Source organism: Pecten maximus, chromosome 8 (assembly GCF_902652985.1).
Source record: "Pecten maximus chromosome 8, xPecMax1.1, whole genome shotgun sequence".
Lineage (NCBI taxonomy): Eukaryota > Metazoa > Mollusca > Bivalvia > Pectinida > Pectinidae > Pecten > Pecten maximus.
Window position 1 is genome coordinate 27,940,908 of NC_047022.1, and position 123,432 is coordinate 28,064,339.

The 123,432-nt window shown below is 36.7% G+C and overlaps 6 protein-coding genes and 1 long non-coding RNA gene across 8 annotated transcripts; 4 read left to right on the forward strand and 3 right to left on the reverse strand.

Annotated features, from left to right (window-relative positions):
- The first annotated feature begins 14,165 nt into the window (after positions 1 to 14,165).
- Positions 14,166 to 16,592, forward strand: LOC117333748. Its single transcript, XR_004533997.1, has 2 exons — positions 14,166 to 14,576; positions 15,412 to 16,592. It is a non-coding gene; the product is annotated as an uncharacterized LOC117333748 (long non-coding RNA).
- A 3,520-nt stretch (positions 16,593 to 20,112) lies between these two features.
- Positions 20,113 to 50,481, forward strand: LOC117333050 (3-methyl-2-oxobutanoate dehydrogenase [lipoamide] kinase, mitochondrial-like). The gene is made up of 11 exons (XM_033892172.1): positions 20,113 to 21,418; positions 23,099 to 23,167; positions 23,563 to 23,673; positions 23,905 to 23,952; positions 24,440 to 24,559; positions 26,369 to 26,467; positions 27,105 to 27,178; positions 29,394 to 29,522; positions 29,933 to 30,022; positions 44,600 to 44,770; positions 45,455 to 50,481. Exons 1-11 carry the CDS (start codon positions 21,227 to 21,229, stop codon positions 45,609 to 45,611), a joined length of 1,260 nt encoding a protein of 419 aa, XP_033748063.1. The 5' UTR covers positions 20,113 to 21,226; the 3' UTR covers positions 45,612 to 50,481.
- LOC117333051 lies at positions 33,427 to 40,915 on the reverse strand. The gene is made up of 2 exons (XM_033892173.1): positions 40,726 to 40,915; positions 33,427 to 36,574 (listed from the first exon to the last, which is right to left on the reverse strand). The coding sequence occupies exon 2, from the start codon at positions 35,629 to 35,631 to the stop codon at positions 34,948 to 34,950; it is 684 nt and encodes a 227-aa protein (XP_033748064.1). The 5' UTR covers positions 35,632 to 36,574; positions 40,726 to 40,915; the 3' UTR covers positions 33,427 to 34,947.
- Positions 50,482 to 61,316: 10,835 nt separating the features above from the next.
- On the forward strand, positions 61,317 to 76,255 carry LOC117333053 (potassium voltage-gated channel protein Shaw-like). The gene is made up of 3 exons (XM_033892174.1): positions 61,317 to 61,587; positions 67,106 to 67,608; positions 72,956 to 76,255. Exons 2-3 carry the CDS (start codon positions 67,147 to 67,149, stop codon positions 73,853 to 73,855), a joined length of 1,362 nt encoding a protein of 453 aa, XP_033748065.1. The 5' UTR covers positions 61,317 to 61,587; positions 67,106 to 67,146; the 3' UTR covers positions 73,856 to 76,255.
- Positions 76,256 to 80,571: 4,316 nt separating this feature from the next.
- LOC117333054 (collagen alpha-1(I) chain-like) lies at positions 80,572 to 97,959 on the forward strand. Of its 2 annotated transcripts, none has more exons than XM_033892175.1 (9): positions 80,572 to 81,031; positions 84,959 to 85,009; positions 86,125 to 86,219; positions 87,532 to 87,596; positions 87,788 to 87,926; positions 90,039 to 90,176; positions 94,654 to 94,691; positions 94,923 to 95,130; positions 96,319 to 97,959. In XM_033892175.1, exons 1-9 carry the CDS (start codon positions 80,913 to 80,915, stop codon positions 96,648 to 96,650), a joined length of 1,185 nt encoding a protein of 394 aa, XP_033748066.1. In that variant the 5' UTR covers positions 80,572 to 80,912; the 3' UTR covers positions 96,651 to 97,959. The 2 variants fall into 2 exon arrangements, with proteins under 2 accessions (XP_033748066.1, XP_033748067.1); XM_033892176.1 differs by having other exon boundaries at positions 81,008 to 81,091.
- Positions 96,850 to 101,643, reverse strand: LOC117333055 (multiple epidermal growth factor-like domains protein 9). The gene is made up of 2 exons (XM_033892177.1): positions 101,464 to 101,643; positions 96,850 to 97,580 (listed from the first exon to the last, which is right to left on the reverse strand). The coding sequence occupies exons 1-2, from the start codon at positions 101,498 to 101,500 to the stop codon at positions 96,871 to 96,873; spliced, it is 747 nt and encodes a 248-aa protein (XP_033748068.1). The 5' UTR covers positions 101,501 to 101,643; the 3' UTR covers positions 96,850 to 96,870.
- An 8,460-nt stretch (positions 101,644 to 110,103) lies between these two features.
- LOC117333059 (3 beta-hydroxysteroid dehydrogenase/Delta 5-->4-isomerase-like) lies at positions 110,104 to 120,750 on the reverse strand. The gene is made up of 5 exons (XM_033892182.1): positions 118,926 to 120,750; positions 118,659 to 118,807; positions 115,803 to 115,967; positions 111,898 to 112,110; positions 110,104 to 111,676 (listed from the first exon to the last, which is right to left on the reverse strand). The coding sequence occupies exons 2-5, from the start codon at positions 118,792 to 118,794 to the stop codon at positions 111,126 to 111,128; spliced, it is 1,065 nt and encodes a 354-aa protein (XP_033748073.1). The 5' UTR covers positions 118,795 to 118,807; positions 118,926 to 120,750; the 3' UTR covers positions 110,104 to 111,125.
- Positions 120,751 to 123,432: the final 2,682 nt, after the last annotated feature.

Here is a 123,432-nt window from a genome sequence, read left to right on the forward strand (position 1 = left end):
CTATCTTTATTTACAACGTAACCAGCATAGACAGTTTACAACTAAGCTGTATGATTAAATTTATTTTTTCATTTTAATATCAACATCCCTGACTCACCTACATCAGTGTGAATACGTTATTATTGATTCTATATTCAAAGACTTGTTCCCCATATCATCACGATTTCCGAAGCTAATGTCGACAGCTGTCAGAAAACGTGAGCTGAAGGTTGATGAAGACCATGGGAAGGTTGATGAAGACCATGGGAAGGTTGACGAAGACCATGGGAAGGTTGACGAAGACCATGGGAAGGTTGATGAAGACCATGGGAAGGTTAACGAAGACCATGGGAAGGTTGACGAAGACCATGGGAAGGTTGATGTGATGAAGACCACGGGAAGGTTGATGAAGACCATGGGAAGGTTGATGTGATGAAGACTATGGGAAGGTTGATGAAGACCATGGGAAGGTTGATGAAGACCACGGGAAGGTTGATGTGATGAAGACCATGGGAAGGTTGATGAAGACCATGGGAAGGTTGATTAAGACCATGGGAAGGTTGATGAAGACCATGAGAAGGTTGATGAAGACCATGGGAAGGTTGATGAAGACAATGGAAAGGTTGATGTGATGAAGACCATGGGAAGGTTGATGAAGACAATGGGAAGGTTGATGAAGACCATGGGAAGGTTTTTTGATCGGCATCATGATCTCGTTAGTAAATTTTCTATTTCCTTGTCCGATATGACGTCAGATGTTATCAGAGTTCTTTTTGTTGTTGACAATTTTTGATATGATGGGATCATATGAGTCAGACTCTACCGGGATTATCACGGCGGATGTCGTCAATGCAGCAGAGAACGCTTGTGTTTCTAGAACACCTAGTCTTATTATACATACGTATTATACATTGTATGTACATCTTTAAGATACATGTTTTTTCCCAACATTCTCTCCCAGTATATCACACATTTACATTGAAAGAGATGTGTATTGGTATTTATTAATTAACTTCTTGCATATTGGTAAAAATATGAAAAAACGGCCCAATTAATATCACTGGAAAACTTGGCCAATATGGGCAAAACTGATCCAATATCATATTGGCCCAGTTTTCTCGTATTGGCTCAGTTTTTCGATAGCATCCAGTAGTACAGTATGAAATTCTGAACAGGGTTATCTGCCTTTTCTCTCTCTTATCTGGTGCAAACATATCAGGAGGTAACATTACCATAACTCTTATGCCGCCACAGAAACAAATGAAATATTCCCCTCAGTCTAGATCTCTATCCAGCTCTCAAGAATAAATCAAATTAATTGATTCTTGTTAGAATGTTTTTATTGAATAATAGTTGTCATTAAATTTGTTGAACTGATTATTACATGTATTGTTGTCATTAAATGTTATTTGGCAAAAATATGCGTTTGTTCATATTTTTACCAATATGCAAGTAAAATGTAGTTAATTAATAAAAGAGTCATTAATCAGCCAATTCCATATTGGCCCTGTTATTAGGCCTCGGTATGTCGAATTGGCCTGCGGCCTCGGGCCAATATGACAGACCTTGGCCTAATATTAATAACCCTATAATACATGTATGTCACAATCAAAACAATATGATTGATATGTATTTTATAATAAGATCCTTCTCCAGGTATTATATATTGAAATAAGTGTATATAGATATATTTCACAAATATATTTGATAACGATATATATCTATTTACAAGTTGTTTACTAACATATATATACACCCGTATTGGATTGCTATGAATCACACTGTTTACTGCTACTGACCACATGGTCCTATTTACCAACAGATAGTATCACGTGGCACGTGGACACTGTGACGTACAGTACATAAATATATACAGTATATAATAATGTACTTATACCTGGACACGCCTGACCGGACACCTGACAATGACATATGGTTATCATCGAAATGTTGAATCCTTCGTATCGCCTTTCAACTAATTAAATCTGTCCATTTAATTTCAAATAACACCTGTTCAGGTACATGTGTTTATTTAACTATCGTAGCTTCAATTGGACAACTGGACAGTATACGCGTACTCCTTTGACGTCACAGTCCCGAACGAGTCTGGTTTGTACTCATTCTATTCTTATATCTTCAATTACCTAACTAAAGTAGTGACTGGAACAAAATCTGGTAAACACCACACAACATGGAACAGTAGAAATAATATTAGTACGCGACCCTTGACTCATAAACCGTGACAACATTCTGATTAATGACAAAATAAACATGTTTACCAAACCGCTGCCGTTATTGCCTGTACCTGCTATCATACGCAACAAGGGACACAACTCTAACACATTGTTATAATATACACTAGTACATCTTGTACATGTATTTAGTTTACATGTTCTCTTTCTTTGCCGACTAAGGAGAAGAGTACAACACCAGACAATTTCATTCATTAAATAACAATGTATGTATATAAATACATACACACATACATTGTTTGTCTAGTTCCTAGTCTGCTTTCCGTCTTTGCTATCTTATACCTTACTCAAACCTACTTCTCGGCCTTGGTTCTGGAAGAAACTGTATTCTTTATCAATATTATAGCGAGCAAATTAGCAATGTTTATGTTCAGTTGATATATCTTAATTAAAAGCAATAGAGGATGATGTAATCTCTGATGATCTTGAAACCATAATATCTGGTAAATCGGTATTAATACCAGTAATGATGAGTCATAAAAGATTTCTCCTTTAACTCCATTGCACATTCCAAAATGAATCAATACCCAATTTCCCAAACTATTATCATCCTGGTATATTTTGTCTGCTGATTGAGAGGATTTACAAAAGATAAAAGATAGTAGTACCGTAAATACAAACTGAGAGTTACATACAGTAGAGTCAAAATGAATCAAGCTCCATCATACAGCTGGTTCGTCCTTCTAGGTCCCGTCAATGATGGTAAGGCCCTAAGTGTTAAACCTCGATAGGTCGAAAGAAATCACAACTTGTAACTTGATGGGGAGGTGTTTTAGTATCTTGGGGCCGCGATGGCCGAGTGGTTAATGAGTCCCGACACTGTATCACTAGCCCTCCACCTCTGGGCTGCGAGTTCGAAACCTACTCCGGGTACTCCGCTTTCCTTCATATCCAAAACCTGGCACGTCCTTAAATGACCCAGGCTGTTGATAGGACGTTAAACAAAATAACCCCAAACCAAAGCATTAGCCTCATAGTTCAATAAATTTAGAAAAGAGACGTTTTAAATAACATACCGTAAGCTTCTCCCACCCAGCATAGACTTATCACTGAATAACATGATACCAGATTTTTTCTGTATATCCTGACCACGTGGGAAGAATAAATACTTCTAATGCATACTAAAAATCACCAAATAACCTTAATTGAGTCATATCTATATTGGCATACATGTACCAAACCATGGGTAGGTTGATGAAAACCATGGGAAGGTTGATGAAGACCATGGGAAGGTTGATGTGATGAAGACCATGGGAAGGTTGATGAAGACCATGGGAAGGCTGACGAAGACCATGGGAAGGTTGATGAAGACCATGGGAAGGTTTATGAAGACTATGGGAAGGTTGATTAAGACCATGGGAAGGTTGATGAAGACATGGGAAGGTTGATGTGATGAAAACCATGAGAAGGTTGATGAAGACCATGGGAAGGTTGATGTGATGAAGACCATGGGAAGGTTGATGAAGACCATGGGAAAGTTGACGAAGACCATGGGAAGGTTGATGAAGATCATGGGAAGGTTGATGAAGACCATGGGAAGGTTGATGAAGACCATGGGAAAGTTGATGAAGACCATGGGAAGGTTGACGAAGACCATGGGAAGGTTGATGAAGACCATGGGAAGGTTGATGAAGATCATGGGAAGGTTGATGAAGACCAGGGGAAAGTTGATGAAGACTATAGGAAGGTTTTGTGGTCGACGTCATGATCTCGTTAGTAAATTTTCTATTTCCTTGTCCGATATGGCGTCAGATGTTATCAGAATTCTTTTTGTTGTTGACAATTTTTGATATGATGGTATCATATGAGTGAGACTCTACCCGGATTCTCACGGTGGATGTCGTTAATGCAGCAGAGAACGCTTGTGTTTCCAGAACACCTGGTCTTATCATCCTTGTAAGTGTGTCTATGTCAATTTTTAAATCTATTAATATCTTTGCCTTATTTTATCAATTTTGAGTTCGAAACATCAATTCGTTTGCATGTCGATAGATTTTGGTTATCTATATGAATATACATGTACATGTATATCACATAACCAAAGTCAACTTCGTTGTAACAAATTTCTTAGGACCATTAAAACACTTCGGTTTTCGTTATTCCCGATCTCAAGGTCAAGGATAAAAACAATAACAGGACAATAGTAACAAATACTGAGTTTTTAATTCAGAGCACCTGTATTTGATTGCTTTCTTCCACAAGATTCTGATAGGGTCGGAGAAGTGTATTACTTATCTACAGTGTACATGTATTTTGATGTAAACAAATACTTTCTCAAGTATATATTATACATCTTTATGGATATATCAAAATCGATCTGCTCCCAAATACTGTATGTATCTGTATTATACATTGTATGTACATCTTTCAGATACATGTTTTTTTCCAACATTCTCTCCCAGTATATCACACATTTACATTGAAAGAGATGTGTATTGGTATTTATTAATTAACTTCTTGCATATTGGTAAAAATATGAAAAAACGGCCCAATTAATATCACTGGAAAACTTGGCCAATATGGGCAAAACTGATCCAATATCATATTGGCCCAGTTTTCTCGTATTGGCTCAGTTTTTCGATAGCATCCAGTAGTACAGTATGAAATTCTGAACAGGGTTATCTGCCCTTTTCTCTCTCTTATCTGGTGCAAACATATCAGGAAGTAACATTAACATCACTCTTATGCCGCCACAGAAACAAATGAAATATTCCCCTCAGTCTAGATCTCTATCCAACTCTCAAGAATAAATCAGATTAATTGATTCTTGTAAGAATGTTTTTATTGAATTAATAGTTGTCATTAAATTTGTTGAACTGATTATTACATGTATTGTAGTCATTAAATGTTATTGGCAAAAATATGCGTTTTTTCATATTTTTACCAATATGCAAGTAAAATGTAGTTAATTAATAAAAGAGTCATTAATCAGCCAATTCCATATTGGCCCTGTTATTAGGCCTCGGTATGTCGAATTGGCCTGCGGCCTCGGGCCAATATGACAGACCTTGGCCTAATATCAATAACCCTATAATACATGTATGTCACAATCAAAACAATATGATTGATATGTATTTTATAATAAAATCCTTCGCCAGGTATTATATATTGAAATAAGTGTATATAGATATATTTCACAAATATATTTGATAACTATATATATCTATTTACAAGTTGTTTACTGACATATATATACACACCCGTATTAGATTGCTATGAATCACACTGTTTACTGCTACTGACCACATGGTCCTATTTACCAACAGATAGTATCACGTGGCACGTGGACACTGTGACGTACAGTACATAAATATATACAGTATATAATAATGTACTTATACCTGGACACGCCTGACCGGACACGTGACAATAACATATGGTTATCATCGAAATGTTGAATCCTTCGTATCGCCTTTCAACTAATTAAATCTGTCCATTTAATTTCAAATAACACCTGTTCAGGTACATGTGTTTATTTAACTATCGTAGCTTCAATTGGACAACTGGACAGTATACGCGTACTCCTTTGACGTCACAGTCCCGAACGCGTCTGGTTTGTACTCATTCTATTCTTATATCTGCAATTACCTAACTAAAGTAGTGACTGGAACAAAATCTGGTAAACACCACACAACATGGAACAGTAGAAAAAACATTAGTACTCGACCCTTGACTCATAAACCGTGAAAATATTCTGATTAATGACAAAATAAACATGTTTACCAAACCGCTGCCGTTATTGCCTGTACCTGCTGTCATACGCAACAAGGGACACAACTCTAACACATTGTTATAATATACACTAGTATATAGTTTACATGTTCTCTTTCTTTGCCGACTAAGGAGAAGAGTACAACACTAGACAATTTCATTCATTAAATAACAATATATGTATATAAATACATACACACATACATTGTTTATCTAGTTACTAGTCTGCTTTCCGTCTTTGCTCTCTTATACCTTACTCCAACCTACTTCTCGGCCTTGGTTCTGGAAGAAACTGTATTCTTTATCAATATTATAGCGAAATTAGCAATGTTTATGTTCAGTTGATGTATCTTAATTAAAAGCAATAGAGGATGATATAATCTCTGATGATCTTGAAACCATAATATCTGGTAAATCGGTATTAATACCAGTAATGATGAGTCATAAAAGATTTCTCCTTTAACTTCATTGCACATTCCAAAATGAATCAATACCCAATTTCCCAAACTATTATCATCCTGGTATATTTTGTCTGCTGATTGAGAGGATTTACAAAAGACAAGAGATAGTAGTACCGTAAATACAAACTGAGAGTTACATACAGTAGAGTCAAAATGAATCAAGCTCCATCATACAGCTGGTTCGTCCTTCTAGGTCCCGTCAATGATGGTAAGGCCCTAAGTGTTAAACCTCGGTCGATAGGTCGAAAGAAATCACAACTTGTAACTTGATGGGGAGGTGTATTAGTATCTAGGGGCCGCGGTGGCCGAGTGGTTAATGAGTCCCCAAACTTTATCACTAGCCCTCCACCTCTGGGTTGCGAGTTCGAAACCTACTCCGGGTACTCCGCTTTCCTTCATATCCAAAACCTGGCACGTCCTTAAATGACCCAGGCTGTTGATAGGACGTTAAACAAAATAACCCAAAACCAAAGCATTAGCCTCATAGTTCAATAAATTTAGAAAAGAGAAGTTTTAAATAACATACCGTAAGCTTCTCCCACCCAGCATAGACTTATCACTGAATAAGATGATACCAGATTTGTTCTGTATATCTTGACCATGAGGGAAGAATAAATACTTCTAATGCATACTAAAAATCACCAAATATCCTTAATTGAGTCATATCTATATTGGCATACATGTACCAAAGGTTTTGAACACAATACATTGTGTAAATCACAATCAAATCTCTATGTAACAGATACAATGCTGACGATTTGTTGTATACGTAATACTCAAATAAATACAGAGTTACATGATGTATTTATTATGTGATATTGAATCTAATGGATGATATATGTACGCTACTCTATTTAAAATGGACCATTCTAGAAATAATAAATCGTCCAAATATTCATTCTATACATAAATGTATTGTATTTGATTTATTGTCAAAACCCTGTATCAGAGTGGAGCTAGCATGATCTCACAGGTAGATGTCTAGCGGCTAAGTATTAGTAATGGACTTTTGTTACCTTTTTTGTTTGTTTTTGTTTAACGTCCTATTAACAGCCAGGGCCATTTAAGGACGTGCCAGGTTTTGGAGGTGGAGGAAAGCCGGAGTACCTGGAGGAAAACCTCCGGCCTACGGTCAGTACCTGGCAACTGCCCCACGTAGGTTTCGAAATCGCAACCCAGAGGTGGAGGGCTAGTGATAAAGTGTTGGGACACCTTAACCACTCGGCCACCACGGCCCAACTTTTGTTACCAGTATCACATGAGTGGAGATGGAACGAAACGTACCCATGTGTTGTGTGGTGTAACAAAGTTAACTTTTATATTGATAGGTTTTGTTCTCGAATTATTGCGATGTTGGAATAAATTACCCAATGAAGTTACCAATCAAACGTTTTCAATGAATGTCACACAATATACAATTTTCTGATATATAGATTGGCCATAACAGGTGATTATATTTGTGTGATTATCATTACGATTGGCCATCATAACATGTGATTATATTGATGTGATTATTATTACGATAGGCCATAACATGTGATTATATTTATGTGATTATCATTACGATTGGCCATAACATGTGATTATATTTATGTGATTATCATTACGATTGGCCATAACATGTGATTATATTTATGTGATTACCATTACGATTAGCCATAAAATGTGATTATATTTTTGTGATTATCATTACGATTGGCCATAACATGTGATTATATTGATGTGATTATCATTACGATTGGCCATAGCATGTGATTATATTTGTGTGATTATCATTATGATTGGCCATAACATGTGATTATATTTGTGTGATTATCATTATGTTGGCCATAACATGTGATTATATTAATGTGATTTTCATTATTATTGGCCATAACATATGATTATATTGATGTGATTATCATTACGATTGACCATAAAATGTGATTATATTGATGTGATTATCAATATGATTGGTCATAACATGTGATTATACTTCGGTTTCATTTTCCCATGGTTGTGTTTAAATGCGTTGTTCAGGATTACTCCAGGTGTTGGTTTTTTCTTCTCTCATTTGTTTTTAGCGGACTATAGCCATACGTTCTGACTGTAAAGCATCAACATATCATTAAAACAAACCAATTAATAGCACAGCGATCAATCTGTGAATAAACCATGCTCTGGTTTAAGCTTTCCCCAACCTACCAGTAATGCTTCAATCCACGTATCAATGACTTATGTATCAGGTATAGGAAACACTTGTTAGTATACTACATATCTTCTTGCTATGTTATAACACTACAAAGTATTTTAAAGAAAAATTAGGTTGATGATGACCATGGGAAGGTTGATAAAGACCATGGGAAGGTTGATGAAGACCATGGGAAGGTTGATGAAGACCATGGGAAGGTTGATGAAGACCATGGGAAGGTTGATGAAGACATGGGAAGGTTGATGAAGACCATAGGAAGGTTGATGAAGACCATAGGAAGGTTGATGAAGACAATAGGAAGGTTGATGAAGACCATGGGAAGGTTGATGAAGACCATGGGAAGGTTGATGAAGACCATAGGAAGGTTGATGAAGACCATGAGAAGGTTGATGTGATGAAGACCATGGGAAGGTTGATGAAGACCATGGGAAGGTTGACGAAGACCATGGGAAGGTTGATGAAGACCATGGGAAGGTTGATGTGATGAAGACCATGGGAAGGTTGATTTGATGAAGACCATGGGGAGATTGATGAAGACCATGGGAAGATTGATGAAGACCATGGGAAAGTTGATGAAGACCATGGGAAGATTGATGAAGACCATGGGAAAGTTGATGAAGACCATGGGAAGGTGGATGAAGACTATTGGAAGCCTGATGAAGACCATGGGAAGGTTGATGAAGACCATGGGAAGGTTGATGAAGACCATGGGAAGGTTGATGAAGACCATGGGAATGTGGATGAAGACCATAGGAAGGTTGATGAAGACCATGGGAAGGTTGATGAAGACCATGGGAAGGTTGATGAAGACCATGGGAAGGTTTTGTGGTCGACATCATGATCTCGTTAGTAAATTTTCTATTTCCTTGTCCGATATGACGTCAGATGTTATCTGAGTTCTTTTTGTTGTTGACAATTTTTGATATGATGGGATCATATGAGTTAGACTCTACCCAGATTATCACGGCGGATGTCGTCAATGCAGCAGAGAACGCTTGTGTTTCCAGAACACCTGGTCTTATCATCCTTGTAAGAGTGTCTATGTAAATTTTTAAATCTATTAATATTTTGCCTTATTTTATCAATTATGAGTTCGAAATATCAATTCGTTTGCATGTCGATAGTTTTTGGTTATCTATATGGATATACATGTATATCACATAACCAAAGTCAACTTCGTTATAACAAATTTCTGAGGACCATTAAAAACACTTTGGTTTTCGTTATTCCCGGTCGCAAGGTCAAGGATAAACATAATAACAAGACAATAGTAACAAATACCGTGTTTTTAATTCAGAGCACCTGTATTTGATTGCTTTCTTCCACAAGATTCTGATAGGGTCGGAGAAACGTATTACCTATCTACAGTGTACATGCATTTTAATGTAAACAAATACTTTCTCAAGTATATATTGTACATCTTTATGGATATATCAAAATCGAGCTGCTCCCAAATACTGTATGTATCTGTATTATACATTGTATGTACATCTTTCAGATACATGATTTTTTTCCAACATTCTATACCCAGTATATCATACATTTACATTGAAAGAGATGTGTATTGGTATATACATGTATGTCACAATCAAAACAATATGATTGATATGTATTTTATAACAAAATCCTTCTCCAGGTATTATATATTGAAATAAGTGTATATAGATATATTTCAAAAATATATTTGATAACGATATATATATATTTACAAGTTGTTTACTAACATATATATACACCCGTATTAGATTGCTATGAATCACACTGTTTACTGCTACTGACCACATGGTCCTATTTACCAACAGATAGTATCACGTGGCACCTGGACACTGTGACGTACATATGTACATAAATATATAATATGTACTTATACCTGGACACGCCTGACCGGACACCTGACAATAACATATGGTTATCATCGAAATGTTGAATCCTTCGTATCGCCTTTCAACTAATTAAATCTGTCCGTTTAATTTCAAATAACACCTGTTCAGGTACATGTGTTTATTTAACTATCGTAGCTTCAATTGGACAACTGGACAGTATACGCGTACTCCTTTGGCGTCACAGTCCCGAACGCGTCTGGTTTGTACTCATTCTATACTTATATCTGCAATTACCTAACTAAAGTAGTGACTGAAACAAAATCTGGTAAACACCACACAACATGGAACAGTAGAAATAACATTAGTACGCGACCCTTGACTCATAAACCGTGGAGACATTCTGGTTAATGACAAAATAAACATGTTTCCCAATCCGCTGCCGTTATAACCTGTACCTGCTATCATACGCAACAAGGGATACAACTCGAACACATTGTTATAATATACACTAGTATATAGTTTACATGTTATCTTTCTTTGCCGACTAAGGAGAAGAGTACAACACCAGACACTTTCATTCATTAAATAACAATATATGTATATAAATACATACACACATACATTGTTTATCTAGTTACTAGTCTGCTTTCCGCCTTTGCTCTCTTATACCTTACTCCAACCTACTTCTCGGCCTTGGTTCTGGAAGAAACTGTATTCTTTATCAATATAATAGCGAGCAAATTAGCAATGTTTATGTTAAGTTGATATATCTTAATTAAAAGCAATAGAGGATGATATAATCTCTGATGATCTTGAAACCATAATATCTGGTAAATCGGTATTAATACCAGTAATGATGAGTCATAAAATATTTCTCCTTTAACTTCATTGCACATTCCAAATTGAATCAATACCCAATTTCCCAAACTATTATCATCCTGGTATATTTTGTCTGCTAATTGAGAGGATTTACAAAAGATAGTAGTACCGTAAATACAAATTGAGAGTTACATACAGTAGAGTCAAAATGAATCAAGCTCCATCATACAGCTGGTTCGTCCTTCTAGGTCCCGTCAATGATGGTAGGGCCCTAAGTGTTAAAACCTCGGTCGATAGGTCGAAAGAAATCTCAACTTGTAACTTGATGGGGAGGTGTATTAGTATCTAGGGGCCGCGGTGGCCGAGTGGTTAATAAGTCCCCAAACTTTATCACTAGCCCTCCACCTCTGGGCTGCGAGTTCGAAACCTACTCCGGGTACTCCGCTTTCCTTCATATCCAAAACCTGGCACGTCCTTAAATGACCCAGGCTGTTGACGTTAAACAAAATAATCGAAAACCAATGCATTAGCCTCATAGTTCAATAAATTTAGAAAAGAGACGTTTTAAATAACATACCGTAAGCTTCTCCCACCCAGCATAGACTTATCACTGAATAAGATGATACCAGATTTTTGTCTGTATATCCTGACCATGAGGGAAGAATAAATACTTCTAATGCATACTAAAAATCACCAAATATCCTTAACTGAGTCATATCTATATTGGCATACATGTACCAAAGGTTTGGAGGAACACAATACATTGTGTAAATCACAATCAAATCTCTATGTAACAGATACAATGCTGACGATTTGTTGTAAACGTAATACTCAAATAAATACAAAGTTACATGATGTATTTATTATGTGATATTGAATCTAATGGATGATATATGTACTCTACTCTATTTAAAATGGACCATTCTAGAAATAATAAATCGTCCAAATATTCATTCTATACATGTTGCATTTGATTTATTGTCAAAACCCTGTGTCAGAGTGGAGCTAGCATGATCTCACAGGTAGATGTCTAGCGGCTAAGTATTAGTAACGGACTTTTGTTACCTTTTTTGTTTGTTTTGTTTAACGTCCTATTAACAGCCAGGGCCAGTTAAGGACGTGCCAAGTTTTGGAGGTGGAGGAAAGCCGGAGTACCTGGAGGAAAACATTGGGCCTACGGTCAGTACCTGGCAACTGCCCCACGTAGGTTTCGAAATTGCAATCCAGAGGTAGAGGGCTAGTGTTAAAGTGTCGGGACACCTTAACCACTCAGCCACCGCGGCCCCAACTTTTGTTATCAGTATCCCATGAGTGGTAACGAAACGTACCCATGTGTTGTGTGGTGTAACAAAGTTAACTTTTATATTGATATGTTTTGTTCTCGAATTATTCCAATGTTGGAATAAATTACCCAATGAAGTTACCAATCAAACGTTGTCAATGAATGTCACACAATATACAATGTTCTGATATATAGATTGGCCATAACATGTGATTATATTGATGTGATTACCATTACGATAGGCCATAACATGTGATTATATTTATGTGATTATCATTATGATTGGCCATCATAACGTGTGATTATATTTATGTGATTATCATTACGATTGACCATAACATGTGATTATATTTGTGTGATTATCATTATGATTGGCCATAACGTGTGATTATATTTATGTGATTATCATTACGATTGGCCATAACATGTGATTATATTTATGTGATTATCATTACGATAGGCCATAACATATGATTATATTGATGTGATTATTATTACGATAGGCCATAACATGTGATTATATCTATGTGATTATCATTACGATTGGCCATAGCATGTGATTATATTTGTGTGATTATTATTACGATTGGCCATAACATGTGATTATATCTATGTGATTATCATTACGATTGGCCATAACATGTGATTATATTTATGTGATTATCATTACGATTGGCCATAACATGTGATTATATCTATGTGATTATCATTACGATTGGCCATAGCATGTGATTATATTTATGTGATTATCATTACGATTGGCCATAGCATGTGATTATATCTATGTGATTATCATTACGATTGGCCATAACATGTGATTATATCTATGTGATTATCATTACGATTGGCCATAGCATGTGATTATATTTATGTGATTATCATTACGATTGGCCATAACATGTGATTATATTGATGTGATTATCATTACGATAGGCCATAACATGTGATTATATTTATGTGATTATCATTATGATTGGCCATAACGTGTGATTATATTTATGTGATTATCATTACGATTGGCCATAACATGTGATTATATTTGTGTGATTATCATTATGATTGGCCATAACGTGTGATTATATTTATGTGATTATCATTACGATTGGCCATAGCACGTGATTATATTTATGTGATTATCATTATGATTGGTCATAACATGTGATTATACTTCGGTTTCATTTTCCCATGGTTGTGTTTAAACGCGTTGTTCAGGATTACTCCAGGTGTTGGTTTTTTTCTTCTCTCATTTGTTTTTAGCGGACTATAGCCATACTGTAATCATCAACATATCATTACAACAAACCAATTAATAGCACAGCGATAAATCTGTGAATAAACCATGATCTGGTTTAAGCTTTCCCCAGCCTACCAGTTATGCTTCAATCCACGTGGTACATATGTATATCAATGACTTATGAATCAAGTATAGGAAACACTTGTTAGTATACTACATGTCTTTTTGCTATGTTATAACACTACAAAGTATTTTACAGAAAAAACATAGCTCGGCATATTTACAGTATTGGCATTTTTAGATTACATATACATATGACTATAAAATGATTTCTCAAAAAAAAAAATATTCTAAGTAAATAATATATTTTAAAATCATGAATCTAAAATGTTCATTAAGGACTACTTAAGCTTACGTGATGAAAGACCCGTATGTTGTAGACGCTGACATGAAATAAAAGAACGCATTACCTTGACCTATGACATCATAACCGATAAAGGAGTATTATGTGTTATTTCATTACTCAGACCTCTTTGAACACACTAAAAATTCGTTTCGATTGATGTTACATATAGCATGTGCATTAGAGTGTCGTCTCGTGGAGAAACGTGATGCTAAAGATAGCCATCAGGGGTATTGCACAGCAGTTACGTGGTGCGTGAATGCCGTAACATACACTGGCGTCGACTGGTACGGTCAGTCAAACCAATATTAATCTCCGATATTTTAGTGCAAATCTTCTGTGTGTTGCAGGAATATGATGCGGTCGGGTATAACGCCAACATTGATAGGAAGTTTAGGGAATCCCGTACTTCCCGGATCTGGTAAGTTCATTTTCTATTTTTATTTTAACCCTTCCAATGGCCAATATAAGCTATTAGATTCACTACTGAAGCTATATTTTAATTCTGACATACAACTCTGGAATTTGATGCACGCTAGACTGTAAGCGGGGAATATTTTCATCATCTTTCGTAAGTCTTTGTATGTAGTGTGCGTTAGGTACAGGATAAACTTTCTAATGTGGAAAAGGTATTTGGATTCATATAAAATCCGTTGTTGTAATTTCAGCTTAAACATAAATTTCAGGCCCCCCAGACGAGAATATTTCTTTTTCGTTTGATGTAGATTGTATTTGAGTTAGTTGGTTATTTAGATGATATCATGAATATGACAAGAGTATCGACTTATTTCTGTTTACCGATGGAACATTTATATTGCTATGCAACAGCAAGTCATTAAAACATTATATTCCTTTCATCTTAAAGACAAAAAACGTTTCTGTCTGCACCATAAGCAAGTGAGGAAGGGGAATTAGTGGCGTAATTTCACGTCTTTTACGACCACGAGACTCTTGAGAGAAACACTGTAGTTATACAGTAAATAGCGTTCTAATCTACTAGCAAGATTAAGACTGATTAATGGTGTGCTTTTGATTAAACAACTACGTAATTATTATATCTTGCTTCATATACACTGTAAAATTGGTGGAATTAATTGCGGTTAAATAGAAAACACATTTTAATTTCTGCTTAGTCAATATTTATTAATACCCATCACTAATTCTTATATGAAAACCATTTCAATCATGTTTTTTAATTCTAACTTCTAATTTCGCCGGTAAATGAGTAACACATATTAATTCTCTGTATACTTCAGGCGACGTGATCACGATAGGTCCAGAGTGACAAGGCGTGCAATGTTGAGATGTCTTACATCAAACCGGGCCTATAGAGTGGTTGTGTCCCTCTTCTCTCTCATATACGCTCTTCATCTGTTCTGGCTGACACACGTGTTCCTTCCCGAGGAATTACACGGATTTGATTTAATCAGTGATGACGTCATTGATGAAGACGATATAGAAGATATGATGTCGTTTGAAGACATCATGAAGGAACATACTGGTGAAATGTATATTATTTGAGAGGAAGTTAAAGGCCCAGTAGTGAAGTGGAAGTCAAACACCCGTTGATCCGTGATCTCAAAAGTATTACGTAGAATCAGGGGGCCAGATTGAATTATTTTCTTGCAGTGATCGACACTTGGAACATTTCATGTAAACAAAATTTGGATGAAAAGCAAATATAATGCCATGTCGTCCAACGAGCATATGCCGTCTGCAAAATCCATTTTGGAAGGGAATTCTCAAAAGTGTAATGGCGTCAACGGTCAATCCTGCCCCGGACTGTTGTTGCCATAAACTGTACGTCAAATTTCATTCTGTCTCATTTAAAATGCTACTGACATTACTAAACAAAGGCAGAGACATCCAGATTTGTAAAATAAGACTTAAATACTGTATTACTACATTGTAAGTACATTATGTTATGATAATTTTTCATCTGTTCATTGTGAAACCATGACCTCGCCGTATTATACAGTAACAAAGTGATCCCTAAATGTGTTAACTTGTGTCGTTAGATAGCAGCTGACGGGACATCGTCGTATTCCTAGGAACTGGACGCCATCCGTGTCTTAAAAAACGTCATGTCAAATTAGTTTTTATTAACTGTCGTTTTGTCTGGTGGTAAGAAATAGATTGAACACCTATGTTTTGTATATCGAATTCCGATGACCTTGCCGAAAATAAAGATAAAGTTATACATTGTTGTATACATGTTTTACTTCCATGTGAAAGTATCCAAATTACGGTGTATAAATTAAAGAGTCTTTATTCAAAGAACTGACCATTTGCCTTTAAATCGCGTTCTGTAACAAACCTCAAATCACTTGTCAAGGTAATACAGTAACAGGTGTACAACCACTGGTAGTCTACTCTTTACTTATAGCACATAATAATGTTAATTCTTTATTGAATGTGTAATAAAGGATTTACTGTATATCAGGTTTATATTGTGCTTAGAACACGATACCACATTAACTCCCCCGTAACTCTATCTGCGATAATGTGTTCACTCACAGTATGTCTTTGTTATCAAATACATTGGGAAATTGGCTACAATTAACTCGGTTCCCACCCTTCGGAGGTGTCATGAGCGAACCAGTAAAATTATCCGTGCTTGTATTTAATAAAAAAAAAAACCCCAACTATAAATGTGTTTTTATAACCTAACCTGTATATCCAAATCGTTGACGAAATTAAAGTGTTTTGGTTAGACTTTACATGTTGATATGACAGACGCAGAAATATAGAGATTTTAAATAACGCATGAACACCTCCGCAGGTCGGAAACTGATGTAGGATTAAACCTACCATAACCAATTGGATGCACGTTTTGGTAAATAACAATCGAATCCTTAGCATAATATGGGATTTGTTTTACCTATCGTCTACTTGTGAATTTGGAAACTAGTATTTTGGAAATATCTTGCTAGATTAGGTATTAATGGAAATAAAGATGCAAGATCGCAACGATTTATAGGTCAGTTATACATGTATGTGAGGTATTTGTTACTGATAGTATAGTAAAATTAAAGATTCAGCAATGATACATATGGTCAGGTTGCAAGTGAGAAGTCTGACATGGATCAAATATAAGGAACTTTATGTGATGAGTCAACCAAGTAAAAGATATAAAAAAAGGGACAAAGCTACAGAAGGGCACGAGCGTTTGTTTAGGCGGTGTTAACGTCCTCGATACATGATTGTCAATATCATAGTTATATATGGAGGGTGTAAGAGCGACACCAACAGTCATGGGTCATATACACAGGGTGTAACAGATACACCAACAGTCATGGGTCATATACACATGGTGTAACAGAGACACGAACAGTCATGGGTCATATACACAGGGTGTAACAGAGACACGAACAGTCATGGGTCATATACACAGGGTGTAACAGATACACCAACAGTCATGGGTCATATACACAGGGTGTAACAGATACACCAACAGTCATGGGTCATATACACAGGGTGTAACAGATACACCAACAGTCATGGGTCATATACACAGGGTGTAACAGAGGTACCAACAGTGATAGGTCATATACACAGGGTGTAACAGATACACCAACAGTCATGGGTCATATACACAGGGTGTAACAGATACACCGACAGTCATGGGTCATATACACAGGGTGTAACAGATACACCAACAGTCATGGGTCATATACACAGGGTGTAACAGATACACCGACAGTGATAGGTCATATACACAGGGTGTAACAGATACACCGACAGTCATGGGTCATATACACAGGGTGTAACAGATACACCAACAGTCATGGGTCATATACACAGGGTGTAACAGATACACCGACAGTCATGGGTCATATACACAGGGTGTAACAGATACAACAACAGTCATAGGTCATATACACAGGGTGTAACAGAGACACCAACAGTCATGGGTCATATACACAGGGTGTACAGTGGACACCGACAGTCATGGGTCATATACACAGGGTGTAACAGATACAACAACAGTCATAGGTCATATACACAGGGTGTAACAGAGACACCAACAGTCATGAGTCATATACACAGGGTGTAACAGATACACCAACAGTCATGGGTCATATACACAGGGTGTAACAGGTACACCAACAGTCATGGGTCATATACACAGGGTGTAACAGATACACCAACAGTCATGGGTCATATACACAGGGTGTAACAGAGGTACCAACAGTCATGGGTCATATACACAGGGTGTAACAGATACATCAACAGTGATGGGTCATATACACAGGGTGTAACAGATACACCAACAGTGATGGGTCATATACACAGGGTGTAACAGGTACACCAACAGTCATGGGTCATATACACAGGGTGTAACAGATACACCAACAGTCATGGGTCATATACACAGGGTGTAACAGAGGTACCAACAGTCATGGGTCATATACACAGGGTGTAACAGATACACCAACAGTCATAGGTCATATACACAGGGTGTAACAGATACACCAACAGTCATGGGTCATATACACAGGGTGTAACAGAGACACCAACAGTCATGGGTCATATACACATGGTGTAACAGATACACCAACAGTCATGGGTCATATACACAGGGTGTAACAGAGGCACCAACAGTCATGGTGACGTTACGATGATGATGGAAAAGAAACACCAGCAGCCAGCGTCCTATCAGGGCGGATGTCATATCAGTGGAAGAGCCATCAACAGTCATGGGTTATATAGAGACAGGTGTCAACAGTACAGAATAATAGGATACACGGGAAAGGATGGAAAACACGAATGAAAATAATTCCCAACCGCATCAAGAACTTTTCCGAACTAGGGAGGGCTTGTTAGTTTGAAGCCTCAACCACGGGAACGAAGCAATATCTATGCAGCAAGAATATATTTGTTCTATATAAGAAAGTCATCCTTTGGGGAAAAAAGCAAATTCGAAAATATTTGTGTGAGAAAACTGTTTTCGAGTAACATTTCTGCCGAGGAAATATAAATATAAATATATATAAATATAAATGAAGGATTCAAGTCATCATGAGTCTGATGGCAACAATATGTCGTTCAAATTTAATTTGCTGATGATTCTATCTGACGCGTGCGGGACGTCTGGTTCGATATCAAGTTTATCTTTTCTCGACATCGATAGGAAAATAATCGTAATATAAGTCACAAATTCGTTTCAAATAGTCATCGACTTTGTGGAACTTCGTTTCAAAACGAAGTCGCCAAGAGGCGACCATTGAAAACCTGAGTTGTATTTACTTAGATATTTACATAGATGTGTACCAGACGTAGGTTGTTAGACCTGCATGTCCTACTCCTCCTCCACGGCCGACTGTATGACGTCACTCCGGGTATGGGTTAAGTCCGCCTTGTAGTTTATGATACAGATCTATGTTTGCCCAATGTCTATCGATTCTATTCTTAAAGTATGTAGGGTTGGTGCATTTTTCGGTTGGGAGGTCCAGCTGTTTACCACTCTTTGTGTAAGTGATGAATTTCGTATCAATTAATGGTACTTGTTTAGTTGGCCGGCTGTGAACACTCTCCAGCTGATCGAAGTACCAAGTTATGGTTCCATATGTTTGCTTCATACTCTAAATTTTGACTGAGTGCGGCCTTATAATGGTGCTTTAAGGTATTCCATTGTCTCTCGACTGCTCTCGGTATCTTGTATAGGAAATTATTTAGGATTCTGTCCTGGTTTTGTCTCCCCATTTCTGCTAACACCTAAGCTTTTTTCGTTTCTGTTTTTTTCTTCTTTATATTTGTATCCAATGTTTTTTTTAGTAGAGTTCTTTCGGAAATCTCGCTAATCATTACTTGGGTTAGAATATAACAGAAAATTTCATAGTTAGCCTCTACATACATGTATATCTATATCGCATGGCAGAGTTTTATCACAATCGGTTTTGAGTTTTTAGTATTAACGAAGGACTTGTAACAGAGGAAATCTCTGTTCTACGATCACTCTCCTTGAACCACTTTTGATTTCCATGTTAGAAACCCTCTCTTCCTTGTTAGTACATGTACGTACATGTAAGGTCCAGATACTACATATACACATGTAGGTTCGTTATGGACTCTGACTCGGAATAGCTCGGTCACATGTTGGAAAAGGTCCGAGTCTCTAACTGATTCAATAAATCCCTCCTCTATTTCTTTCCCTGCGTTAGCGTCCAATCATCCCAGTTTATATTGTTCAAGTTGAAATTTTCAGAAAGAGCAAGTGAAATGTCCGTTGGATATTTCAGAGTTTTTTCATCCGATTGTTAGTATTTTTCCTCTGTCCAATTTTTTTCCCCATTTATATTGTAGTCTAAGGTTATTTCTTCGGCTTTAAGTTCACCTCAAGCTAGAATCATATTTACATTTACATAATTGTAAAATCTATAAACATATTATGTCCTTGTAGGTTTAGCGTTTTTCAATAAAGTTTCGAAAAAAAAAATGAGAGAACGATGGCATTTGAAAAAAGTTGTAACAATGAAATGGTATCTGTGCGAGAATAGTACATGTATTCTACGTATATCAAAATATTCATCGCTGTACCTAGGGTATGTAGGCTTTTATAAGTTGTACAATGTATTAAATACATATAGTCCAGATGATTCAACAAAGTAAAGACAAGTACGTATACATTGTACATGTACAATGTACGTCCATGCAGGTACATGTACATGTATGTACGTCCCTGGTACACGGCGGGTAAGTTTAAACAGAGTTTAGTATATAGGTATCTGGTTTAAATAATAATTGAACAAAATAAAATAGTTTGCGTTATTATGCATGTACAGTTGGGAATACGAAACTAACGGTTTATGAAATTTTCTAGCTTTAGTCGATGTCGTTTATTTATAGAAGGGAATCCCAATTGAGCTTGGTGACAGATCAGAAAGCCACACACTTTAAATATTCAACGCGGATTTCTTTCTATTGGAGATGGGTTTTGTGAAAACATGTACATTCGTTCATATAGAGACGGCCACGGCTAATGTAAGACGGTTTGTCGTTTCATGAGGAGAGCAGAAGCTCGGTCTATGTCTTTGTTCAGCTGTCTCCTTGCTTGTTGACATTCTCGCCATGTCTTTTTTACATGTATACCGACGCACGTGTTCTCGATGTATGAACCTCAGGTATCGGCTTCACCCCGCCACGCCCCTTACACGTGGGCTGAGGGACGAAGCTTACTTCAGATCCAAGGAGTACCGAGAGAGGACAGCATCAGTTACGACTTTCTACGACCAAAGTGCCATTGACCAGGTGGCGGCAAAAGTAGGCCTATATTGTATGAACAAGTCTATATAGCTACTACTGCAGGGCTGTGAGGCCTATATATATGTGTCTGTACTGGTATTGGTCTGTAGGCCTATCGCCTATATCGAGGGGTCACGGTCGAGACGGAGGGGATATATAGTTCGATTGATCCTACACCCCTCCAAGAGTTAAATTGACCATCCCTTTAAATCTGAAAAGCTTACTAATGTAGAAATGCCTATACATAATACAGTATACATATACCATTTTATAATAGTCTGGATCCCTTGCCTGGCCCCAGCCAACTGTTGACAACACTAGTGTTCTTAGACAGCTTTAGACCTGAGGCAATGTACCTGATGTCTTGTTACCTTATTGACCTCACAGTTCAGGTCATGTATAGGTATTGTATAAAATTAGTTGCCGATTATATTTGCATATTTACGCCTATAAGTTATTCACACATATCATTGTAAAAAACAATGACTTTTACTATTTGATTTAATGTGATTCGGGAGTAATACATGTACCAGTGTCCTGCCTTTTGAACATCAATTAATTAGGATACAGAATATCTGTAAACTAGATTTAGAAGGATCTACAGGTTGTGTCTTTAGTCTGTGTATTCCTTTATCATCTATATTAAGGTCAGAACTCTTTAGGAATGCAGACACAATCTTGACATTATACCACTGTTGTAACACTGTGTAGATGCGGGGCATGCACAGTGTTCCAGTCACCCATTTGTCCGTCCTAAAACAACTGTTATTATTAATGTTTCTAAAGAAGTTTTTCAAGTCAGATGACACTGTCGGATCAGAAAAAAATAAAATGGCTGATAACTAGGGATTTTCAATTCTCAGCTGAAATAAATTTCCTTGATATAGGTTTCTTTTTATTGTTTGTTGTGCTTGTCTTGCTTTTTTTTTTTAAATTGAATATTGTATATTTAATTTGATTTTTTTTTCTTTTTTACTTATTCTTATTTTAGGACTGATCGAAAGAACAAGCAAGAGCACAATAGTATAGTAGTCATAGTTTATTAATAAAAATGATAACTGTGAGGAAAATATAAGTGAAAATATCCTATTTACCATTGAACAAATGAAGATCTTTCTGCTGTAGTTAGGTAGCTGTCTATAAGATCTTTATACTGTATACGTTGGCTGGTGTCAGCTAGATCTGTATACTGTACGTAGGTTGGTGTCAATAAGATCTTGATACTCTAGGTAGGTTGGTGTCTATAAGATCGTTATACTCTGGGTAGGTTGATGTCAGTTAGATCTGTATACTGTATACGTAGGCTGGTGTCAGTAAGATCTGTATACTGTAACTAGGTAGGTTGGTGTCAGTAAGATCGTTATACTGTACACTTGTTATAGGTTGGTGTCAATAAGATCTTGATACTCTAGGTAGGTTGGTGTCAATAAGATCGTTATACTCTAGGTAGGTTGGTGTCAATAAGATCGTTATACTCTGGGTAGGTTGGTGTCAATAAGATCGTTATACTCTAGGTAGGTTGGTGTCAATAAAATCTTGATACTCTAGGTAGGTTGGTGTCTATAAGATCGTTATACTCTGGGTAGGTTGATGTCAGTAAAACCCTCCAAGGATCTTATTGACACCAATTGATCTCTAAAGTTCTAAGCATTTTCATTGTGAATATTTAAAATTGATGTTTTAACATTTCTTCTGCAGCCGTCTGTTCGACTAACACCTTCTAGTCTGCTGTACGGCGGCCACAGTCACGACAAAAGTCATCTACTGGTAAGTTATATAAAACCTCGTGTAGGTTATAGAAAATAAATAATAGTGATGTAGTCACGACAAAAGTCATCTACTGGTAAGTTATATAGAACCTTGTGTAGGTTATAGAAAATAAATAATAGTGATGTAGTCACGACAAAAGTCATCTACTGGTAAGTTATATAAAACCTCTTGTAGGTTATAGAAAATAAATAATAGTGATGTAGTCTCGACAAAAGTCATCTACTGGTAAGTTATATAAAACCTTGTGTAGGTTATAGAAAATAAATAATTGTGTTGTAGTCATGATAAAAGTCATCAACTTGTAATAGAATCGTAGTTGAAGTATATCCATATAGTTTATTAATTTTCGATTTGGTGTAATTATGTCTACTGTATCGTTTACCTGTTTACAGAGAAGTGGCCAGTATCTATATAAGGAACTACCTGTGAGATTAGCACATAGAATAGAGGGATTCCGGAACCTTCCTTTCATCGTAGGATGTAACTCAACAATTTTGAAAGTAGTGAGTACCAATGCTATGTGTGTTGGTTAATTTGTTACAGATTTGATATAATATTGATTTTTAGGATCGCTTAAAAAGATTTGTTCTAGTTTCATTTCATTGACATAAGGAGATATTTGACACATGTTTGAGCTAACATTATAACTATACAATATGTCAACAGATACACTGTATATTTACAGTAACATACATGTATATATGACTGTAAATATTGCCTTTTTTCTTTGTCAGCATGAGATGTACATACGAGCATTCCACACTCTGTATGACCATGAAAAGGTGAGAATCATTTTAAATCACTGATTCAATATAACATGTTTTAATATAGCTAGCTCCTTTGTACCTGCCAATAACATGCTGGGGTCAATGACCTTGACCTGCTTTCAAGGTCACAGGGGTTCAAATCTTTAAACAATAATCAAGTGACCAAGGTTTATCTGTATTCAACAGGGATGTGTATGTTTGCAGTGTCTAAATGATATAGTTAATCTTAAGAGGTTGTATAGGTAAAATCAGTAATAGAGTGTTGAAAGATCACAATATAATAACACTGTAAAAATAAATATAAGATTTTTAGTTAATTTTTACGAATTTGAAAATGACCTGCTTTGATGCTCACAATAATGAGATGCATATACATGTAAGTAACTCATACAAGCCCATTAAGCCTCTTGTTTTGTAAAGTTCTATTTTATGTATTGTAATTCTTAGATTCTATAGTTTCATAAGCATGATTAACTAAAAACACAATTGCCTTTTGTGACAGGTTACAGATATGGAGTCGGAGAGAAAATACTCAGAAACCTTGGAGACGCTGCTGGAGCAGCACAAAGATGTCATCACTCTGCTGGCTCAGGGCTTCTCCGAGAGTCGGAAACATATACAGGTCTGAGATGCTAGAATCTGTCTGTACTAATTTACTGTACACTATAACTCAAACTCCTTAACTATCGTAGTTATCTGTAGAGGTACAAAATGGATGTTCAGACTGGTCAGTCAGTACTTATACAATGGTCAGTATCATTATGATGTATTCGGTGAGATGAACAGACTGGTCAGTCAGTACTTACAAAGGTCAGTGTCATTATGATGTATTTGGTGAGATGTACAGACTGGTCAGTCATTACTTACAATGGTCAGTATCATTATGATGTATGTGTTAAGGTGTGGGAATATCGGTCGCTAGCTGTACTAGTAGATATGATTTTGTAAGAGGTTTGGTTTGCTACTTGCTCTCAAAGAGAAATGGGGAAATGTAGGGAAAAACTTAATTTTGCGAATTATTCATAACACAGGTATTCTGGGTTGTAAAAGAGAATATTAAGATAACGTGAATTTTTATTTTTGATAAATACATTAACTTTAAAATCTAGGCCTTGATTATTTGTCGTAAGAGAATTTTTACACAATAAGTCATGTACATGTGTATTTGTTTTGTAGCTGGTTGTTCTCATTGTTGTGTTATTTTTCTCCCTTTATGCTTTGTACAATGTATGTTGTATTAACTATGGTAGAAGGGAGATAACTCTGACAGTGTTCAGTGAAAAGTGTAATGCTGCTCTCAATGTTAAGGTTTAACCCACCACAGCAAATTAACGTTATAAGAAAACCGGTCGCTGGTTTTTGGTGATTGATGTTCTCTTTCAATTTGTTCTCATTTTCCATTGCCCCATTCTGTTTGGTATCCTAGCGACACAAATAAACCCCTTTTATACATATACTTGTATAATGTACATCACAGTGTTGGATGTACCTTAGAGTTTACTAAATTAAACAATTGTACACAATATAGCTAGGGATAGCTAGAAAAGAATACTTAAGTATATACGCATTGAACTGTTTTTGATGCTATAATTCATATTTAAAATTCATAATCCCCCCCTTACCGACAGTCAGCAGATTTTTTGTCAGTCTTTGGAACAGCCGGAACATGGTCGCGTGCATTTTGGCAAACAAAATAGTACATGAAATTTTTTTAAAAAAAAATCACAATTTTGTTAATCATTTTATTATCAACATAAGTGCAAATGGCATTTTTTATCAAAAATAATGTAGACAAAATAATCAGTCGTTAAACTTAATTATCCTGGATATTATAGTTCTGGTTTTTGTTGTATTAATACGCTGATAAGTGTAGCGCGTGATGGATGGCATTTAAACGTTCATCAATGCCAGAGCTCTCAAACAGACTATATAGTGACAATGCCAGACAAATGTAAATATATCATTGTATACAGCATCTACAGAGGTCAGTATACATTGGACTAGAGGTCAGGACTGTAACAGAGATATTCCACATGTACACTTTGTGGTCATTGTTTTAAAGAGGACAGGAGATGTTTATACACATAATCTCCATTGGTATAATTAGATATGCTGGAATCAGTCGGGATAATTTCTGAGTTTTTCTTTGGTAGGGACAGGTCAGTTTGCTTACCCTAGCTTTGTAACAACTCTGAAAGGAGCTTGGACATGTTTGATAACCCTGGACCTTTATCCTCCTTTAAAAACCTTAACATTGTGATGCTGAATATATTAACCTGTATTTGTTAAAGCATATTCCCATATTCCTCTTTGAAATATTCTAGCTTTTCACCAGAAATGTAACTCCCTCTGTCAGGTGTTTCATTACCAATCAGTTGGGTACGGGATACTTCATTGTTTGGCTGTTTAATTGCTGGTATTTTGATTTCAGGATGAGCAGCTCATACAAGCTTTCCTGGACAGGACACTGAAGTCACGACTGGGGATCCGTGTTCTGGCTCAGCACCACCTGGCCATGCATAAAGAACAGGTAGTTTTGTCTAAAAGAAGAATAGGGTTAATATCTCTAGCAGCTCTGACAATATTGAAGTTAAGGAATTTAATACTGAATTGTCAAATCATTTATTTTCATAGTTTTAGTATTTATCTTTAAGAATTAGTTTAAGGAGCATATATGGTATAAAGTTTACTTGATATACATTTTGAGGGGGTCGCAATGGCTGAGTGGTTTAGGTGTCCTTACACTTTATTTCTAGCCCTCCACCTCTGGGTGGCGAGTTAGAAACCCAAGTGCAGTTGCCTGTTACTGACAGTTGGCAGGTGCTTTTACTCTGGGTACTCTGGCTTTCCTACACCTCCAAAACCTAGCATGTCCTGTTATTAGGATCTTAAACAAAATAAACTAAACATTTTGATAAGAAATTGGCATATACATGTATTGTTACCTCTTTAAAATTACCTGTATGTTTACAAAACTAGTTCCACATCTAGTGATGTTTACTTTTTTTTCCTGATAAAAGATAAAACCATTGATTATACTTTCTTATTACCACTGTACCCATAGTAACTTATAACTTGATATTTTGTCTCAAAACCATTTAATCATGTACATGTACATATCCTTTCTATTGTTTCCAGCCTAATTACATCGCTTATCTTGTTTACAGCCAAACCACATAGGAATCATTGATGTGTGCTTTAGTCCTCGCAGTCTACTGGAAAACAGTGTGGAGTTTCTGAGGTATGAAAATCCATGTTATTTTCTCAAAATTTTGTAAATCTCTTTTAGGAGAAGGTGTATGGAATAACTTGTATGTGTGCCAATTTTGGGTTCTAAACACTTCGTACTGACCACAGTCTGTAGTACATGTTGACAAGATCTCCTAAACATGATGTACCTAAGCCTTGCAGTGTTAAATCTGTATTGACAGAACCGTTGTTTATAAACCTTCATTGATCAAGTAGATTTCCTTGTCAATCAAAGCTTGACATTATTTTTGTGATAATCTTTCTCCTGAGGTTGTCTGGCTCCCCGATTGCCCCACCTGTTGGTTGTACGTGGTGTGTATACAGTAGAGCTTTACCTAATCTTTCTGTTAATATGGACAGCCTTATCTTAAACTGGTAACAGCCCCAGGTTTGTGTAAATAAATTCAATCAATGTTCTTTTATATTGCAACATTGACCGAATGTATGGTTTGTTTATAAAGAGCTAGAATTATCGGATATTAAGCTATTAAATATTTACTGTTACATTACAAGGCTGCAGTGGTTCTGGATGATTTTCATCCTAAAATGGGCCTCATTGCATAATGATGTTATTTCATGTCAAAGCCAAATTTACAAAATTTTTAGACTTTACTTATCAAAACACATCTCACATTTTACCAATTTTGTTCCTGAAAATGAGACAAGGAGCTGCTTTATAGTAAAACGAGCCCTGTACTTTTGGATTGTTTTGATTGTACAGTTGTAAACTTCAGGTCAATGTCTTAATCAGACATCAGAAGTGTCAGTGATTTGGCATATAACATTTTAGAAAATGTGTACATGTATATATATCGAACAATGTTTAATGGCTGATAAATATACAGTATTGAACAATTAAGATAGAGATGTACCATTGTTGACTCATATATAGCTGACAGTATTTCAGATTTATTACCAAAAATATTTGAGAATGAGCACAGACTTTGTATTTGCATGAGTACAGTTTCATGCCTAAGAGTTAACATGTGCAGTCTATAAGCAGTCTTTTGAAAATTGCTTTGCTATAATAAAAAACATTTTCAAATTTGTGAAAAGGTACATATTGTACTAGGTTATCACATGTACTATTATCTGTTGATAACATTGTAATCTTTTAACTGTATATATACCTCTGTCAGTATTGTTTAATGACCAGGAGCATTTAAATTATTGTTACTTTGTGTTGACAGCACCCTGTGTAGAGACAGGTCTTGTTTAAAATAGTTATGATTTGTGTTGACAGTACCCTGTATATGGACAGGTATGGATGTGATTAGTTATGATTTGTGTTGACAGTACCCTGTGTTGGACAGGTATGGATGTGATTAGTTATGATTTGTGTTGGCAGTACCCTGTGAAGAGACAGGTATGGATGTGATTAGTTATGATTTGTGTTGACAGTACCCTGTGTATGGACAGGTATGGATGTGATTAGTTATGATTTGTGTTGACAGTACCCTGTGTATGGACAGGTATGGATGTGATTAGTTATGATTTGTGTTGACAGTACCCTGTGTTGGACAGGTATGGATGTGATTAGTTATGATTTGTGTTGACAGTACCCTGTGTTGGACAGGTATGGATGTGATTAGTTATGATTTGTGTTGACAGTACCCTGTGTAGGGACAGGTATGGATGGGATTAGTTATGATTTGTGTTGACAGTACCCTGTGTATGGACAGGTATGGATGTGATTAGTTATGATTTGTGTTGACAGTACCCTGTGTATGGACAGGTATGGATGTGATTAGTTATGATTTGTATTGACAGTACCCTGTGTATGGACAGGTATGGATGTGATTAGTTATGATTTGTGTTGACAGTACCCTGTGTTGAACAGGTATGGATGTGATTAGTTATGATTTGTGTTGACAGTACCCTGTGTATAGGGACAGGTTTGGATGTGATTAGTTATGATTTGTGTTGACAGTACCCTGTGTATAGGGCAAGGTATAGATGTGAATAGCTATGATTTGTGTTTCCAGTACCCTATTTAGGGACAGGTATATACATGTTTGTATGTGAATAATTAGGATTTGTGTTGACAGTACCCTGTGTAGGGACAGGTATGGATGTGATTAGTTATGATTTGTGTTGACAGTACCCTGTGCAGGGACAGGTATGGATGTGAATAGTTATGATTTGTGTTGACAGTGCCCTGTGTACGGACAGGTATGGATGTGAATAGTTATGATTTATGTTTTCAGTACCCTGTGCAGGGACAGGTATGGATGTGCCCCAAAGGTACAATTCCAGGGACACATGTCCGTTAAGTTTCCCTACATGCCTCAGCCAGTGGAATACATCGTAGGGGAGGTGATGAAAAATGCCATGAGGTACGTAGGTATATGACGAGTGTATGCAAAATGTTTCATTACTTACATAATAGTAATTACTTACACTGTCCATATGTGTACGGCGCTCCAGTCTATGTATTTAGCCTCACATTAATTTCATAACTTGTTAATGTAACAGAGCATGACTTCAGGCTTTAATATTCTATATCAGTATAATATAAAATGTAGTTGTTTTGCTAACCGTTCTCATTGAGTGTCCATGGGATATTTATGTTACAAGATAATGTAGCTTTTACAAGTGTTTTGAGTATCAAACATATACCTTTATTTTGTAACTTTGAAACTGCAGATTGAGAGAGCTTAGTACTGTGTGATCAACATATCAGAACATTTGTTAAGATGGGTTTAATAATTTACTATTTTTACACTCATTCTCATATCATTGGTAGGGCCACTGTAGAAAATAACCTGAGGAACTACAGTAACATACCTGATGTGCTGGTAACATTGGCCAACAATACCACAGACTTCATCATCAGGTAAGTACAGGTGTATCCCTAATACTAGACTTCATTATCAGGTAAGTACAGGTGTATCCCTAATAATAGACTTCATCATGATCATCAAGAACAGGTGTATCCCTAATACTAGACTTCATCATCAAGTAAGTACAGGTGTATCCCTAATAATAGACTTCATCCTCAGGTAAGTACGTACAGGTGTATCCCTAATACTAGACTTCATCGGCAAGTCAGTACAGGTGTATCCCTAATAATATACTTCATTATGATCATCAAGTACAGGTGTATCCTTAATAATAGACTTCATCATGAAGTACGTACAGGTGTATCCTTAATAATAGACTTCATCATGAAGTAAGTACAGGTGTATCCCTAATAATGGACTTCATCATCAAGTAAGTACAGGTGTATCCCTAATAATAGACTTCATCCTCAAGTAAGTACAGGTGTATCCCTAATAATAGACTTCATCCTCAGGTAAGAACAGGTGTATCCCTAATAATAGACTTCATCCTCAAGTAAGTACAGGTGTATCCCTAATAATAGACTTCATCCTCAGGTAAGAACAGGTGTATCCCTAATAATAGACTTCATCCTCAGGTAAGTACAGGTGTATCCCTGATAATGGACTTCATCATCAAGTAAGTACAGGTGTATCCCTAATAATGGACTTCATCCTCAGGTAAGTACAGGTGTATCCCTGATAATGGACTTCATCGTCAAGTAAGTACAGGTGTATCCCTAATAATGGACTTCATCCTCAGGTAAGTACAGGTGTATCCCTAATACTAGACTTCATCATCAAATAAGTACAGATGTATCCCTGATGATAGACTTACAATTGTACCCTAGATTATCAAGTATAAAGTACAGATGCAGGGGTGCATATCTCCTTTTACTTGTTCAATCTACCTTCATGATTTAATTGTTTATATTAACTTATATTTGCCTCCTACAGAAATTTTCTTATGGGAGTATATAGTTACCACGTTGTCCATCCAGCTATCTTTCGGTCTGTCTTTTTTCTGTACGGAGCATAACTTTGACAACAGTTATACATGTAAAAGGATTATGAGACTGTGAACCTCAGTTACACTAAGGTGATGTGCAGTGTACCAGATTCAAGGCCCGTAACCCCATATTTACAGAGTATTTGCCCTTTGTTAAAAGTTCCTGTTTAGAGCATAATTTTACTCGTATTCTAAATTATCTTTCATTATACCTCCGCAACGAAGTTGTAGACGCATTTTGTCCGGACAACTCCTCCTAAACTAAATGGCCAATTTCAATGAAACTTCACACAAGTATAGAGGACCATGTGTAGATGTGCATGCCACCTTCTTTTTTTTCAAAATTATGGTTGCTATGGCAACTGGTCACTATAAACAGGTTTTCTGATAAGAACCATAACTTTAAGTTTGTCCAGGCAACTCCTCCTAAACCGATGAGCCGATTTCAATGAAACTTCGCACAAATATAGAGGACCATGTGTAGATGTGCATGCCACTTTATTTTTCTCAAAATTATGGTTGCTATGGCAACTGGTTACTATAAACAGGTTTTCTGATAAGAACCATAACTTTAGGTTTGTCCAGACAACTCCTCCTAAACTAAATGGCCAATTTCAATGAAACTTCACACAAATATAGAGGACCATGGGTAGATGTGCATGCCACTTTTTTTTTCAAAATTATGGTTGCTATGGCAACTGGTCACTATTTTACTGGGTTATCTTTGTTTGCCTCTAATTAACAGTACCAATTCACCATTGACTCGTGCAGATTGCGGGGTATTAGTCAGCCATCCTGGCGACAGTTCTAGTTTGTATTTAGCCATAGTTTTGTCTGTTGTGAGTTGTTTTTCTATTTGTTTGAAACCATGTCACAGCCGTTACAGTTCAGGAAAATATCATTCAACATGACTTAAAAGGAGTGAACATTCCAATACACTTGTTTTACATGTAGCTGGTCATGAGATTTTGGAAGGTTTACCCTGGATAAATCTAGTCAATATTTATCGTCTTGTAGAGTTTGTCAACTTTTGTTTGTTTTACCTGTACAGTGATGTGACATTTTTTTTTTATAAATGTAATACAAATATTTGTATTGTTGTCACATGGGAAGATAAATGTCTCTAAATTTGTTCATGTAAGGTTTTGTGTACATATAACAACATATACAAACACATGTAGAATGTCACATCATTAACATTATATATAAACAATGAAATCTCCTGGCCTCGGAGCAGGTTTAAACACAAAATGTACAGTAATAACTGTACTTACAAACATGTGATAATCTCTTGATTTCTGTAAGAAGCGTATTTATATTTCTTCTTTTCATGAAAAATGATAATGAAATTATGCTACATGATATCTATCAATAAGCTCATTTTGTGTTTATAGATTCAATAAACTGTTTAAGAGATTTTTTTTGAAAGATTGCACTGTTATCCTGCCTGTTGGTATACATGTTTAGATATTAAAACGTGTTCATGGAATTGCATAGGATTGTTTTAATGTAAGATATGAAGAGATTATTCATAACTTTAATTGAGCTTAAAATGCGAATATGTTGATCTAATTTTGTCTGCAACACAATAAAATGACAAAAATGTGTAAAAATCCAGTTTACTGCTAAATCACCTATTCTGTCATATTGTGTGAACATAACTCTAATCAGTGCCATAGTTAAGGTGACTTTGTTGTTCCTTGAAGCACAGATACATCACACACGTTCTCAACCCACGTTCCGTTAACTGTCATAGTGTCTACGATATTCATGTAAAACATTGTCCAATTTTCAAGGGAAAAGACTACCAATTTGATAAAAAAAAATTTGCTTTCACTGCCATATTGACGATTGTTTTTCGCCAGTTAATTATCATCACACTGATAATGAATACCTACAGATTTCAAAATACACATATTGCATTTCTCGCGTAATATTCAAAGTAAGTTTTTTTTTCATTATACATTATACAGTAATATCAATAAAAACTAAGAATGTTTTTGTGAGGAGATATCTACAGTTATATCAATAAAACTAACAATGTTTTTGTGAGGAAATATCGTATAGGTCCTATGTGTTGAATGGTTTGGGAATTTGTGTCAAAAGTCAAAATAGTAAGATTCCAACAACTTATTTTTATGCAAAATATTTTTAATGAAGATATCTGTGTCATGTCTTTAACTTAACTTATACGAAACAATACCGCACGGAAATAGAAACATACTTTTAGCTTATTTAAAGGAAAGTAATGCTGTATCTGTATATTGAGTACATCAATATTTTAAGGCGTTGTGTGTTATAGAAACACACAGAATATAAAAGTATACAATGCTGTGTGAAAGTTGACATATACATGTATGATAAGTTGCTGGATTTAAACAGAACATATAAAACCACAATGTAACGCCCACATACTACTACATAACTTAGTACGTTTTGTTTGAAATTTTGAATCGAGTAATCATAACCTTTGTAATTTTCGTAAGCCTTATTGATCAGAACTGATATGTAAACCTATGTTTGTCCTTGTCAGTAGATCCTTTATGGTGTCTTGTGTTTACAATCAACTTTTCATTTGATGCTGAATTTGTTGTTTATCCAGCGTTACATTAACAAATACATTTGTAATTCATATGAATACGTCTCTTTATCAGCCAAAAAACAGCATTGTGTATAGGAGAACATTCTGTAATCCGCTATAATGGTAATGTTTATTTAGTCTCCACCTGTATCAGAACATGACACGAAATGAATCAGTAATATTGCTAATCTAAATCCGCACATTAGCTATATATATATATATAGTAATCCCTTTCCACATAGTTTAATATATGGTTACTCCTTTAGTACCGTGACCTGGACTACTAGCTGATTTAAGTCTTTTTGAAAGACGTCAAGGAATACGGTGAGCATGGCATACATATGTATGTGCTAAACCTATTTTTAAAGATTTGATGCTATTCCAAATCCATAGTGTCCGCACTTTTATTTTTTCCTTAATCGTTTTGAAATTATTACCATTCCACAAACATGAGGAAGATTAAATGAATATACTAAAGCAAGATATCTACATTTTCAGTAAGTAAACATGCTTTATGATAAAACAAATTTTGTTGGCGATATGTAGCTTTACATGACTCTGCGTCTATGAAAATTTTCGACCACAAAGTTAAACATTCTAGCGACTATTTCTGCAGCTTTAGATGAAAAGCAAAACAATAAATACTCTGTTCTGAATAGACAAACCATATTAAGTAAATTCTTATAACTAGTAATTACGAAAAGTAAGTAATTTCCAGAAGTGCTTTGAATTTAAAACGTGTGATACTCGTATTAATTCCTAATATATTGTTATTTGTTAGTCTAAACATTTTCTCAGATATAACGAAATGCACCTTCTCTAACAACTTTTATACGGTCGATAAAACTTAATACATAAGTAATGTATACACTACTTGTATAGTGGAACACTATAATAAACTTCTGTAAATGTTTGAATAAAGTCCATCTAACGTATCGATTATCTACTTCCACTTTTGTTTCAGAACCTTCACGATTCTTTCTGAACCTTCACGAATATCTCCTTAATTGTACTCTGTCTACTGGAATTAAACTTTGAAGTTATGAAATAATGTTAGTAAGTAACGTCTACTAACGAAACAGACCCGGTTAGTGAATTAAGGAATGATCATTACATTGGATCAGAAAACCAGTTCTGGTGGTATGTTGGGTGTTTGGAATCCACTATGAATAACAAATCATAGTCGCTCTGTCGATGATATCATATGGTGATATGGTTTATCCGTTTTAGAAGAGAACCATTTTTGAAATATTTTGTCCTTTCTGATTAATTTACGTCCCTTGCACATACCAAGATCATTTTGGTCGGTAAAAAGTTTATATCAATAACGATGGACATACGTTACTAGTAAGTCACCTTTTCGAATGAAAACTTCCGAACGAAGAGTTTTGTCTTATTGGTGGGAGAGGATTCTGACGTGGAGTCTCCTTAACACGACTCGTATTTATTCTATAGTCCGAAAAAAAGTCTGCCTCATTCTCCATCTTTTCTCTAGTGTAATCCAACTGGTTGTAATTCACCATATCAAAATTTTGCTTATCATGTCCCGACTCTTTTTTCATTTTCCCAATTTTGGGCAGTACTGGGTACTTTCGTTCTCGAATACCACTTTGTACGCGAGACCATTCATCCAGTGGTTCTATGATGTCTCGCAGGTTCAAGTTGACCGGCGTCGGGACAGCCATTTGTCGTGACGTGTCTAAAATAGGGATTATGTTATTGTCATTATCAATGTGATTGATAGGCATGTTGGAGAGCTCCAAACTAGACACACTAGACTTATCGTCCATTTCATCTTCTTGGTCCGAATCCATTTGCAGCGATATATTGGTATTTGTCGTCTCTGCCGATAAATGGATGGATGGCGCGTCTATATGGACGGATCTTCGCGACGAATGACTGGTAACGTTGTCCAGTTTCATAAATTCACTTTTGTCTTCGAACCTCTCCGTGTCCCCATTTTCCTGGTATCCGGAATCTTTGCTTGTGTCACTCATTGTGTTTGAAATATGCATACTTGACTTTGTGAGGCTCATAGGAGTAACCCCACCACAAAAATTGATCGTTTTCTTACGGGTGATTATTCCAGGGGGGTATATACGTTAAATATTCATTAGTGAAGGTGTTGGATAACTTTCCAAGTTTTCACATTCTACTCGATTACTGATGAATATATCAAAATAAGGCTTTACTCTTTCATCTGTTGCTCTTTTACTAAACACTCAACTTGATCCTACTTGGATTATCGCAGTGGTTTCATCTTTGGCACTTGTCTCTCTCTGGGAATCACTGGCTGAAGTTATACTTTGTTGGCTGTCAGTTTCTATTCTATAAATATTTGCACTGTGGAGCGACACAAATCCCTGACACTTGTAAGTATCTATGATACGGCCGTTGATTAACTCCTTCGTTTGAAACACTATCTATCACGTGTTTTGCTATATACCAAAACGACACTTTCACCCACTACATTAGTAAATATACCAAGGCCACCTACTGTCTTCGCCAATAGAAACCTTCCCAGGGATTCCAAGTACTCCAAATTAGAAACATTGTGCATGTAGTTGAGACGGTGCTAAGGATTCCCCTGAAGACAGATTATGTATCCTCTTCATAATTAGGGTCAATACTTGCCAATCATTCAACGGCTCTTAGGTGTCAGATTTCTTCAGCTGATAAAGCGTACCTGTTTGGTAACAATGTGTTCTTTAAAGCAGTTCGGCACCACCCGGTGTTCTAAGTGTATACACAGTGGACGGACACAAAGCCAACATCACATCAAACACATAGCTGGTATTTGTTGTTGTGTATTGTCCGGGAACTCCGACGTATTCTTCTTTCCTTGTTTAATTGCTTCTGTTTTCTTTGTTTACATCGTTGACTCGTGACAATGGAGGCTCTACCAAAGGCCTAGGCTGTCGACACTAGGTCCGTCAATATTTGTCAAACCACATAATATGTGTTGATATTGATTCCAATCTACAAACAATGAAATATATAGAATTAATAATTCACATATATTATTGCTTCATTGAAGTCCAATGGTAATACATCCGATGGTACTAGTGAGGTTGTGTTTGTGTTGCTATGTCTCACGCGTACAGATTGCACCTCCTGTGTACCGTGTGACACTATTCAGAAACTAACAATTTAAATCAACCGTAACTGTTCGACTCCGTTTACTTCATAATTTAAAAATAAGTAACTGCATATGACATCGCCCTATGATAAACATATGGCATTCTTCCATCTTTATGGAAATATAATTCATCATACATACAGTGACATTACCAGGCACGATATCACATGTATTGGTAGTTTAGTACGGTTTAAGACCTATTACAGCATATTATATCGCATACAGGATTATGACTTAACAGAACCCAGTATTACTCGAAAACATCCGTGAATGATCTAGTTTCATTTTTTCCCCATATAAAACGTCCGTAGAATTTTGGTGATCAGGACTGTATGACGGTAACCTTGCGAACCTTATTTAGAAGCTACTTAATTTCCCTCCATTATAGATACTGTGACATGCGGGGGTGGTCATGTCAAATGTAACGTCAGCGATCATCAGTGGGTTTCTCTATCAGGAGCTGCTCTTAAGTTGTGGATTAATCACGCACACTGAAAGCATGTTATTTATGCATAATTTTAAATTCAAATTTATTATTTAAACTCGACATTTCCACGGATGTCGTTTTGTAATCATTTTGACGTCATGAGAATAAAAATACCATCGTACGGTATGTGTAACTTACACTTACATTTACTTTAAAGATGGTCATAATATAATCATGAAAAGTTTAGAATATATGTATTGTTGCTGATGTTTATATCATATCTGATTGACGAACAAATACCTCGACTACTCTGAAATACTTTTGTGAACATATAGATATCGATTCTTAACATATATTCATTAGCGATATTGAATTCGAGTTCGCCTTCGTATACGGGAGCTGTACATTTTCAATAGTCAGATACATGTTTATAGAATCCCAATAGTGTTTTTTTTTGTCCTGTGGTATTGGTTTGTTAATAAGGTGTTATTGGCAGTTTATAGTTTAACTGTCTGTCTGAAAGCGATTTCTATAACCAAATCAGCTCAGCCTAATTAGTATTATGAAATACTGTCCGTGATTAGTGTGACTACAGTGGGACAGATGTATGCTGGACCTCAGTACGCGCTGACAATACCACGTTGATATGCTATTGTAGTAGGTTTACTGTTGACTGTTCGTGAATATTTTCCAACTGATAACGGTTCCGCCTGTATTGATCTCTCAAATGTGACCATTGTTCAAATGATAACATTCACAAAAACTATACTTTGTAGCCTGTGACAATGATTGATAGATGTGTTTGATTGCATTATTGGGAGTAAAGAACAACACTATATACAACTCATATTGACACAGGTCGCACACCTGGTGAAGGAAATTCAGAGGCAAGGATCCTTAATGATCGTTACATAATCATTTAATTTGTCTAACAAAAATATATAATTTAGCATAGCTAGATATTTTACTCTCCGAGTTTGTTATAGTTTTAATATATATATATAAGATTAACGAAGTCCTTGGAATTACATCTGTGCTTGTTTAGAACATTCCCCATTTTTAATAATTATTTTAAAACTCTGACTACTCGCTTCTTAATATGTGGTACTCAATTATAAAACATAATAGTTTGAAAATAGCCGAAATCTGAAGCTGGTAATCATTTATTGACTTGACATGTCAACATGTTGAAAGATGTCTCTGTAATGATGTGTCTGTTATAATAATATAAGAAACACATCTTGATATCTTCATCCATTGAATGATTAACAGAGAAATATTCGTATTTTATCTTCCAACAAGGCAACTGGATCTTGTTCCTAGGTTCAAATTTATGAGAGCTGTTTGATGGACCAGAGAACATAAATAAAAGTTAATACAGTTTGATTAGGTTTGAAGTTAACGTGTGGTCGTATTGCATGTCTATGTAATTTTTATTGCATGTCTATACAATGCCTGGTGAGTGTACACATTATGTAACGGGGAATGCTATAAAAGCTAATACTGCAAAACATGCTGCGATATAGTCAAAATAGGGTAATTACCTTTTGTGAGGACGCGCTCAGATCAAATTGGATTGATTTATGTTCACGACCAGAAATATTTTCGCAATTGAAAATTATTTAACTAGTGTATAAATCATTGGATTCAAATAAGGGTTTTGTGTTTATATATGAGTCAGGAGGCATTACGTATTGACTGTGTGGTGATATGTTTTTAATGATTATTGTGTAAGGACACGACGTTCAGTGGTTGTATTCAAATCTCAGGCACTTGGCACGAATTTCCAACCCACCATATCCATATACGTATATATATAGAGTTGGTGTTTAAAATTATTGTCTACCTATGTTATGTAAGATATTTTGTTTATCAGAATGATTAAAGCTAGTTTCTGTTTTAAGTAGTACATATACTACTATGTAATTATGACATCATGCTGACAGTCACAGTTGACATCAAGTCCAACACTTATGTCAGGAATGTACAACGTCCCTATTAAAAGTTAATGAGGATTTTGTCTTAATATACCATTTCTATCACCTGTTTTATTGAGTTGCACATGCTTCATGAGAAATTGAATGAATAACTTTAACGTATATATTAATGTGTTTTAAAAAGAAATTCCACCCATGAGTGATAATCAAACTAATAAACAAAAAACGAATTAACCATTAAAAAATGTCAAATATTTGGAACTGACATAGCTGTAGTTTAAAAACGAGGACTTCTATTAAAAGAGCCTTTTTATTGCTGGTCGCGGATGTAATTAAATAGTGTTATGTCTATTAAATAAAATTAATTGTAATCAAATATTTGCTGTAAAAAGCTAGTGTTTGTACTTTGGTCTTTTTTATATCCGAAAGAAATGTCACTGGGTCGTACAAGGTACTTGGATAGCTGTGAACTGTCAACTTCACAGCTTATCTTGATTTGGGTAGACCCAAAAGTTATCCATATAAATACATGTCTTCTTACTTAGGTGTCTCGCACAGTATATAAACAGTATCTACTTCTTAATGTTTTGTCTTCAAAACTGTTATTACTGGTATACAATATGTCAGTAGTATACATATATATGTTGGCATGAAAAGCTGATTAATACTAGTACATTTTCATGTACTTTGCTTTCTTCTCTACAATTGTTATTAGAATGTATGCTGTTATGAACAGCTGATCATATGGTAATATTTGTGTTATATTGTCAGTATACTATTTATATTGTCAGTATATTATGTATATTGTCAGTACATTATATATATTGTCAGTATACTATTTATATTATCAGTATATTATATATTGTCAGTATACTATTTATATTGTCAGTATATTATATATATTGTCAGTATACTATTTATATCATCAGTATATTATATATATTGTCAGTATACTATTTATATTATCAGTATATTATGTATATTGTCAGTATATTATGTATATTGTCAGTATACTATTTATAGTGTCAGTATATTATTTGTATTGTCGGTATACTATTGATATTGTCAGTTTAGTATCTATATTGTCGGTATACTCTTAAGCATAATCCATTATTAAATGGTTAATTTTCAATGCCGAGACTTCATATTGTGAATGGATAAAACCTGTAAAGTTTGTGGTTATTGGGGGAAATGTACAAAGATATACCATTCAATGAATATCCTAAAGTGTAATTGGGCTGTCCATCGTCAGCTTAGCATTAATTTACTTTTGTTTTCTACATTAAGATATAAGTACAGTTTGATATAGACAGCGCTATCTGGGTTGATTGACAATTAATTAATACCATCATATCGTGCTGATTATCACCGTTATCAAACATTAGTAGTGTATAATTTAACAATAAAATTATATAGTAACACACCAGAGATACTACTTTACACGAGATCATTCAGCTGAATGTAAAAATCTACCTTATAAGTAATGTTTCTACACGTTCGATGTTTGAAACTGATATTAGACTTCCTCTAATGAACAAATCAACAGTATTAATTTTACGTACATTGTATATATATACATGTATATATAATTTTACATAAATATGTCCAATACCTACATTGTACCTACCTAGGTATTCTACGGTATTCAGCTGGTGTATATCCACACAATCGACCTACCCGCCGATAAATAGATACATTTCCTTTCTTTAGTGTTATGTTACCCTACGGATCCATACACTATGTGAGGCTATGTATAGGTATTGCGGGTACCGACTGTTTAACACAGTTGGAAACTGTCCTAAGCTCACTGGTATACCTACACACTATGTCATGATCAGTACGAGCTGCAAGTTGTATATCAATTGTTCAATATCCCGAGTCGTGCAGAACGCATGATAATGAGAATGAAAGGGTTTAAATACCCCGAATTACGTTTTCAATACATACCAAGGTTGGTGTTTGAGGGATTAGTACCGGTATAGAAGTAGGCTTTTAAATAGTGTGTGCGAGTATTTGTAAGCCTTTACCAAACCGACGAAACAAGATCAAGAGATAAGAACTACTTCACAAAGACAAAAATATACACAGACCTTTCTCATGACATCATAGTTGTAACCAATAATTGGATAGAATACTGCTATTTTCGCTCGAGGACGCGAGAACTATTATAGGTAGTTGTTCGGTCCGAGAAATCAGTTTTTTTATTTAGATATCCTACATTAGGTTTTAATAGGTTTACCTTATTCGATACAATGCATGTACAGGCCCTTAAAATATTGAAGGGAAGGTCATGATCCCTTAACAGACCCCTTAAATATAATGAAGGTGAGGTTATAACATTATACATGTACAGACCCCTTAAATATATTGAAGGTGAGGTCATAACATTGTATGTGTACAGACCCCTGAAATACAATGAAGGTGAGGTTATAACATTATACATGTACAGGCTCAATAAACATATTAAAGGGAAGGTCATAACAGCATACATGAATAGACCCCTTTCACACATTTTTGAGTACGTAATAACATTATACATCACTGTTTGGACTCTTTAACAGGGAGTTAATGTAGATCGGATTCGAAGGGTACGTTTGCGATCACGTGACAGTAGCATTACAATGTTGTGGCGCTATATGTACATATGTTACGAAAATGCTTTGCACTTGTCACAGATTATAGATCTGCATCAATTATTTAGATGAAATTGAGGTAAATTCTTTAAATCTCTATTAAGCTGCTTGAACACCTGAACGGATTTTAGATGAAATTTTGGCCGATACATTATTGGCAAAGGAAAACTAATGTTGTATAAATGGAGGGCGTTGCTATCTTGGGGTCGGTGGGGCGGGGCCCAATAGGGGAAATTGAGGTAAATCCTTAAAGTCCCTACTTGTCCTGAACGCCTGAATGGATCTTGATGAAGTTTTGTCTTGAGCATTATTGGGTAAAGAAAATCTCATTTTGTATGAATGGATTTTGAACCTTTTTTCGGAGAAGCAGTTCAAAGGAAGGATATATTTCAAATATAACTTAAATTAGAATATTTTGCCACAATTACCTCAATATCCAGGTGAGCGAGGCAGGCTCTCTGGGCCTCAAATAAGTCTATCATCGTGGTAATATACCTATATGCATGCCATCTGGGTGACATAAATAGTCATGACGTCATATCGACGATACATTATTGGTCTCTCATCTTAGTAACATGCCTTGTACTACACATATATTGTGACGAGCGTTCTGATTTAAAATTCGTTATAGGAAAGAATTCAAATCATACAATTTTGCTATCACTAAAACTCTGAATAAAGATGTGTACATTTAGTAAATAATCAGTATTTTTCAGACATGTCAAAATAGATAAAGAACCGAATACTTGCGCTTTTCTGTTGTGTTACATAAAATCCGATTTTTACATCAAATTACATTTTTACACCAAATTACTTCAAATATGTTTGAACTATGAATAAGGTTCTATAGTAGATAGATCAAAGTATCACTAGCATTGATATGGCGAATCACTGAACGCCTCGGTGAACGATGCCTAAGGTATATACATAACGGCTGACTGGTTTACAGTTTTGTGATGCTAATGGTGTACGCCTGTATCATCCAGGTAATAAAGGGTACTGTTTTTTTTAAAACTTTTTTACATTCTTTGATAATGGATTTTTTTTCATCATAACTGATCATGTATCATTGAATGTGTAATTATATGGATCGGGTTTATTGAGGCAAAAAGAGGAGGTAAAAACATGGAAGATATACATAACACTATGCAACTCTGGAAAGAAAAGTAATCGATAAAATACAGAGCATTGCTTTTGATGTTTTTCAATTAAGAGAGTGAATATTTAAGCTCAATGATAAATACACAGATTTATTGTTATCCTGTATACTGGAATATTTAACGATGAATAAAGAAAGATGGCATATTTCATGTGATGTAAATATTACATATCGAAATCGTTATTTAAATAAGATGACATTAAATGTATATCGCGTTACAAGAATATTGCCATATTTCAATGACTTTACAATATCAATGAAGATTTATGAAGTCTACCAAGTAACCTACTACACATGTAAACCGTAAGATACGATAAGATCGATGTGTATCACTGAATACACACGTAACAATAGATGTATACGATACAATGCACTGTATGTAGATCAGCTGGCTTCTATTGTCTGTAATTATCAATGGGATTGATATTTGATATGGTGTCCAGTAACAGATTTGTGCTTTTTGTTATAATTCAGAACATTTTTTTTCAGTATTGTAGAACATTTTCTTGTGTTGGTGCAAAACATTTTCTGATATATTAAAATAATTGTTTAATAAACAATCAATGATTCGATTCATATTTCTTACTATGATATTGATGTCAGTGAATACATTGTCATTCAATAATTAAAAGATATTAATATTGTCGTATGTGTTATTTACACATTAACGTTTATGTTGTTGATGAGACATACCTGTTTTGTAAATAATTCAATATAGATGTATATAATTCAGTATTTACCTGTTAGTAGACTGTTCAGATTAGATAGTCCGTCTTATCAGCCCTCTGTGTACACTGTGTACATTGAAATGGATTTTCTGCCAAGATCAATCGACCCGCTATGGCTCTGTTGGGGTCCAGGATAGAAATGTGGCCTGTCACTTGGTGCCAAGTCCATGCTAAACGAATATAATGCACGAAACTTGATACCGGCTGAATTCGTATGCTTTAATATAGACTGTTTCGTTGATAAAACAAAATCCGAAGTTCTAAGTTAATATTGATATAATTGTTCACTAAGGACTAATATCCATGCATTTTGTTTTTATCATTTTCGTCAAGGTTACATAATAGTATGTATTCTGTAAACTATACTTATAAACTTGAAAGATAAATTTAGAGTTTGTCTCAAGCCTTTTGCGATAATGCAGGCAGACCATGTAAATGTAAAAGGGAGTTTTTAGTTATTGATAAAGTCCATTAGAATATACAGTGATATTTAGATTATTCTTTTATTTTAATATTCTCCAACGTGTATAGCTGCGGGACAAAAAAATGACACGTGTCCATGGTCATTTTTTTTTTTTTATTTATTAAATGTTTGTGTTTTTAATGAATACTATACTTTGTTTCGCTTTATCAATAGCTCGAATTCGGAATATGTCACTCAGGGTGTCTGACGAAGGCGGTAGTATCCAACATGACCGACAGGATGTTTTATTTGATGTTACAGGATATCTGACGAAGGCGGTAGTATCCAACATGACTGAGACAGAGATGTTTTATTTGATGTTACAGGATATCTGACGAAGGCGGTAGTATCCAACATGACTGAGACAGAGAAGATGTTTTCTGTTGATTTACAGAATATCTGGCCGAGGCGGTAGTATCTAACATAACTGACAGGATGTTTTATTTGATGTTACAGGATATCTTACCGAGGCGGTGGTATTCTAAATGACTGACAAGATGTTTTATTTGATGTTACAGGGTATCTGACCGAGGCGGTGGAATTCCACATGACATAGTTGACAAAGTGTGGAACTATAATTACACTACCGCAGACTCTTTAACCGACGATCAGGAACAGACCGGTGGCATATTTGGGGAAGTGATGAGTCCTGCTGGGAGAGCTGGCGAGTCTGCAAGTCGCATGCACGGGTAGGTGGTTTTAACGGATATTAGATTTAAAGTCAGGAACATTCTGTGTAGTTATTCAAATGGTCCGTTTAATGTATTGTTTTTTTTTCTTTATCCGCATAGGGCATGGTCCATTTATGTCACTTAGTATAAACACCGTCAAAATCTACCATTTTCCCTTGTACCTTCTATCAGATTTTTATAGAAAGTTTACGGTATATTTATTTTGTCAAAAACGAGTCAGAGGTCAAGTTTTCTATTGCGGAAATCGATTAGTAATCTTAGTAGTCGCATTTCCTGGCTGAATGTCATGAATAAAGTTCCAACTATAATTGATATCACTCCAAAGTCAAAGTAACTTTTATCACCTGTCAAGCAAATTGACAGATGTATTGTTGTAGGCTTTATTCGCTTACTATGCTTATCAGATCAAAGGGTCTCGCATGTAGAGAACTCCAATAATTAGCCATTCGTACACCTTGATAAACATATGTAAAGTTTAACTAAAACGTATCCACAGTATATACCTATCCATACAATAGATCAAATATCCACTTACCGGATTCCTTAAATACTATACTATATTGTTAGACGTTATTTAGGACAAGATGTGTCTGCAACTTCATCAGAGCTCGCAAAGAGCAAGCAGTACCAATTTAGAAAGGTTTGTAGTAAAGTAATATTGTATGCATTATTTGTCCCCAGATACGGGTTTGGACTACCAACAGCTAGAGCGTACGCCGAGTTCCTTGGAGGTCGTATGACTCTGGAGACAATGCAAGGAATAGGAACAGATGTGTATATACGACTCTCACACATCGACTCAATCAGCAGCGTAAACAAACCAAATTTTAGGATATAATCTTACATCGCAGCGTCAAGAAAACTAGTGTCAGGATACAAGAAACCCTATTTGTAGCGTCATCAAACCAAGTTTCATAATATAAAATGTAACAAACCCTATCTGTATCATCACCTTACCCAGTTTATAATATAAAATGTAACAACCCCTATCTGTATCGTCACTAAACCCAGTTTATAATATAAAATGTAACAAACCCTATCTGTATCGTCACTAAACCCAGTTTTATGATTTACAATGTAACAACCCCTATCGGTAGCGTCACCAAACCCAGTTTTATGTTACACAATATAACACAACCTATATGTAGCGTCACCAAACCAAATGTTATGATATAGAATGTAACAAACGCTCTCTGTATCGTCACTAAATCCAGTTTTATGATTTACAATGTAACAAACCCTATCTGTGTCGTCACCAAACTAAATTTTATGATATAGAATGTAACAAACGCTATCTGTATCGTCACTAAATCCAGTTTTATGATTTACAATGTAACAATCCCTATCTGTGTCGTCACCAAACTAAATTTTATGATATACAATGTAATATATACAATATAACACAACCTATATGTAGCGTCACCAAACCAAATGAATACCTGTAACATACCAAAATATCATTACCTCACACAGGGTCTTAAATTAAGGTCCTTGCAACCATTATTTATCCTATAATATCTCTTGGAGATATTTGTTTATGTCACGACATGCGCATGTTGTAAATGAACAGGGAAAGTGTTCATATAGAATTATTTCATTTCAGTAAATAAAAACGACAATCCTAGTTTTTTAAACCCGTATTTTGTAAGTATTACGGGAGTTATATCCCTTCCAACAACTCTTACGTGTTATCCTCAGTCATAGTCACGTGTTTACCATATGAACTGCTTTCGCTTATTGATTGCATTGCTACAGTGTTCTTGTCTCAATGATGACAAGTGTTAACCAGCAGATTGGTACCGCCACATACATAAACATCTATAACTTACTTTATACATTTTCATTACACTGTTTCTGAATGAACACTTTGTTATCGCTATATTGTGGTATGTTTACAAATGTGCTTACGGGATATGTTTTGATAAGGTGCTGGATTGTACTTCTATTTTAATGAGTTTTTCATAGTTTTATTTTTAATCGTTATTATATCAAATTGATTATATTTGAATATGTGTGAGTTTGTTTTGATATGTCTACTGTCCGTAGGTCGACCTCGGACATATTTTGTATATTTTGTTACGGTACTGGTAGCCTGCTGGTAGGTCTTGAGTCAATATTAATTATTTTTATGAATATCAAATTATCACGGTTGAGAATATTCATTATAATCAGTTTTATGATAAATATTATTTTGTTTATATACACTAATACCCATCTGGTGTTATATTTTGTTTGTGTATATAAGCTGTGCTATATATCGCTTGTGTACAAATGTATGTAAGTCGTGTTATATTTGTTTGTGTTTCTAAGTCGTTTTATATTTTGTTTTTGTTTATAAGTTGTGTAATATTTTGTTTTTCTATATAAGTCGTGTAATAGTTTGTTTTTCTATATAAGTCGTGTACTATTTTGTTTTTGTATATAAGTCGTGTTATATTTGTATGTGTTTATAAGTCGTTTTATATTTTGTTTTTGTTTATAAGTTGTGTAATATTTTGTTTGTGTACAAATGTAAGTCGTGTTATATTTGTTTATGTATATAAGTCGTGTAATATTTTGTTTGTGTACAAATGTATATAAGTTGTGTCATATTTTGTTAGTGTATATAAGTTGTGTTATATTTTGTTTTTGTATATAACTCGTGTTGTATTTTTGTATATTAGTCGTGTAATATTTTGTTTGTGTATAAACGTTGTGTTGTATTCGTTTGTGTATTTAAATCGTGTTATATTTTGTTCATACTGTTAGTCATTATCGTGTTTTATATATGTTTTATATATATGATCGATAGCTTTATTGTTATGCCTCATTTTAAACACATGATATTGGTGTACTTATTTACTTGAAACTGAGATATTTGGAAAGTCATCACACAGTCATTACTTAAGTGAACATTTATCCGCCATATATTTTCTGTTTATTGAATCTCATTTTTTGTTTTGTTTATCGTATTCATACCATACTCTAGTCATCATGTGATACGAAACACCACTTTACACTGAGTCTGACGCCTGTATGTTTAAAAATCCTGCCTTGACCTTGACAGTTACTGTGCGACATTTTGTTTTATGGAAAGTACCCCGATATAACTGGCCTTTATTATCCGGTTTTGGAGGCGTTCCTTTCCCCTTTATATGTTATTCCATTTCTGAATATACGATGCTTATACTATAATTATTGGACAACATGTTTGTAAATATACTTGAACATCTATTTATGATGTTCTGCTTTTTTGGTTGAAATTGATGGAGTCTTGTGTGGGTATGATTTATTTATCTTGTCATTTGTAAACAAGTTTATCACCGATGGCATGTTCTATTGGCCGATACCACAATTATATTATATCCTGTCCATGGTGTCAAGAGCAAAGGTGGTCGGAAGGCACACTTGTAACAAATTAACTTGCCTTTCACCTAGGCGGTCGGGCTTCGATTCCCCGATCGGACATGAAAAGGTATTAAAGTGAATTACAGATCTAAATATACATGTAAGTTTAATGACTGACACATTACATGCCTAATGATGAATATAAATTCTGTATCATACAGCTGTTTCGTCCGTTATGACTACTTAGGTTTATGTTTCCTGATGCGCTTTACTTTTTTGAGCTGTTTCATGTAATAAACGAAGTTTTTGTGTGTGTGGGTGTGTTTGACGTGTGTCGTATTTGGGTTGTGTGGGTGTGTTTGACGTGTGTCGTATTTGGGTTGTGTGGGTGTGTTTGACGTGTGTCGTATTTGGCTTGTGTGGGTGTGTTTGACGTGTGTCGTATTTGGGTTGTGTGGGTGTGTTTGACGTGTGTCGTATTTGGGTTGTGTGGGTGTGTTTGACGTGTGTCGTATTTGGGTTGTGTGAGACCCTTGCTTGGTCATGTGAAGCATGTTTGCAGTGCCATGAAAGAAGCGTTTGCGGTGTGTAGTATAAGACGTGTTGGCTGTTTCGTATGAATCCTATCTACTATTTGCTTGCTGTGTGTCGTGTATGTTGTGTATTAGTTACATGCTAAATGAATCAACATTTGATCATGTATTTATTGGCCAGTTGAAGTAAAACCTGCCTGGATGCTAATATGTATTCAAAAAAGAAGGATTCAGTGTATCCGTGATCATGCAAGATCGATTCAGTGTATCAGTGGTCATGCAAGATCGATTCAGTGTATCAGTGGTCTGGCTTGAGTGATTCAGTGTATCAGTGGTCATGCAAGATCGATTCATTGTATCACTGGTCATGCAAGATCGATTCAGTGTATCAGTGGTCATGCAAGATCGATTCAGTGTATCAGATGTCTGGCTTGAGTGATTCAGTGTATCAGTGGTCATGTAAGATCGATTCAGTGTATCAGTGGTCATGCATGAGTGATTGAGTGTATCAGGGGCCATGCATGTGTGATTCACAGTATCAGTAGTAATGACTGATAGACCAAATTTTCCACTGATACACCCAGTTTCCCACTGATCAATCCAGTTTTCCACTGATAACACTGATTACGACAATCCCAGCATATAGACTGGCGTTTATACTGCAGGTTAACACAGGAATAACGATCAAGTAAAAGGGTTTGATTGTAGAAGTACGAGTTGAATTGAAACTGTAAGTTAAAACTGCTTCCGTGTGACGTGGATACTTTGAGGTAAATGTTTACTTTTGTCACATATGTCTAAGCGTGTTTTTGTAATATTTCCTGTTTATTATTATGTTCTATAATAAGCATGCGGTATGTTTGAAGTATATAGATTTTCGGACTGTATGAAGTAATTTTATGGGTATTTGAAATATTCGAATTACATGGACATAATTGATTATGTGGACATTGGTCATATCCGAGTTAATTAACACATTTACTTTCCGTTAGGTAAAAAAAATTGTATATATACTCGTGTATGATAAAATATAGTGAAGTAAACGTGTGCTATGTACATGTACATGTATGGGTGTGTGTATATTTGAAGTTAGAGGTAGGTAGAGCCTACAAATTGTACCTGCCGTCCCTATTGCTTGATCTTAAGAGGCGACTAAACGTGGGATCTTATCTTTTCTCCTATTTCTAAAATGAAATCATTTTTTCTTATGTCTCCCTAACACTGCCTCACTTTTGGCCTTTTAGTTTAGCGTTCGCCACTGTGAGGAAGGTTTTGATATCTGTCCTCTGGTCGAGACATACCGGAGTCTATAAAAGTGGTAGTTGCTACTCCTGCAAAGCGCTTAGCCTTATGGAGTGGGACAACTTGTTCGCCGGTTGTCAGTATAATATGACCAGGCGAGGTTTCTTGCTGGGTGTCTTCGACGGCATCAGGTCCGCACTAAGTACAAACATACAGCAGCCTCCCAAAATACACACGCTTTCACCTCACGCATGCATTTTGCGCAATATGCATGTAGAGGCCGTCCTTAAATGACCTTAGCTGTTTTAGGACGTTAAACAATACTTAAATAACACAAAGCATAGCACGTTGTATTTCAGGTACATGTATGAGTGTTCCGTTGGAATTTATCTATACATGTACTAGTATATACTTGTCCTGAAATTTTCTATAATTTGTTACAGTATGATATAATTCATTTCAAATTTTACTATCTTCAAAGCTGTTGATTAATAATATACAAGTGTGTTTTTCTTTCATATCAGTCTTTTCTAGTCTTAGGAACTTTACACGACTGGATATCGGTATATAGCCTGTGTGAATAAACTTCACCATCATAGTATCGAGGTTGGTCTTTTTATTATTTTGGCGTTGTCATATTGTATTTTGAATCGCCGGATAATATAAAAAGCGTGTACGAAATGCAGCCATATAATAATTGATCCTTCAATAATCAACTACTTTTTAGGTCACCTGAGACGAAGTCTCGGTTGACCTATTGCAATCGCCTTTTGTCCGGCGTCGTGCGTCGTAAACAATTTACATTTTCAACTTCTTCTTAAAAACTGCTGAACTAAATTCAACGAAATTTTACAGGAAGCTTCCATGGCTGAGGGTGAACCAAAATTGTGAATTATATGGTCCCCACCCCCCAGGGGCCTGAGGGGCGGGGCAAAAAAGGGTCAAATTGACTAAAATTTCAAAAATCTTCTTCTCTACTCTCAGATATGGTAGAATCAAATACTTTTCATAGATGGAAGGGTCTTAAGGTGCTTTACCAAAATTGTGAATTTCATGACCCTGGGGTCTCACGTTTGCCCCTGGGGAGGGGGTAAACTTTACTATAGTTTATATAGGGAAATCACATTTTTAGCTCACCTGCCCGAAGGGCAAGTGAGCTTATGCCGTGGCGCGGCGTCCGTCGTCCGTCCGTCGTCCGTCCGTCCGTCCGGCGTCAACTTTCCATTCAAGCAACTTCTTCTCAATAACCAAAAGGCCCAGAGACCTAATATTGGGCCTGTAGCATGCTGGGGTGAAGGGCTACCAAGTTTGTTCAAATGAATAACGTTGACCTTCATTCAAGGTCACAGGGGTCAAAAAGGCTAAAATCTTTAAACAACTTCTTCTCAATAACCAAGAGTCCCAGGGAGTTGATATTGGGTCTGTAGCATGCTGGGGTTAAGGGCTACCAAGTTTGTTCAAATGAATGACCTTGACTTTCATTCAAGTTCACAGGGGTCAAATATGCTAAAAAAAAATTAAACGGCTTCTTCTCAATAGCCAAAAGACCCAGGGACTTGATATTGGGTCTGTAGCATGCTGGGGTGAAGGGCTACCAAATTTGTTCAAATGAATGACCTTGACCTTCATTCAAGGTCACAGGAGTCAAAAAGGCTAAATTCTTTAAACGACTTCTTCTCAATAACCAACAGTCCCAGGGAGTTGATATTGGGTCTGTAGCATGCTGGAGTGAAGGGCTCCCAAGTTTGTTCAAATGAATGACCTTGACCTTCATTCAAGGTCACAGGAGTCAAAAAGGCTAAAATCTTTAAACGACTTCTTCTCAATAACCAAGAGTCCCAGGGAGTTGATATTGGGTCTGTAGCATGCTGGGGTGAAGGGCTCCCAAGTTTGTTCAAAGGAATGACCTTGACCTTCATTCAAGGTCACTGGAGTCAAAAAGGCTAAAATCTCTAAACGACTTCTTCTCAATAACCAACAGTCCCAGGGAGTTGATATTGGGTCTGTAGCATGCTGGGGTGAAGGGCTCCCAAGTTTGTTCAAATGAATGACCTTGACCTTCATTCAAGGTCACAGGAGTCAAAAAGGCTAAAATCTTTAAACGACTTCTCAATAACCAAGAGTCCCAGGGAGTTGATATTGGGTCTGTAGCATGCTGGGGTGAAGGGCTCCCAAGTTTGTTCAAATGAATGACCTTGACCTTCATTCAAGGTCACAGGGGCCAAAAAGGCTAAAATCTTTAAATGACTTCTTCTCAATAACCAAGAGTCCCAGGGAGTTGATATTGGGTCTGTAGCATGCTGCGGTAAAGGGCTACCAAATTTGTTCAAATGAATGACCTTGACCTTCATTCAAGGTCACAGGAGTCAAAAAGGCTAAAATCTTTAAACGACTTCTTCTCAATAACCAACAGTCCCAGGGAGCTTGATATTGGGTCCTGTAGCATGCTGGGGTGAAGGGCTCCCAAGTTTGTTCAAATGAATGACCTTGACCTTCATTCAAGGTCACAGGAGTCAAAAAGGCTAAAATCTTTAAACGACTTCTTCTCAATAACCAAGAGTCCCAGGGAGTTGATATTGGGTCTGTAGCATGCTGGGGTAAAGGGCTACCAAGTTTGTTCAAATGAATGACCTTGACCTTCATTCAAGGTCACAGGAGTCAAAAAGGCTAAAATCTCTAAACGACTTCTTCTCAATAACCAACAGTCCCAGGGAGTTGATATTGGGTCTGTAGCATGCTGGGGTGAAGGGCTCCCAAGTTTGTTCAAATGAATGACCTTGACCTTCATTCAAGGTCACAGGAGTCAAAAAGGCTAAAATCTTTAAACGACTTCTTCTCAATAACCAAGAGTCCCAGGGAGTTGATATTGGGTCTGTAGCATGCTGGGTGAAGGGCTCCCAAGTTTGTTCAAATGAATGACCTTGACCTTCATTCAAGGTCACAGGAGTCAAAAAGGCTAAAATCTTTAAACGACTTCTTCTCAATAACCAAGAGTCCCAGGGAGTTGATATTGGGTCTGTAGCATGCTGGGGTGAAGGGCTCCCAAGTTTGTTCAAATGAATGACCTTGACCTTCATTCAAGGTCACAGGAGTCAAAAAGGCTAAAATCTTTAAACGACTTCTTCTCAATAACCAACAGTCCCAGGAGCTTGATATTGGGTCTGTAGCATGCTGGGGTGAAGGGCTCCCAAGTTTGTTCAAATGAATGACCTTGACCTTCATTCAAGGTCACAGGAGTCAAAAAGGCTAAAATCTTTAAACGACTTCTTCTCAATAACCAAGAGTCCCAGGGAGTTGATATTGGGTCTGTAGCATGCTGGGGTGAAGGGCTACCAAGTTTGTTCAAATGAATGACCTTGACCTTCATTCAAGGTCACAGGAGTCAAAAAGGCTAAAATCTTTAAACGACTTCTTCTCAATAACCAAGAGTCCCAGGGAGTTGATATTGGGTCTGTAGCATGCTGGGGTGAAGGGCTCCCAAGTTTGTTCAAATGAATGACCTTGACCTTCATTCAAGGTCACAGGAGTCAAAAAGGCTAAAATCTTTAAACGACTTCTTCTCAATAACCAAGAGTCCCAGGGAGTTGATATTGGGTCTGTAGCATGCTGGGGTGAAGGGCTCCCAAGTTTGTTCAAATGAATGACCTTGACCTTCATTCAAGGTCACATGGAGTCAAAAAGGCTAAAATCTTTAAACGACTTCTTCTCAATAACCAAGAGTCCCAGGGAGTTGATATTGGGTCTGTAGCATGCTGGGGTGAAGGGCTCCCAAGTTTGTTCAAATGAATGACCTTGACCTTCATTCAAGGTCACAGGAGTCAAAAAGGCTAAAATCTTTAAACGACTTCTTCTCAATAACCAAGAGTCCCAGGGAGTTGATATTGAGTCTGTAGCATGCTGGGGTGAAGGGCTCCCAAGTTTGTTCAAATGAATGACCTTGACCTTCATTCAAGGTCACAGGGGCCAAAAAGGCTAAAATCTTTAATGACTTCTTCTCAATAACCAAGAGTCCCAGGGAGTTGATATTGGGTCTGTAGCATGCTGCGGTAAAGGGCTACCAAATTTGTTCAAATGAATGACCTTGACCTTCATTCAAGGTCACAGGAGTCAAAAAGGCTAAAATCTTTAAACGACTTCTCAATAACCAACAGTCCCAGAGACCTAATATTTGGCCTGCAGCATGCTGGGGTGAAGGGCTCCCAAGTTTGTTCAAATGAATGACCTTGACCTTCATTCAAGGTCACTGGAGTCAAAAAGGCTAAAATCTTTAAACGACTTCTTCTCAATAACCAAGAGTCTCAGGGAGTTGCTATTGGGTCTGTATCATGCTGGGGTAAAGGGCTACCAAGTTTGTTCAAATGAATGACCTTGACCTTCATTCAAGGTCACAGGAGTCAAAAAGGCTAAAATCTCTAAACGACTTCTTCTCAATAACCAACAGTCCCAGGGAGTTGATATTGGGTCTGTAGCATGCTGGGGTGAAGGGCTCCCAAGTTTGTTCAAATGAATGACCTTGACCTTCATTCAAGGTCACTGGGGCCAAAAAGGCTAAAATCTTTAAACGACTTCTTCTCAATAACCAAGAGTCCCAGGGAGTTGATATTGGGTCTGTAGCATGCTGCGGTAAAGGGCTACCAAATTTGTTCAAATGAATGACCTTGACCTTCATTCAAGGTCACAGGAGTCAAAAAGGCTTAAATCTTTAAACGACTTCTTCTCAATAACCAACAGTCCCAGAGACCTAATATTTGGCCTGCAGCATGCTGGGGTGAAGGGCTACCAAGTTTTTTCAAATGAATGACCCTGACTCACATTCAAGGTCACGTCGATCAAGTATGCTTAAATCTTTAAATGACTTTTAGTGAAAAGCCAAAGTGCAGAGAGACATTATATTGGTCCTGTAGCATGCTTTCAAATAACTGCAGGATCCATGCATGAAAATATCACTGCATTGCAGGTGAGCGATTTGGGCCCATTGGGCCCTTGTTGACTATTATTTGTTGGATATCTATTGGAATTCATTCTAACTTGGTTCAAATTATCAGCATGGGATGACAGCTTGATGGTATGTACATGTTGGCCCTGGTTGACCCCCAGGGGCTAGTGGGCGGGGCCAAAAAGGGTCAAATTGACTGAAATTTCAAAAATCTTCTTCTCTACTCTCAGATATATTCGAATCAAATACTCTTCATAGATGGAAGGCTCTTAAGGTGCTTTACCAAAATTGTGAATTTCATGACCCTGGGGTCTCACGTTTGCCCCTGGATGGGGGTAAACTTTACTATAGTTTATATAAGGAAATCACATTTTTGACTATTTTTGGTTGGATTTCTATTGGAATTTATTCTAACTTGGTTCAAATTATCAGCATAGGGTAACAGTTTGATGATATGTACATGTTGGCCCTGGTTGACCCCCAGGGGCTGGTGGGCGGGGCCAAAAAGGGTCAAATTGACTAAAATTTCAAAAATCTTCTTCTCTACTCTCAGATATGTTAGAATCAAATACTCTTCATAGATGGAAGGGTCTTAAGGTACGTTACCAAAATTGTGAATTTCATGACCCTGGGGTCTCACGTTTGCCCCTGGGGAGGGGGTAACCTTTACTATAGTTTATATAGGGAAATCACATTTTTGACTATTATTTGTTGGATTTCTATTGGAATTTATTCTAACTTGGTTCAAATTATCAGCATAGGATGACAGTTTGATGGTATGTACATGTTGGCCCTGGTTGACCCCCAGGGGCTGGTGGGCGGGGCCAAAAAGGGTCAAATTGACTAAAATTTCAAAAATCTTCTGCTCTACTCTCAGATATGTTAGAATCAAATACTCTTCATAGATGAAGGGGTCTTATGATGCTTTACCAAAATTGTGAATTTCATGACCCTGGGGTCTCACGTTTGCCCCTGGGTAGGGGGTAAACTTTACTATAGTTTATTTAGGGAAATCACATTTTTGACTATTATTTGTTGGATTTTTAGGTCACCTGAGACAAAGTCTCAAGTGACCTATTCTAATCCCCTTTTGTCCGTCGTCGTCCGTCGTCCGTCGTCCGTCGTGCGTCCGTAAACAATTTACATTTTCGACTTCTTCTCCAAAACCCACAAACCAAATTCTATGAAATTTGGCAGGAAGCTTCTATGGCTAAAAGTCAACCAAAATTGTAAATTATATGGTCCCCAACCCCCAGGGGCCTGAGGGGCGGGGCCAAAAAGGGTCAAATTGACTAAAACTTCAAAAATCTTCTTCTCTACTCTCAGATATGCTGGAATCAAACACTCTTCATAGATGGAAGGGTCTTAAGGTGTTTTACCATAATTGTAAATTTCATGACCCAGGGGTTTCACGTTTGCCCCTGGGGAGGGGCTAAACTTTACTATAGTTTATATAGGGAAATCACATTTTTGACTTTAATTTGTTTTATTTCTATTGGAATTCATTCTAATTTTGTAAACATTGTCAGCATGGGATGACAGTTTGATGGCATGCACATGTTGGCCCTGACTGACCCCCAGGGGCTGATGGGCGGGGCTAAAAAGGGCCAAATTGACTGAAATTTCACAAATCTTCTTCTCTACTCTCAGATATGATAGAATCAAAAACACTTCATAGATGGCTGGGTTTGAAAGTTCTTTACCAAAATTGTGAATTTCATGACCCTGGGGTCTCAAGTTTGCCCCTGGGGCGGGGCTAAACTTTACTATAGTTTATATAGGGAAATAACATTTTTGACTTTAATTTGTTTTATTTCTATTGGAATTCATTCTAATTTTGTAAACATTGTCAGCATGGGATGACAGTTTGATGGCATGCACATGTTGGCCCTGACTGACCCCCAGGGGCTGATGGGCGGGGCTAAAAAGGGCCAAATTGACTGAAATTTCACAAATCTTCTTCTCTACTCTCAGATATGATAGAATCAAATACACTTCATAGATGGCTGGGTTTGAAGGTTCTTTACCAAAATTGTGAATTTCATGACCCTGGGGTCTCAAGTTTGCCCCTGGGGCGGGGCTAAGCTTTACTATAGTTTATATAGGGAAATAACATTTTTGACTTTTATTGGTTTTGGAATTCATTCTTATTTTGTAAACATTGTCAGCGTGGGATGACAGTTTGATGGCATGCACATGTTGGCCCTGACTGACCCCCCCCCGGGGGAAATTCACTCTTCTTCTCAAGACTGAAATAAGGTGGAATCAAATACTCTTTATAGTTTGAAGGGTCTTGTGGTGCTTTATTGAAATTTTAAATTTCATGACCCTGGGGTCACAAGTTTGCCCCTGGGGAGGGGGTAAATTTTACTATAGTTTATATAGGGAAATCACATTTTTGACTGATTTGTTTTGATTTCTATTGGAATTCATTCTGGTTAACATTTTCAGCATGGAATGAAAGTTTGATAATATGCATATGTTGGCCCTGACTGACCCCTAGGGGCTGATAGGGGGGGGGGGGGGGGGGGGGCAAAAAGGGTCAATTAAATAAACTGAAATATTTCAAATCTCAGGTGACCGTTAAGGCCCATGGGCCTCTTGTTATTGGAATTCATTCTAACTTCGTTAACGTTATCAGCTTGGGATGACAGTTTGATGTACATGTTGGCCCTGACTGACCCCCAGGGGCTGATGGGCGGGGCCAAAAAGGGTCAAATTTACTGAAATTTCAAAAATCTTCTTCTTACAACCCAAATAAGGTAGAATTAAATACTCTTCACAGATCGAAGGGTCTTAAGGTGCTTTACCATAATTGTGAATTTCCTAGCCCTGGGGTCTCGCGTTTGCCCCATGGAGGGGATAAACTTTACTATAGTTATAGGGAAATCACATTTTTGACTATCATTTGTTTTATTTGTTTTGAAAGTCATTCTTTCATTCAAATTTACTGAAATATTTCAAAAATCAGGTGACCGTTAAGGCCCATGGGCCTCTTGTTTTTCTAGTCGATGGCCAAAGATGCAGGTAAACCATGATGATAAGTAGACCGCAATATTAATTGTGTTCACGGACAAAATAATAATGCAGGTATCATTTTTGGCAGAAAGTGAATGCCATTGCAACAAATATATTTTTTAATGATTTTAGGTACATGTAATTGAAGACGAATTATCAAGTGATATGATTCATAAGCCTTTTTGTCTCTTGTGTCCTTGAACTTTCAACTCAAAAATATTGAACTGATTTAACAACATTTCGCAGAACCTATGCATTGCCAAAGAGGTAGCCCTATTAAAGTGAATTAATGGTCCCTGCCGTTTTCAATGATGCTTTCTTCGAACCCAGATAAACTGATTGGATATGCAAGAATGAAGTACTTTGCCCATTGGGAATACTAGAATAAATATACTTTATTAATGTAGGGGTTCGATGGTGGTTTATAAATATTGTTATTTTCCTCAGCCTTTGACTTCAACTTTCACTCCGGGAGAATAATAACGTTTTAAGGTATGTTTTGTTGATTATCGTCTGATTTCAATCAAATCCAGCATGTAAGTGTATTATGACTACGAACACAGATGTATTTTGCCAACGAATAGTAATGGGACTTTGGTTTCCTGTACGTTGGCATATTGTGACACTGAAAACACTAACTCGTTATTGGAAATACATGGGAGTTTTCATAATGCCCGATTCAGGTGTGTTGATTGTCCGCAATTAAAAATAATGTATGCGCTATTGTTACATCAGACGGTAGGTTCAATATGCCCCGTGTTACATATGATAAAAACTGTGTCCTGAATAATTCTTTTGTAAACCCACATTGATTGCAATCCATTTGTGATTCGATGTACAAATGTATATCGATTGTCTCGACAGATGCAGAAACGGGGATGTTATATTGCCAATGACCAATCTATTTTACTCCAATTTACTGTCAGGATATCTTCAGTATATATATGTAGACATTCAGACGAAAGCCCGAAAGACAGACGGATTCGTCACTTGTTTTCCTGGAATGTAAAATTGAAATACCTGGTATCACGGCTTTGATGTAAATGAATGAGATACCACATCGGGATACAAACAGATCTGGTATAAAGGAAATATCACATCGGGATACCACATCGGGTATAAAGGAAATATCACATCGGGATACAAACAGATCTGGTATAAAGGAAATATCACATCGGGATACAAAACAGATCTGGTATAAAGGAAATATCACATCGGGATACAAACAGATCTGGTATAAAGGAAATATCACATCGGGATACAAACAGATCTGGTATAAAGGAAATATCACATCGGGATACAAACAGATCTGGTATAAAGGAAATATCACATCGGGATACAAAACAGATCTGGTATAAAGGAAATATCACATCGGGATACAAACAGATCTGGTATAAAGGAAATATCACATCGGGATACAAAACAGATCTGGTATAAAGGAAATATCACATCGGGATACAAAACAGATCTGGTATAAAGGAAATATCACATCGGGATACAAAACAGATCTGGTATAAAGGAAATATCACATCGGGATACAAACAGAATTGGTATAAAGGAAATATCACATCGGGATACAAACAGATCTGGTATAAAGGAAATATCACATCGGGATACAAAACAGAATTGGTATAAAGGAAATATCACATCGGGATACAAAACAGATCTGGTATAAAGGAAATATCACATCGGGATACAAAACAGATCTGGTATAAAGGAAATATCACATCGGGATACAAAACAGATCTGGTATAAAGGAAATATCACATCGGGATACAAACAGAATTGGTATAAAGGAAATATCACATCGGGATACAAACAGATCTGGTATAAAGGAAATATCACATTGGGATACAAACAGAATTGGTATAAAGGAAATATCACATTGGGATACAAACAGATCTGGTATAAAGGAAATATCACATCGGGATACAAAACAGAATTGGTATAAAGGAAATATCACATCGGGATACAAACAGAATTGGTATAAAGGAAATATCACATCGGGATACAAAACAGAATTGGTATAAAGGAAATATCACATCGGGATACAAACAGATCTGGTATAAAGGAAATATCACATCGGGATACAAACAGATCTGGTATAAAGGAAATATCACATCGGAATACACAACAGAATTGGTATAAAGGAAATATCACATCGGGATACAAAACAGAATTGGTATAAAGGAAACACAATCACAAAGATTGTACCGACGATACACATGATATTAACTCCTTTCAACACAAATTGGGAGAGTTAGAGTAGAGCCATTGAATAAAACTGCATCATATAAATGTTCCCGTCCTGTCAGGGTTCATCAGTGGGGATACAGGCCTGTAGTGTGGATACGTCGGAATCGACTTAGGAAATTAACATAAGCAAACATAAGAAAATACAATGTCTACCACCTTCAACCTCAAAGGATTGTACGAAAGACACAAGATATCAGCAATACAAATAGGGTTTTAGAAACAATATAAACAAAAGGAATTAAACTGTGCCATACATTTGTGTCATCATTATTGTATTCTTCAGTGATGCCAAGACCTAAAATGAATTATACCTAGGAGTGACCAAGGTAACAAGAATAGATAGCAAGACATGGCAAAGTCCAAGTTAGTAAGAACAATAGTCCCGTCATTCAATATCATTCGGAGACTGAGGTCCACCACCAGTGTCTACCACCGACGGTCTCAAGAATGGTTAGACACTCACTATATTAACACCATTCAACACTTTGGAGTTATATACAATAGAGACAAAATGAATTAGAATGTAACATTTTTCATTTCAACATATTTTATTGATAATCAAATGGATTGAACATCAGGCTAAGCCTATATTAAAGTTCTCTCAATAAATTATTACATTTATTTCAAATAATTAGTATTTGGTTACTAGTCAAGAATGGAAATTACAGTATATATATATAGAAAGAGTATTTGTGAATAATATATAACGATAATCTTATGTATTTTCTTTTTCTTTATAATAATTTTCAAATTATTGTTAAATATTTATGAGAACTCGTTTACTATGCAGGAGAGAGACAAGTGCCTGATCAACAAGAGAGTTTCTGACTATAATGCATATTATATGTATAGAATGTAACATCCAGCTGTTTCATAATCAGTGATACTAGGGACCTAACGTGATGCTACTAAGAAGAACAAAATAAACATTACACCACCTCACACGACGACAATAGACGACGAAATCAAATGATTAATTTTAAATACGCTTCCTGTATTCTAGACGCTAATCATTCTATAACGATTCAATACAATGCAATGTCTGAAGAAGGAAACCGAGGCTTATGCTTAAAGATCACGTGATTCTGAAACTAGGAACAAAATTATGGTAGGCGAATATGATGAAAAGAAATTTAACTATCAAGGAAATAAAGACGCAATTTGTTTCAGAGATAATTAGAGAGGATATTTAGGAGACTATAGGTAAATATGAAGACAAAGAGACTAGATAGGTTTTCTTGTTTCAATGGTAGATCATCGTTACTGCTTGGTATTTGATTACAAAGGTAAAAGGATACGGTTGTCGCATACGTCTGGATCGATGTTTCCGTCCGACGAACGGACCCATGAGTATGACCACGTGATCAGAGCTAATGACGGTATATACCTATGTGTGTATATGGACATTTTACATGTATAGTACTAGTGCGGTACTTAATTTCAAATTGCTTCGTGCATCTATTCCTCTTATGAATAAGGTGAGAAACTACAGCTCGACCAAGGTAAGTTTTATATCTCTGTATCTAGTGTATAACGGCATGAATTGTTAGTAGTACTATTAAAACCAACAAGCTGTCTCGTTTTATAGGACGTGGAGCCATGGTATCAATATATTGATAATTGCGTACGTTATCCATTCTTTCAAGGTTCGGTACATGTCATTAGCATTATATTTATCTGAATAGGTTAGTAAACACAAAGATTGTAATACCATTGTCTCCATAGTAATAGTATGTAATCTGATATATCATGTATGACCCACATACTTGTTTTAAGAGAACAGACACGATATCTTATAACATATTCTAAAAAAAACTTGACCAATACAAACTTAATTTTCCTGACCATTAATTTGTTTGTCGGTTGTATCCATTGTTCCTTTATGTCGTGTAGATAATGTATTATATCAATATGTATGTATTGTTTGTGAGAACAAAATGGGCATTGTAGAACTTCTGCACATTTTAAGATAAATTTGGTTTCGTATTCCCTATTTACCTAATAACGTTATTTATAGTCTCTGTCCAGGAATAATGGGTCCGTCGCATTTATAGTGTCATCACACTGTAACATTACACAAGGGACTCGTGCGTTAATGCGGACAAACCGGTTTGTGTTTTTGAATGAACTATTTCAGGTATATATCTTTATGGAGCTGTATATTTCAATGCACGGCCTAAAAGTCTTTGACAAGGCTCGTCTAAACACAATATAAAATCACCAGGTCCGTCTTACATAAACGAACAACTCTGGTCAAACCAGTCCAACCGTTTATACCGCGATAAACGACAATGGCACAGGACAGGGTAACCTGACATCCCATCTAGTCACATTATACTGACGAGCAAACCGGTCCTAACCGCAAGTGTTAAAGCTGGACGTCAAGCAGAAATATTAACACCGACGCCATTCCTTACAAAGGGGGCGCTCACCTATATGCATACGTGAGGTAGTGACAGGAAGAAATTGAGAAGAACAATCGTTTAGAAAGAAGTGGAATGATGCCATGGGGCGAATACTGAACTAAACACTTTACTGTGAGCGAGTGTCAGGAGAGACATGGAAGTTAATGTTTAGAAAGAAAGACCTTTAATTTCGTGGCCCCTTAAAACACAAATCATGAAATAGGGACAGCAAGTCCCATTCTAATAGCCTGCCTGCTACAACTGATGTATTTTACAATTCATGTTTTTGGACTATATCATACCGCCGTTTAGTAAAACAAATCACACAGAAATATTACTATTTCTATAAAAAGTTATCCACAGATATTTCAAACAGAAGCATGTATGCAATAAATAAAATAAATAATATTGATAATTCATCATAAAAATAAATTACGAAATGAGATAATCAATAAAAGTAGCAAGTGGCCGATCGTTATTACTACATGATTGTGTCGCTAACAGATGGTTAATTTGATCGGTAGTCCTCAATGGACGGTGTAGTGTTCTCTGTAAAATAATACATTTTGTTGCTGGTGTATTGACCTATATAAATATTGTTGTTTAGAATCCAATAAATTAGTACTTGTTCATCGACCATGTAAACAAAACTAATAATGAATTAGCAGAGTTATGGACAAATGAAAACTACAAGCATTAAAATAAAAAGAGGAACTATTTTCTCTCTCATTTATTTCAGTGTACTCAATCAAATAATGCTAAGCGGACAACTGGACCAATGCCAGTCTTACCGCGCACATTTTATAATCCTATACTAAGTTCATGGGTAGCCCACAGAGTTCTTTTTAATGAATATTCATGATTATCATGTGAATAATTAGAATTAGTATTTTTATTTAGATGTATTTGCTATATTCATTGCTAACATATAACACAATACGAACCTTGCATATGTGAACTATGCCTCCTGGCAGTTCATTAATAATGAACTGTTTTCGGGGTAGTTAGTCGCGCGTCCGTCCCCTTTTATTATGTTTTATCAACATGGCGAGCTGTAGTTGTGGGATATACGAACGGAGAGAAGGTGAAGCGTGCTGAAGAGGCAAGACTGACAAATATCGAAAAACGTGGACACAACTGGAGTATATTAGCTTCGTCAATAATGAGATGAATGAAGGATTTGAAGAGGATAACAATAACGTTCGTTTAGGAAGCTTAAGGGAGGTGCTAACAAGCAGTATTGGTATATTTTGGGATATTTCAAGGATACAGTACATTTACCAAAGCCGCCCGTACATTTACGAAAGGCATTCGTACATTTACCAAAGCAACCCGTACATTTATCAAAGTCATCCGTACATTTTCAAAAGTCACCCGTACATTTACCAAAGCTACCCGTTCATTTACCAAAGTCACCCGTACACTTACCAAAGCTACCCGTTCATTTACCAAAGTCACCCGTACACTTACCAAAGCTACCCGTTCATTTACCAAAGTCACCCGTACACTTACCAAAGCTACCCGTTCATTTACCAAAACCACCCGTACATTTACCAAAGTCACCTTTACATTTAACAAAGCCACTCGTACATCTATCAAAGCATACCGTACATTTACCAAAGCTACCCGTACATTTACCGAAGTCACCTTTACATTTAACAAAGCCACTCGTACATCTATCAAAGCATACCGTACATTTACCAAAGCCACCCATTCATTTATCGAAGTCATCCTAACATTTACTGAAGCCATCCGACATGGGGGAAAAACAAGAGAAGAAAGAGAAGTCATATCAAAAGGTGACAAGTCTCCTTAAATAGAAACAGTGCAACAAATAACAACATTATGATACAAGTGTACATCTCTTTTCTAAATCAGATAAGGACATATACAATGTATAAAGAGATGGGTCGCGAGTAAAATAGCTTGGATGTTCTCGTTTCGTGGACGAGGAGGCGACGTGGAACAGAGGGCTGTAGGGATTCTAACCCCCCCCCCCACACACGAGTCCTAACTACGCCAATACACGTTTGTGAAAGGGAACTGGTCACGTCTCCCTTAGTTGATTAGCTATCGAGATACCGAACATACCTAGTAAAACAGGAGAATATTTTCAACAACATTGTTCATTTCTTATGCATTTCGTAACAATTTCTTTTTTCTCTTTTTTTTTTGTATTTTGAACTGTTGGTGTCTTGTTACAGTCGACGTAATCGTCAAAGCACGGATTCGATTTTGAATCTCACATTACTAAAAACATAACTAGAAATAATACCTAAAATTCACAACCGTGGTAGTAATTTATATGAATCCTCCCAAGAAAACATTCTTTTTGTCACAAGAAGAATACAATTAGAGCACATATTTTGATATCTATAAAAAAAGACGACAGTAAAGCTATTTATAGTAATTGGAATTTCTAGATGATCACTTTCGATTTCTAAAAGTAGGACAAACATGTGCCTGGTGATAGTTATCAATATGGGACAGTTGTTAAGGTCAATATGGAGCCTATAGTTATGGAGTTTTTTTCTGCCAGGTCGATATTACACCCTATTTGCCGAAATCAAGGCCTTGAATTTTGATATTACATTTGTACATATTTACCAGTAATTGGATAAATGCCTTACATGAATATATATTAATTTAAATTGGAATCAAACAAAATACCTTATAATCAAGAAATGGTTTTAAAAAACTAATACTACATAAAAGTTTCAGACAATATAATGCCTTCAATAAAATATCACAAAATAAATAAATGTATCATCATATTACGCCATTTTGGGATTATCAATCAATTTAATATGAACCGTTGTTCTTAATTTAGAAACATGGGGTTCATATGGTAGATATCGACTTGCATGTGACCATTTCTGATCCAATAAAACAGCAAAAAATCTTGGCATGTGTGATATGTTAAAACAATTCAAGGATAGAATAAAAATGACTATCCTGGTATATGGCTTTACTTATCAGAGATACAATGTACAGAATGATATTGTATGTCGCAACAGTGCTCGTGTAATGAGGAAATTTACATAAAATATTCATAAACAACCGTAATCGAGAAAAAAAATGGTGTCTTGGGAACAGAACACCGCGTCAGATAACTAATATTGTCGATTGTTTTAACTGAATTTGTAAATGTCAACTAGACCGACAGGAATATCTCTCCTTATTTTTGTATCGGTTATTGTTACTGGAATCAAGTGTCCAGAAAAGATGACAATTACAAAATGTAGCTTGGAGGTATACACTCCATAACTAAAGAAAGAAATGTGTCTTTTGATAAACAGGATTGGCTCACTGAATAAGATGAAGAGTTAACCTCATGAGGGAAAATATCAACTTACATGTAGTTCCGAAATTACGTTGTTCCGATCTTCGTTATTTATTAATCATACTGTATTTGATCCCGCTATTTTTGGAACTTCTGACATGTACCTAATTCAGTTCATAATCATCTCAATTCATGATATCACAAAGTAGGATTCAATCCTTAATTTTCAACTTAACTTTCAAGATCGGAGTATGTGTTCATGTGTCTGCCACAGAGGACTTGATACTGGAACTTGTGTTCGGGAAAATACAGCCATTGAATTGTTATGTTCATAGGACCGTACGACAGGTTTCCCCCTAATTTTTTTAAGTACATGTTCATTTTAATTTGCAGACAATGTTTATCTTCTATCTTGTATCACTCATTGGTCCGTACGAGATCACATGAAATCAATTATTTCCTTGGAAATACCCAATGATATCACCGAGGTGTTACTTTTATTTTGTTAGGTCTGTGGAATCCTATATTGACTCCTGCTAAAAATAGAAATTATGTCATCTGTGCTGAGATATATTTTAAGCAGAGGTCAATGTAATATTCCAAGGACCTGCCGAAACGTTATCCTAACCCCCCGGTGATGTGATGAGGTATTTTAGAGAACTTTTTTATTTTATTTTATTTATTTATTTATTTATTTATTTACTTTTGTGTTTTTGTTTTTGCTCTTTTTTTTAGATTGATATCAATCATATAATAAGTAAATGCAGACTTAATTTCGTACAATCCATGGTTTTACTGAACTGCCCTGAACTATATACCCATCGGCCTTCGGCTTCGGGGAATATTGTCCAGGTCAGGTTCGTAAAACCATGGATGACCCGATATCACATAGTAACAGAAACGCTGCGGTTGTGCAATCATTTTTTCAAACAGTAATCGTGTTAATTTCAGTTAGCTGTAATACCATTGGCTGCGAAATAACAGCTAATAACATTGCAGCTACATTACATCATCACGATGAATATTCAGAATGTAGCCGCGTAGTACTGATGAAAAAAACCAATAACAACTGTAAAGTGTCTTGATATTTAATCTGACGAGGCATATGTTTTACTTTGCTAACCGGAGACAGACAATTTCTGATTTGCTGTTTTTGTTTAATAAGATTTTTATTTTTTATAGAATTTGCATACATTGAATATGTTATATACGACATTGTAAAGGGACGCGTAATATCAACATACATACGGTATGGATCGATAAGATATTAATTATACATATAAATGGGTTCAGTTCAGATGATATTTCATATATATCCGTTTTACATTTTAGGTGAGTAGGACGAGGCATCATTCGTTGGACGAGCTGGCGACATGGAGAGAGTGGTTTTAAATGTCGGCGGCAGAGTGTTTGAAACCACTTTTGATACATTACATTCTAAGCCTGACACAAGACTAGGAAAACTGTCAAGGGACTCCAAGGAATTCTGTAAAGAAACAGAACAATTTTTCTTTGACAGGAATCCTGATTTCTTTAACTCGGTACTAGATTTCTACAGAACAGGCGAACTTCATTTGCCTATTTTTTACTGTGGTGCCACCTTGCGGCATGAGTTGTCGTTTTGGGAGTTACACGAGGAGAACTTGTCAGCCTGTTGTCTGCAGGTGTACTACAAATTTGATAATGACAAAGACACTCTAAAAACTCTGGAAACTTATCTTTCTGTCAAGGACCTAGACTACACCGACGCACAGTGTGGAGCTAGCGCGTTCGTCCGTGTAAAGAGAGCAATATGGCTGTTTTTGGACCAACCAAATTCTTCTTTTCTAGCTCAGGTAAAGAACCTTACTTGTTTCATATTCTTCTTATTCATTGACTGATCAATCACTAGAGAAAATCAATATTGTGAAGTCACAAAATCTTCTTTTCTAACTTAGGTGTTAGACAATTATCAAATTATATATGTCAAAATCTACTTGGAAATTTCACAATGACCTCCCATTGGTCCACAGTAAGAAATTTGGCGCTTAGTACATCTCCACTTAATGATAGATAGATGATCAACTCAAAGTCGTCATCAGAATTTACACAGGGTAAATGTAACAGTTATTGATTTTACTATAAACAACATGTTGTTATTCCTTTACAAGTCCTGCATGTTGATATCGATTATAAATAATGTATGAATTGTACTAATATAGATAATATTTCCTGTGTAGCGTTTCCCTAAGATACACAACCGATGTACACCTACCATGATGTAATTATGGTGGGTATACTTTGATATTAAAGGATAAAAACAACACAAAAGTAAAGAAGGCCTTTAGAGGTACCTTTTATAATGTATACAGTTAATGATAAATTATCCCTCCAGGATGTCGGGAAAATCAAAAGGGACCTAAGGAAGTATTTTAAATAGAAAGAGGTGGATGGTTCAACATCTCCACTGATATATCATGTCGGTGTGTCCTACATAGGGTTTCCGTAGTACAGTAGCTCAATCATTTTGTAACTGCTGGTATTATATAATAAGATACAATGGTATAATCTTGTTTCTAATCTCAGTTATAACAGCTTCAATACAATTAATAAAATAAGACTTGTAGTTTCGCTCCTCTACGCTATAATTGTATCGCAGTGTTTCGTAGTGGAGCGGCAATTGCAAGTCTAATTTGGATTAAATTGGACTTATATGCGCGTATTTTAGAAGTAAACATAGATGGATTAACTCAAATGTAAAACTAGAATATTTGTATTAACGTTATTTAGGTTTATGTTCAATATACACTATTGAATATGATGCCTTTATCTATAAGGAATTGACGCAGCGTTTATAAAATTCAGAACTACTTGGGTTTAGGTAGTAATATTTCCCGATCCTTTATAATCATAATAATGGTAAAACAAAAGTCTGATGTAACGGTCGGATATATAATCGTAATGTTACATATGTATTCTATCTATTTCTATAAAGTATGTATTTTCAATGTAGGTAATGCATCTGAGAAAATCATTCTTAAAACCTTGTACCTTTGATATGAAATTGTGATTTACCACACCAGTGAGGTAACATCCATATACTGTATACGTATCAATAATACCATGTTTATGTCTGCCATAACTTAGGGCAATAGCTTTAAAGCATGCATTATGTTAAAAGATAAACAGGCATAAATTTGGAGATAAATATTTCAGCATGCATAAAATAACCAAGATAATTCTCTGTTCAAATAGCTTGTAGTAAAATACATATTCCAATATCATCACGACTTTTTAATGGTCGCATTTATTGATAGAAATTGCCCAACAGGTACATGTCCGAATTGAGATATTAAAAATATATGTCTGTTACAATACACAACAACAAAAGTCTCAGTAGATAGTAGAGATCAACAGCGGTGACGGTAACTATACACTGTCCTGTTCCGTGTGTGATAGTACGTGGGACAAAACCCTCGAGTATTCCTATGGCGTCCTGAAGAGGTAGATAGCAACATAAACACGACAGCAAATGACCCTGGAGGACAAAATCAATACAATGTTAAACCATTGTATAGCGCTATCAATTGTTCAATGAGAGTAAACCATGTTTCGTAGAATTGAAAACATAAATTAAACATTGGCCTCCCTATTTTTAGGTAAGAGAGTGCATGATAAATGAAAATTATCTTATTGAATTAATTTCAGAGTCTTTGCTAGGGATCGAACTTGGGACCTTTTGCTTACTGCATTCTTACGATCAACTGATCGAGCTAAACAAAAGTGATTCCTTGCCGAGCGGTATTATGCGGCTAGTATGTTTTTGTATTTTACAGGGTTACAGTAATTTACCCCTTGTTTTTAGTGATGAGATCCCGTACGAGACTCTTTGCTTAGGTCCTCCAGTCATGATCTGATCCTTGTGTGTAGACTTGCATAAAACCCTCTGATTCTATCATTATGTTAAGCCATCAGACCCCTTGATTCGGTCCTCGTGCTAAGCTATCCGACCCTCTGACTCGATAAATGTGTTGCCCTATCAGACCCCCTCTGACTCGGTCCCTGTGTTGCCCCATCAGACCCCCTCTGACTCGATCCATGTGTTGCCCCCATCAGACCCCCCCCCCCCCCCCCTCCCCCTCCTGATTCGGTCCTTGTGTTAAGCCATCAGATCCTCTGATTCTGTCATTATGTTTCCTTATCAGACCCTATGATTCGGTCCCAGTGTTTCCCCATCAGACCCTCTAATTCGGTCCCTGTGTTTACCCATCAAACCCCCTGATTCGGTCCTTGTGTTTCCCAATCAGAACCCGTGATTCTGTCCTTGTGTTTCCCCAACAGAGCCCCTGATTCGGTCCCTGTGTTTCCCCATCAGACCCCTTGATTCGGTCCTTGTGTTTCCCAATCAGAACCCGTGATTCTGTCCTTGTGTTTCCCAATCAGAACCCTTGATTCGGTCCTTGTGTTTCCCAATCAGAACCCGTGATTCTGTCCTTGTGTTTCCCCAACAGAGCCCCTGATTCGGTCCCTGTGTTTCCCCATCAGACCCCCTGATTCGGTCCTTGTGTTTCCCCATCAGAAACCGTGATTCGGTCCTTGTGTTTCCCCAACAGAGCCCCTGATTCGGTCCTTATGTTTCCCCATCAGAAACCGTGATTCGGTCCTTGTGTTTCCTCATCAGAACCCGTGATTCTGTCCTTGTGTTTCGCCATTAGACCCGCTGATTTGGTCCTTTTGTTTAGCCGTCAGACCTCCTGATTCGATTTTTATGTTTCCCTATAAGACCCCCTGATTTGATCCTTTTGTTTCCCCATCAGACCCCCTGATTCGGTCCTTGTGTTTCCCAATCAGAACCCGTGATTCTGTCCTTGTGTTTCCCAATCAGAACCCGTGATTCTGTCCTTATGTTTCCCCAACAGAGCCCCTGATTCGGTCCCTGTGTTTCGCCGTCAGACCCCCTGATTCGCTTCTTGTTTTAGGCCATCAGACCCCCTGATTCGGCCCTTGTGTTTCCCCATCAGAAACCGTGATTCGGTCATTGTGTTTCCCCGTCAGACCCCCTGATTCGCTTCTTGTTTTAGGCCATCAGACCCCCTGATTCTGTCCTTGTGTTTCCCCATCAGACCCCGTGATTCTGTCCTTGTGTTTCCCCATCAGACCCCCTGATTCTGTCCTTGTGTTTCCCCATCAGACCCCCTGATTCGGTCCCTGTGTTTCCCCGTCAGACCCCCTGATTCGCTTCTTGTTTTAGGCCATCAGACCCCCTGATTCTGTCCTTGTGTTTCCCCATCAGAACCCCTGATTCGGTCCTTGTGTTTCCCCATCAGACCCACTGATTCGGTACTTGTATTTCCCCATCAGACCCCTTGTGTGATGGATTTATTCTTAGTACTTACTCTGAATGAATTTTTCAACTTAAATATCTTATTTATATCGTAGAACCCATAACAGATACTGAGCGTCTGAATGTGGTGTATGATAGTAGATATGATGGCTTTTTGAATACGCTGGGAGTAACTAAATGGATACAAATCAATATGTGTCCCATTATTTCTTATCTACATATCTAAATCATGTTTTAATTATTTAGGGCTTGTACTGATGGTATACGTATATTTGTGTGTATATCAGTACTGGTATATACGACAGGTGTTATGGTATACGTATATCTATGTATATATCAGTACTGCTATAAACGACAGGTGTAATGGTATACGTACATCTATTTATATATCAGTACTGCTATATACGACAGGTGTAATGGTATATGTATATCTGTGTATATCAGTACTGCTATATACGACAGGTGTAATGGTATACGTATATCTGTGTATATATATGCACTGCTATACACGACAGGTGTAATGGTATACGTATATCTATATATATCAGTACTGCTATATACGACAGGTGTAATGGTATACGTATATCTATGTGTATATCAGTACTGCTATATACGACAGGTGTAATGGTATACGTATATCTATGTGTATATCAGTACTGCTATATACGAAAGGTGTAATGGTATACGTATATCTGTGTGTATATCAGTACCGCTATATACATGTACGACAGGTGTAATGGTATACGTATATCTGTGTATATCAGTACTGCTATATACGACAGGTGTAATGGTATATGTATATCTGTGTATATCAGTACTGCTATATACGACAGGTGTAATGGTATACGTATATCTATGTATATATCAGTACTGCTATACACGACATGTGTAATGGTATACGTATATCTATGTATATATCTGCACTGCTATACACGACAGGTGTAATGGTATACGTATATCTATATATATCAGTACCGCTATATACATGTACGACAGGTGTAATGGTATACGTATATCTGTGTATATATCAGTACTGCTATATACGAAAGGTGTAATGGTATACGTATATCTGTGTATATGTCAATACTGCTATATACGACAGGTGTAATGGTATACGTATATCTGTGTATATCTGTACTGCTATATACGGCAGGTGTAATGGTATACGTATATCTGTGTATATCAGTACTGCTATGCACGACATATGTAATGGTATACGTATATCTGTGTGTATATCAGTACTGCTATATACGACAGGTGTAATGGTATACGTATATCTGTGTATATATCAGTACTGCTATACACGACATGTGTAATGGTATATGTATATCTGTTTATATCAGTAGTGCTATACACGACATGTGCAATGGTATAAGTATATGTGCAATACAATAGAAAATTGATGCAATTCTGACCATTGTATTAGAGTACATGCATTGCTTCAGACATTGGGTGACGTGGAGGCTCGGTCAACAAGACTCAAGTCTGTTTAGCAACAAGTGTTTATTTTTCCAAATATCTTGGTTATGGCGTTGTTGATTTCTTTGTTCGTTTCTAAATTTTCTTTAGATTGAAATATTTTGTTATGAATGGATACAATTATATAGGTATACTTCCTGATATATATCCATGCATTTTTATGTAGTTTAATGTTGATGTCTATAAGAAATTGAATAAACTTGTGATATTAGCGTTTCTTGTCATTTGAATACACCTGATTGTAATGTTTTGCGTAGAAGGATATATTGTGGAAATTATAGGAACGAGCCAGTCCCTGTAATTTTGTGCCGCTTATTGTTTTTAATTTTTATACATTAAACAAAAATCATCTTGTTATTCTCGCAATACTGTCGTTTCAGATGTTCAGCTTCCTGTATTTCTTCGTGGTGGTGGTTTCCATTTTCATATTCCTGTTTGGATCCCATCCCTCCTTCCGTGCCGACATTGATCTCAGTCAATACGACAACGTGACACTGTTTTACCTGATGTCCGAAATCGACTGGGAGAACCCTAAGGAACGACTGACTTATCTAACGGAGGTTTACTCGCCACTTGTTTACATTGAATGGTCGTGTCTCTTCTTCTTTACAGTCGAGCTAGTCCTCCACTTCCTCACTTCTCCCAACAAGAACCGCTTTTTTGGCAGCTGGTTGAACGTTCTTGACACGTTCCTCGTTGCTGCAATGCTAACTGTACTCGGAATGGAGATAAATATCCAGGCTGTCACTTCTAGTACTGCGGGTGGCATAATATACCTTCTTCTGAAATCCGCGATAATCTGCAGACTATTTCGGTTGTTTCGACTCGTGAGGCAGTACAGTGCTTTGAAAATTCTATCCATCACTTTGCGATCTAGTCTAAAAGAGTTATTGTTATTGCTCGTGGTGTTTTTTATGTCAGTCACGATATTTGCTGGATTTGTGTATTATGCCGAATTTGAGGAGCCGACTACTTTCCCCGATCTGTTCGTGGCAGTTTGGTGGGCGATTATCACTATGACAACTGTGGGGTATGGGGACCAATACCCAAAAACGCTTCTTGGCCGTGCAGTAGGCATCTGCTGTGCTATGTGTGGCATTCTGCTTCTGTCCATGCCCATAGCTGTTGTTGCATCAAACTTCAGCGATCTTCACTTACGGAATAAAGACAGAGAACGATTTCTCGCAAAAGACAAGAAAAAGACAAAGTCTTCTGTGTCACCAATTTCAAAGGGCAAATTAACAGAAACCATGTGTGAAAAGGAGACAAGTGTCATCTGACTTTGATTCTATTGTTCCCGTGACTTCCTACCTGATCAGATCTTGCCTGATGTTAACATCGTGATGTAAAGAGAGAGAGAGAGAGAGAGAGAGAGAGAGAGAGAGAGAGAGAGAGAGAGAGAGAGAGAGAGAGAGAGAGAGGGAGCGAGCGAGCGAGCGAGCGAGAGAGAGAGAGATGGTTACTCATAATTCACACAAATGTTTTTTTCTAATATAGCAGCAGTCTTTTTCTAATGTATAATATAGCTATATTTAAAATTGTAACTTACTTGTGGGAAAAAAAACTTTACTTTGAATTTAAGCTTTGTAATGTAATTTCAATGTCTATATGTATTCTGTTATTTTTAAGTTTGAGGAACATAAAATATGTTAATTTGTAAGCGAAAAAAATGGTTGGCACCAGTACTGTTTTTGCGAGAGAAACGTGGCTGGCAATACTTATCCTGCACTTGAATATTGTTCAACTTAAAATAAAGCAAACACTCTTTGATCATGTATTGTATTTTGATGAACGGTCGTGACATGTATGGCAAGCCAAGTTATCATTTATTCACGGAGCATTAGTGATGTAGTAAGCAACCAAATTATTGAAGATATTTTATATTTTTTGCGAGATATTTTAAAGAAACGTTTATGAGATATCTTATGTTTTATGAGATATCGTATAAAAGATATAAGATATCTCATCAACCAGATATATCTTATAAACATTTTCGTACATTTCTCGAGTTGATATACAATGTAATTGTTTTAACACTTATATTTTAATGAACTTGTTTCTTTCGCTATAAACAATTCTTTTCGTGTACATAAATTTTATGAAGCAGAACCTAGAGCATTCACGACAATTGAACATGATCAGAGAGCACTCTTTCGTGATGGCCGCCAAATAGTCACGTGAGTTTGTTGACCCTAAGTTTGTACTCTCGTCATGCTTGAAGAGCAGTAATAAAAAAAATATGATTCGATATAGTTGTGATATTCCTGCTTTGTCAGATGTGACAACAATGATTTGCTCAATGTGTGGCAAAAGCTGTTCCTCCACTTCCAATCTGAACCAACATGAAAAAATATACAACCAGGTATCACATTACAGCTGGTGTGGCTGACAATTGTTTTTAATGCGAATCTGAAGAGGCATCCGTGGAATGTACATGGCGAAGTGAAGAATTACATTTACAGTTGTTTCCGCAAGGAGAATGCACTGATACTGATTTAAAAAGACACAATCGCCGAGAGCAAGGAAAAAGAAGGAAAAAGAAGTTGGAATGCCATTTATGTAGCTACATAGAGGAAGACATTTCTAAACTAAGGGATCGCTTTAACCGGCACAGCGGAGAGAAAACCCATCGCTGCAAAGTATGCAACAAGTCATACCGATTCCGAAGTGGCCTCAGTTTTATGTCAAATCAAAGCATTCGTGTTAGACTGTGATTCTCGATATTGATTATGTGATGAGATTTTTCTTACTATGTTTAAAGTTAATGTTTTGTTCTTTAAACTGATTATATTCGTTTTTATTAATAAATATGTGATGTTGTTAACTCCGTGATTCAAATAGATATCATTCAATTTTTGCAGGTAGCACTGTACTCCTATTGAAGTTTTAGCATCGGTGATGTATTTATGTTATGCTGGTTCATATCATGTCTTTACAAACTCAAGAAAAATGTCCTGATAAACAGCATGGACATCCTTTTCATTTCTTGATAAAAAACCGTCTTTACACCAAGAGATTGATTGTAAGCTGTTCAGATAGAACCAACTATTTCTCGGTACATTCGCGGATTCATAACGTTAACCCTACTACAATAAAGTTTATTCCTTTGTTGATGATCAAATGTTCATATTACTGTTAAAATACAGATAAAGCCATAAACATATGTGATCGTAACGCTGTGATACAATAGAATTGTGTTTATACAAATTCTAGATATAGCACTCTGGAATCAGGAACCGCAAAATGTGTTTCTCCCCTTGAGTCGAATATCCTTAGCAGGAGGGTGACAAAAGTTGCGTAATCTTGAATCACAAAATAAAGTTGAGAAATTTGCCACCGAATATGCGAGAACCTAATTTCCAAAATGTTTTCTTTGTAGTCGAATATCTCATTTGTGAGGTGGGATTGCAGTTATACTACTTGATTTCTTCAGTTCATAGCATAGATGCAATGTAAAATCAAAGGAAACCTGTCTTTGTTTACAAGTTTTAGAAAGTCAATGATGCTTTTCTCAAAACCTTCAGTGTGCAAGTCATTTTGATCGCAGCTGTCATCCTCTTGTATTGGCGTTATGCCGAAATTTATATCTTCGTAATGATTATCATTTCGACGAAAGTAAAAACACCGAATAATCCTTCTGTCAGGGATTAACTGTGGACTATTAAACGATTTCTTTAATATCTTTTGACATGGTGATTGTTTATTCTGCCTAAGTCTTGGTGTGTTTGGGGATAGATAGGAAAGTCGTTTTAAGCAACCTCTTTTCCTTGGGGTTAAAGTTCCAGATTGTATTTTGGGTACCGGAATCTTAATAACAATGTATCTTAACTCCAATTTTTTAACCCAATAACTTTTTTTCCGTTTGGGCCTTTGGCGACAAGAAAAAAATCTAGATGAAGCAATTTGCGTTATAACTGTTGTTCATAAGTACATCAGGGCGTTTACCTTTGAGATTCTGACTGGTGTTAAATTGAACATACACATGTATAAGTGTGTACGATATTGAACTTCATTTGAATGTGTACGATATCAATATTGCTTTCATCTGAATTTTGTATAAGTTCCTGACTCTTTTTTTCTGATTTTGAAAGCAAGTAAAATGTTGATAAAACCTGTCCTTAATTGCAAAGTAAGTGTCGAAAAGGAAAAGGTCCGACAACCTACATTGTTGGAGTTTCCAAAAAAGAAAGCATCTACAAACGACATGCTTTGTTGACAAAGTGACTTAATTTTAAGGGGTACTTTGCGCTATTTATGATAAGGAACGGGATCATATAACGAAAATACAGTATACTTACACCCGTGAGGCGGAGCAGTTTGTGTTGAATCTTGGCGTGAACGATACTAATAAGTCACGTGGGTTCTACACAATGGGCCACTCGTACATGCTGATGTGTTCAGTCGGAATCGGATAGTAATGTACACGTAGCAGCAAAGTGGGATATTGCGAATTCTTCCTAAAACGATCTTAACCGAAAAATTTTAATCACCGATACTGAAAATTATGCTGACATATCTACATTAAAGACCATATGTAATATCTCAAATTCATCGGCAGAATATTGCACCGGTGTTTGACGAGTCGCTAATTAATTGTGACCAACATGATATGAATCGAATGTCGGTTAAAACCGAAAGTATCGGTGACCATGGAAGACGACAAGACATTTCAAGAGTTGTTTTCGTCTTCCTTGGGAAACTCTCGCGTATTCCGAGAGTTGCTATCAGCTACATTGTAGATACTGGAAAATACCTCCAATGCTCAGTCACGTTTACGTATGTGACGAAAGTGAAAATAAGCCTCAAAACGGAAGTGTACACAGGCAAAACGTCTTGAGCTAGATTTGACCTGAAAAAATAACTACCTGAATTTGGCCTGAAATTGACCTGAAATTAACCTGAATTTGACCTTATTTTGACCTGAATTTGACCTGAATTGACATGAAGACTTTTTGCCTGTGTACCCTTCCATGATCTCCCATGCTACCAAAGCTTAAAAGGTCATGTCTCCACTCAGGACAATGGGGCATGCTCAATTTCAAGTAATATTTCAAAACTAGGCCTATATGGACAAAGCCTTAGTCGGTGTTGTGTGATTAGACAATATTCAACTCCACAATACCAACAATTATCATTAATCCCTGCCACAGATTATATTATGGTTTTTCGGGGATGATTTCAATAGACAGGTAACAAGAATAATAAACGCCTCCGACAACATATTTCGCCGGGATAGACAGTGATGTAGACGAGGCGAAAATTGTCGTCGGAGACTAAAATGTCAAGGTCATAACATTAACCATAGTGAATTTCTTTTCTCAAAAACCATCCCCTCTTCAAAGATATCTGTCCACACCAAGACAGAAGAAGTGGGACATCAACTTAAGCTACCAGCATTAGTTGTTTACAGTTATTTTGGGAATTGATATGTACCGTCTGTTGAAATTCATAGATTTTATTAATCAACATAACAACTTTAGGGTTACGTAATCGCGAGACTGTGCCAAAACACAAATCATACATCAACTACGGCGCTAGGTCCATGCAGATTAATTTTGCATATAATAACCCGTCGTCACTGTTTATCAGGGGACACTACCCAGATTATCCTACACACTTGAGTTCCACCCAAAATAATTTAGGACGTCCTTCTTATTTTAAATGTAAATTTTATTTATCTTACAACAGTGGAAGCGCGATGGGTACGTCTTAGTGTGGGACGAAACCGAGGTACCCGGGGAAAATCCACGTCACCTCCGATCAAGGATTCATAAGTGATTTTTTTCTGATCGAAGGGACATTACTCCAATTAACCCGTTTCCTGAACACAAAGTGGCTTTCTTGAAGCCATTGCTTCAAAGCAGTAATACGGCAGTGATACCTGGTTCTCTTCACTGTGTATAAGGCTGTTTCTTTTGATGAGCTACTCAAAACTACCACCAGACTCATTGGAATGCATGCTTTTATAGCCATCCTTCCAAACAACGAGAACAAAACCAGTACATACAGTGGCACCACACCAAGAGGATGTGAGAAATATTTTTGTCAGTCTCTCCTAAATAGCTTTTCTGACCATGTCACACTTTGCAGAAAATTAAGCGTTTCGTAGATTTTTAACCAACCAGTCACTGCGAGTAAACAAACAAAACCTAGAGTGGTTACATATGTTACGTCCAAGCAATGGGAACATGGCAATAAGAGGGAAATTAAATGTACGTGGTAGGTTTTGAAATCCCTTCTGTCACGTTACGCTAATAAATGTCCATATGTCAAAGTTTTGGTTTACACTGGATGTAAATCGACGGCAATAATAAACTAATTTCTTTTGAAACTAAGAACTTGATCTGAATGCTGCGTGTGTATAAAAATGTGGGTCTGATACATGCACAACTAAACAATACTCCCAAACCTGTCATTTCCAGTCTATTAAAAACAAACGACCGTGAAAAATGTGCCGGTATCATTACCTCCCCAGATCAGACGAATAATGGCTTTTAAACAATCTAGTCAGCCCTCCGTAATCCCGTCACGAAAATATATCAGAGTACAGCAACTTTTTTTTTTAATCATTCAATCATTTCAACATATCGCGCTGACTTAACTGCAGGATTTCTAATATGTAACGCATTTCGATCGGTGCTAAAAATAATATAAATGAAGCTTTATTATCATCTGAAAACTAACCATGCATACTCGTACCATCACATGAGAAGGAAATGGTGTCGGTATGCTTACACTAATTTGAAGACCGATTAACGCACTCAAACTTCCGGCTTTTCTCAAACTGCACCATTCGTCTTGTCAATCAGGTGGGCGTTAATAATTTGAATATCATAAGTGGACTTGATAGTGGATACCAACAAAGGTTGAATGGTCAGCGAAAGGGATTCGAACGTTACCATGGAAACAGATTATTTGGCATATAAATATACAAATAAACGCAATACAACATCCTATGTCACAAACATGACAGAATAACGATTATTTTACTTGTTCTGTCAATGGAGTATACATATTGAATATTAAAAGAGAAACAATGATTTTTTGTCTCTATTTATTGTGCTTAAAAGTAAAATAAATAAACAAATAAATAAAAAAAAAAAATCAGGGTAGCGCTGCATTGGAATGACGTTGATTTCGACAACAAATTTTCACCACCTTTGCATTGTCAAAATTACTTCTGCAGAATTCAGTTCTAAGTATCTATACAAAAACACTATACCTTGTCTAATGAGATACATGTACTACTATACACTTTCTGCATGGAATGTGAAAGGTGCCATGTAAACGTTATCTACAAGCTCTGACCACAATGTCATCAATATTCCTTAACTTTTAAAAGATTCATAGTAAAGTATTATAAAGAGTTTTAGAACGTTCCTTAACTGAGATTTTCCTGTTAATCCAATAATGCTTTCATAAGGTAAGTTAAGGAATTACCATCGATGAGGTAAAATGAGGTTCCATTACACCATTGCACAAATATGATGTTTTACTCGAAGTATCGATAGATTCTACTCCAGATTAACACAGACTCTATACTAGGATTGTGTATGTAATTGAATGTTGCGGCCCCATGTTTGTATGCCTTAACACGGGTAACAGATAACTACTGGTGTTCATTCCATAGTGTACAGGTTTTTATCTTCCCTTATCACAGATTGAAAGTTTTCACGAATGGCCAAGTTTTCTCATACATGTACATGAAATTCTCTATTTGACAATCAAATAAGATGACATTTTAAATAAATATGAATTTATATCCCTGAAAAATTATTTTACATGTTAACATCTAGGTCATGAATGTATGAGAACTAACCATACTTATAAACTACGGGGCCGGTAGTTCCAGCTGGTGTACTTCAATGGGGTCAAGTTAGGCTGCTGTGAGTAGTAATAACCTCATAACTGGGCGGGGCGAGGGGAAGTATTGGACATCAAACCAAGCTATTACCAGTCATTAAATGGTCCATATTCCCACTGCGCTATGCCAATCGGGGCATGTTCGTGTGGCGATATGGGCTGATCTGTACCATTGCGTGCCAACATTTGTATGAAGGCCATGTGATACACATTACCAATCCTCCACATTGTTGGTGGAGTATCTGTTTACGTAATATAGTATACACAGTTATGTTTGTTTCCGCGTGAATAATTCATAAAGTATTGGTGGATATTAACGTTTATCTTACGTGTTTTAATATAGAAGTAAATACACGATCTGATGTGGGACGACCTAGACTTGTTTAAACAACTACTAGTCCTAGGACGTCGTGTCGGCAGTGTCTGGCGAAGCAGCTCAGTACGTAGAGGGATATAAAGTGAATTTTTATAACAATGGCTGTACAGATGACTTCAATTAACGTTTTCTTAGGATGCACGATATTCGTCGTTCTTTTCACCTATTGTGCATGCGCAAATGGAGGTATCCACAACTTTCGGTGTTATACAGCCAGGTAAGATTTCCATTGAAGTCAATGGACGAAATACCAACAACAATCTGTGTTGATTGTCAGGTAAGTTTTACTCGATATTAATCTGTCTACACGTATCCCTAATTAAGTGATATTTTCTCGACAATATAGTAACACGTTCTTCAAACAAACTCAGGTACGTGTAAGGATTCAACATCCACACAACACAAACCCAGGTACGTGTAAGGATTCAATATCCACACAACACAAACCCAGGTACGTGTAAGGATTCAATATCCACACAACACAAACCCAGGTACGTGTAAGGATTCAATATCCACACAACACAAACCCAGGTACGTGTAAGGATTCAATATCCACACAACACAAACCCAGGTACGTGTAAGGATTCAACATCCAAACAACACAAACCAAGGTATGTGTAAGCATTCAACATCCACACAGCACACACTCAGGTTTGTGTAAGAATTCAACATCCACACAACACATACCTTGGTATGTGTACAACATGGGACGGCATCACAAGCTATACATTAGCAGGACAAATACATTATTTAAATCTTCATGAATTACAAGTCCTTATTTAATTATGATCAATTATATGAACATACAGTAAAACGTAGGTATATTTTCGCGACAAGTGTTGTCTTACATACAGATTCTGGATTTGTTGGCCATTTGCCAGTTCCCAAGGGCTGACATGGATCAACGAAACATCATATACATGTAACTTTATGATGGCTTCCGACCCTTATGACATTATATTTCCCTCAAAACAATACATATCAACGTGTTGTTACGGACATATACAAATGTCAACAGTAACAGTACGCGCTAATGTTTTGATGCAGATGCCATAGTATTTGAATTACAATTCCTATCTTCGTATTTCCATGTTAAGGACAACCCTGTCATATTATGACGACGTGAAGACCCATGTTTTAAGTGGCATGCGTCAAAAACAGTAACAAGCTGTCTGTGACCTCGCTCACGTTTTAGTAGGACACTGAACACCATCTGTATACTGACAGGAACAATCTACAAAAATGTATGGTACTCATCATCTCGTCCTCGCCGACAATGCTATGTAATGCGGTTGTTGTCGGCCTTACATCACCCACCTATTTCCAATTGTGTATTATTACCCTTGATTTAGGATGTTGGTAGGGATGATAAGCAATATATGTATGTCCCCTTGTTTGTGTTGTCAACAAATGTGCACTGAATCTAAGGTTGCCTCTTATCAACGGTAACTATTATAACAAAATTATGGATTTCTTAATAAGTGGTGTCATTTTATACAGCATTGCAATTTACGATATTTTGGATAAAAATTTGTGTATGGCTCAATTGTTGGTTCTATTGCGATGTAAAAACAACACAGAAAACGAAAATAAACACCATTAAAACGAAGTCGTAATTCTAACTCAAAATGAATCAAACGAGGGTGAAATACGAACACAATATATGGATTTACATGGAGACTCTTGAACAAGTTGAGAGAGAAAAAGACCTGACGTTTCGGAAGGGTAAGGATCCCATGCATCATTGACGCCACCCGCCGTACAAAACTAGGTCAAATCCAAATTAAGTCATATTCTCAAAACGATAATTACGGTTGTAATGCCAGAACCACCAGGTAGAAACGTTATACGTCCGACTTCCTATAGCACAGAGGTCATGGTATCGACTGTGAAACTGTTCCATTGTCATCATCAATCTACATCTCACGAAGCCTTATATTGTTAGGTAGGGGAAGGAGGAATGTTACCATGTAGAAATGGAATATTAACAACTAGGAAATTGAAAATATTGCGATTATTATGTAGCTTACTTACAAGCCGTCCCTGTTAGTTACAGTTGAATTACATATCGAGGTAAGCGGCTTATTGTAAAGAGTCATAGTGTCCTTGATTTCAAGTTCTACAGAGTGTATCCGATCAACAAGGCCAATAACGATTTTGTCACTTATATGTGAAATTTTCGGACTTTGCAAGGTTTTGTTACCTGTTACCTGATAAACTCGTCAACGTTATCAGCTCTGTTTGAATGAGTTTAACTGTAAGACTGTAAGCTTTATCGAGAGAAATAACACGAGTATACCAATACAGCTTCTGTAAGCAATGTCCTCCTGTAGGGAAATCGACTGGGCCAATCATCGGCGACCAGGTAGTTCAGTGGTAGAGTGTCCGTCTAGAGTTCGGAGTTCCGGGTTTGAACCCCGGTCTGGCTGCTACATTTCTCCCCCTGTTACACTTATGTTGTTGTCTTACTGAAATAGATAACGGTGTCCACGCTGTGAAACAAGGGTCAGTCACTGTCACAGAACTAGGATAGGTCTTATCTTACGTCATAGTTTACTATGTTATATAGGAAATGTGATAAAAATACTAACTAACGCGAAAAGATGACATTTCTAACGTGAAATGGTGACGTGTGGCAAGCTAAGTTGTCATTTATATTATATCAGATATCTTATATATAAGATATCTTAAATAATTTGGTAAAATCGTGGATAAACATTGCTCAGAGAATAAACGACAACTTGACTTGCCATAGTGACGCATTCATTATTATATCTTCGAAGTAATACATGTATATTCATAATTTTATTTACCTTTATTATTGCATACAAAAGTTGAAACAAGGATCTTACACCACGTTTTCATTACTATTGTTTCTATCGCTATTTTACTGCAAGATTGCAGGCGCTATTCGCATGTATTAAAAGCCAACAGCGGAACAGCTTGGTTGGTTTATTCAAGCGCGTGCTACCGTACGTGTCCCAGCACGCGCATTAATGTAACACCAATATCGATAAACTACATGCTACCATTATTAAACAGCAGTTGAATCATGTCTGTTTTGTTTCAATTTTTTGTTTATGAAACGTTTTACTTCGATCGTGGTTCCTGTAGAACAGTAAGACTTTATGCTTATTCCATAAAATGTCTCGCTGTTTCATTCCGCCCTTGCAAAGCTAACGCTATCGTTGTTTGCTAATGATGTTATTTCGTGATTAAACTGAAAACATACCGTATAAATGTCACTATATTGCGAAAATGATGGCAATGATGCTTTTTAAAAGTGAAAATAACGTCTTTGCATTACATTTTGTATTCTAACCTTCCAATTATTGTAATTTTTCATTATGATTTCTATTTTTAAAGTAATGTTGTCTTTTTTGAAGACGCAAAACCGCATTGTTTAACATATCTTTTTTTCTGTTTCTTATTTGATCACTCTTGGCTTCCGTTCATTTGAGGCGAACCTTCTAATCATAGGATCTGAGCTGAAACACAATTATACTGTTATCTAATGGGGTCTAAGTCGGCTCTCCAGAGTTATCACGGACAGAGTATCCACCAACGCAAACCACGTGGCGTATTTAACGAGGTCTAGGTCGGTTTCCAGAGTAAGCACTATCAGAGTATCCACCAACACAATTAACTGACTTGCGAACACCATTCAAAATTAAATCATTCCTGTCCATAACACTAAATCCTGCATTCTGTATTAGAGACGTACTGATTTGTAAAATAATGATTCCTTAATAATTCAGTAATATTGTACATTATACCATGTTTTAAATTTGAAAAGTTAGTTTCAAAAATGTTGATGTCAATTATTTTTTAGTTCCATAGGGTTATGAAAAAAAAATGTTTCCAAGCTTTTATAAGAATCCACTACCTACGAATCCTATGGAACTTTAAAAATATGAAATAAATGCTTAAATATAACAACACATAGGATATAGTCGACAAAAGTGTCTGACAGATGCCGTAAACTTCCGGTTGTATACGGTAAATAGATTTACCGCGGACATGTATGACAAGTAGACCGCGGACATGTATGACAAGTAGACACACATGGCTGATCCCAAAACAAATCAAAAACAAAAAAACTTTAACGACTCCATGCTAAATTCGTCCTGTTTTTTATTCACAGTAAGCCGTGTACAAGAGGTGTCAAGATGACGAGGATGAAGGAGTGTTTTAAGTGAGTGTTCCTCTGCTGCTTTCAACTTAATAAACCGGAAGTCCATGTAAATGGTACAGGTTAATACATGTACGAGAATGTCACTTCAGTTCACTTGTACCAATTATGAGAGGATTGTGGTGAAAAGACAGGTCAGCGAAATATGGTGCTGATGTATTGTAGATAAAACAGCGACTCAACTATTTATATATTATGGGTTCGTCCCGGAAATTGATATGTGATATTGCGCGCGTAGCAATACTGAACTGCCATTTTCACATGTGTGAGTTCAATTTTACACTACATATGAGCGACATGTAACCAGTTTGTGGCGATTTATGTTATAAATGCATTTGTGGTACTTTTTTTTAACGTTTTTAAAACGTTCGTTGTCGGTACATTTCATTGGACGTCGCCTTCCAATGGCCGCCGAAAACTTTTTTTCGCCCCTTTGGTTTGGTTTGGTTTATTTTGTTTAACGTCCTATTAACATCTAAGGTCATTTAAGGACGGCCTCCCGTGCGTGCGACATGTATGAGTGTGGTGAGTGCGTATGTGTGTTTTGGGAGGCTGCGGTATGTTCGTGTTAAGTCTCCTTGTGATAGGCCGGAACTTTTGCCGATTTAAAGTGCTATCTCACTGAAGCATACTGCCGAAGACACCCAGCAGCACACCCCACCCGGTCACATTATACTGACAACGGGCCAACCAGTCGTCCCACTCCAAATATGCTGAGCGCTAAGCAGGAGTAGCAACTACCATTTTTAAAGACTCTGGTATGTCTCGGCTAGGGGACAGAACCCAAAACCTTCCTCACAGCGGCGAACGCTCAACTAAAGGCCAAAAGTGAGGCATTGTCAAGGGAGACATTAGGAAGAAGAAAGTTATCGAGAAAGAAGAGAAAAGATAAGATCCCAAGTTTAGTCGCCTCTTACGATCATGCAATGGGGGCAGCAGGTACAATTTCGCCCCTGTGTTGTAAAATCACATATGTTATTATCATTAAGGCAGCTCAAGCAACTTTTTTTTTACATTGGTAGCTGCCCAGACTTTACTGGTAAAATGTTATAAAATGTGTCTGAGAGGAAAACAAATAAATACATTGATTTTGGTGTGATATCAGTGTTTATGTGTAGGTACCGAGGTCGGTGTATGGAGAGGATTTACCCGGAGAATGTCACTCAGTGCTGTAGTGGATACGTGGGTAAACACTGTGATAACTACGTCCAAGGTTTGTACAGTGATAACGACATTCCTTATTTTCTTTTCTCACAAATTCATTTATTTGTTTAGGAAGCTAAACACGATCAGTATCAGGTACTTAAAAGCTTTCGAATATTTTGTATACAATAATTTGTCAGTATCTTAGAATCATGTAATACTTGGTTTTTACTTATGATTTATGGCGTCTTGTACTGGATTATAGCGTCTTATGTTGATTTATAGCGTCTTATGTTGAGTTATGCCGTCTTATGTTGAGTTATGGCGTCTAATGTTGAGTTATAGCGTCTTATGTTGAGTTATGGCGTCTAATGTTGAGTTATGGCATCTAATGTTGAGTTAAGGCGTCTTATGTTGGATTATAGCGTCTTATATTGAGTTATGGCGTCTAATGTTGAGTTATGGGGTCTTATGTTGAGTTATGACGTCTTATATTGAGTTATGTCGTCTAATGTTGAGTTAAGGCGTCTAATGTTGGATTATAGCGTCTAATGTTGAGTTATGCCGTCTAATGTTGAGTTATGGCGTCTTATGTTGAGTTATGGCGTCTAATGGTGAGTTATGGCGTCTAATGTTGAGTTATGGCGTCTAATGTTGAGTTATGTCGTCTAATATTGGGTTATGCCGTCTAATATTGGGTTATGGGGTCTAATGTTGAGTTATGCCGTCTAATGTTGAGTTATGTCGTCTAATGTTGAGTCAAGGCGTCTAATATTGGGTTATGGGGTCTTCTGTTGAGTCAAGGCGTCTAATTTTGAGTTATGGTGTCTTATGTTGAGTTTTGGCGTCTCATATTGATTGATGCCGTCGTCTAATGGTGAGTTATGACGTTTTATGTTGAGTTACATGTATGGCATCTTATGTTGGATTATAACGTCTAATGTTGATTTATGGGGTCTAATGTTGAGTCAAGGCATCTATTGCTGATTTATGCCGTCTTATGTTGAGTTATGGCGTCTAATGGTGAGTTATGGCGTCTAATGTTGATTTATGCCGTCTTATGTTGAGTTATAGCGTCTAAGGTTGAGTAAGGCGTCTAATGTCTAATTTTGAGTTATGCCGTCTAATATTGAGTTTTGCCGTCTAATATTGAGTTATGCCGTCTAATATTGAGTTATGCCGTCTAATATTGAGTTATGCCGTCTAATTTTTAGTTACGCCGTCTTTATGTTGTGAATATCATATACAATACCCACTATACACTTTAATTATTTCCAGAGCTCATATCGAGTATGTCGTTGTAATATTTAAAGTATGTCATGTAAAATTATCTTAGCATATCATTTATCAGTTAAACTGATCCTGTGTATCCTGTGTTCCAGACGAATATTACTTCGCCTCGTCCGTGGCCGGTGCTGCATTAAACTTTTTAGAACAGCCATCACAGGTAGTTTTTCCCCACTCTCAGTCAGTCGCCTTCAAATAGTGACAACACGTACATTTTGGAACTGATCTCTGTTAATTTTCATCACAATCTCTTATAAAAGTTTCCATTGAGCTCAAATTGTCTTGAAACAGCGAACACAGGTAATTGTTATTTCAAAATACATAGCAATACTTTTTTTCCTTTTCCTACAGAGAATCATCAACGCCAGAAGAGGCCCGAAAGGCGACAAAGGCGACAAAGGAAACATGGGTCCCGAAGGGTTCCTGGGAATGCCAGGACGTAAGGGTGAACCCGGCATGGCCGCAGCGAAGGGACAGAAAGGAAATCCTGGTAGTTAAAGTTTAACTTTGTCCTAAACGCCACTGTGTATACCCGTACACCGGAAATTGGTATTAGGGGGTGAAGAATGGAGGACAAACGGGTAGTTTTGCAGTATTTTAAGCATTTTCACCGTATGTAGCTATTGAACTTTCACATCTCTTACATAAATGATACGTAGACCCCCTATATTGGACATTTCTTAAAGGATATGTGTATAAGTACAGGAAACATGATGCCTGGTACCACAATCACAGCGGCTGTTGACGAGAAATTATAATGTATGATTAACATCTCCCGAACTACATTTTTTATGTTATTTGAATGTGTAATGAGAGATAGGTTTGTATATATATGCCCACTTGGTTTTTTGTTTTTTTTTTGTCGATATGAATACTTAACCTTGTCGAAATAAAAATTACCAGGTGTACGTGGGTCAGATTATTTTGTATGTATGTCATATTGAATAAAGCTGTCGAATTTTTTCATAACTTCCTGATCTCACAGTTAGATACTGTCACCGGAAAAGTTCCAAATATTCTTTATCATGAATCGTTCTCAACTGTCGCTGTGATTTCGGTACTAGACAGCATGTGTCAATTTTAACACCCAGGATTCTTCATTGACTAACACAGATGGTCTACGAAACACATACAGATTACATATGTAATAGATGTGAAAAGGGCGATAGCTACATACGTTGTAAATACAGAAAGTATTGCAATTATTTGTAAAACCTACCCTTTAGATGTTCCTTCTTCAAAGCCACAGTGCCAATTTCCGGTGTACGGGTATACACAGTGAAGTCACTGTCTGTTCAGTTAGACTAGTACTCACGTGATGGACTTGATAATATCGAGAGTCTGGACAGATGTACATCATCATGCACGTGTATTCATTAAACCAATTAACACCATAGATAAAATATGAGACAATGACACCACCTTGTTAGGCACTAATTATATGTCATTTGTCTATTGGCTTCTCCATGTATGTGTTTTTATTCCGGTATTATGTTCTGTTTTACCCGGAGATCGTGTTTCCAATGCACGTAAACAAATCTTCTCTTTCCTTAAAGAGTTTCATACTAAGAAGGGTTACCATGGTAAGCGATAAACCCCCTGGATTGTTCGTTTTTTATTCAATTAAAAAAACAAGCCGATGAAGAATAATTACTTGTTCAATTCTATGACATTTTAGAATTAATTGAGGCCTTTGTTTATATTCCTAAATTCCCTTTTTGGATTTCTACACTTTTGACCTTAGCCTCTGCTGTACGGGGACTTTATGTATAACCGAAGTAAGTCATTTATATTTAAGATGCTATTCACAATCAATCCATTATGAACGAGAAACAGAAAGACGCCCCATGAGTCAGAAGATAGCGATGTGTGCTCCTTTAGACCATTTACTTCAGTCACTGATAGCCTAAGTAGACAATGCTCCTTTAGATTAACACTGATGTGGTATGTCTTAGCTATATGATCTTATCGAATCAGTGATTGTATATTAAACGTTTTTACTTACGGTCATCACCGAATTAATGTAGGCACAACCCGTATCATTGCTATATCTCTTTCATCACATCGACGAATACAAATGATAACAATGAAAGAGCAGTCGGGAGAGAAAAACAACACGCAAGGAAATATTCAGCTTATTTATGCTTGGCATAATGAAATATCATGGACACAATGTTATCAGCCAATTAGAACTATTCTTTTATCGCAAAATAACCCATCGAAACTGTCATCATTACTCCACAGATAAACCAATCAGAACTGTAATCCTTACTCCACAAAGGAACCAATCAGAACTGTAATCCTTACTCCACAGATAAACCAATCAGAAATGTAATCATTACTCCACAGATAAACCAATCAGAACTGTAATCATTACTCCACAGATAAACCAATCAGAATTGTAATGCCTACTCCACAAAGCAACAAATCAGACCTAGTCTTTCCGTACCAATACCCATTCAGAAACTTTCGTTCCTTGCAAAACAGCGACTAAAACAGTGGGATTTGGTACAGCGGATAGAAAGAACAGTTTTTAATGGTCAATACTCTAAGTAACTGAGCCATATCATCACTAATAAAACGGTTTTGTTCTGTATTGTAGGAATATCTGTAAAGGGAGAACGAGGAAAGAAAGGACGAAAGGGTAAAGCCGGGCGGAGGGGCCAGAAAGGGGACACTGGACCAAGAGGCCCACCAGGATTACCCGGTTTACCAGTCTCAAGAGGCTCTAGGAAAACCGGTAATGTATTCATATCTACAGGCGTCTCCATCCGATAAGTATTTATAGAAAAAATATTAGCCCTTCTCCTACTATATCAACAAGGTGCAACACTTGAAGATCGAACGATGCATCGACTGTTGAACGGAAGAAGATAAGAATATATCTATCTTGGAGCTGTTTTAAAACGGACTATCTGATTGGTCGACAATTATAGTTAGTTTACAGAGCTTTCAACCAATCGGATTTCCCGTTGCAAAACCGCTCTAAAATAATATATATATAGCCTACTTCCGTTCCACAATCGATGCATCGTCGCACAATCATGACCGCTTTTAGTCAATTTTATCATCTTTAAATCATTGTAACACCACCAAAGAATAATATGAATTCATATTGAAGGATTTGCGTGCATTTGATAATTTAGACTGATTTAACTTAAATTCAAAGGGAATCGAAACACACCTGAAATTTCCGACTTCTCCAGTGTAACAAAGGGATTGAATGGATTTTTTTCATTTTCATGGCGGCTGTGAATAGCAGAATTTATCTACATATCCCGTGGTGCGTGTTAGCGTACCTCGGAAGATATGTAGATAGCTACTGCTGTTCACAGCCGCCATGAAAATGAAAAAAAGTCCATTCAATTCATATGTTTACATTAAGTGAATTAGAATAAAATCATCCAGAACATATTCACTTTATTTTTTTTAACTTTTGATAACTGTATAAGAAAAGATGCTAAATTTATGGAACAGCTGCTGTTCCCGTCAATGCACCATCGTTTACCGTGTCCTTCCGCTCCGCAGTTTCCAGTCGTTTATTTATTATTTTTTGTTATACCCCCGCAACGAAGTAAGGGGGGTATACTGGAATCAGGTTGTCTATCCATCCGTCCGTCTGTCGGTAGACGCATTTTGTCCGGACAACTCCTCCTAAACCGATGGGCCAATTCCAAGGAAACTTCACACAGATATTAATGATCATGTGTAGGTGTGCATGCCACTTTATTTTTCTCAAAATTATGGTTGCTATGGCAACTGGTCACTATAAACAGGTTTTCCGATAAGAATCATAACTTTAAGTTTGTCCGGACAACTTCTCCTAAACTGAAGAGCCGATTTCAATGAAACTTCACACAAATAAAGAGGACCATGGGTAGATGTGCATGCCACTTTCTTTTTCTCAAAATTATGGTTGTTATGGCAACTGGTCACTATAAATAGGTTTTCCGATAAGAACCATAGCTTTAAGATTGTCCGGGCAACTCCTCCTAAACCGAAGGGCCGATTTCAATGAAACTTCACACAAATATAGAGGACCATGGGTAGATGTTCATGCCACTTTCTTTTTCTCAACATTATGGTTGTTATGGCAACTGGTCACTATAAACAGGTTTTCCGATAAGAACCATAACTTTAAGTTTGTCCGGACAACTTCTCCTAAACTGAAGAGCCGATTTCAATGAAACTTCACACAAATATAGAGGACCATGGGTAGATGTGCATGCCACTTTATTTTTCTCAAAATTATGGTTGTTATGGCAACTGGTCACTATAAACAGGTTTTCCGAAAAGAACCATAACTTTAAGTTTGTCCGGACAACTTCTCCTAAACTGAGGAGCCGATTTCAATGAAACTTCACACAAATATAGAGGACCATGTGCAGATGTGCACGCCACTTTCTTTTTCTCAAAATTATGGTTGTTATGGCAACTGGTCACTATAAATAGGTTTTCCGATAGGAACCATAACTTTAAGTTTGTCCGGGCAACTCCTCCTAAACCGAAGGGCCGATTTCAGTGAAACTTCACACAAATATAGAGGACCATGGGTAGATGTGCATGCCACTTTCTTTTTCTCAAAATTATGGTTGTTATGGCAACTGGTCACTATAAATAGGTTTTCCGATAAGAACCATAGCTTTAAGATTGTCCGGGCAACTCCTCCTAAACCGAAGGGCCGATTTCAATGAAACTTCACACAAATATAGAGGACCATGGGTAGATGTTCATGCCACTTTCTTTTTCTCAACATTATGGTTGTTATGGCAACTGGTCACTATAAACAGGTTTTCCGATAAGAACCATAACTTTAAGTTTGTCCGGACAACTTCTCCTAAACTGAAGAGCCGATTTCAATGAAACTTCACACAAATATAGAGGACCATGGGTAGATGTGCATGCCACTTTATTTTTCTCAAAATTATGGTTGTTATGGCAACTGGTCACTATAAACAGGTTTTCCGAAAAGAACCATAACTTTAAGTTTGTCCGGACAACTTCTCCTAAACTGAGGAGCCGATTTCAATGAAACTTCACACAAATATAGAGGACCATGTGCAGATGTGCACGCCACTTTCTTTTTCTCAAAATTATGGTTGTTATGGCAACTGGTCACTATAAATAGGTTTTCCGATAGGAACCATAACTTTAAGTTTGTCCGGGCAACTCCTCCTAAACCGAAGGGCCGATTTCAGTGAAACTTCACACAAATATAGAGGACCATGGGTAGATGTGCATGCCACTTTCTTTTTCTCAAAATTATGGTTGTTATGGCAACTGGTCACTATAAACAGGTTTTCCGATAAGAACCATAACTTTAAGTTTGTCCGGACAACTTCTCCTAAACTGAAGAGCCGATTTCAATGAAACTTCACACAAATATAGAGGATCATGGGTAGATGTGCATGCCACTTTCTTTTTCTTAAAATTATGGTTGTTATGGCAACTTGTCACTATAAACAGGTTTTCCGATAAGAACCATAACTTTAAGTTTGTCCGGGCAACTCCTCCTAAACCGAAGGGCCGATTTCAATGAAACTTCACACAAATATAGAGGACCATGGGTAGATGTGCATGCCACTTTCTTTTTCTTAAAATTATGGTTGTTATGGCAACTGGTCACTATAAACAGGTTTTCCGATAAGAACCATAGCTTTAAGATTGTCCGGGCAACTTCTCCTAAACTGAGGAGCCGATTTCAATGAAACTTCACACAAATATAGAGGACCATGTGCAGATGTGCATGCCACTTTCTTTTTCTCAAAATTATGGTTGTTATGGCAACTGGTCACTATAAATAGGTTTTCCGATAGGAACCATAACTTTAAGTTTGTCCGGGCAACTCCTCCTAAACCGAAGGGCCGATTTCAGTGAAACTTCACACAAATATAGAGGACCATGGGTAGATGTGCATGCCACTTTCTTTTTCTCAAAATTATGGTTGTTATGGCAACTGGTCACTATAAACAGGTTTTCCGATAAGAACCATAACTTTAAGTTTGTCCGGACAACTTCTCCTAAACTGAAGAGCCGATTTCAATGAAACTTCACACAAATATAGAGGATCATGGGTAGATGTGCATGCCACTTTCTTTTTCTCAAAATTATGGTTGTTATGGCAACTTGTCACTATAAACAGGTTTTCCGATAAGAACCATAACTTTAAGTTTGTCCGGACAACTTCTCCTAAACTGAAGAGCCGATTTCAATGAAACTTCACACAAATATAGAGGATCATGGGTAGATGTGCATGCCACTTTCTTTTTCTCAAAATTATGGTTGTTATGGCAACTTGTCACTATAAACAGGTTTTCCGATAAGAACCATAACTTTAAGTTTGTCCGGGCAACTCCTCCTAAACCGAAGGGCCGATTTCAATGAAACTTCACACAAATATAGAGGACCATGTGTAGATGTGCATGCCACTTTCTTTTTCTCAAAATTATGGTTGTTATGGCAACTGGTCACTATATTACTGGGTTATCTTAGTTAGCCTCTAATTAACAGTTCCAATTCACCATTGACTCGTGCAGATTGCAGGGGTATTAGTCAGCCATCCTGGCTACAGTTCTAGTTTTACTTGTTTTTCAAAACAAAAAGACATGAAATAACATCGAATACAATAATTCGTGTTAAATTAGATTTTTTATGTGAATAGATAAAAAAGAAAACATATTCAAGAGTATTAACATTTTTCAGATGTAATATGTGGAAAATCGGCACGTGAAACGATGTTTTTATACTGTTTTCGTAGTGTTTCCATGGTCAAATGTTTGTTGTTTTCACTTGGTATGTTCTGTACAGTGTACCTTGTTGATATAGTAGGAGTAGGGGGTAATATTGATCTACATATGTTATTAACCAGATACCTGTGATATACTTCTTACACCACGAGCGACAAGTATAATGATTATAGATAACATCGTTTTGATACATGTAGGTTTATTCCTCAGGGAATTGTCGTTTTATTAGGTTTGTTCTTTTAGGAACTGTCGTAAATAGACTTATATCTCGGAGAATTGTCCTTATGCTACGTTTATAACTCAGATAATTGTCGTTTTATAAATTCTCAGTTTGAATATTTACTACTAAAACATTTATGTTTGAACTACATCCATATTAATACAAGGTACTGCTTCCTCATGATATGATTTCAGAGAGACGTTTATACATGTATATATTGGATATACCGTAATTACAATTATTTCTTTCAGGTGAATGCAATTGTAGTGACCTTGTATCGAGAGTAGAGGTGAGAAATTTACATACTTTGTTTGGGTGACCATATATCAAGGGTAAAGTTAAGAAAGGTACACACATTTTGTGTGAGCTTGTACAGAGGGTAGATACATGTATACACGCTGAGAGTGTGACACTGTATCGAGAGTAAAGGTCAGATATCATGTCAATCAACTTTCCTCTAGAACATATTGTTTCAGTCGTTGATGAGCACGTTAAATTAATATTATTCTTTAATCAAAAGGATCTAGAGAATTTGGTCAGAGGTATAATTGACGGAAAAGTGGTCATCCCGAGAATTGGCCAGGCCATTTCAACAGGTGAGCACCCTCCCCGAGGACCACAAGGAATTCCCAAAGATGATCGTTCCGTCCCACAAGTTAGTCATAAAACACAGATGTCGGACGACAGAGAGTTCCGATCAACAACTATTGAAACAACTACTTTAATAGGTAAATATTCTGTATTGTATTAAAAACATTCCTTTCTGGTTTTCATACTTTGGCCCCAACTAGTATAGGAGGAAACGGATGAAAGATGTTTTATTTACTGCTTGGCGCCTTACTTTATCAATTCCTACGTTTTCAATATATATTTATATCCAAAGGTATTACATTATATTTTACCTGTCTTTGTGTTTTACATTATATTTTACCTGTGTGGTTAGTGTATTACTTTATATTTTGCCTGTGTGGTTAGTGTATAACATTATATTTTACCTGTGTGGTTAGTGTATTACATTATGTTTTACCTGTCTTTATGTATTACATTATATTTTACCCGTATTTGTGTATTACATTATATTTTACATTTGTGGTTAGTGTATTACATTGTATTTTACCTGTGTGGTTAATGTATTGCATTATATTTTACCTGTCTTTGTGTATTACATTATATTTTACCTGTGTGGTTAGTGTATTACATTATATTTACCTGTGTGGTTAGTGTATTACATTATATTTACCTGTGTGGTTAGTGTTTTACAATGTACATTATATTTTACCTGTGTGGTTTGTGTATTGCATTATATTTTACCTGTCTTTTGTGTATTACATTATATTTTACCTGTGTGGTTAGTATATTACAATGTACATTATATTTTACCTGTGTGGTTAGTGTATTACAATGTACATTATATTTTACCTGTGTGGTTTGTGTATTGCATTATATTTTACCTGTGTGTTTTGTCTATTACATTATATTTTACCTGTGTGGTTTTTCTATTGCATTATAGTTTACCTGTTGTTTGAGTATTACATTATATTTTACCTGTTGTTTGTTTATAACATTATATTTTACCTGTTGTTTGTGTATAATATCATATTTTACCTGTCGTTTGTTTATAACATAAGTTTTTACCTGTTTTTTGTGTATTACATTATATTTTACCTGTTGTTTGTGTATAATATTACATTTTACCTGTTGTTTGTTTATAACATCAGTTTTTACCTGTTTTTTGTGTATAATATTATATTTTACCTGTTTTTTGTGTATTACATTATATTTTACCTGTTGTTTGTTTGTAACATAAGTTTTTACCTGTTTTTTGTGTATTACATTATATTTTACCTGTTGTTTGTTTATAACATTATATTTTACCTGTCATTATTACTTGACAATAGATGTGTTATTGTTCACAGGTGAGGAATCCGAGGCGCTGATATCATCATCCCCGCCGACAGGACATACAGAATACGAACCAAGTACACTATCGGACCTCAGTGTGACCAGACAAACTACAGCTATATTAACTACAGAAATGTCCGTCAAATGTAATACGTCCACAACCATCTCTGACTGTCCTTCTGGAAGTTTCTGTAAAATCCCCGAGCCATTATTTATCCAGAACCCCCCTCCATTTCCAAGCAGCACTAATTTTTCACGGACATATTTCAATAGGCTGTCGTGTTGCAGCACTGAGACTTTGGACTTTGCTTTTCTGTATTACAAAGATCAGCATATGTTTCTATGAAAATCGCTTTCCTAGACGATAGTAGGATACGTTTCTATTTCGGCACGTTGATGTGTACACCAGCCTGGATTATTTACAGTGTTTCAAAATGACTTGGTGGGTGAATGTGATGTTAATGACTTACATGAGACAACTCACAATCAAGTATCAGAGCACAAGAACAGTTGTTGTACATATGGAAAGAGAAGGTGACCAACAATGACAAGGTATATTTTATTCATTAATTGCCACGAAGGAAGCCGTGGAATCCTCCCCGGCCTTCATGATGCATAGGATGAATTGGAGCAGGATGGCCGTCACAGAGGCAGTACATGTCGCCGGTACCATCACCGTCGCACGTGACGCTGGTCACATCGGGATGACAGGTCTTGCAGTCTGAAGCCACCTTGCACTCTCCTGGTATGTGGCAGTTGCACTCGTTGTTCAGGCAGGCCTGCGTCATGTTGATGTTTGGACACCTGGGGCAATCGCTTACGGAACTACAGGTCGGGGCCTTGGGTGGGGCCTCGTGGCCATCACAGTGACAGTCGCTCTCCTCACACGTCACGCTTTGGGTGCTAGCGGGGCATGTGTAGCAATCGCTAGGACTCTCACATTCATTTTCAAAATGACAATGGCACTCACCACCGTGGCATGCCTTGTGCAGACCTGTGTTAGGACAATCGGGGCACGTTTCAGCCGTCGTACATTTCTGCGTCTGGGGTGGAGCTTCGTGACCATTACAGTAGCAGAATGCACTTCCGGGAGCGTCCTGAACACACGTAGCCGTATCGCCGTGGTGACACGTGGTGCAATCGGCAGCGGTCGTACACGCTGAGCCAGTGTGGCAGTGACATGTCTGCTGGATACAGAATGCTTTCATGCCAGGCGGGAATTGAGGACAGTGACATTCTGTGGTTGAGGTACATGCTTGGAGTGCACTGGCGCCGGCTGCAATGACAATGAGAATATGCAAGAGGACTGAAAAGGAAGAGAAGACATAATACACTGCTGAAGCAATTCCCGCCAAGCACTAGACTAACCTGACATTGAAGGATATTACACTTGTAATCCGTCATCATACAGCGTCAAATCAGGCTCTTTGTCTGATCAGACTACTTTGAGGTTGTCCTAATTTACACTTCTGTCGGTCATCAAACTAATTAAAACTTTAATGTCATTCTGAGCCTCTAATATTGGTCCTGATCGATATGTACTCAAAGAAGTGTATCCAAGAACACGAAAGTCTACGTGGAGATTTGTTAGTCATGTTGAATGTGTTCTTTCTTTCTAAATATCGTACCTTCTTGAAATAAAAGATATTATCTAATATATTTGTTATGATTTCATACATTATAAATATAAGTGTAAATTTCTGCTTTTACGTTTTCAAATATAAAGCACTGAATCAACACCATAGCAATTATATACAACAACGATATCACACAGGGTCAATAATTATATACCACAACGACATAACACGGTTAATAAATATATACCACAACGACATCACAGGGACAATAATTATATACCACAACGACACCACACAGGGACAATAATTATATACCACAACGACACCACACAGGGACAATAATTATATACCATAACGACATCACACAAGGTCAATAATTATATACCACAACGACATCACACAGGAACATCACAGAGACAATAATTATATACTATAACGACATCACACAAGGTCAATAATTATATACCACAACGACATCACACAGGGACAATAATTATATACCACAACGACATCACACAGGGACAATAATTATATACCACAACGACATCACACAAGGTCAATAATTATATACCACAACGACACCACACAGGGACAATAATTATATACCACAACGACATCACACAGGGTCAATAATTATATACATGTACCACAACGACATCACACACGGTCAATAATTATATACCACAACGACACCACACAAGGTCAATAATTATATACCACAACGACACCACACAGGGTCAATAATTATATACCACAACGACACCACACAGGGACAATAATTATATACCACAACGACATCACACGGTCAATAATTATATACCACAACGACATCACACAGGGACAATAATTATATACCACAACGACACCACACAGGGTCAATAATTATATACCACAACGACATCACACAGGGTCAATAATTATATACCATAACGACATCACACAGGGACAATAATTATATACCACAACGACATCACACAAGGTCAATAATTATATACCACAACGACATCACAGGGTCAATAATTATATACCACAACGACACCACACAGGGTCAATAATTATATACCACAACGACATCACACGGTCAATAATTATATACCAGAACGACACCACACAGGGTCAATAATTATATACCACAACGACATCACACAGGGTCAATAATTATATACCACAACGACACCACACAGGGTTAATAATTATATACCACAACGACACCACAATGGGACAATAATTATATACCACAACGACATCACACAGGGTCAATAATTATATACCACAACGACATCACACAGGGACAATAATTATATACCACAACGACACCACACAGGGTCAATAATTATATACCACAACGACATCACACAGGGACAATAATTATATACCACAACGACATCACACAGGGTCAATAATTATATACCACAACGACATCACACAGGGTCAATAATTATATACCACAATGACATCACACGGTCAATAATTATATACCACAACGACGTCACACAGGGTCAATAATTATATACCACAACGACATCACACAGGGACAATAATTATATACCACAACGACATCACACAGGGACAATAATTATATACCACAACGACATCACACAGTGACAATAATTATATACCACAACGACACCACACAGGGACAATAATTATATACCATAACGACATCATACAGGGTCAATAATTATATACCACAACGACATCACACAGTGACAATAATTATATACCACAACGACATCACACAGGGTCAATAATTATATACCACAACGACATCACACAGGGACAATAATTATATACCACAACGACATCACACAGGGTCAATAATTATATACCACAACGACATCACACAGGGTCAATAATTATATACCACAACGACATCACACAGGGTCAATAATTATATACCACAACGCCATCACACAAGGACAATAATTATATACCACAACGACATCACGCAGGGACAATAATTATATACCACAACGACATCACACAGGGACAATAATTATATACCACAACGACATCACACGGTCAATAATTATATACCACAACGACACCACACAGAGTCAATAATTATATACCACAACGACATCACACAGGGTCAATAATTATATACCACAACGACATCACACGGTCAATAATTATATACCACAACATCACACAGGGTCAATAATTATATACCACAACGACATCACACAGGGTCAATAATTATATACCACAACGACATCACACGGTCAATAATTATATACCACAACATCACACAGGGTCAATAATTATATACCACAACGACACCACACGGTCAATAATTATATACCACAACGACATCACACAGGGTCAATAATTATATACCACAACGACATCACACAGGGACAATAATTATATACCACAACGACATCACACGGTCAATAATTATATACCACAACGACACCACACAGGGTCAATAATTATATACCACAACGACATCACACAGGGTCAATAATTATATACCACAACGACATCACACGGTCAATAATTATATACCACAACATCACACAGGGTCAATAATTATATACCACAACGACACCACACGGTCAATAATTATATACCACAACGACATCACACAGGGTCAATAATTATATACCACAACGACATCACACAGGGACAATAATTATATACCACAACGACACCACACAGGGTCAATATTTATATACCACAACGACATCACACAGGGTCAATAATTATATACCACAACGACATCACACAGGGTCAATAATTATATACCACAACGACACCACACAGGGTCAATAATTATATACCACAACGACATCACAGGGTCAATAATTATATACCACAACGACATCACACAGGGTAAATAATTATATACCACAACGTCATCACACAGGGACAATAATTATATACCACAACGACATCACACAGGGTCAATAATTATATACCACAACGACATCACACAGGGTCAATAATTATATACCACAACGACACCACACAGGGTCAATAATTATATACCACAACGACATAACACAGGGTCAATAATTATATACCACAACGACATCACACAGGGACAATAATTATATACCACAAAGACATCACACAGGGACAATAATTATATACCACAACGACACCACACAGGGTCAATAAGTATATACCACAACGACATCACACAGGGTCAATAATTATATACCACAACGACATCACACAGGGTCAATAATTATATACCACAACGACATCACACAGGGTCAATAATTATATACCACAATGACATCACACAGGGTCAATAATTATATACCACAACGACATCACACAGGGTCAATAATTATATACCACAACGACGTCACACAGGGTCAATAATTATATACCACAACGACATCACACAGGGTCAATAATTATATACCACAACGTCATCACATAGGGTCAATAATTATATACCACAACGACACCACACAGGGTCAATAATTATATACTACAACGACATCACACGGTCAATAATTATATACCACAACGACATCACACGGTCAATAATTAAATATCACATCACACATATGCTACAGTTTGGTACAGTATACGACTGCAGTCGCCCCAAAACTGAATACATACCGATGGCCAAGCATAGAATGACAAGAGAGTGCTGCATGGTGTTGTGGAGATTTCGAAATCCTGGAACTTAACGGAAGGCTGATCTTTTATCGCTTTTATACCACCGCTGTCGCCACGTTTTCGCCTCTACATGAATAGCCTTCGCGTGAACACGTGAAGCCGATCCTGTTGTCGTCATGACCAACAATCTATCCTAAGATAAGGCACAGCTACTGTATTCTATAATGTGTGTTCAAGTTCAGATCAGTACTTACATGTCCACGTTTAAAACAAAACAACTTGTGGAGAACTATATATCTATAATCACCGTTCAAAAATCGACAACTTCACGAACCTCACACTATAAACACAGTACACCTATGTTATAGTAAACAATCTACCCTTATTTCGTTCCCATTAATATACTGTGACACCAATATTACAGGGTTATGTACATGTGTTTACAGAAATCATTGTGGCGGGTTTTGATCCCCATCTAAGACTTTTTTAGGAAATAATTGTTACCTATGATGTTATATTCTTTAACATCCGTCGTTTAATATAATAAACGGCCATTTTCAATTCAACATTAATTGACTTTGTTCTTATTTATTTTGCTTGTAAAAGTCTTACAAGCTTGCCTTGGTGGTTGCCCTGTATAATAATTTCAAGAAAATGAAGATAGCATGTTACACTGCACGAAACGACCATATTTTGATTTAATGACGTCGTTGTCCTCTTAATATACAATATACTTGGGAGCTGTAGTATTGTGCAATATTTACTTTCAAGTGTATCTTCTCTATATAGCCTTACTGATGTAATTGGCGTTTACACTTCGGTACGTGATAGGTTAGTTGGTTAGAGCGCCGGCGACATAATCTCCGGTGAAGATCCCGTTCGTGGTGCGTGGTTCGACACTGCCTACTTCGTTAAGGTATCACTGTAGGATTAAAACAATCTTCCTGAATATATGTAAATAAAACCAGACTGACCTGCTCTGATTGTTCCTCGATTTCCTTTGTTTGTTTTCTGTGCGTAATTTTGTTGCGCATGCGTAAATATCTGATTATGACCTTTTGACCCTATCCCCCTTCCGTATACAACGCGCGAAATTTAAAGTGATCCAAAATATGACAAAACATATAATTCATAAACATAACTATACAATGACAGCTCCTAGCATGTATAAAGTACATTAAAATGTTATTTTAATTATCATATACCCGTACACCGGAAATTGCTATCAGCGATGCGAAACTGCTGGGTGGACGCCGTCAAACACAGTGAGTTTTTCAATGTTTTTCATCATTATATATTATTACACGGCGTATGTATTGTTTCTATGTCAACCCTATTACATAGGCATGCCATAAAACCTCCTTATGTGATTTTGTTTCAAAACATGTCTGTTTAATCATTTAACACTCTGCCGTGTACCGGAAAAAAAACCGATTAGGGTCGTGAGAAAAATGAGAGATAAAGAATGTTTAATCTCTTAAGTTACAATCGCCATCTTATATATTTGGCATTTGCTGCATGGATTCAAGTCGTTCAATGATATTCTCTTGTGAGGTTGGAAAATTGTAAACAGCTATCGAGTTAGTTTGTGTTTAGTGTACGGCTGTTTGTTTGTTGTCAATCCGCAAGTTATCAACCTGTCTTACACCTGGTCAATCTATTTTCTGTTAACGCTGCGATTTAAAGCTTTAACTAAATCAAACATGCACCTATACTTTATTAGCATTTATTAGCATTTATTAGCATAAATAATAGACGCAGGCTTGTAGCCTCTATATCCATATCAATATCAATATATAGAATAATATAAATATTTCCTATGTAATTAATGGCTTTATATTAGTTCCTGTACATTCATGAATAATAACGTTTATTTTTCCAATGATCATCTAACATTATTTCAAATTTTATGACAGAATCAGCATTGACAACAATTTGTGGCAAGCTATTCTATAAATCAATAACTCGGTAACTGAAAAATTGTTTCCTCCCATCAAGACGACATCGCTTTTTGAATATTTTCTTATCGTGACCTCTGGTTCTACTCATCTTGTCCATTTGGAAAAAGTTTTTTGTTATTCTACTATCGTATATGTTATTTACTATCTTAAAAACGTTAATCATATCTCCTCTGGTCCTACGGTGCTGTAGCGTTGGGATATTTAACCGTTGTAGCCGTTCCGGGTACGATATATTTTTAAATCCAGGGATCCGTTTTGTTGCCCTTCTCTGCACATTTTCAATGAGTTTTATATCTTTTACTTTTGATGGGTTCCAAACACTTGCAGCATACTCAAGGTGGGGTCTAACTAGAGCTTTAAATAGCATTTTGAACATGAGTTCGTCCAGATACACAAACGATCTTCTTATCAGTCCAAGTATACTGTTAACTTTATTGACAATTAACTGTATGTGCGTTTTGAAGTTTAAATCCTCATCTATGGTGACACCAATGTCCTTTTCGTTCTTGACATGTTCCAGTTGGATTCTTTCTCCTCCCGATCCTTCCATATAGTATTTTCGTTTTTGAGTTGCTTTAAGCGAAAGAACTTTACATTTATTAGGGTGGAATTTCAGTAGCCATTCGTCGGACCAATTTTGAAAGATTATCCAAATCGTTCTGGACTATTTTAACATCCTCGCTATTGCTTATTTGTCTGTATAATTTGGTATCATCAGCAAAGAGCGGCGATTAGGACACTGGTATTTCTGGTAGATCGTTGATATATACAACAAATAATATAGGGCCCAATACACTTCCCTGGGGGATACCACTCATTACCGGGTACGATTTAGAGGATTCTCCGTTGACTATTACTCGCTGGCATCTATTTCTTAAGAAGTCTTTTATCCAATTAACAACCTGAAGGCTAACACCATATCCTGACAATTTCCTCAATAAACGTTGGTGTGTCACTTTATCAAATGCCTTCATGAAATCCATGTATATTACATCAAGCTCCCCGCCCTTGTCTATTATCTCTGTCCAATTTTCCAGTACTGTTAGCAATTGTAGTTGAGTTGACCTTCCAGATATAAAACCAAATTGTTTGGGGCTTAGAAAGTTATTTTTATCCATATGTTCAACAATGCTATCTCTCACTGATTTTTCGAGTGTCTTAACTATTACGCTTGTCAGGCTTATACTATATTTGGATCTTATCTAGTGTATGTACGGTATAATGACTTATGCATTTAGCGGTACCAGTCAGCATGTTATAAGCTTAAACACACAAGTTTTGAAAGAAATTGTCACATACGGAGGTCCTATGGCATACATATATACAAGGCTTGACAAAGAAACAATTTATACGCCGTATAAAAATATATAATGATGAAAAACATTGAAAGACTTACGTATGTTTGACTGCGTTCACCCAGCAGTTTCGTTTAGCTGGTACATACAGTGTTGACAATGAGGCCGGAGTCCCAATTCGGCATACATTTCGCTTTTTCTAATTTTCAGATTTTGTGAATTAATTTTATAAACTACGAAGCAAATCAAAACATTATGTGACTTGAAGATGTAAGTTTCTGAAATTTCTAACGGAAATGGAACTAAAGACGATGATTTTATGAAACTTTACACACACTTTCTGTTATTGTCGGACTGTAACGTCAATGCGTATAATGTCCAATGACTGACGATTGTTAGTAGCATGGAGAGTAAATAAAAAATACTGTCAAAATGTAAATATAAGAAATAAGTTATCTTTTATGTTGTTTACTAGTGTGTAAACTGCATTTTCTACAGATATTTCAACATGACGCGCTATCATTTATATATCTGTAGAACAAATGCAGTTTACGCAACAGTAAACAAGAACAACAATAGAATTCATCATATAAATTCATTATTGTCATATCCGTCAAAACGGGTTATCTTGGAATAACGTAAAACTGTCTAACGTTACGTTGCTGTGGGGAAAGTAAAGTAAGACAGTTACTCGATTAACTACCCAGCTTTACTTTGCTCCACCATACCGTATCCTACGAGTAATGACATCAGAGCCTCTCTTTCTGATTATACGTATCTCATGAAATGGGTTTCCATTTTACCAACACATACAAACACGTAGAGCGAGTCATGTATTATAGAATAGAAGCTCAGGAAAGGTGTATTCAATGTTCTGTGGTTTATGAATGTTGCATACTACTGGATCGCTGTATACAGCACTTTGTCAGGAACAAGAAAAATACCGACATAATAACGAAACCGTAATTCTAGCTCAAAATCGTTAAACCGAGGGTAAATATCAATACAAATATAGATCTATAATTTCCACCCCTCTATACGATTCTCTGCAATACAAGTATCGTAGAGGAGGGAAATTGCATGTCTGTTTTAATAAGATTGAGATGTACATGGAGATCCTTGAAACAAGTTAAAGGATACTAAGGCCAGGTGTTTCGGAAGGCTAAGCGTATTGTGCTTCATCATATATTATTCTACTTCATAGAACATAATCATGTTCTAATCAGTAAATTTTATCCAATTGCATCAATAGAAGCTATTGAGCTGAGTTAAAGTGTCCGGCTCTATGTATATATCATATGGTTCAGATGACCTTCTAATGCTGATTACAGCGCGACACACACAGTTCTAACATATAGGATCATTAAGATGAATGACCCCAGCTTCATCAATATTCTTTAACTTAAAGAAATTATTTTACTTTAAAAAAAATCCATACGAAAATATTACAGAATTTAAGGTGAAAATCTTATTTAAAGAACCATTCTTAAATTCAGTAATGCTTTCTTATGGACCATTTCAAGTTAAGGAATATTGATTAATCTGGCCCCTTCTCTTTTATCTTCATCGTTATTCGTCTCGGTAATGGTCACTGTTTTAAATCGGTGTTAGGTGAAGGCCATGTTGATACATAAATAGGTATATAACAGACAGGTAAACATACCTAGATAAGAGTGTTGGTTTAGATTATCATTAACGAGATGAAGGTCCATGTTATGTCCAGGCGTATGACTAGGTGCGACATATTTTGACAGAGATAACAAAATACTAAACACAATTTATACTGCACAATCATGGGACAAAGGCAACGGGAAATCGCTAACTTTAATCTCACGAGGTTTTTTTTCATTTCAAAATCATAAAATTATCTTCCAGATAGTTCTTACCGAATTTAATTGTAAAATCAAACAAAAACAAACATGATATAAACGGAAGTTGTTTCGAGCTGTAGATGTATATGAAGGACAAACTAACAAAAGCGGCATATGTGGAGGACGATCGGAACGAGAGCCCTGTGTGGAGGACAGAAGCGATTGATTGGACAATCAGACATAATAAAAGTGACCTTTGTGGAGGACGATCGGACATAAGCGACTTGTGTGGAGGACGATCGGACATAAGCGACTTGTGTGGATGACGATCAGGACATAAGCGACTTCTGTGGAGGACGATCAGGACAAAAGCGACTTGTGTGGAGGACAATCGGACAAAAGGGACTTGTGTGGAGGACTATCGGACAAAAGGGACTTGTGTGGAGGACGATCGAATCAAGACGATTGATTAAAGGACGATCAGGCTTATTGTCAGTAACTTTTGTGGAGGACGATCGGACATAAGCGACTTGTGTGGAGGATGATCGGAAAAAGCGACTTGTGTTAGGACGATCAGACATAAACGACTTGTGCTGAGGACGATCAGACAAAAGCGACTTGTGTGGAGGACGATTGGACAAAAGCGATTGATTAGAGGACGATCAGGCATAAGTGCCTTTTGTCGAGGACGATCGGACAAAAACGACTTGTGTGGAGGACGATCAGACATAAGCGACTTGTGTTGAGGACGATCAGACAAAAGCGACTTGTATGGAGGACGATAAGATATAAGCGACTTGTATGGAGGACGATAAGATATAAGCGACTTGTGTGGAGGACGATAAGATATAAGCGACTTGTGTGGAGGACGATCGGACAAAAGCGACGTTTGTGAAGGACAATCGGACATAAGCGACTTTAATGGGGGACGAGCGATCAGACATTATCAACTTGTGTGGAGGACGATCGGACAAAAGCGATTGATTAGAGAACGATCAGGCATAAGTGACTTTTGTGGAGGACGATCAGACAAAAGCGACTCGTGTGGAGGACGATCAGACAAAAGCGACTTCTGTGGAGGACGATCGAACATAATCGACTTCTGTAGAGGACGATCGGACACAAGCGACTTGTTTGGAGGACAATCAGACAAAAGCGACTTCTGTAGAGGACGATCGGACACAAGCGACTTGTGTGGAGGACGATCAGACATAAGCGACTTGTGTGGAGGACGATCGGACATAAGCGACTTGTGTGGAGGACGATCGGACATAAGCGACTTGTGTGAAGGACGAATGGACGTTTGTCTAATCGTCCTCTACATACAGCCCGCGTTTGTCTTATCGTCCTGTACACACCTCACGTTTTTCTTACCGTCCTCTACCCAGCCTAAGTTTGTGTTATCGTCCTCTACACAAAGGCCACGGTTGTCTTATCGTCCTTTACACAGTCCACCTTTGTCTGATCGTCCTTTACACAGTCTACGTTTGTCTTATCGTCCTCTACACAGTCGACGTTTGTTTTATCGTCCTCTACACAGCCCGCGTTTGTCTGGTTGTCATCTACACAGTCCGGGTTTGTCTGATCGTCCTCTACACAGTCCACATTTATTTGATCGTCCTCTACACAGTCAGCGTCTGTCTGATTGTCCTCTTTACAGTCCGCGTTTGTCTGATCGTCCTCTACACAGTCCGCGTTTGTCTTATCGTCCTCTACACAGTCAGCGTCTGTCTGGTTGTCCTCTACACAGTCCGCGTTTGTCTGATCGTCCATTACACAGTGTCCCTGCAGGTAGGGCGTAAGAATTGTATCTGCTGTCCCCATTGCATGGTCGTAAGAGGCGACTAAATTTGGGATCTTATCTTTTCTCTTCTTTCTGAACAACTCTCTTCTTCCTTATGTCTCCCTTGACAATGCCTCACTTTTGGTCTTCAGTTGAGCGTTCGCCGCTGTGAGGAAGGCCTTGGGTTCTGTCCCCTGGCCGAGACATACCAGAGTCATTAAAAATGGTAGTTGCAACTCCTGTTTAGCGCTCAGCATATTAGGAGTGGGACGACTGGTTCGCCCGTTGTCAGTATAATGTGACCGGGTGGGGTGTCCTGCTGGGTGTCTTCGGCAGTATGCTTCAGTGAGGTAGTACTATAAATCGGCAAAAGTTCCGGCCAATCACAAGGAGACTTAACACGAACATACCGCAGCCTCCCGAAACACACATACGCACTCACCACACGCATGCATGTCGCACGCACGGGAGGCCGTCCTTAAATGACCTTAGCTGTTAATAGGACGTTAAACAAAATAAACCAAACCAAACCAAATCCTCTACACAGCCCGCGTGTGTCATATCATCCTCTACACAGTCCGTGTTTGTCTTAACATCCTCTACACAGCCCGCGTTTGTCTGATCGTCCTCTACACAGTCCGCGTTTGTCTGGTTGTCCTCTACACAGTCCGCGTTTGTCTTATCATCCTCTACACAGTCCGCGTTTGTCTGATCGTCCTCTACACAGTCCGCGTCTATAGGGGTCTCTTTGATCCGCGTCCTCTTATAGCGACGACGTTAAACCCCTAAACAATCAAACAAATTCTAACAACCTATGTTTGTCTGATCGTCCTTGTAACACACGTTTCATTTGTCCGATCGTCCTCCACACAATCTGCACGTTTGTCCGATCATCCTCTTCACACAAGTTTCATTTGTTTGATTCACAGGGACTTGTATCCCGAGTTTCCCCTGGCCCTGATACCATGTCTTTTATATCTTGGTGGAGATGAAATAAAATCGGCCGTGACATAACACCTACATGTACCTTACATTTTTGGCACACGAGATATGTATTTACCCAAACACATCTATTTAGCCCCATATCGTCGTTTTATTTCGTGCGTATAGACCCTAGATTTACACTGGTCAAAATTTCATACTTCACTCGACGCCATATTGCTAACTCTGTAGGTCGCGGGCGTTAAACAATTACAATGATATCATTGTATTAGTGATTATCTATGTCGTGCCATGTGTTTTTTTGTGTGTTTTTTTAGAAAAACAATGTGGAAAAGCTCAAATTAGACAGTTTATATGGTTTTACATGTATATAAATAGCCATTTTGTATCATGAAAATTATCAATGCAACACTATTGTGATCATTTGAACTAAACAAACCTGGCACGGCATAGATAATCACTAAGTAAGTGATATTATTGGAACTGTCTCACAAAAAAGAATTTAGGAAAGCTCTCTGAATTCTGTAGTTTCTGATTATGAAAATGGCGGGACCAGACAGTAGAGCCGGAGTTGACAGGGATCCGGATTAGACAGTGGCCGGGTTTGACAAGTTATACTGTATTATTAACCTGAAAAATATCGACCGACGACGAAGTCCGAGGTTAATTTTATTCAGGTTGATAAAATCATATAATAACCTATATCAAAAGACTATAATAGTTTCATTATAAACTGATTTCTGATTTTTGATAATCACGCAATGAATGTAAGTAACACTTGTAAATACAGAATTACAGTCTAAGTGCCGTTGAAAGCTTGGTTTAGCTTATCGATGACACGTATTCGCCATTTCTTTAATGAGTAACGGTTACATCTCCATGCAACGATCGATATAGAGAATCTGTGAAGCATTTGTAAATATTTCATTATTTATTATTGCGAAAACTACACAAGCAAACACAAACTTATACATTAAAATATATTCTCTACACTACGATAATTTGATACTCTAAGTTATTGCTGGTCATGTTTCAAAATTGCGCGAGATATGCACTATTTGACAATACCATGGGAAGGTAACTCATAATCAATCTATTTTTAGAGACATCCAGCTAACCTGAATTTTTTAAGTAACCATTTTGGCATGACCGACCAATCTGACTTATGTATCGGGAATCAGGTGACACTATTTTTGCAATTAAGAATGTGTACAAAAAATATGATCTCATTATAATCTTACATGATTTGGTTTCTTATGTAACAAATAAATTGAAAAAATGAAAATGGATCATTATAGGGAAAATGCTCAAATAACATGTGATATGTTAGTGTGATCAGTTTTATTTGTATAATGTTCAACACTGAATATTGTTTTAAATGATTTGTTTAGTAAACAAGTCGGAACTGTACATGTATAATGTAAAGACAGGATAAATAAAGATAATATTCCAATAATAAACACAATATCCAGTAATATATATCAGTAATCAGTATATTCGTAATAAATAAGTTAAGATAGTATTGTAATGATTCACACAATATCCATGCAGTACTGTATATGGATATGCTTGTAAAAGATAAAGATAGTATTCAAATGATTCACACAATATCCAGTACTGTATATGGATATGCTTGTAATAAATAAAGATAGTATTTCAATGATCAGTACGCTTGTAATAAATAAAAAGATAAATAAATACTCAGTACTGTGTGACTGTAAGAAGAAAATCACAACATTCCAATACATTTGTGTGATTTTTAGTTTTGTCTGTTCACGTAATGTTGATTTTTTTTCTACGTGGATCAGTTTTGAACGAGACTGCCCCATGATTGACACTGGCCGCGCCTGAGTTAAGTGTTATCCCTCCTTCACCATATGGTAGGCTGTTTGTAGTACTGTATGGACCGCCTGAGACTTTCCTCGTGTGAATACAAAGGTGTGTAATTCAACATTTTAGTAGCTTTCGAATATACGGAATTTACTCTCATGTTCATAAACCTCGCAGAAGCCGGTGTAAAGTTTGAGTTGATCTCGAATATAGGGGAGACAATCCAAGCTATACAAATAAAAAGCACCGCAGCCAAATAGGTTAACCAATATGGTGATGTAAAGGGTATCAACTTGAAACCACAACTTTTCAAAAACGGATCAACTAGTTCAAACATGTTCGCCATAGGAGTGTCATCACACATGAAGAACGTTTCCCCGCCAAGGTCCGAGTTTTCCCGCACGGCCTTGACCGCACATACAAACCCCCACGCCACGTTGCCAGCGTATGCCGCCTGTGTGGTTCCATTGGCAAACGGAACCATAGTCCCACCGAGCAGGTTAGCCCAGTGAAGGAAGTTCGGTACCCAGTGACAGTCGAGTTCCCCGTACATGGTCACAGGTCTGAGTGACAAGGTCTGCATTCTACCACCTACAAAAGACGTAGTACACAACAGTAAGGAAATATTAGTCATGTCTAACTTTCTGAGACTGTCAGCGAATTAACTATTTAGTGTAAACTAAATTTACTTATCAGCACGAAAACTGTTATAACGAGTATTCATTCCTATAACGAAGTAGTGTTTGAAAGTGTAACTTCATCTACTAGTTCATCTTGAACCGCAAAATGAAATGGGATGATAAAACATTAACCATCGGGTAGGCTGGCACCGTTCTGGCTCTCTACGACCTGTTCAGCTAAGTGTTTGGTAACGCCATACGGTCCGAATAGGAATTTCTTCGGTATAACAAGCGTCTCGTCGGAGTCGATGATCTCCTCGTAACCCATGACAGCAGTTTGTGAACTGCAGTACACAAAGCCACGGACGTTTTGCCTGATGCAGACTTGAAGAAGTTTTTCTGTGCCTATAAACAGACTGCGACATATTAAACCCAATCATACTAAAATTCTGTAACTTATCTACAAAACACAGCACATGCACACGTAGAAAATAGTACATATTGTTTAAACATCACAGTTCTTTTACATTTTGTATAGTTGTTTATAGTATTTCCATTTTGTCCTGGCTGGGTCGTTGTTTCCACAGTCTGTTTTCAATCCCCTATACTAGTTACGAAATAAGACGGAATACATTGAGTATCGTGTAACATGGGATTTGACCAAGAGTTGTATGGTCATGGGTTTAGTCTTTTTGTAGAATCAATGGAGGTATGGAATTATTAATCAAGCAAATTGACCTTTCAAATATGATAATCACGTATTACTAAATGTATAACTAATGGGAAAGACTATTTGCTGATGACACATCTCTTTTTAAAGTAATAAATAATAATCGAATTGATACAGCTACTAGTCTATCCAGAGATCTTGATAATAAGATAATAAGTCAATAGAAAACTTATTTCTCCTGATGTCATTTTCAAAAATGAGATCGTCGAAAATGTTTCAGCTCATTAACATCTTGGTGTATTTTTTGCTGAAGATGGTAAGTGGCATCATCATAATAACTATGTTTATAAACGCATAAATTTATTGAAGTCTTTAAAATAAAAAAAATGAATCGTAAACATTAATTTCCGTATTTACTGCTTCCATAAGACCCGTAGTAGAATATGATGATATTATCTTTGATGGATGCAGCACTACTTGAATCTATTCTATTTTTCACCTAAAATTGTATCTCAACTCTGAAAAATTGAATATTCCCACATTTTATTTGTCTGGAAAACGAATGGGGCAAGTTTATCATGCCAGACTTCGTTTAAAATGTAGCTCTCTTCGAGATCATCTATTTCATAAAAATCTTATTGAAAATCCGTATTGTACCTGCGGTCAAATTGAAACAACAAATCACTATCTCCTGGAATGTAATATGTACAACATGATACGCCATCATTACATCTATCCTATTAACAACTTGTCACTAGACTTGCTTCTTTACGGTGATTCACTGCGTACCGAAGCAGAAAATATTAATATTTTTAATTCTGTCCAATCTTTTATTATTAAAAGTAAACGCTTTGAGTCTGTATGGTATCCCTTTCACTATAAGATATCTAAACATATACATTCTAAGAATATAATGTATGTCAAAAACTGAAACCCTATGTCCCTCGTTGTCACTTCTTTATGAGGACTCACGGAAAAATGTTGCACTAACATTCCTATTCTTCTACCACCATCACCTACCCTCCTCCCCATCCTCCTCCCCTTCCGCTCCCCCACTACTCAAATAGATTAGTATTAATGAGATAATTTCTTAACCTATGTATTAATGTAATTACTGTTTATTACCATTGTATGTTAATTTCGACAGTATTGCAAATTATCTGCTGAGATTACTTTATTTATATGCGTACGGGCCAGAGTCATGCCGATCTACATACGTACAAGTTGTATGTCTGTAGCTCACCATGATATCTGCTTATTATGTTATCTGCCTGTCTCAAAGAGAAGACGGATTTATATAAGTACGAAAGTACTTCTTTCCGAATTCTTTACTATTCTATGTTTGTGTAATATTCTATGTAAATATTTGAACAATAAAATACTGTTTAAACCAAATAGAGGCTGCTAACATTATTACTTGACTGCGTAAAGGAACCTCACACTATAAACTGTATTGTGAACTTGGTTGGGACACCCTTGCTGCAAGATGGAAAGAACACAGACCTATTCTTTTATATAAAATACTTACAGGAACTGCCCCTTCATATTTAACTGAATTAATTGAAACATTATTTAACAATTCAAACCCATACTTATTAAGAAGCGAAATGAATTTTACGATTCCTGTATGCAGAACAAATACATATGCCAAAAGTTTTATACCATCTATACTGAAAGATTATAATGAACTTGCAGTAAGGTTCGATCTATCCAATATCACATCATTATATCAATTCAAGTAACTTTTAAGAAAATCTGTAAGTGACGTTATGCCAGATACCAGACTTTTTTTTAAATTATTATTGTTAATGTAGGTGATAGAAAAAATAACTAAATAAGAATGATTAATGAATATGGACAATGTTATTATGGCGAACCAATTAAGATTTTTTTGTTTAAGTTCAAATCATCTTTAAATTATCTAAAAAGAATTTAAAATCCACGAAACAAAATACTTAACAACATTTTCAATTGAACTCACCAAATACATCTACCTTGCCAAATTATTATTGCTTAACTAACTTAATCAAAATTCAGAATGCAGTATCCATGACTGGCCCCAAAACTCGTGGGTTGATGACCAGTGGCTGTTCAGCCAATATGGACATTTTTAGTCTGTATCCCATGTGTGGAGGAAAACCTTTCATGGATACTGGATTCGAAGCTAAAACATTTGATAGTTTTGAAAAGTCAAGAAAACATATATGAATTAAATTATAAGATATTGTCAATATTTTCAATCACATATTTCATATTTGATCGGTTTATGCTTTATGCTTAATTTTCTAATGACATCACATTATATATGTATACTATATGTGTATATATTTATTCATATACTAAGTGTTACCTCTAGAAGAGAACTTATATAGGCTATACCTGTTGTTTGATCTTTTTTTTCTTTCGTGAAATAAAATTTGTTGAAATTTAAAAAAGACGTTTGTCGTATATGGCCTACAGTAAATTGACCTTTGAAGTATACTAATCATCAAAATTGTTGTCGTATGTGGCCTACAGTAAATTGACCTTTGAAGTATAATAATCATCAAAATTGTTGTCGTATGTGGCCTACAGTAAATTGACCTTTGAAGTATACTAATCATCAAAATTGTTGTCGTATGTGGCCTACAGTAAATTGACCTTTGAAGTATAATAATCATCAAAATTGTTGTCGTATGAGGCCTACAGTAAATTCACCTTTGAAGTATACTAATCATCAAAATTGTTGTCGTATGAGGCCTACAGTAAATTGACCTTTGAAGTATAATAATCATCAAAATTGTTGTCGTATGAGGCCTACAGTAAATTGACCTTTGAAGTATACTAATCATCAAAATTGTTGTCGTATGTGGCCTACAGTAAATTGACCTTTGAAGTATAATAATCATCAAAATTGTTGTCGTATGTGGCCTACAGTAAATTGACCTTTGAAGTATACTAATCATCAAAATTGTTGTCGTATGTGGCCTACAGTAAATTGACCTTTGAAGTATAATAATCATCAAAATTGTTGTCGTATGTGGCCTACAGTAAATTGACCTTTGAAGTATACTAATCATCAAAATTGTTGTCGTATGAGGCCTACAGTAAATTGACCTTTGAAGTATAATAATCATCAAAATTGTTGTCGTATGAGGCCTACAGTAAATTGACCTTTGAAGTATACTAATCATCAAAATTGTTGTCGTATGAGGCCTACAGTAAATTGACCTTTGAAGTATACTAATCATCAAAATTGTTGTCGTATGTGGCCAACAGTAAATTGACTCTTGAAGTATACTAATCATCAAAATTGTTGTCGTATGTGGCCAACAGTAAATTGACTCTTGAAGTATACTACTCATCAAAATTGTTGTCGTATGTGGCCAACAGTAAATTGACTCTTGAAGTATACTAATCATCAAAATTGTTGTCGTATGTGGCTGACCTGTAACATTGACCTTGTACAAGTTGGCCTCGTTCGGAAACATCCTAACATCCACCACACTGGCTACGTGAATCACGCAGTCCACTCCACTTGTGGCGCTCTTTATGACTTCTTCATCTATGACGTCACCGACAAATGCCTCCACAGGCTTTCGTCCTCTGTAGTCTGAAATTAAGAGAAAGATATGCAGACAATAACACATAGTATATACATGTCGGATACAAACGATACAAACAAACGGATCATCTTCTGTCATTTCCTTCGGTTAAGAGTTAGTCTAGCGAGGGAAATATTTACAAATACTTTTAGCTTTAATTTCACCAGTAACACTTGAGGTGCGTACATGCGCTTACAATTGTATACACAAGAGGATAATCGGTCTTAACGGTCACTTTAGTTTTGAAATACAAGCACCTTAAAACCTTTCTATCAATGAATGGTATATAATTCTATCAGATCTGGGAGTTGCGAGAAAGATTTTTGAAATATTAGTCAATTTGACCATTTTGGTACCGCCCCCAGACCCCTGGCGTGAGGGGGACCATATGATTCACAATTTTAGTTGACCTTTAGCCACTGAATTTTGTTCAGCGGTTTTGGAGAAGTCGAAAATGTAAATAGTTTACGGACACACAACGACGGACAAAAGGCAATTAGAATAGTTTACTTGAGATTTCGTCTCAGGTGACAAAATAAAACTTCAACTCGTGTTCTTAAGTTCCAAATATATTTTATTCCGTCTACCAGGTGATGACTTTATTGGAACATAGGATACATACGAAGAAAATCCCACCAATAACGTCAGTTGTGCAGCTTCCAAATTAATGAACAGTAGGTAATGCGAAAAGGTCGAAATTCAATAACAAATCAATAACTTTAAGGTTTCAATGCCGAATATGATTAGTGCCCGCTCTAGACAGCTACCGAGACACTACTAACGACCCAAGGTGTTGTTGTTATAGATATCATGACATCATATCATGACTTATGTGCCACATCTATGCCGCCACGCCCCCCCCCCCCCCCCCCCCCTTACCTGACCATGACATGACTACGTAAGCTGGTCAGTTTGACCAATGGTCACGTCAACATGATAATTCATTATCATGTCATTCCCCAGTACCTAGTAGAAAAATACTAGCACTCAAAGATAATTTTGTAATTCAAAAATACTGATTTATAATTATCAAAATAATAGATTTATATTTATTTGATAAAGAAATATGATTACGCAATAATCACGTAATGTAGCCTATTGAGTTACATTATATCACACCTCGTCCAAGAATCATCATAATTCATTATTTTTATAATGTTGTTACTTAATTTGTCCATAGGAAAATATTGTAGAATGATTCGATATTCAATGACAATTGGCGGAAAAATTGAAATATAAATTTAAAACAAATGCACACACACGATTTTTGAAGATATGCAAGATGATGAAGAACGTTTTTGTTCGACTTACTTTCATCTTATTCAGAAATACTCACCGTCTTCGTGCAATATGAAGACAGACGTTTCATGCCTGGGGGTTCCGTTGTCACCACACTAGTTTTCATTTTGAGAATGTGACTTAAAACGGAGTTAACCTATATTTGTTTCGCGAGTGCAGAAGACGCTTCCCCTCCGAATACCTGGTCATTCTATACTCTTACAAAGGTCTCCATGCATGACTATATATTTGTGAATATTTTGCCATTGTTCTATTGTTGTTTTTTTGTTTTGTTTTTTTTGTTAGAATTACGGTTTCGTTATTATGTTGGTATTCGCTATTGTTTTGTTTTTTAATCAAAGAGGATAACTAATAAAATAGTTGATCATTTCCAAAATGACGAAATATCTTATATCAGGATAGGGGGGAATTAGATATGAGAGAGAAAAAAAATTTCAAATGTGGATATGATGGGTATCGGTATTTTTGGGATAAGAAATGTGATAAACCATGGGTCAGTCTTACTCACTGACCATTTTCAATTGTTACACATTTTACAATTACTTAAGTAGCCTGAAAACAGGCTGTACTATTTTATTTAACAGATACATGTATTTGATAAACTGTATATGGTTACAATGATTTACCAGTCAACATATAAAAGTTACATTGTAAAGCTCACATTTTATAGCAATCTAATTTAAATTAGACTTGTAATTTTCGCTCCTTAACTTATATTACAGTGTATCGTACGGGAGCGGAAATTATAAGTATAATTTTATTTAGATTGATTGCATAGTGAAAGGTGCGAGTTCACGCCAATACCATACACGGCATTGAGTACGACACTACATTTGTAGGTTAGGAGAAATATAAACAAGTTGTATAGTAGGATATTTTGTTAATTCCTGTCCCTTCAGGACCTCCCTTCTCACTCCCCCCTACCTCTGTTCGTTTATTCCTGTCCCTTCAGGACCTCCCTTCTCACTCACCCTATCTCTATCCGTTTATTCCTGTCCCTTCAGGGCCTCCCTTCTCACTCCCCCTTACCTCTATCCGTTAATTCCTGTCCCTTCAGGGCCTCCCTTCTCACTCCCCCTACCTCTATCCGTTAATTCCTGTCCCTTCAGGGCCTCCCTTCTCACTCCCCTATCTCTATCCGTTAATTCCTGTCCCCTCAGGGCCTCCCTTCTCACTCCCCTATCTCTATCCGTTAATTCCTGTCCCTTCAGGACCTCCCTTCTCACTCCCCCCTACCTCTATCCGTTTATTCATGTCCCTTCAGGACCTCCCTTCTCACTCCCCCCTACCTCTATCCGTTAATTCCTGTCCCTTCAGGGCCTCCCTTCTCACTCTCCCCTACCTCTATCCCACTCGCATGAGATTGGCCCACATATCCTACATGAGGAATAAAAACTTACTCAGCTGATTGGAAAATTTCCGTAGATCCAGGACTTTGATATGGGTGACAAAGTCTGCCTTTTCCTGGAGGAGTCGCACTATATGTTGTCCAAGACATCCGTTCCCACCAGTTACCAGAACCGTATACCTAGCCATACTACTGCCCAGTCTGTTGGGGAAATGAAACACAATTGGTTTAAGTTAATGATCATTTTTCATTTATGCGGGATTAAATATCAAAATTACAGGGCGTGATGAAATTGTCTCTTCTAATCATTAACAAGTACCATAGACGGTGTCGTAAGCATTCCTTCTGGATTATTGACGTGTGTGTATCTGTGTCGGTTGGGGATTGGATGAATGACTGGATAATGATGTTGTGATAGTCCTTTGGTTCAGCCTCTCAGATTCTCAATTTCTTTTTTATTGTAAAGTTTCCAACATATCACTTAACATTACAAACACAAACATATATTTATATATCATACAACGTAATATAATACACATATACATCACATCTGAATATGCATTACATATAATGTCACGTTATCTTTAAAAATGTTATTACCTAAAACACACACATCTTACATATACTGGAGAGCGTCATATTATTAATTAAGTTGATATTTTCTCACACAATGTATCCAACCCAATCCTATCCATTTTCTTGGATATAAAGGCCATGATAGTCTGTTGGGTAAGTTGGGGACTGGATAGTTGGTTGGAAGATCATACTAGTTTTACATTTCTGGTGTTGTTTACTTGTATTATCATCCAGGTACGAATTCTTGGTATTAACGATATGGTAATTTTCATTCTATTTTACTATCTTAAGAACAAAACTCATGTAACGCAAATAAAATGAATTATGTACTTTATAACAATTATACAACTTTTAATTATATTGTATACATCAAGTTCGTTTTTTCATCCCACCAGATAAAGGCTGAGTAAACATGATGTTTGAAATGTTTTACCATGTACGTTATATGAATTATTGAATTCGTCGAATTTGAATACATAAATATTAATCAATAAATCGATAAATGTTTTTAAAATATCAAACACTGAAAAAAGGAGACTACGCTATTCAATTTGTAGCCCAGCCACTCAAAATAATTCAGTTTTAATTCCGTACATTATTTTATTTTCTATGAATAAATATGTAAAAGTTTATATTGTAAATCAGGAGTCAAATGGCAAAGCAAGTGAAACAACTACAAAAACTAACATAATATGTAACTGGCCTGCTGTGGATGTTCTGTATACTTACATTGATGTTCTGTATACTTACATTGATGTTCTGTATACTTACATTGATGTTCTGTATACTTACATTGGTGTTCTGTATACTTACATTGATGTTCTGTATACTAACATTGATGTTCAGTATACTAACATTGATGTTCTGTATACTTACATTGATGTTCTGTATACTTACATTGATGTTCTGTATACTTACATTGATGTTCTGTATACTTACATTGATGTTCAGTATACTAACATTGATGTTCTGTATACGTACATTGATGTTCTGTATACTTACATTGATGTTCTGTATACTTACATTGATGTTCTGTACACTTACATTGATGTTCTGTATACTTACATTGATGTTCTGTATACTTACATTGATGTTCTGTATACGTACATTGATGTTCTGTATACGTACATTGATGTTCTGTATACGTACATTGATGTTCTGTATACGTACATTGATGTTCTGTATACTTACATTGATGTTCTGTATACGTACATTGATGTTCTGTATACTTACATTGATGTTCGCCTCCGTAAACACCCGGGTAGACTACCAAGTATCTTCACACTGACAATACTCGGTCAGAATTGGCGATAACTAATTAGTATCTAGATGAGGAGCAATGTCATGGACTGTCTGTGATAACGTATAGAAAAAGAAACACTATCACCACCCGATAACGATAACAGGCTGTCTGGCCTGGCTGGACCTCAGAATGCAGCAGCCTGTTGGTTTTTATATTGACCTACATTAAATTGTCAAGATAGGTGTTTGTAAATCCGCATTGAACAGTGATGTCATTATCATACTGCATCAATCTGTAATATGGTATCATTGTCATTATATATATATATATATATAAGTTGTCTTCCTTCGTCATTTGTGTTGCTAAGTTATATATCTATTTATTAGCACAAGCATCATGTGCACTATGTGTTGGTGATCCGAAGATATGGATTTGAATTTCCTGTCGTAGTTGTACCGAGAGAAATATATATAATATATAATACATTGCGATCCAGGTATTCATATCATCTTATAGACGACTTCCACAATGATCATGTCAGGGTATCAGGCCGACCATCACTGCGCCATTGAAACGTTCTTTTTTCAAGAAAGCCGATGTGGCGCAGCGGTATAAGCTGCGGGTATTTCTGGCTAGGCGATTGGGTGCCGTAGATTGGGAGTTCGAGGCCTGTCAGGGCACGAGTCAAAAAGTTGTCTTCCTTCGTCATTTGTGTTGCTAAGTTATATATCTATTTATTAGCACAAGCATCATGTGCACTATGTGTTGGTGATCCGAAGATATGGATTTGAATTTCCTGTCGTAGTTGTACCGAGAGAAATATATATAATATATAATACATTGCGATCCAGGTATTCATATCATCTTATAGACGACTTCCACAATGATCATGTCAGGGTATCAGGCCGACCATCACTGCGCCATTGAAACGTTCTTTTTTCAAGAAAGCCGATGTGGCGCAGCGGTATAAGCTGCGGGTATTTCTGGCTAGGCGATTGGGTGCCGTAGATCGTGAGTTCGAGTCCCGGTCAGGGCACGAGTCAAAAAGTTGTCTTCCTTCGTCATTTGTGTTGCTAAGTTATATATATATATATTTGTCTATATGAATTTGGCCAGAATATAGCGTTATGAATGCAATTGGGTCAGTTTAAAAGACGTCGCCGAAAGCGTATTCCGCCTTTTCGTAATGCAGAGTTATCTGCTCTTGTGAGCAGGTATTGATAGTTACGTCACTGGTTTGTGAGAGTAACGTCATAAATGTTCGGGAAAACGATGTATTTTTTCACGCAAACCATTGATGTAACAATACCTGCTCAACTAGAAATGAAAATAACGGATAACAGTGTCATTATAATGATCATTTGTAAGACCGCAAATTACATTTAAAATAAAGAGGTAAAACAGATTTGTTTTTGGTTGCAGTTGATTATTTATCCCCTTCAATTTTCAAAAGATAAAATTAGAAGCCCAAGCTTTTAGTGGATGGTAAAAGCGAAAATTATGAATGTATTTTATGTTATTTTACGTTTCTACTTTTTCTACTGTTGATTACAGAGCCTTATTTGAATTGAGCGACACACATGGTTCTAACGTATAGGATCATTATGATGTCTGGACCCGGTTTCATCAATATTGTCAAAGACAGAGCAATGAGGAAAGAAAGGAATGGGGGGGACAGGAAATATATCTTGATCTCATTAATATCCCCTTTAAAGAAGACATGGAAGAAAATCCCGATTCTTTAGAGGGCCCACTTTTAGTCGCCTTCTATCATTAACATCAAGTGAGATACAGCGGGGCTATTTGTTTAGAGGACGACCAGACAAACGCAGACTGTGTGTAGAGGACGATCAGACAAACGCGGACTGTTTAGAGGACGATCAGACAAACGCGCACTGTGTAGAGGACGATAAGACAAACGCGGGCTACACTTGTATGTAGAGGACGATCAGACAAACGCGCACTGTGTAGAGGACGATCATATAAACGTGGGCTGTGTAGAGGACGATCAGACAAACGCAGGCTGTGTAGAGGACGATCAGACAAGTATGGGACTGTTTTTAGAGGACGATCAGACAAACGCGGGCTTTGTAGAGGACGATCAGACAAGTATGGGATGTTTTAGAGGACGATCAGACAAACGCGCACTGTGTAGAGGACGATCAGACAAACGCGGGCTGTATAGAGGGCGATCAGACAAACGTGGGCTGTGTAGAGGACGATCAGACAAACGCGGGCTGTGTAGAGGACGATCAGACAAACGCAGACTGTGTGAAGGACGATCAGACAAATATACACATGCAAGTAAAAATGATATTAACAGATTGTCACAAACAGCAGAACACATACAAGCGCAACTATATGAAAAACCAAATCATTTCATGCACACAAGGGAGACCGTTTACTATAACCTTTTTTTTTCCCTTTTCGTTACATTTTTTGACTCAGTTTAGATATACATCGTACATGTCAGGCGATAAGGGGCCTGTAAACAACGGTAATCTATCGCGATGTAAACAGTTTTGTATCGTTAGTGGTTACATGTCAGGGTAATACTGATATCTGGGGGATCAAAGTATTATTCTTAAATCTAATAATTTTGATTTGGAAATTGATTAATAAAGAATCAATTTCACTCTTTTTCATCGATATTTATTGAATTTATCAATGAGGTATATGCATGAAAACTACATGTATTTTCAGATATTTTACTACACATACACTACATATGTACATAATGTATATAATAGTATAGAATTTGGTTTATCATCTAACAAATCAATTAAAACATATGAATGGATCATTACACAGAAAATGCTTATATTACACGTGATATCATATTGTGATAAATTTTATTTGTATAATGTTCAACATACTGAATATTGTCTCAATTGATTTGTATAATTAACAAGTCAGTACAGAACATGTATACAAAGTAGTGTACAGATATGATCATAAAAAATAAAGACAGTATTCTAATGATGTACACAAAACCAAGTACTGTATA

Bases quoted from the DNA above. Each gene is read 5' to 3' on its own strand.
- LOC117333059 (XM_033892182.1), bottom strand. From the start codon at position 118,794: ATGGCTAGGTATACGGTTCTGGTAACTGGTGGGAACGGATGTCTTGGA. The intron at 112,111-115,802 runs GTCAGCCACATA...GTCTGTTTATAG, and splicing joins GTACAAGGTCAATGTTACAG to GCACAGAAAAACTTCTTCAA. The intron at 111,677-111,897 runs GTTAATGTTTTA...CGTCTTTTGTAG, and splicing joins CGGTGCCAGCCTACCCGATG to GTGGTAGAATGCAGACCTTG.
- LOC117333054 (XM_033892175.1), top strand. From the start codon at position 80,913: ATGGCTGTACAGATGACTTCAATTAACGTTTTCTTAGGATGCACGATA. The intron at 81,032-84,958 runs GTAAGATTTCCA...TTTTATTCACAG, and splicing joins TTTCGGTGTTATACAGCCAG to TAAGCCGTGTACAAGAGGTG. The intron at 87,597-87,787 runs GTAGTTTTTCCC...CTTTTCCTACAG, and splicing joins TTTTAGAACAGCCATCACAG to AGAATCATCAACGCCAGAAG.
- LOC117333050 (XM_033892172.1), top strand. From the start codon at position 21,227: ATGTCTTTTTTACATGTATACCGACGCACGTGTTCTCGATGTATGAAC. The intron at 23,953-24,439 runs GTGAGAATCATT...CTTTTGTGACAG, and splicing joins CTCTGTATGACCATGAAAAG to GTTACAGATATGGAGTCGGA. The intron at 30,023-44,599 runs GTAAGTACAGGT...TTGATGTTACAG, and splicing joins ACCACAGACTTCATCATCAG to GGTATCTGACCGAGGCGGTG.
- LOC117333055 (XM_033892177.1), bottom strand. From the start codon at position 101,500: ATGCAGCACTCTCTTGTCATTCTATGCTTGGCCATCG. The intron at 97,581-101,463 runs GTATGTATTCAG...TTGTCATTGCAG, and splicing joins CATTCTATGCTTGGCCATCG to CCGGCGCCAGTGCACTCCAA.
- LOC117333051 (XM_033892173.1), bottom strand. From the start codon at position 35,631: ATGAGCCTCACAAAGTCAAGTATGCATATTTCAAACACAATGAGTGAC.
- LOC117333053 (XM_033892174.1), top strand. From the start codon at position 67,147: ATGGAGAGAGTGGTTTTAAATGTCGGCGGCAGAGTGTTTGAAACCACT. The intron at 67,609-72,955 runs GTAAAGAACCTT...CTGTCGTTTCAG, and splicing joins ATTCTTCTTTTCTAGCTCAG to ATGTTCAGCTTCCTGTATTT.